We start from the raw sequence: 137,963 nt of genomic DNA, 5'->3' as shown, positions 1-137,963 counted from the left end.
GTCTTAGATTGAATATCTTCCTTTTACTCAAATTATTAGGAGGTTCAATCAATTATTTCCAAAAGGTCGTGATGAATATGATGTTTCATAATTGTAATTTCCATATGACCTATTCATCCTTATATTTCAAAACGGAGGACTTAGCAAACATACAGAAAACCTAGTGGCAAAATTTAAAAGTAAAATACAATATGCATCTGGTTGAAATCATTTGAATATATATGTTCATGGTTTTTTTTTTGTTGATCTAGAATGGATATCATATGAAAACCTCATTGTGCCTGATCTTCCTGTTATGGCCCCACCCTGCTGGATTTTCTGTGATCTATAATGTCTCGGTTATCTAGTTAAAAGAACAATATTCTTGCAGGAATTCTATCACCGTGAACTCTCATCAAATAATCCACAGCTTCCTAGAGTTTTTGGGATGACGGCTTCGCCGATAAAGGCTAAAGGTATGTATAATATATTTCGTGTTTAAATATTATTTGATATATAAAATTCACTGCTCTTGACCTTTTGCGATGTTGTGTGTTGAAATTATGCAGCTCTAAGTTCAAGATCTGCCTACTGGGAACAGATTAGTGAACTTGAAAGTCTTATGAATTCTAAGGTGTTGTCCTGTTACTCTATGCTTTTACTTATCGATTAATGGAAGTAAACTTAGGTTGTGCTTGGATAAAAGGATTTGAAACTATGGATTTTAGCTATTTGGTTGTTTGGATGAATTTTTATCGGATGAATTTGAATTCCATTCTTAACGTGTGTAAATGCAGTGAGTTATGATGACTTCGAAATCCACCAGGTTGAATGTCATTTCGAATCAACCCTTCAAATATGTCCTCAAATCAAATCCTATTGCGCCCTTGCAGTTGAAGACGTAGATTACGATAATTGATATATTTTAGCTTTCTATAATTTTGTGGTATTCAAAATATGCTTTTTTAAAAACAAGTAGCTTGGCTAGAATTCTTTGTTTCTTTTTACTAATGTGTATGTGGACTGATTCTATCTCCTTGAACCTTGAGTACTCAGTTCTTATGTAGCATGCACTAGTATGCACCATCATCTCCTTGAACATACTTCTTTACCTCTAATTTTTTCTGGTCCTCCTCAAACACAACATACTCAAGTATGTAGAGAATATGATGCTGAATTTGTTAATTGCAAGTTAGAAGGTTGGCTCTTGATAACATTACTATATTCACTAGTAAATATTTTATATTCTATACACGCACTTCCATGTTTAGTTGTTACATTGATTAGAAATATCATTTGGCAATACTTTTTCATTGTGACTGTCAGATTTACATGTCTATTTATAATTTAGGTTTTCACATGTAAATCGGATTCAGTTTTATCTCAGTATGTCCCATTTTCAACCCCTAAAGTGAAGATATACAGGAAAACAGGGGTACCTCACACTGTTTGTGCACGCATTGCTGGTGATCTGAGCAGGCTGATAACGAAGGTATACACATATATTTCAATAAATGTGTACTAAATTGTTTTGTGATGCAGCACAAGTTTAAAATGTTTTCATATTATTGATTTCCTATTATAAGATTATTATATTTCGGTATTAAGATTTTCTATATATGGTATTAGGATTTCTGTATTTTAATTATTCCATCTTTTAGTTGCATTAGAACTATATATATAGGTCTATTATTTGCAAAAAATTAATTCATCCAGAATTTATAATATTTCAATTTCATATTGTTTTACGCAATTGAGTTGAGTTTTATTGTTTCATTTGAAACATCCCTTCTGCAACATTTTTCTCAATGAAGGTGTATACACTTCCCATAATAGGTAGTAATATCTCATCCTTTGAGAAAGATATGGTTGATTTATTTGCCGATGATCCAGTTTACATTGAACGGTGTTTACAAGATAAATGGATGAAAATAATACATCCAAATAATTTTAAAGGTAGGTTGGAATAACTCCAAGTTTCGGGAAATTCTTTTTGAGAATTTCAAGAGATGTAACATATTTAAGAACTCAGTAGACTTCCTGTTAATCAAATATGAAAATATTAAAACAGCATCACCCAAAAATACTTAGGGAAATTCTTTGAGCTTGAGACTAGGAGTTTTTGGTTTGGGTCTCGAAGAAGGGGTGGACTCAAACACAATGTTAGACATGGTAATTAGTACTGAAAGTCAGATGGCTTTCCAAAAAAATGAAGTCTAGGATGCCAAGTATAGAAATACAAATTGCAAGGTATGGCAAAATCTGTATACTTCTGTGAAAAGAATGATTCTCCGAGCTTTACTTAAATATAAAAGACAAGGAGCTAAAATAGCAAACTACAGGACTTGCACTAGCAAAGAATTATGTCGTTGTTTATTCATATTTACGGTTCAGTCTATGCTAGACCTGATATGCAAAAACATCAGTTGATTTTCTGAATTCAAATAAAAACATTGTGGGTTCACAAGAAGATCAAGTGATATTCTTGTATTAAAACACACCAGGTGTGCTTGGTATAGCATAGACCGAACCCATATTTACACTTATTATCATATCCCCATTCAACATAAACCAAAACTGCGATTTTTGAACTACTATTTCTTCTATTATTAATGTTTACTCTGTAAATATTTCAGCACGAACTTTCTCTCCATGGACCGAATATCTCAACATCTGATTTAGAGTCTGCAATAAAAAGATTGCATAAGCTTCTATCAACCTTCAGATTTTGTTTAGAGGAGCTGGGGATTTGGTTAACCTTGAAGGTATATATTTGGAACATGCTTAAATATTTAGTGTTGTGATACTTGATACTGAAACATACTCCTGTTTTGAAACAGGCAGCAGAGGTTTTCTCTCTTGAGGAAGCAGACATCTTGTCATGGGGTAGACTGGACATATCTGGTGAGACTGTCCTTGGGGCTTTCAGTTTGGATGTTGTTCAGGTCTTATCTGCATTTTTTCCAGCTGGTATTATTTTAGAGTTAATCCAGTCTATTTTTATGCTTAAGCTTCCTAGTTTTGTCTTTTTTGAATTGGGTAATTTTCTTGCTTCTTCTTAGATCCAAATTGGTCAGTTCGACATGATATAATAGCTAATGTGAAGGCAGGGTATCTTACATCTAAGGTTTTGTGCCTCATTGACACTCTTCTTGAGTACAGGTGTGCTGATTTTTGTCATCATATGAAATTCTTGAGATGTGTTAGTATTTGCTTATATTTATTCATACTTTCAGATTTAACAATGGTGGCCCATGATGATTGGAGTGAGATATTTTAAATATTTAAAATGCAATATATTGATTAAAAGGGAAAGTTAAAAATTTTTTCCTTCAATTTACAATTTTTTCACTTTTGATCATGTTAATAATGAATTTACATTTTTAGTTCTGTAATTTTTATTTTTCCCACTTTTGGTCCTACTTTGACTGGAGTCCATCATGTTTGTCGGTAAAAAAAAACCAAAAATACAAAAACATACAAGCTAAAGGACCAAATGAAAAGCATATACACGATATAGGACTTAAAATGAAAATTCATAGTAACATGATCAAAAATGAAAAAAACATGCAAGTTACACAACTATAATTGAAAATTCATTGTTAACAAGACTAAAAATAGAAAAAGTGTAAATTACTTAACAAAAAATATGATTCTCTCTTATTAAAATAGTGTATAAATATAAACTATTTTTGGGAATTGTTAAATTAAATTGAATTGAATGATTATATGGACAAATGTAGAAACTGATTGAAATATATTTTTGGGAATTATTGCAAATCAGCTGATGATATATGATTTTATTTTGTAAAATGAAAAATTGGTTTGTGGGATGAAAAACAAATGTTGCATTAGTCTATATTTGTTTCTTAATGTCATAAATTTGGTTGAGAGCTTCTCAAGTACTTTTTATTTTCTTTTGTAACAATGTTTGACCAGGGATATGAAGAATTTGAGGTGCATAGTGTTTGTTAAGAGGATTGTTACAGCCATCGTTATTTGCCATCTGCTGAATGAGTTGCTTCCTGAATTAACTGGGTGGAGTGCAGAATACACAGCAGGGAACAATTCCCGGTTTCGGTCTCAGAGTAGGAAAGAACAGAACAAAATTGTGGATGAATTCCGCAATGGAACTGTAAGGCTTGTTCGTATATGTATTTGTGGTTTCTCATTTAGGCTTTGGGTTTTTCGGGGACATGTTCTCCTTTCTGACTTGTCATTCTGGATATTATTTTAAGCCAATGTTCTTCGCATCATAACTTTTCAGGTTAACATTATTATTTCCACTTCTATGCTCGAAGAGGGATTAGATGTGCAAAGTTGCAATCTTGTTATAAGATTTGATCCCTCTGCCACTATATGTAGCTTTATTCAATCCCGTGGGCGTGCTCGAATGCAGAACTCAGATTTTGTGTTAATGGTGGAAAGGTGAGCTCAATTGCTTAAATTAAATAAACTAGGAGAGAAATATCAACTGTTGGTTCCTTGTCAGATTCCTCCATAAAATTTCATTTACTTTAAATGAACCTCTGGGCTTGTTAATTACAGTTGCAGCTTCAGGCTTCAGTGTATTCATAAAATATATTGGGAACAAAATAGGTCACTGCTTGATTTTTTTCCTCATTGATGTAAGCTTCATGTTGCAGTGAAGACACATCGGCTCTCTCTCAGGTGAAGAACTATTTGGCCGGTGGGGAGATGATGCGAAGCGAGTGTTTGAGCCATGCTGATTTTCCTTGTGAACCACTTGGTCAAATGTATAGCGAACCATGCTATGAAGTTAAAACCACTAGAGCAATTGTGAATTTGAGTTCTAGCGTGTCATTGATTTACTTCTATTGCTCGCGGCTACCTTCTGATGGGTTAGCATCCCCATCTTTGTGCCTGCACATTCCAACATTACTTTTCTTAATGCTCATAGTATAAATACTCAAAATTGAGAAATAGCTTATTTGCTAAGATTGCTTCTTTGTTCTTGATTCTTAGGTACTTCAAACCTTATCCTCATTTTAAAATTTTTAAAGAGGTGCAATCTTGCACACTGCTACTTCCCAATAGCTGCCCAATACCAATTGTTGAGGTTCAGGGAAGTATCAAAGTTCTAAAGCAACTAGCTTGCCTGGAAGCTTGCAAGCAACTGCATCAGGTTGGTGAACTGACAGACAATCTTGTGCCAAATACTCTGGAGGAAGAAGCAGACACGCAGGAATCTAGTACTGTTCTTTTATAGTTTTCATTTTCTTGGATTAAACGTTGTCATCCACCCTCAGATCAAAATTGTAAGATGTTTTCTGTCTCAAGTGTTAATTTATCTGAATGTACAGGATGTGAACCTTATGCTGAGGATCACGCGAAGTACTTCCCACCAGAATTAGTTCACCCTCAAGAGATAGGTTCTCAAACATTGTACCATTGTTATTTAATTGAGCTGAACCCAAACTTTCAAGATGAAGTCAAGCTTCAAGATATTGTGCTGGCTGTCCCGACCAGACTTGGATATGATCTGGAAATGATTGACCTTGACTTAGAGGCGGATAGGGGGAAAATAATAATGAGCTCAAAATACCTAGGATGTTTAAGATTAACTTCTGCACAGGTAATTGACATATTCTGACTGATGACAGGTGCACAGTTTAGCAGGTACCATGTGATAGATTTTCAGAAAGCTAATTGCATTTTGAAACTTTAATGGCAGATTTCTCTGTGTCGGAGTTTCCAAATAATTCTTTTCAGGGTTCTTCTTAATCAGAACTTTAACCAGCTTCATGAAGACATCGATCAATGTTCTCTGAGCAATGGTTCTCGAATTTTCAATTACCTTCTTTTCCCATCTACAGGCTCAAGCGAAAACTTATCTGTTGATTGGAAATGTGTCACCTCTGTTCTATACCTGAGCGATGGGTCTTTGGATAAACACAATGACTGTTTTGCGACCAGAGATCAAGGGCATTATGTGCACACAAAGAATGGTTTGGTTTGTAGTTGCATGTTAGAAAATTCCTTGGTATGCACGCCTCATAATGGCTTAATGTACTGCATATCTGGAACTTTGGATGGTTATGATGGCAATTCAAATTTTGAACTAAGAAATGGAGAGGTTCTTTCTTACAAAAAATATTATGAAAAGAAGTGAGCATCTTTCTTTTTAAAGAAACAACTATTTTTTGAACTTGGAACCTTATGTGAACCTTATATGGTGAAGCTAAATGCATATAATAAACTAATGGTTTCAGACATGGGATCAAGTTGCAATTTGAAGGAGAGACTCTTCTTTATGGAAAACGGATGTTTACGGTGCATAACTACCTGCAGAGATGTAGAACTCATAGGTCAAAAGGTACCTGACTTTTGATATGTGTCTAGATGACACTTTTCCCCTATCATCACCTCAACTGATACTAATGTAGACACAAATTAATATTAGTATATACCATCTTGAATTATTGGCATTTCAAATTAGTCCTTTATTTTAAAAACATTATGTGTTGTCATTGTTTCCAGTTTTTACTAATTGGTTATCCTTTACCTCATGTAGTTTATTAAAGCATATAGTTCCTTTAGAGGCTCTAGCTTCAATATCGTGTTCCATTTGTGCATTCTATTATATCAAATTCAAAAGTTTTGAAAGTATTTCTGGAAAGGTTGTTCAGATTGTATTTGGTATGAAATATTTGTATTAGTTGAATATTAGGTTCACTGCCAATTCTCTTAGCAAATTAATTAATTTTGTGCTTGATAACATGTATTTATGTTAGAAAATTTGAACGCCTTAAGATGCTGAGGCCATGCCAATGATGAAAAATAATTTTACCTGCTTTCACTTAAAAAATATTTCCTTTAGAACAGTAATCAAGCTGAAGCTTTAACTTTATTACAAAAAAAAAAAAAGAAAGAAAATAAGTTTCTATCTTCAGTACATGAAGTTTATTCAGATAAAGGGCGGCAAGAAATTTTGTGCGCAAGTTAGTGACATTTGGTTTGAATTCGTGATTAAGTCAAAATAGTTAGTTATATTCAAGAAGAAAATACCTAGTGCTCCCCCCAATATTCAATGTCATATGCTCCTGTCAAACATTTGAAACTTTCAGATGATGTGATTATTTTACAGTTCCCATTTTATTTTGGTCTCTCACCCTCTTAGTGTATGAAAAATGGCTATGATTAACCCAAACCTTGTGAGATAGGTTGTATCTGTAATGTTTTGCTGATTGGCTTTTTTTTTTATTTGGATGCAGAGCCAAGTAACAGTTCATATGAGTTGCCGCCTGAGCTCTGTTTCATAATCATGTCGCCCATTACCATTTCTACATTTTTTTCTTTCTCGTTCATTCCATCTATCATGCATCGGATAGAGTCATTGCTTATAGCTGCGAACTTGAAAAGTTTACATATGGATTTCTGCACGCCAAATATAGTTATTCCAACCCTTACGGTATGGGTTTACTCTCAGTTTATCGTTTCTGAATTAATATTCCATTATGACCGAGCTAGATTATTTGGGGATGTTGAAGACATGCCTAATCTACCATTCCGGGTACATGTTCAGGAGAATAAGATTGGTGGATTTCCACTTTGATTTTAATTTTTTGACCTACATAAATGTTTTCCAATTTTATGTCACTATAATTCATTAAACATTGTAAATTTGAGATTGATGTTGATCAAAAGGAAATGTGATGACAATCCATGGTCACTTAATCTTGTTTTCACTTTACTCGACAAAATTCTATCTCAGGTTATATTAGAGGAATAAATATAGGCCATAGGAAGTATCTCACCCAGGGAACGAACAACAATTCATCCCTTAAAATTCTCTTATAACTACAAAATATGCAGTCAGATTTCCCTAAGGTTGCTATTGGAACGGAAAATTTGGATTTGAGAGAGGATTTGGAATGGCTATACGTTAGGATGAACCTGAAATCTATAATAATAACTCAAAAATAAATAGTTTGGATCTGAAATCCATTGTCAAGTAATTTTACTTAAAAAAACCAATTTATTTGTTATTATAGATTTGAAATTATTGTGGTCAAATCCATCCATCCATCCAAATGCAGAATGGATGGAGTTATTTGGATTTTGAAGAAGATTTCATATGCATCTTAGCATGCATTTGAAATCTATAGATTTGAAATGATTAGGTTGAGGAGTGGATTTGAAAGTCAAGCAAAACGTAGTATTGATTATTGAATCAACAAAAGGGCTTTCAAATAATTTAGTCTAATTATGAGCCAAATGAAATTTGAAATCAAATGCAACTCAAGTGATTTTCTCAAAATATAGAATTCGAGCTCTGTAAAATATGGTGTTTCTAAATTTGGTCGCACCTGCCAAATAAGTAATATTATTCGGTAAGATGAGTTATTTTTGCTTAAATTACTGTTACTTTCTGGCTTTATTTGAACTACAACTTCTTGCCAATTTGTTTGAATTCAGATTTTGGAAGCAATCACAACAAAGAAATGCCAGGAGAAGATTCATTTAGAATCACTGGAGACCCTAGGAGACTCTTTCATCAAATATGCTACTAGTCAGCAGCTTTTCAAAATGCATCAAAATAATCATGAAGGCCTTCTTAGCACTAAACGAGAGAAAATAATTTCTAATGCTAACTTGTGCAAGCTGGGATGTGTCCGCAAAATTACGGTAATCTTATAGATTCATGATTTATCTTTTGATTTCTATTGGAAATCACCAATAAGGAATAAAGATCTAGTATTCGCTTATCGTATATTATCTTATGATTGATGGTTCCAGTTAGTTTTTTAAATAAAATTTATTCCAAGTCTAGGGTTTTATACGCAACGAACCCTTTGATCCCAAAACATGGATAATTCCTGGTTCCTATTCTGCAAACCATGCATTAAAAGAGGAGCTGGTTTCATCTAAAAAAATCTTTAGCAAGGGTAGCAGGAAGATAAAGAGTAAGACGATTGCTGATGTTGTTGAAGCATTAGTTGGTGCATTTCTTAGAACTGGTGGTGAAATGGTTGCTCTGTCCTTCATGGCATGGCTTGGCATCGATGTTGATTTTGTCAATGTACCTTATACGAGGCACTTTCCCGTAAATCCAGAGCGTCATGTCAACGTGAAATTTTTCGAGTCTCTTCTGAATTACCAGTTCCATGATGTTTCTCTTCTTGTTGAAGCTCTGACTCATGGGTCTTACATGCTGCCTGAGATTCCACGATGCTATCAGGTTAGATTTAGTATCATTGTTTTAGATTGAAAAATATTTTAATTAGATTTCAACCGTAATCATATCATACGGTTGCTGATCCTGATCAATATTTACTTTTTCTTTAGCGCTTAGAATTTCTCGGTGATGCGGTGTTAGATTATCTTATTACGTTGCACCTTTACTGCAAATATCCTGGCCTATCTCCTGGACTTCTAACTGATCTGAGATCAGCATCCACGAACAATGATTTCTATGCTCAGTCAGCAATCCAGGTTGGACTACACAAGCATATTCTTCATGCTTCACAAGCGCTTCATTGCCAGATCGTTGAAACTGTGAAGAATTGTGAGCAATCATTCCCCGTCTCAGCGTTTGGTCAGGAATCAGAGACCAGTTTTCCAAAGGTATTCATTAGTCCTACGTTTTCCAAGCTAAATGATAACTGGCATTACACATACTTTTATCATGGTATGGGATTGGATACAGAACCATTTGTTTTTATTAAATACTTAAATAAATATTCATTACCTATAATTTCCTGACTAATATCACAGAAATCTTTGCTAATTGTCAAAAGGGGACCTACATTTTCAAGTATTTGATAGTTCTTTCCATATCATTAAAATCAGGGGCATCCCCCCTTGCACAAAATCATTAGAATTATGCCTTGTATCCATATTGCTTTCTCTCCTAGGCCTGCCTCGGAATAAATTTTAATCAATCATCTGGCTTTTTGATCTGTATTACCTTTGTTACCTTTGTTACTTATACAGGTACTTGCCGATGTCATAGAATCTGTGGCCGGGGCTATCCTTGTTGATTCCGGCTACAATAAGGAGATAGTATTTCAAAGTCTCAGACGACTTATTGATCCCTTGATTACACCTGATACACTGACGACCCACCCTATCAGAGAGTTGACCGAGTTATGTCAAAAGGAGCAGTATACACTCAAGAAGCCTGTCGTTTCTCACCAGAATGGGGTTGCATATGTTACAGTAGAGGTTGAAGCCAATGGAATGCTGTACAGAGAATCGAGAACTGCAGCAGATAGAAAAACAGCCAAGAAACTTGCACACAAAACTGTGTTGGAATCCCTTAAAGAAAGCATGGGGTCTTGTTCACGATAGAAATATTGTATTACCATAGTTAAACAGAAACTGCTGTTGAGGTGATTTTTGATTTTTTGTCACTTGCTAACGCTTTTTTTCATTTTTGTTGAATTATTGTGTAACTTTTTTTTAAATTTCATAAACACCAACCAATTTAAAATAAAACATGATCGAGTCTTGATTAGTTGTTGATTTTTTTTTTTCTGTTAAAATTCGTCTCTGAAAAACTCATAAGAATTCAAATTTGAACTTAAAAAATATATTGAAAAAGATGATCAAATATTCAATTAAACATTTGATAATTAAAAATCACTAAAACTTGTCTCAGTCGTTTGAATGAAAATACTATATATCTACTATACTGAAAGCGTGAATAAGTTGTGATGGGCCTGTTTTTGCCCTGTTGTCAGTCACTAAAAGTCCACGCGTTCCATTCTTGTTTCTCTCAAATACACGTGTTTTACGTTAGGCTCTCCACTAAGCAAAGAGGGTGTGCTGTCAAGAGAATAGTTCCTGCCTCACAGCCCACATGTGTGGTTTCTCCCCTTCATTCTTTTTCCCATCTCTTTCCAACCCTTTCTTCTCACACTCCTTTCGTTGCCCGGCTCGTACGCTGTTAAGCTTCTCCCCAGCTAGCATCCAGCTTACCCCCACCTCTTTTTGCCGCCTTGCGCGCGTCTCCGTCTCTTCTTCTACTTTCCCTCGCCTCGGAAAGCGATATTTCGGTCCGTATTTCCCTTGGCTTTGCTTGATTTGGGGTTTTCGCTCGTGGTTTCCCCTACCGGATGCATTGCCTCTTTCGATTTTTTATGTCTTAGCGTGGTGTAAATTCGAGCGTTCGTGCTTACATGCCTTCTTCTTATCTAACCACGGTTTTTTATGGCTAGGGTTTAAAAACAACGGCCTCCATTCTGCTTATTCACTCCCGTCATCTCTTCTTCACTTTGCAAAACGATATTTGGGTATGTGCTTTCTTTGGATTTGCTTGAACATGTTTTTTTACTTGCGGTTCATTCCTTATTCGACGCGCTCGTCCCCTTGTTTTTTTACCTTTGCTTCGTACAAAGTAGAGCTACTGTGTTTATATGTCTTCTTCTGCGCTACTAATTTTTTTTAATTTTAGGCCTCCGATTCACCGACTGCCGCTTTGCCAGGAAGAACAAGCGAGAAATAGGTGAGCTGGTCCTGCTGTTGTCTTGTTCCTAAAATGAGCTTCTTTTGTATATGGTTTGGTTTGGCGTCTTGCTTGTGTTATTTCTCTTATGTGCTGTACGCTTCCCTTAAAAAATTTAGCCTTCCTGTTGGTGAGCGGCTAAAAAAATAACTGAGTTAAGTATGTTGTTGGCTTTCTCCTGCAATAAACCGACTTTGTCTTTGAGTTTTCCTTGAGATTAGCTTCCCAATGACAGGGACACAATACAAGGAATCAATGTTTTTTTTCGGTTTTTGCTTGCTATCAGTGGGTTGCGTTTTTCCCTTCATTTTATTTTTGAAATGTGAGAAAAAAGAATATATCTCGCATTTGAAATTTGGAAATTCATATTTCATATGCTAGCGATGTTTTTGAATTCTTTTAGTTTCAAAATGGTCAAGTTTATGAAATTAGTTAACTATTTGTCTATTTGCACATGGTGTTTATTAACTTGTATGTTAGTTGTGGACATGAGTTAATGAGATGTTAACATTAAGGTAATCGAACTTAACCCATAAATTGGCAGCCAGAAGTATATCTGTGGCATACAAGGGACGATTCCAACAAGAGATGGAACAGTCTCCCTTCCAATTGTAAGGATAAAAAAAACTCCAAAATCGTTTTTTTTAAATTTTAAATAGAAGATTCTTTCCCCTAAAATGCATCAAGGAACAGTTTGGATATAGTGTTGTTTAGATCAAAAAATGATTTATTAAGTTTTTGTTTCAAATGACGATGAAATTTTATTTTTGGATGAGAAAATAAAAATGTTTTATTCTGAAATTGAAGGCCTGAAAACCACATCTTTGGATCAATTTTATGAAGTAATTTCTGACAATAATTCCGATTTCTTTAACAGAACATAATGTTCTATGCAAAAAAAAAAAAAAACCCCGTGATAAAAATATTATTTTATTTAATTTGTCTGTGTCAACTCAGCCTCTTCCACTTGTCAATAGTTAAATAGAGTTAATCTATGTTTACTGAGGTGGCTCAAAATAAGCACCACATGTGTCATAGTTTATCCATGACTCATCCTAACACATACAATTTATATAACATCATTTGCCTTCTTTTACATTACGGCTAAATATCCAAAAAACCCAACACTTTCTCCTCAAAGTTTAGAATCACTTTTTTAAATCCAACTCTGATGGAGAACAACCGTTACTGTGAATGTATCGATTGCAGTCAATGTTACTACAATTTTTTGTTTGAAAAAGAAGTCGAAGAACTGATGAAAAGGCTTTTCTCAAACCCAGTATGGGCCATCATCTTCCGAAGAGCGCTTAATATGGAGTCAAAGCTTTTTTTTTTTTCTAATAGACTATGCAGCCGATATCGAGACAGAACTAAATCTCAATATTATCCGCCAATCTCAGAATGTACATTGAGTAAATAGTTAAGCATTTATCTTATGTACTAATAATAGTTCATTTACAAAAAATTTAATATGAGGTTGCTAAAAACTCTGAATAAAATTCAACTAAGCATTTATTTATAGTACTTATTTTTACCTCACTCTTTACATCAGTTTAAGTTATTTTTTTACAGTACATAGCTATCTTTTACTCATGTCATTGACATGTTGTATTTTCCCCCTGATATATTCATTGTCAACTATTTAGGTATGTAAATAAGCTACAATATTACTCACACTTACCTAATGCCTGATATGCCAAGCTCGTTCCTAATTTTGTTCACATCCTACTGTTTACAAGCTTCGCTTTATAGATATATTCAAAAAAAAAAAAACAATAAACAATATTAGTTTTCAAAATATATTAATGTTTAGACGTAAATACATTCAAATAATTATGTTCGCGACGATATAAAAAATTTAAACAAGCTAAATGATTTGTTCTCCCAAATTATTTCATTCTCAGTTCTTTAACATGGTATACTTAAAGTTTCTAAAAAACATCGTTCGCATTTATTGAACTTTTTATAATTGGATCTCAATCAAAATGCTACAAATTAACTAACTTTATTATCGGGTTTTTTTTGCAGGTCCAACGCAACAGCTGAAGACCAAGAATGAAACTACAAAAATCACTAAATTTTTGTGTTTTCTAAGTACGTGCTACTCACAAAAAAACCATAGTATATATACAAATTATCATATTTTTATAATATTACACTTTATTCCTACTCTGTATTATGGGTGCAGAACACTGTGTTTTGCCCTTTCTAAGTGTTAACTTTTGAAAATTATAATGTACATTTTATTTAAATTATGATGCAGTTATGTTATTATGCAAAATATGATGAGCTCCCTACGTTGCATTATCCCATATTTGTACGTGTCATATTAAAAAAAATGCCAATCGTTTCAAAAACTCTAAATAATTGTTGTTGTATATAAAATTCTCACTAAATATATCTTAACCTTTGTAGCATAGTCACCGTTGCATGCACGTGAACATGGAAATGCTTACCTAGGTAAAATTATTTCCTTTTATCATAGTTTTTCAATCGAATTTCTCTTTTTTAAAAAAGCTTAATTTTGTGCAATTATATAACATTAATATATTTTCCCCCTTTTTATAATTACATACTTCTACATTGTTTATATAAATACTCTAAAAAAACATATATACACTCATTCGTTAAACGATACACCTGGGTAGGAGACCTCAAGAATTGAGGTGCCCCCTACCTAGTATATAAAGAAGCTGGGAATAAATAAGCTACCATTGAACTAGAAGGCCATTATGTTTATGGGTATTTTTATCTGGTGAAAACGAACCCACCGCATAATCACACATCCACCTGTAAGCTCAAAAGTCCATTTCACTTTTCGGAGTTAATTGATTGTTTTTGTCAATGCCGCTGGAGGCAGGATCAGTGGTCCCCCGGAAGACGTCTTTTGGGGGAGACCTCGTTGTGATCGTGGTGGTGCGCATTGAAAGTAGCAATTACTAGGGGATCCCATTCGTTTAAGTTAATGCATGTTATAATCTGATTTGCTGGCAGCTGTAGCTTGACGAAAAACGCACCTCTCAATCAGAGATGGGTGCATGCAATGAACCTCCAGGTAACCAATGGAGTCTGCTGCTGCTGATGCATGGACTATGTTCTCGCAGCCGTGATCTTTGTAATGGTTACTAGTGCTCATCATTAATTGCTTGTTTTGGTTATTGGAGATGGAGTTGAGAAATTCAATTTGTGGGTATTGGTTTAGTGGGGAAGTGGCGGAAACTGGAACAGCTAGATAATAATTTGGGTCGCTTCCAAGTTCAACCTCCTGCTGCTGCTGCTGCACGTTATACCGATTCATTTTTATTATCATATGATCACTGTTCGTGAAGAGGGATCGAGATTGCAGGTTGCAGCTGGTAAATGATGTGGCGGCAGTACTCATGTTGAGCGAAGCTTCACTGGTATTGCCTGTACTATCCCCATCTTTTAACAGATTCTTCTTCTTGAATACCCGACAGACGACCCATCCATCTTCCTAAAAATGTTTTATATCTTCATTCAAATAATTAAAAAGAAAATTACTATTCACGTTCATACTGCATGTGACTTACATTAGTGGTCGTGGATTGAGGGTCTTGATCATGATGATGAGTATTATCTTCAAGCCGATACTCATGCATAATCCAGTCGGTTTTTTGACCATGTGGGGCTCCCACGGTAGAACACTAAGGTTTTTCTCATTCCAATCTTACTGAAGTTGTTTCTTATACATTTGTCTCTGCCGGTCGCTTTCCAGAATCCAGCAGCCGCTTTGTTCGTCCGAGAACCTGTCGGATATTTCCTATCCTTGTGACTGAGAAAGTACCATTCATTCTGTGGAGTTGATCCGATCCTACATCTCTCTGCATTCACATTAATTTTGTCCAGAAAAAAGAAAGTATGACTGATCGGTTCATGCATATATAAGAATTAATATTGGTGCCTAAATTCTTACATATGTAGATCCCATGGCTCCATCTTATTTAAATCAATTTCTCTGATGACCTCCATGTCAAACTTCTGAAATGAGACCTTCTTCTTCAAGAAGAAGTGCAGAAGCTCTTCATCTGTCGGGTGAAACCGGAATCCGGGCGGAACTCCACCACGTCCCAATGACGATGAACCCATTATAATCTTAATAAAGTTTCCTAATTTATTGAAATTGCATGCTTATACTTTATTCGTGCATTAGCGTCACCGTTTATTAGCAGCTGTATTTGTGTGGACGAGGTGGTGTTGTATATTTGTAGTGTGATAGAAACAAAAGGTTGACGGCCGGTGACGCCGCCGTCGGGTCTGCCTAAAGCTGACGTAAAAGGCAATGTTCTCTTATTGTGATAGAAGTAATATTTTTAGAAGCTTCGCCTTCTCTTTTTCAAAGAATACACCGTTAAACCACTGTATGTTTTATGATCCTTAAAACAATAAAATATATAAACTCTATGACAATAGAAATCACAAAAATATTTAATAAACTAAATACAAGCAAAATTTAAAATATTTGAATTTTCTTTACATTACTATTTTCTATGTAAAAAAATATTATAAATATACATATAATACATCCTGCTCCAGTGTATTAGTATATTGATTTTTATTTTTATTTTTATTTTTATTATTAAAAAGAAGACGCACTTGTTATATATAATAAAAAGCTTGCCTGAGTGTGCATATTTTGATCATCAATCCTAAAGCAAGCTAGGTCAAGGAAAAAAAAGATAAAGACAGACCTCTTGGAATTATCATTAATAAATTACGTTCAAACTGGATAAATAGAACGTACTTATTATTATTATTATTATTATTTTTATTATTATTATAGTGAAAAAGAATTACGAGGATAACATAATTCGAGACGAATTCGCCGTGGCTCGGGATCTGCACATGCAGGGATATATATTGACTTTAGGATATTCAGATTAACAACATTTGATAAAGTTGCACGCATTCTTTCTATTTTAGTGTTATTAATTTTAATTTAATTTAATTTGCATTTACATTTAAGTACTCGTAAAATGAATATATAGCTTATAAGTTAGAAGTAGAAATTAATGATCGATGCATAATTATTGCTTGTGAACTGTGGAGAATATAAAATCTTTTCTTTCCTAATTTTTTGAATTGAGATATTGTTAAAAAAGAGTCTCGAATTCAAGAACTCGTCCCAAACTTGAGACACAGTGGAGAATATTAAATCTTGATATCCCTAGGATTGAATTCAATTGAATATATACAAAACATCTCAACTGATCAGTGCTTATGATCCATTATTGAGTCATGATAAATAGACATTCTATGGTTGATGTTTAGATTACCCCATATAGATGCAAACATATTTGTTAGCTAATTTGGCCTAGTGTCTTCCAAATTGGAGTTTGGTAAATTCATGCATCCATTCCAAATCAGGGATTTTAAATTAAATTATAGTCAGAAATTTAACAAAGGTACACAAAATTATAATGTTTGCTGTCACACTCATGCCACATTTGTCTGCGGGGTTTATATTATTGAGCAATAATTAATCATATGATCGAAGGCGATGAATTGAATTTAATCCAAGAACTAGAGATGAACATTCCACACAGCTGCGTCGCCTTCTCCGCATGCACCGTGCACTTGTTTCATCTGCTCCACAGAATTGCACACCCCGCTGCATTTCCAATCAAACGATGCCACACAAACGTTCCCCGCTTCCGACTTCCATTCGCAGTCTACGTATATAAACAAAGAGACATATTTAACTTAATAGTCGGGGTGGATCCACTCCTCATCATTGTTCTTTAAAAAAAATTATGTAAGGGTCAGGACTCGATGACCATATTAACCATTGGACTGGGTAATGCCGTGGCACTCATAACTTCTTTTCAAAGTTATTTTTAAGAGATATCAGATATGTAAGGTACCTGGAGGAGTTCCACAGCACATCGATCGCTCGTCTACATGTTGGACTTCCAACCCAATCAACCAAGAACCCAGAGAAACATCCTCGTTCGCATATCGATGCAAGATAGCCCTGTTTTAATTTGTATACATATATTCAAAAGGGTACGTAAGATGCTATAAATAACATGCCTGCATGATACTTACGAATTGATGGAGATATAAGTTGCCAGGTCCTTGGATATGGCGTAGATTTGACCCGTCGCATGCCTGAAATATTTGTTACCTTCTTCCCCAAATTTCCAGAACTCGGGCTCGTGATATTTTAATCCTCTACGCGTAAAAATAGCCAAATTATTTATATACTTGTAACTAGTACCTATATCATATAAGTAATTAATGTGAATTTTTTTAGTGCTCTAGCCAGCAAATAAATTATGCCAAATTACTTCTGAGATAGCACTGGCCCGGACTTCATGCAGCCAATGTATATTCTTGGTCTTGATTTGTGCTTCGCTAGCGTGCTCGCTAGCATTCCTGCAGATAAAATATATGAATTTTAGTGAATATGATTTAATTACAATAATCAATATTTTTAATAAATATTTTACCTAGAGTAAGGAGTAAGTACTATATATAAATTTTACCTAAATTTACATGAACATCATCGTCCACCTTAACATAAAAGTCTGCATCCCAGATTGTAACAGCCTTCGAGAAAAACAACCTTGTTTTTGTGGAAAGCTCATGATATCCCTCGACGTGGTCCAGTCGGAAAAAATCTCTGTGCTCCGCATCCTCAACATCGATTGCTCTATCAAGAACTCCCCCAGGCGTGGCGCTGTGACCTATCACGAATCGTATAACTATCCCTTTATTCTTCTCCAGTTTCTTCAGTTTATCTCCTTTAAGCATCCATGTTTCTCGTAGCGAGTCCCTTCGTTTCTTGCTGCTGAAAGCGGTATTGATTCCTATAACAACAAAAGCCTTGCGAGGTGTGGTGTGATTTGATGATGCGGGATATAGTCCATCGACTCTACTCGCCATCTTGCTCGTTCGAGCTGCTGCTAGCTCCATCTCCAATGTTGATATAGTTTTATCTAGTGCTCTGTTAATAATATGCAGATATTTATACATGCTTTCGAATTTTTAATTAAATCCCAGGAAAAATAAATTGAAAAATGGAAATGAGAATAATTGCCGGTTAGGTAGCCAAAACTTACAGGATAGCTTCATGTGTCTTCATCACCTCTCCCATGACATCTCTAGAATTTGACTCCACCAGTTTCTAATTCAAACAAACATGATATCACCATCCAGTAACAAAATCTTTCAAATCCGGGAAAAAAACAATACAAGCCGGTTGATCTCGGCAATTGATTTTTTTTTTTAAAAAAAAGTCAAAATTAATATATGTACCCGCTTGTGCTCGTGTTCATTAGTAGCAGAATCCATCTTGTCTTGCAGATGATTATGGGGGATGATATTAGGGATTAAGTGATGCGCTGCATATGATTCAGGGCGTGGCCTAGTCTGTGTGGTGAATAGTGATCCTGCAAGAAAGCTTGCAAGACAGAAAACAAAAATAACCTTGGCTGAAACTGACTTCCCTCTCATTTTCTTGATAGTGTTGTTATTACTGCCACTGCTCACCAGCTGCGACGACGAAAAAATCGATACCATCTATATCAGCAACCTGTAGTCATTCACGGTGAGCTCTTGTGATTTTCTGCTTAAACAACAAACGAATGGGATATATATTAATTCAAGCCGTGTCAATTAGTGCCAAGGTTAAAAAAAACTGACATGCATAAATACTTGCAAATTACAAATTTCAATATCAATTATTGATCAAAAGCTAGCAAGCTAGCTTGCTGTATTGAGCAAAATGTTTATAGCCATTAATTAAAAACTTTGGCTATTAACAGCTATGCATGCAATTGATGGCGGTATATTTTCTTAAACATGTCATGTAGTAAGTGTGTGTGATGTTGAGGTGAAGCAATCAAACTACATGCATGCATGTAAGCGAATCAAATTTAAAGAGCCAATCAGAGTTAAGGTGGACAAGAATTCATATTTTTTTTTGGGTATATATATATATATATATATATATATATATATAATTTTTAATCACTCAAAATAATACAATCCAAAATAGACCAACTTATAAAATAATTTGTTTTCTTTCATTTAATCGGTTTTTGTTAGAGTGTGAACGAGCCCCCAAAGTTTACTCACATGGTGATATGTTGAATGCTAGGTCAACACCTAAGAAAAGAACCAAAATTGTGTGTGTGTGTATATATATATATATATATATATATATATATGTACAGTTTTTATATATTATGGATCTATCGTACACACTTACGTGAGTACCGATTAGATGACACTCACCTATTGGAATGTTTCATCAAATCCAATAGGTGAATGTCACATCATCGATGTTCGCATAAATATACACGGTGGGTGTGTAATATATCAAAACTATAAATATATTACTTAAAGGATGGATATAAACTCAAAATAGCATAATTTATGGGGGAAATGGGTAAAAAAAATAATCAAAAAAAGTAATTCGGTAGATAAAGAATTTTTGGCTAACTTCTGAGCAAATAAAAGCATATGTAAAGGACTTCTAAATCTATTTTTTCCCAAAACTTTAAAAGGTAAAACCCACTTCCCCTAAATATATATATATATATATATATATATATATATATATATATATATATATATATAAATGCATTACATAATTTTAATAAATTAACAAAATAACCCCTACCTAGCCAGCTAATTAAGCGACTAGCTACATGTAGTATCAATTACTGAATTGCCATATGCAGTGCCCGGAGAAATCAATCATCTAGTGAACGAAACTATGTTAAAAATGAAAATCTCTCATCCCCAAATTAACAAGGAAAAAATATGTGATCTAACATTGACTATATAAAAACGAAACGGAGATCGATTATATACCTGGTGAAGACGACATAGAAAATCAGAATGATGGGATAATAGCAAATGAATGTGAAAAAAATGTCATTTTTTCGATGTTTAAATATAAATAATTTGACGTATACATATAATTGGCTTCATCAAGAATCAGACGTGACGCTTTCCTTTTATTAATTTTATGAGGAGAAGGAGAAGAAGTGGAAGAGATGAAATATTAAGGGTACGTTTTGCTTGCAAAGGGTGGCAGTTCAATCATGTGGTTCTTATGTTTCAACAAACTGTGTTATGCAAATTTCAAATTTCGCTCTAAAATTGGTTTTTTTTTATTTAAAAATCAATTAAATTATATATCTTTTGAGAAATTTATGCTAAGATATATCATCGTGCTTTCATTTTCTTGGATTCTTCTCGTCATATATAACTACTAAATGTACGTGTGTCGTTTTACATTTATTAAAATACATTGCATTTTGAAAATCATTGCAAAATCAAAATCAAAATCAAAATCAAATATATTTGAAAAATAGTAAGGTTCCGTTTGATCAAATATTTATAAAACGTTTTTATAAAACTATTTTTGACAAAATGTTTTAAAATAAATATGTGTTTGGACAATTATTCTATAAAAACATTTTTACCGTTAAAAAGTAGTAATATGTTTTGATTCTCAACATTTTTTGATGTCTAAAAACATTAAAAAAACACATTTCAATTGTTATTTAAAAACTATACTTTTTTCAAAAAAATAAACATATTTTAAGTTTTTTTCACTTATAAAATACGAAAAATATTTTTGAAAAACATGTCTGAAAAAAGCCTAAAACGCACGCGTTTAGATATATATTAAATATTTAAAATATATTGGGATAATCTTAATCCAAGTCATTTATGTTTTTAACTATAATAATTGAAACATCATCAACCTTGTTATGATTAGAATATCGATATATTTTACTTAACTACTTTCAGTTTCAATAAATTATCGAATAAATTATTTTCATGTTATAAAATTTTAAATGATGCAATCCATGATGAGTAAGTGTGTGTACGAGTGAAGGGTTAACTATTGACCTTCTTGGAAGGTTGAACGAGGAAGGGCCCAAGATGAGATAAAGCCCAAATACTAGAATATACAATCGGGGCCCAAAATGGGATCCACCCCAAAATATTACAACTATGATATATCGGGGGCCCGGAATTAGGGGTGGGCAACGGTCGGTTTGGTTCGGTTTTAGTCTACAGCGGTTCGGTTTTTCGGTTTTCGGTTTTGAATATCTCTAGTCCAAAACCAAACCATTTTATTACGGTTCGGTTCGGTTTTTTTGTAATACGGTTCGGTTTTTACGGCCGGTTATATACGGTTGGCTAAAATTTGTTGAGAGATAAAATTATATGTCAATTTATGTCTTTAAAATATAAATCATTGTATTTTTCAAGTATTTAACTTGTGAGACTTGATCATTTATATATATATATATATATATATATATATATATATATATATATATATATATATATATATATATATTATAACCTGTGTTGTGTATAAAAATGTCATACGAATATAATAACTATATATAACTAATTAACCATGTAAACACGGAAAATGCATGAATCCAACGGAATATTTAGTAATAGGAATGATAACAAGGTGTCAACCAGCTCGAATGGAACACAAATAATCTTACGAAATATTAAAGAAATATATACAGAAAAAAAGAGAACGTCGACTGATGAGTGGTGAGAAATAAGAGAAAACGATCGGATTGAAAAATTGAGTGTTAATGATACTAAGTTCCTAAATCTTAATAGGCTCATTATATATAAAAAGACTTATATTTAAAAATAATATGACCCATTATACATAAAAACTTTATATTTAACAAAAATATAGCCGGTTCGGTTTTTCGGTTTTTTTGGGGCTTAAAACCGAAAACCGAACCGAAAAACCGAACTTTATATATTTTAAAACCATAACCGGCCGAAAAACCGATAAAACCGAACCATTTAAACCGAATTATTCGGTTCGGTCGGTTTTTTCGGTTTTTCGGGTTTTATGCCCACCCCTACCCGGAATGGAGTTCGGCTGATATACGAAATGCAGTGTAAAGTATACTGTCTACTACGGATTTCAAATCCATGATTTCAAATAGGAGAAGATATTCAAATTGGAGCCTAAAACTCTCTTTGTCTGGTCGCCATGTTCAAGCTGTCGAGGCTGCTTTAGCACTGCTCTAGGTAATTTCTAAGACGGGATTCATTTGATCAATGAAAAACAATTGATGACAAACAATGGCTTTATATTAAGACAATCACTTTTGATTGAATCCTCCAGTAAATGTCACAGATTTCCAATCATCGGTTTATTAGCATATGAAGTTAGGATCTGGACAAGGATTGTGAAGATCAGAGACAACTGATTTGATATATATAGCATCTCCATGAAATCTATAATGCAAGATACCAAATCAGTCTTCTCTGAAAACAGAAATTTCTCCTTTTATATAGGTACATCTGCCTATCTTAGATCTCATATCTATATACCATACATTTCTGGATTTTCAGTACTTTTGTGAAGTTATCTTTACATGATCATATATATTCATCAGAATATATAAAGTTCAGATAATGTTTGAAGCATAAAGACAAATCAAAAGTGGTTGTTTAATATCATTATACTGGTCATTTAATATGGTGTACTATCTTGGATAAAGACAAAAGACACTACTATTTTTGGATAGGCAAAAACTTGTGTGAGACGGTCTCATGGGTCGTATTTGTGAGACGGATCTCTTATTTGGGTCACTCATGAAAAAGTATTACTTTTTATGTAAGAGTATTACTTTTTATTGTGAATATGGGTAGGGTTGACCCGTCTTACAGATTATGATCCGTGAGACGTCTAACATGAGACTCACTCTTTTGGATAAGTGTTTTGTACGATTGAAATACAGTAGTTCAGATTTGGATGTGGCAAAGTCATATATATAAGGTCATTTCAAGTTTCTTAATTTGCTCCACGCACTCTACAGTAAAAAATCAATTTTATCATAGCAAAATCAAAAGTTTAAGAATGGCTTCTGAAATTTTGTAAAGAACACGCTCAATGTATTATATCAAGAAGAGATGTCTTTATCTATGGCAGAATTGTGGATTCAGCGAGCCATCAAGAACCATAACCGGCGGCTGTCTATTTGGACCGGTGACGTGACGCGTCATTTTGCCAATAATGTTCTTTATTATTTTACCAATTTGACCACAAAATTTAAATTATACTTCCGTTAAAGGATATATATATCAAGTTAAGTCAACTCTTCTGAATTGCATTTATTTTTATGTTGAATTGTCTGATATTTTATTCTGACCATGTGATTGTGGATTGCATTTATTTTTATGTTGAATTGTCTGATAGTGTGTGTGTTTGTGGATTGCATTTATTTTTATGTTGAATTGTCTGATAGTGTGTGTGTGTCTATATATATACACCAAATGGATTAGTTTATCTATATCAGAAAGATCATATAAAATTTATATAATTCATATATATTGCATGCATATTTATACAATTACGATATGTATTTATATTTATTGACATAGGACTACTAGATCAGATATGAGGGGCCACTTAGTTCTAAGAGGCAAAGAAGGCCAAGGGTCCAACAATGGCAGCATTAATATATGTAGCAGGTTCGGAATGAGAGAAATCCGTCCGATCGTCCGAGTAAAAATCATTCTGATTAGGACCTCCAACGACGGCTCCGGTAAGGATATTCGGGTTCGGATTTGGTGTGTAATAGAATGGTTGAAACCCGGCCTCACACCCAAACGGCTGTGGACGAACTCTTAACGAAGGTAGTGAGGATCCTCTGTGGTGAATTCGTTGTGGATAATTTGCACCATATCCCACCATGTATGACATTTTCATTGGATTTTCCCCCAGTATATAGTCCACCTGCACACGGATAAATTGAATTATAATCCAGCTACAAGTGTCGTATTATATTACTATTAAACATTAAAAGGCTTTAGCCTATATCAAGCGTACTTGTTTTTTGGCTAGGCTTCGTAAGGTCCGATGCGTTACTTGAAGTTGGTTTCCGCAGTAGAAAGAGTTTTTGGAAGTGGCCATGTATTTGGAGTATGTGGTGAGCAAGAAGGTAATAGAGGTGACATATTGGAGATTACTTTGACCCAGTTTCCACATCAATCCTCCAGCTGTGTACTGTGTCGTGGATGAAGGCGAGTTTGGTAGTATTCTGCACATGAACTCTTCGGCCCGCTGCCTGAAATCTTCAAATGTCTTGTTCTTATCCACCAAATTTCTCTGCATGTTCATCAATGTTTTCATTGAAAATTTTGCTCTCCATTTGATATATATACTTTTATTCTAATTATAAATAATTGTTTGCAAATTAAAGCCAACGGGAATTACGCACCCTTGCAAGGAGAACGCGAGCACCTGCATATTTGTTGTCCCAGCTGAATATGTCGGTTCCATCGTTGGAACCCAGTGATCTTACCACGTTCACGTAATAAACATCATTTGTGGCTCTAAACAGCCAGGCAGCTCCCCATAACAACTCATCCTGTTTATTTATTTGTAGGTAACAATCATTATGGATTTGTCAGCGATTAACGAATATGATGCATGCATGATATGGTGGGATCAACGTACCGTATAACCAGAATAAGAACAATAAAATGGGCAAACGGCGGAGCCCAGTGAGTCGCTGTATGAACCTCTGTAATTCAAAGCAAATTGCATAACATTCCTTGCAGTTTTAAGTAGTAACCTTGCATAAGGTGCGTCAACTTTCCGAAAGACAATGGAGGCAGCAGCCAAAGCAGCGGCGGTCTCCCCTGCCACGTCCGAGCCCGGATTGCTGGGAGACACAGAATAAACACTCCGAGCCGGATTACTGCTGTCCATATCCTCAGGCCTTATCCAACACCTATGATCCGCATTTGGATCCCCAACGCCAACGTAAAGCTTACCGGGAGTGGCCCCAGCACACTTTAAAAGGTAGTCGGTAGCCCAGCGGATCGCTGCCCTAGTTTCCGGTAATTGTGGCCCTAGTTTCCCAGCGTACTCCATCGCCCCCCACGACAACATCGTGGTTGTGAAGGCCATCGGAAAATTGAACTTGACGTTGTCTCCCGCATCATAATATCCACCGGTTAAGTCCACCTACGTAAACATGTGTTTTAAAACTCAGTATATAATTTTTTTTAAGATGAATATTTTTTAAAAAGATTTAATTGATCAAACTTGGTGTAATATTACTATTAAGGAGTTGATATTTGCACTCCATTTGTGTGGAGTTTAGATAACATAAATTCATAACTAGTATTATTAATAATTAAGTAAAGGTACTATATTTTAAAATACAAATAAACCAAAGTGCAGATTACGTACTGAGAATAAAAACTTATTTATTCATAATGAGGAAAAAAAAGGTATTTTGACAAATAAAAAGATATGCAAACAGCTAAAAGTTAGAGAAACAAGATACATGCATGCCAAACATGGTATACAAGAAATTAAGTCTTTTAGTAAGCAAAAATAGTTGCACCAAATGATAAATATAGATATTGTACATGGGCTGGTTGACCATCCAAAAGTCCAGAATTGGCCCTCCAAGTAATTTGTTGAGCCGGGGATGGAGGTAGCCTTCCTGACCTCTGACCTTGGAAGAACAAAATGGACTTAGCAAGTGCATCCCTATAATTGGGATTGTTCCCGGCTTCCACTATTTCACAAAATCGGCAGAAATTTAATATTACGCAGCAACTGATTAAATAAAAGATCAGAGAGATGGAACTGTTGGCACCATTCCTAAATATTGTCATCCTTTCGTTGATCAATTCTCCGAGGATTAATTGTTTTGAAATCAGCAAATTAGGAACATGCATGGCCGGACTTATATAGGCGAGCTAGAAACGTAAATTTAGGGATTTTGCAATCAAGTGAAGTTAATTTTTGCTAATTAATGTGCTTATTCACACGCATCCGTTGTGGACGTAGACTAGAGAGTGTAGAATATGTATTTTAGAATCGTATATATCCGAAGTCTACACATCTTTTATTATTTATTGGTCACGAAATGGTACTATAATTGCGCCTACCAAATTAATGGAGTATAAAATGCTTCTAGCAAGAAACGGAATAAGCGCAAATGTCGCACGTACGCCTTCGATCGCGGATCCCGCTTCAAATTATATACTAAACTTAATTTATTATATTACTTATATATATATATATATATATATATATATATTATTCAGTATCTTAGGATTTGGTCATCACCCTCTCACGGATAAATTAGGCCCGTTCTTTATGGCTAAGCTTTTGAATTTCTTCTAGCCTTTTAATTTGGCAGATTAGTGGGCAGATGGGATTACCACGTTATATATGGGTTGTCCGTAAGTCTCGACATCAATCAGAAATATTAAGTCTTATTAGAGCTACAAGTTATGATAAAATATCCTCTTGAATATGAGAATCCTCCTCTATTTAAAATTTTTGTGAATAGCGAGCTGGGTGATCCTAATTGAACTTCATACTAAATTGAATAATTAAATGAGCTACCATAATATATTATGTGGGTATTACACATACTATATATAATATATATATCTATATATATATTAAACGTCAGATTGCGCTGGATATTGACTATATCATAGACACTATCGACTCTCAGGTTCAGGAAGTGGCAGACCAATTCTAACGACCCTTATTGAATAAATTTTGTATAATTTTGGGTTAATATAATTTAGGCGGGTAGATCAATTTAAAAATTAAAGAATTCTATAGTTTAAAGTTCTAGCCTGGACAGAGACATATTACTGACTCCGTCACTACCGGTAGAGAGAATCGAACACATAATCATTAATCAAGTGATTCACTATTCCATCAACTCAGGCACGAATTCGTAGATTTAAATTTCATTTCTTGCATGAGAAAATTCATGGCGGCCAAAATATAATATTTGTGCTGAAAAACGTCTCTTAGCTTGTTGGAAGTAATTAATTAATTTTCAGAATTCATAATCAATTGGGCTGGACCTCTTCTCCTATTGGTTACAAATGCAGCACCATCTTGTATAAAAGGCCTGTGTATCATTTGATGAACCCAATAAAATAAGTTTGAAACCAAATTAAAGTAGACACGTATTTTTGGTTGGTTAAATTATTATTGTTATTTCATTTATTTAATTAAAATTAGGGTTGCACATGGTTGTCCTGATTTTTATATAATAGTAATTAATAATATTTAAAAATACAGTTACATAGAGTACCTGAATATGATCTTCAAACAACCCACATGGATAAGCACGTGACTTGAAAGGGCTTCTGTTCTAAATTTAGCTACTCTTCCACGATTTCTTAAACTCGACTTTGATTTCAAACCAACTCCATATTTGAATTTCCTTTTCCTCCATCATATTACGTATCCATTCATCAATATATTTATATGGAATGAGTTTTATATATGTATATATATAAGTTTAGATGTATATACATACCACATGACATTTATCGGTGTATGCTTTATATTGAAATTTACATTAAATTAAAAATCGATATATATATATATATATATATATATATATATATATATATATATATATATGATTTAATTGAATTCCAACAAAATGAAAATGAGGGAAATAGTGATTTTGTTGATTTATATATTTGTTTGCTTGCAATTTTAGTAATCTATTTTGTCAAAGTTCAGCTTCGATACGTTGTCTTCGTTATTTTGCCATTTTGCTCATTTTTTCTACTAGATGTTGATGATATGTCGATTTCATACTCGCGTGTGTATATAGCTAGCTCCAATAGTACTAGCTAAAATCCAATTTTGATCCACGACTAAAATCTAGTTTTGATAATATGGAGAATCGAAATTGCATTGGATAAATATAGAAAACGAAAATTACTGTGTTTTTCCTGAAAAATAATTGGTATCTAGGTGGATCAAATTATTGGAAGATAAGTAACTTAAATTGGTAAATATTCTGGTTTTTAGTTAATTAGAAGAAATAGTATTGCATATACGTGACAGACTTAAAAGAGATCATATCTGATGTTTCGGCCCCAACCAACTATGCAACACTTTCAAAATTTACAAGAAATAGCATTGCATATTCGTGACATGTATATGTGTGCATGTGGTTTTTATCTTCTTTGCTCAAAGGGGGAATTGAAAAAAGGAGCACGTTAAATTGGTCATCCACCACTCCACCGAAACTTTCATCTTTTCCCGCAACAAATAACATTTTTCTAGTTTATATTTCTATTTTTAGTATCCTTCATATCAGTATAAATACTCATGCATGCAACCAACCACTCACAACTACTCAAATCAACAAAGCTAGCTCATCAAACAAGTATATACGTATTTCTGTCAAGTGTTGGTAAAATGGCTGCTTCTTGTTTTAGTGCAAGAAGGGCCCTCGTTACTTTTTACGATCATTTGCTTCTCTTGGTCATCATTATTGGTAGCAGCAACATGGTCGTCCTATGTGACAACATTAACAATAATAATTTAGGGTTCGTTAGAACAAGAGGCCCTCATTTTTGTCTTGAATGGCTCTCCCTTTCTGTTCAATGGGTTCAACTCGTATTGGATGATGCACGTTGCGTCTGATCCGAGCGAGCGATACAAAGTTTCTGAGGTGTTTAGAGAAGCCTCAGCAGCCGGCCTCACTGTTTGCAGGACTTGGGCTTTCAGCGACGGCGGCGATCGCCCTCTGCAGATATCTCCTGGAACCTATGACGAACGTGTTTTTCAGGTAATATATACGACTACATAACAGTTAATTAAGAAGTCGAACAAGAGATTGATTTGTTGTAGATTTGTCATAAATTAATAAATTCTTATATATGTATACAGGGTCTTGATTTTGTGATTTCCGAAGCAAAAAAGTATGGGATTCGTTTGATTTTGAGCTTCGTGAATAATTTCGATGATTTCGGGGGGAAGAAACAGTATGTTGCATGGGGTCGAAATGCGGGTGGTTCGGGCCAACAGATCAACAATGATGATGATTTCTACACGCATCCACTTCTCAAAGATTACTACAAGAACCATATCAACGTCTGTCACGATTATACACGTAAATTTATCGATTAAGACTAAGTTGAAAATATAATCAACTAATTATAATTACTCTCTCTATTTGGCTGCAGAGAGTTGTGACAAGATTGAACACAATAACCAAAATTGATTACAGAGATGATCCCATAATCATGGCGTGGGAACTCATGAATGAACCCCGTTGCCAGGCTGACTATTCTGGAAAGACCATTAATGTGCGTTATTCAATAATTAGTGATAATACTCATCATTTATTGATTAATTGAATATATATTAATATGGGCATGCATTATATTTTTTTCTTTAATAATTCTGTGCAGTTTTGGGTTCAAGAAATGGCAAGTTTTGTGAAATCCTTGGACAAAAAGCACTTGGTTGAGATAGGCATGGAAGGGTTCTATGGAGACACGATGCCCGAGAGGAAGCAAATTAACCCTGGTTACCAAGTGGGAACAGATTTTATTAGTAACAATCTTGTCCCGCAGGTCGATTTCGCTACGATACATGCATACCCCGACATTTGGTCAGTTCGATTACCCGTTTTTTAAGCTTTTAAATGATTTAGAAATTGATAAATACTTTTTTTAACAATAATTACTACTGCATATATACAGGTTATCTGGTAAAAGTGAGAACGAACAAATGGGATTTATGGAGAAATGGATGTGGAGTCATTTTGATGATTCTAGGAGAATCTTGAAGAAGCCACTAATAATGGCTGAATTTGGAAAATCCAGCAAAGATCCAGGATTCAGTTTGAATGAAAGAGACTTGTACATGGGCAATGTCTACAGAGACACATACAGGTTTGCAAGGTTAACCGGAGGTACAATGAGCGGAAGCTTAGTGTGGCAGATAATGGCACAAGACATGGATTCTTACAACGATGGATACCAAATTGTTTTATCGCAGAGCCCTTCAACGGCTGGGATCATTTCAAGGCAATCTCATGCCATGACTGCCTTGTCTCACTTGCTCAACGGGCCTCATTCCATTGATCGTGTGGATGGAGCCGATAAGATCGCTCCTGGGTATCACCATCATCGTCGCCAGACCAAAAAACATAATGCCAGACACACTCGTCCATCGGGACACGTGAAAGATAAATCAGCACCATGATGATTTAAAGAATGCATCTTTTGTAAAATAAAATCGATCCAGAGGCGATCGAGGTTTAATTTAGCAAACTTCATAATATCTTTATTTAATGTATGTAATGTGTCATGCACATGAAAACTTGTTCACCGGGGATGAAACTAACTTGGTTTCGCCGATGGATTTAATATTGTCGCAATGGTACAATAGCTATATGTAGAAATGAAAGTTTTCGAAAAAAATATTACAAGCAATATTGACGATAAACATACTCCACATCGGTCAGGAGTTCGTTTTAGAATACATATATTCGCCTTCTGATGTTCAGTAACTAAGATAAAGCAACCCCCTAATCTAACAGATTGATGCACCCACAGATTATACACAAGTAAAACAACTACATGTTTCCTTCTTCTCTGTTTATGGTAATAACGTAAACAATACATAGAACCACTTAAAATGCAGGCTTATCTGAGATGGGCCATTGCAGGCCAGGTTGTCACCCCGTCAGCAGGCAAAGAAGGCCGGATCATTGGGACACGCTTCACTACCCAGAATGCTTCGTTCAAACGAGCAGCACGGCTCATCACCTGAGATGCCTTCTGCCAAAATAGACACGATAAAAAAATTCGATAAAAAAGGCAACACGTGCTTCATCCTTAGTGACATACCTAAGCATACGTCATACAGATGGATTTTGTTTCTTAGTACATCTCAACCATACATGGCATGCATTATGTAAAGTCATTAATGTAGCAACTACCTAATCTATGCCGAATAACACATCGTGAGCAACTCTCCAGTGATATAATTTCTTCCAGACAAGAAAGTGATCTCAACCACAGCACAAAACATGAAGTCATTTTCGGGTGATAGAAAAATTTTGAAACTTCATCATCCTATTACCATCAGGTGTGGGAAACAAACAAACACTCAACTAGTATCGTGATAAGCCACATCCTAATTCTTTGTCCTTCGTTTAGGTTACTCCACCTGGCATCAAGCACAAGAGTTTTTCCATGAAAACTTGTTTGTGTATACCAAATCCGTATCAACCCTAGCCTTACAACCTCTCACACCAACCTCTTGACCAAAACGCCAAAGATTTTGTTATGCAATATTTGCACGAAATATCTAACAGCGACTGCACTATGAGTAGGATGCTTAATTGAAAATGACAGAAAACAGTGAGTGTGATTGTGTGAACACACATATTGACACCTAGAACATGCAGCGAACCTACAATATGCCGAAGGAAAACCCGATGATGCCCAAGCCACCGAATAATTCAACATCAGAACAAGGTAACATCCAAATTTTTTAATGAGAATAATTGAAATAGTGAGAAGCAGTAAATGATCTTCCCTATTATAAGCCCTAGCCCCTCGTGCCACCTCTGCACCTCCTTCAGCTTGTGAAGAGTGGTCATAAAGGAATATCGCATCTCCATAAGGTCAAATTTTGAATGATTGATTGCATTTAACATGCAGTATGCTAATGTGTTTCTTTTCTCGAGTTGCAGGGCAAATGAAATTCACAGCCTAACAAAGTCTTGATTAAAAAGGCTCGGCCTTGGTTTCCATGACTCGGTAAACCTATATATAATAGGAACCGACCTCGATGTGACCCAACATGGATTTATCTAGTTTACTGAAAGCTTTTGAAGGCTCCTATATCATCAATACATTCTAATGTGTTTCTTTTCTCGAGTTGCAGGGCAAATGAAATTCACAGCCTAACAAAGTCTTGATTAAAAAGGCTCGGCCTTGGTTTCCATGACTCGGTAAACCTATATATAATAGGAACCGACCTCGATGTGACCCAACATGGATTTATCTAGTTTACTGAAAGCTTTTGAAGGCTCCTATATCATCAATACATTCGCAATAACCTGTCTTCAAGAATGGACCTTATTTAACTGGATTCAGATGCAAGATCGGTCATAATTTCATCTGACCAGTAATTCAAGCACATGCATCAACAAATAGTCTAAACTCTAATGCACGAGGTCTATCCTAACATGATAACAGGAATCCAAAGTCCCCTGCACCCTAAAATAAACAAGAGATAGATTGTCTAATCACTTATTAGTCTTTTTGTATCACAAGAACATAAGCTCTGCGTATTAACAAATCACAAGACAAATGAAAACCTCAAGCTACAGGGATAGAAAACCACACAAGGTAATAATAGACAGAATCACAGAAACTCCAGAATAGAATGAAATACTACTTTCAACAACATAAGTGTTTTCTCTTCTCAGCCAATCTCAGGTTCCCACAAAAGATACAATTTTTAAGCTAAGCCATATAGCATAAAGTATAAACTGCGTATCAAAACATAAGCACACGTCTAACGCAAAATAAAGCAGAATTCCATTTCAATTCCACAAAAAGAAACATAAGAAATATGAAGATATATCATAAATCCACAAAAGATCGCTGACCTTAGCATCAACAGTAACCTTAATCTCCTTTCCCCTACTCTTCTTCTTCATTTTATAAAACCTGCGCCGCAGAATCAGAAAACCCAACACGGCAGCCGCCGCGGAGATGGTCCACACAGGACTCATCTTGAACACGCAGTATTTCAGAAGCTCCATAGGCATCTTCCACCACACCACACAACTCTTTTCAGTCTCACCACTATTCTTGATTTCGTTAACATCAGAAAATTCACGCCCTTTTCCAATCATCTCATTCTCATGCTTTTCTTCCTCTGTGTCATCGTGCAAAATCACATTACCTTCCAGACCCGAATCAGAATTCTCAGCAAAGTCATTAACTTTCTCAGAAGAGGGTTCGAATCCCGTCGAATCTGAACATAAGTTCCCCAAATTCTCCACCTTTCCCACTTTTTGCTCCACCATTTCCTCGACTCTATCAAAACCCACATGCTTATTCTTGTCTTGGGTCACATTTCTACCATCCGAATCCTCGATCTTGCGATCTACAGACCGTTCGCTGCCGGAATCGGACCAAAACCCAGCCGTTTCCCTGTCGAGGTACCTAGTTGGATTCTCGTCCAACCCAGGATCAATCCAACTCGGGTTATCCGACCCAGCTGACTTATTATCGTCAAAATCCTCGCCATATCGATCCAAAGCATCCAACGAGAAATAATTTGCCCGAATCAACCTTCCAGAATCTATTTCATCGAAGGAGTTAACGGAATCAATCCGAGTAACCGGAATCGCCTCGGAATCCAGGCCGGTTTGAAGCACCTCCCAATCGTTAAACTCATTCACAGCCTCCACCATATCCATAGTGGCTGATGATTCGCTCGAGACTCGAGTAGATGGAAAATGGATTACGAGAAGAGAGTGGAAACAGGGGATGAACCTTTTAATGCTAACTTGTATAAATATTCTTTACTCTCGCAACATGTTAAGCTTTATTTAATTTTTCTGGTATTAGATATTCTGTAGACTGTGGTAGTATTCATATGTTAACTAATTTTTTTATCATCAAAATTTCGTGACGATCTCACGTGTCGTATTTTGTGAGACGGATTTTGTATTTGGGTTATCCATGAAAACATATTACTTTTTAAACAAAAACTTGTGTGAGACAGTCTCACGGGGTCGTTTTTGTGAGACGAATCTCTTATTTGGGTCACCCATGAAAAAGTATTACTTTTTATCCTAAGATTATTACTTTTTATTGTGAATATAGGTAGGGTTGAACCGTCTCACAGATTATGATCCGTGAGACGATCTCACATGAGACTCACTATACTTTTTATTGTGAATATCGATAAGATTCACTGTCACGTCTCACGAAAGACCTATTTTTTATTTAAATTTTTATAGTAAAACAAGGCATTAAATTGTTAAAACAAAGCATTAAAAAAATATGAACATTAATGTATCATAAGTGTAGTCGTGGCAGACTCACCACACCTATCAATTTATTTTTGGTTCGTCATTTTCTAGAATCATAAGTTATCGATAGGTTTATTATTTATTTTGTTTAGGTCGCAAATAATAAAATACTAAGTTGTGGAATCGGAAACTTTGTCGTCTGCGGCGTTTCTTCCCTTCATGACACCAAGAAAACACGTACCATTAGCCGGAGACTTATATATTATTGAATTGAAACTTTATAATATCAAAATCACCGTCTATTTATTATTGTTAGGTTAGATTAGCTTGTTTCCGGTCACATTTCCGACACATATTTTCGTTTTAAAAAGTAAAATATATTTGTGGAAATGCATTGAAATTGTAAGTTTAATTTAATTATAATCTAAAATTGTAATTCAATTTCAAAAATAAAATGAAAAATAGGAAAAAACAAAAATGGTGATAGGGTATTTTGGTCATTACAAGAAAATACAAAAAATTAATTTATCACTTTAAAATTATATCAAACATCATATAATTTATCTCATCAAATTATTTCTTTTTAGACAAAAACTTATGTGAGACGGTCTCACCGGTCGTATTTTGTGATATGGATATTTTATTTGGGTCATCCATAAAAAAATATTATTTTTTATGCTAAAAGTATTACTTTTTATTGTGAATATCGGTAGGGTTGACTCATCTCATAGATAAAAATTTGTGAGATCGTCTCACAAGAGACCTACTTTTCTTTTTATCTATCAATTTCTTATGTCTCTTATTATAGATACTATATTGATCATTCTCATGAACCAAGTGATGATCACGACATTTTTTCATATGAGTAACGCATTGATGTATTTGAAAATACAAATATGTATGACCCATTTTTAAACCATTGGGTCATTGTCGATAAATATATATATTAATGATTTAATATACTTGAGGTTGACAAGAAGTAATAAATTTTTTAATAAATTACAACTAAAATTAATTTAATCGTCCATCCCGACTTGGCATAATGTCGTTTCTGCCATTGGTGAATAAGCTTGGATAGGACAATGAAATACAGAGTTTCAGAAATTATATGTACTGAAACAAATATTTTGAATTAATGGTTCCGGGATTCCTCTGAGTGGATTCGTGAGGTGTTTGGGTTAGGCTCGTAAAAATAGGAAGAAACGAAAGGAACTCAAGGAAGGACATACAAATAATATATGGTCATATTATTGACTTCCTAACAAGAAATTCATGGAATAACTGTATATAACTCTTCGGAAGCTCTTGTTTTGGCAACTTCAAGAGACGTGCCACCTTCTCAAATCCTGCATGCTGCTGCACCAAAGAGCTTGCTGATCTCACTCCTTGTTTCCATGGCTTCGGGTTCGACAAGGCCCATTGCATCGACCATACAGCCAGCGGCCGCATGTAGGACAGTGATCTAAACTCGCCATCTGAAGTCCACGCTTCCGGGGTTTGGAAAGATACTCTGTGTTTTGAATTCGGAATCCATTTGGAAACTATGCATAAATGCAGATTCTAGAAATCTATTAAGGAATAACTAAAAACAAAACAACTTACCCGAGGCCCTGTTCAGACCAGGCAGCTTCATGTATGCCAAATGCTGTCTTGAATGCCATATCGATCTTATCTTCTTGTATCATTGTGGCAGCAAGAGAATACGTAACTCCAGCCCACACTTCTCTTGACTGCATGGCCGACATGTCCACTTTTCCATTTGCTTGCATCCCATTAATTGCACCCCTCGTCCCTCCCTCAAATTTCAGCACGTTGAAATTATATATTTTTTCGAGCACACTTTCTATTTTCTTTTCGTCGGCAATCGGTGAAAGACCACAAGCTCGAGCATACCTGTCATGAAGCTTATTTTGGGTCAGAGAAAGAAAATGCTTACAAGTTACTACTTAGTATGTTAAATTCAAGATACATACCATTGACCCGCCAATTGATCTGCTTGAATTGATGTGCTAGTTTTAGCAGAACTGCTGTCATAGTTGAAGTAAGAACCATTCCAAAGTTTTTTATCATATGCCGACTTCGCCTTTTCAAATTTAAACCATAAGTAATCAGCAGATGAATTATCACCAAGTTCACGTGCCATTGCCGAGGCAGCTTGAAGGGCTGCCACCCATAATCCACCACAATACGCGCTAACACCCGTAACAGTCCATACATCATATGTCTGATCGGGGAATCCTTCATTCTCTATCATACCATCGCCATCTTTATCGAATTGATCCATGTAAGCTATTGCCATGAACACCGCAGGCCAAACAGCCTGCGCAAACCTTATATCACCGGTGGCAACCATATCTCTATATACTTGAAGGACAAATTTTGAGTTCAAATCTTTCCACCTGTCTGTGTTGAAAAAGTTGTAAGCGTTTACTTCAAACCATGGGTCATTGATCCCAATATCATGAGGAACAGCACCAAGAGCTTTTCGTGGAACAAATGTACCATCGCTCATTACTTGCATTTTACGTGAATCGTGCATCATCACTGCCATTGCAAAATCTCTTTGTATACTCAGCTCCAGCTCTGGAAATAACATTACTAGCGCAAAAGATGAATAAAAGTGGACATCGTAGGTATTCCACATGTGATATTCCATCCCTTCTAGATATAGAAGTTGGCCAACATTCTGCTCTCCATGCTGAAGCAAAAATGGTCCGAAAGCTGAATTTGAAGTCATTGGAGAGTGCATTCTCTCCGAAACAGTTTGCATCCTTTCCAATATTTCTGCAGAGGTGTCGCTCTGATCGACAAGATCAAGAGTTCTATCAGTGACTGATTTTTTCCCATGAAGGGAAAATCTCTGCTGTCCGATAGTTGAAATATTTTGCAGTGGTAGGGATCCATCTGTGAGCAATAAAAGGTGATTAAGTACTTGATGAAAACAAACATCACAGAAATATATCCTGGTTTCTAGTTAACCTGTCCAGATCGTTCCTCCAGCATTGAGGTAATAGAGCTCATTGAAAAGTAGTAAAGGATACCTAAAAAAATTCAGTTCAGTTCAGAATAAACGAGAAATCAGGACACCCAAGCATATTTGCACTGGACACTGAATTCATTTTACTGTTACCATTCTGGAAGCCTTTTGTCTTCAAGGATTGGCCTTTGCCATTCTTCAATCTTGAGCTCCCAGTTTGTGTGTTCTGGTTGCATAACAACCACAAGCATTTAAAGATATGTTTAAAAGAAGTATTTGATAATAGACTTTTGCTATTCCAAAAAGTCAAAGTTTTAATATAACTATTTTATAATGCTACCTAATATGGCATCACGTGCAATACTTGCTGCAGCGTTCCCTTGGGTGCCATAAAATTTTGTATAGCGCCTGCCAGGTCATTAACATGCGTGTTATGCACAATCATTATCTGAGTATTGGTTAGAAGATCTGAGAATATAGACTATATTCTTTACTTCTTTACTTACCTGTGGTATGTTTTCCCGCTGTAAAATCTTACTTCAGGACTGTCCCATGCTAGTGAAAAAGTCACGGTGCGAGTGGATCCAGAAGGAATGGTAACAGAAGCAGCTATAGCAGCTCCTATAGATGACCCTGGCTCTGAAGATAGAGGCTTTTCGTCATGTTTAAGGGCATCAAATGACCTATGCTGTAAGTAAAGAAAAAGGATTTTATGAAAGAGATAAATGATCATTAATGTTTTTATTGTGGTAATGGAAAAAAAATAATGAATATATAACGGCATGATAATTAAAGGATGCAGAAGCTAATTCACTCGTCTCTAGGTGGAAAAAGGCTCACCATTTTGATATCCTTTTTTTAGGCATCACCGATTTGATATCTGATACAACATAAACAATTAAGTGGAATAATACGATAACCAACTCACCTCTTTAATTTCATTCCACATGTCTTTTGCATTTATTATTTTGGAATTTCCAGTTATCATAAAGCAAGGACATTCTGATACATGAACCTCATCCGTCTCTTGAGCGGCTATGGCATAAGTCACAGAAGGGTTGCCATTTGTAGCACTACACATTTGCTTATAAGTTCAAGTTATTATCAAATAGATTATATATGAAGCATTACAACAGAAAAATCAATGATGATGATAGATTTGCACAAGGCTTACCAGTGATGCAGAAGCACGGTATGTACACCACCTTCCATCCTACAAGAATTGTGAAAGTTAAGTTTAGATTGTATCAATAACTATGTACTTTTAAGTTTTATCAGAAAATGTTAAATAACATTTTAATGAAATCTACGAGTGCTTAGAAAATGAGAAATGAAATTCATGAACTCATACTCTGTCCTTTTGTTGTGATGATTGCCATTAGATCCTGAAGTTCCACCAGCAGAGTTCTGTACAGCGGATAATAAGTGCTAAGTGAGAATTCATATTCAACTTATGTTGAAGATGGGATTTTTCCAGTCGTAAATACTAATGCTAACCAGAGTTCCACAAGAGTTGAGAATATTGAAATTGTAGAATAATGCATACCTCCCACGTGAAAAGCACCGTAGCATCAGCAGCAGTCCTCCCTGAGTTGGTGAGCTGCGAAACGTTGTAGGAAATATGAGGGTCAAAATCAAGCCGAATGACTCATTCTAGGGTGAAAAGAGCATGCTATTTAGGACACCTACAGTAAATTTGAAAACAGCTACAGGGAAGCTGCTCTCTTTGTAATTATGTGGAATAAATGGAGAAATCTGACGACATACAACGCTGATTTCGGGATCAGGTAAACCTGTAGAAAGCCGTTGGTGCGATGCAAGGTAAACTATATCAAAACTATCGATCTTGAATAACAACCAAACAAGTGTGATTATGAATTCACTATACCTTTATATTCTGTCCAAGCTCTTGGATATAAACCGTGGTAAGTGCATTTTTCACCGTCAAGGTTCCAATCCCAAGAGCCAATGCCTGTTCCTGTTTTGTCTCTGCATGTTCAGTTATTATTAGTCCAAATTTCTAGTTGATGTTAAACATTTCCTGGGTGCATAATTTGTTGCTTACTCGATGGTTTTTGAACTTTTGGGGCACAAAACTGTGGAGGATGTGCCTCCATTGGGACGTGAAACAAAAACCTGAAAACACAAAAGTTGTAAACTAAACATATTTTGGCATCTCCACTGAAACAGACAGTATGATACATAATTCGCCGAAGACTTCAAAGGGCGACTACGTTTGAATATTGGTTTTTTCCCAAGTTCCATTTTATGTTGCCGTGTGAATGCTTGAATAAGAAGTCTGTAAGACAGCAGGACTTAAATTTTGAAACATCATATTAAAATACTTACCGAGAACTGGTTTGCAAGAACTGGGGTATCTTCGCATGTTCTAGGGAAGACTTGAAACCGTTGGAACTCCCCTCTGAAACTTCTTCCGATGCTTCCACAACTGAAAAATGAACGAATAATGAAAAGCTAGTGCCTGAATTGGTTTGAAATACACGTAAAAAAACGTCAACAATTGAAGTTCGTGCAAACAGACAAGTCAAGAACGAACTCTCATTACCCAATGCCACCCAAGGGAATGCCATGGTAACTAGTGTTGAGTCGCTTATGATTGGGATCAGAAATCGTTGGCTGCAAGGAAAAGATACAATTGAAGTGATGGATCGATCAAACAAAACTAAGAGCTCAAAATTACATGTCCACTCGTATCACAGTATAGCAACAAGATCAGAAAATAGGATAAAGGACTTTACAGCTCCCTTGTCTGCTTCTTCCTTTATATGCCGAAACAACCGCATGCCCAATGGAAGCTTAATTTCATCGAAAGAAAGAAAACAAAAATAAGAACACTATACAAGGCTGAATGAAGACAAATCAATCAAGCAATCTCGGTATCTTCAGAAACTCTGGAAGCTAAGAATATTCATTACCAGATGCAAAATTTCTCCGATTTTGAAAGAGAACTCAGGAGCTAGAGTGGCCTTGCAGTTAAGCTTGCGTTTCCAGCTCAATGGTGGAAGTGGAACAACCTAGAATTCAAATACGAAGAGACAGGCACATGCATATAAGCATCAAGAGCAACAATATTTTTTCAAGAGTATTTCTCTATTATTATTATCTACAGTTTTGAATTTTAAATTAGAGGACAAATTACGTTTAGTTTTGTATTAAAAATTTATATGTGTGGATAACCACGTGCATGGATGGCTAGATTGTATTATGGGCATTGGCACGTAATATGTATTAAAAAAATAGATTAAAAATTTATATGTATTATTTTTTTAACTATACTCATTTGTATATGCACGCGCTAACTTTTAAAATAAACCATACATTTTTGTTTTATATTCTAACAATATTTATATAAAAAGTAAGTATAAATTTGATAGATAATATTTTATTTTAAAATAAATATCTATTAATATTAATAATATTTCTTTTATAGGTATAGTTAAAAATAAATTAAATTCAAATTTTAAGCCACAAAAAACAATATGACGTGTAATAGAATATTACGAACATAAAAATGTGAAAGATTAACTGGATTGAAATTTTTTGAGATATATTAAGCATAAACTAAAATGAAAATAAAATTGATGAAAAATTTAATGGAAAATGTTATAAATATTTATTTTGTGTCTTTTCTGAATTTAAGGATATTGATGACATATTTAAGTGAGTAAATAAACTTTTAGATAACTTATTTTAGGAATTAAAGATTAATAATGAATTTACTAAAAATGATTAACAATTAATTGAAGGACAACATTATATCAATTCATGATATAAAAATGAATGCTGGGGTGTATCTAAAAATAATTGAGTATAAATAAAACTCCTCTATTATTTAGTTGCACCATCACTCACGGACCCGGATCCCCTACAGTGCACAGCATGTTGCTGTGCACTTACATGGAAATTTTTTTATTTTTTAAAATTTTTCTTTTTTTTTTCACTTTTTTCCCTTTCTTTATCTCTTTTATTTTCCCTCTGTTTTCCTCCAAATGTATGAATTATTTATTTTTGATGAAAATGTGATGTTGAATTAATAATTTTACAATTAAAAATTACAATTTTAAATTTTTACATGTGAAAAACCGTATCATTTTTTTCGAATTTGATGAATACTATTAATTTTTTTTTCAATGAACAAAATTTTTAACAATATAAAACTATTAATATGTTAATACTTAAATTAAAATTTAAAATATTTCCATCATGCAATATCAAAAACTAAAATTCAACGTCACATTTTCATCAAAAATAAATAATTCATACATTTGGAGGAAAATAGAGGGAAAATAAAAGAGATAAAGAAAGGGAAAAAATTGAAAAAACAAAAGAGAAAAATTTTAAAAAAATAAAAAAAATTCCCTGTAAGTGCACAGCATGTTGCTGTGCACTGTAGGGGATCCGGGTCCATCACTCATAATTCTTACACGGAAGAATTTAACTTGGACTTATAAAATATGGATTTCTAATAATATCGATTTTAGAATATGTCTGAAAATCCCTTATAATTATCATGAATTTGATGGAAAATCGTTTGATCGAAACTCTTTAATAAAATTTAAATTTCCCAAATAACTAGTATATATTAAAATAATCAATGGTCAAAACTTTGATTTATCAGTCAATACTTTCTAAAACGAAGCTATCATACCGAATTTTTTCAAGAAGGGTATTTAAGCGAGATCGACCGGTCAAAGCAAAGTCCAGACGAGCCGGCCAAAAAGCATTTGGCCAAGGCTGAGCTGATAGGTTCGTCTCACTTATTGTATTTTTTTATTGGATAAACTTCCACCAAAGGAAAAAAGTGCATTTTAAGCTCGATTCCGTTTCAACAACTTTTTTCTTTTTCTTTCCAAACCACCGCTCAACCCCTCAAAACTATGGCATCATGGTCGACAACCCCAAGGGTCGGCCCTCAACCGATGGTTTGTCACGTTTATCTTAATGTTTTAGTCTAGATATTTATCGAAAAATAACGGGATAAGGTTATATCGTCGAAAAACAAAAACAAAAAACATGTGTTTGTGGGGATTGGGACTTGGGGAGGACAGGATGGCAAGTTGAGGGCCCGACAAGATGGATGAATTAATCAAAAGCGTGATAAATGAAACTAATTAATTAATTTGAAGTCAACGTAGTACAGCACGTCCTGGCTCCTGCTTCGATCTCTTACAAGTGAAAAGTCAGAGTTCAGTTACCTTTTTATTTGAAGAATCTGAATGAAATTCCTTCTCTGATTCAAAACTACCTGCAGCACCATTCTCCATCCTGATGGGAATCCAACCACGCACAGAGTTACTGTCGATCGTCGGCAGATTCTTAGAAAGCACACGCACAGTTAATATGCTGATCCAAATCCAACCAGTAATCAATTAATAAAATGCATCCCCGGCCCTCTCAACAACACAACTACTCTATAAAATTATTATTTGCAGTCTTTTTGTCTTCTCCGACGTTGTGATCACCAACTACCCCTAATGCTATATGTGGAAGTACAAACACAGACACACGCACACACACACACACACACACACACACACACACACACACACACACACATATATATATATATATATATATATATATATATATATATATATATATTGCGACAAAAGTTAGCAAGATCCAGCAATAACGATCGAAAATGAGCAGATTGAGGATGAGATGGGTACAAACCTGGGTTGATCGGAGATGGATATGTGGGGTTGCGTTGTTGCTTGATCACCAGCCAGTTATGGGAGCTTAGTTAATAAATCAAGAATGGGAAAACTGAAGTCAGTCAGGCATATTTATTCGTTGGATGGTTGAATAGTAAAACTATGGGTGCGTTCGAGTCTTGAATCCTTCGTTGAAAAGGATAATATTTAAAATTTTAAATAAATCATTTTGATACAACAGTCTCGAATTTATTTTCTATTAAAATTATTTTTTTGACTTCATAAAATAATTTTTTCTTTCTAATATAGAACCCGCGTGCTATTGTTTTTCGATGGTTAATCTATGCTAAATCGAAATTGTTTTTTTCTTATTCCAATATCTTTAGATCATGTTAGTCCCTCATATTTTTATCGAGGTTGACATATATGTTGATAATCTAAAAACTAACATTTGACAACATCGTAACGAGAGAAATAATCCAAATATAACATAGAATAATTTGTGGCAAAAATTTGTGTGAGACGGTCTCATATGTCGTATTTTGTGAGACGGATCCCTTATTTTGGTCATCCATGAAAAAATATTAATTTTTATGCTAAAATATTACTTTTTATTATAAATATCGGTAGAGTTGACTCATCTCACATATAAAAATTCGTGAAATCGTCTCACAAGAGACCTACTCATAATTTGTTTTCGATGCACGCTACATAAATCTCGGGCCAAATAAAATATCCTTCATCTCATGATGATTTGTGGTCATCCACCACACATGTAATCGCATAAAATATCAATAATTTTTATTGTGAATAATATTAAAATACTTTATTCAACAAAAAATTATATATTTAGCGTTTCATAGCATCTTATAAATAATTAAACATATATAGTTTAATACGACTTTGAATTTTGACAACGACAGATTTGAGTATCGGTGAAATATGTACTATACCTTTAATTCTATTCCAAATTGTTAGGCTTGGTCGCGGCATTCAACGCTTTGAACTTTATTATGCATCAATAAAATCAAACTAGGGATTCACGGTCCAATTTAAAACAATTTTTATTTTTAAGACTTGTGGTCTTCTCACCCCTCTAGATAATTCCCAACTTGTGCTTCAACAAAAAGCAGCAAGAAAAATAATTCTAAATGTTTACTCTGTGTCTATCTCTTCTCTTCGAGTTCCATTGTCATAATAATAATATTAATTATAAAAATTACTTTATCAAAAAACTCATCATATCTCATATTTGTTACGGAAAATTGCATATACCTCTTCTGGAATACATGTCAATCTTACGGTCATCCATCGAATATTAATATTCAAAAAATTAGTTCAAATTAGTTTTATTTTTAATATATTTGATGAAAAGTTAGCAAAAAATTAAAGTAAAAACAAACAATTTCAAATTATAAATTTATTTTGGTTTGATTTTATCGATTCTAATTTTAAAATACATCGAGTTTGAAAAATTTTAGGTAGGATATAAATATGTGCCATTTAAAGCAAGTTCGGATTTTTAATTTAAAAATTTAAGCAATTATTCGTTTTTTTTATGTCAAGATCGATCATTGATCGAACCACGAATATGAAAAAATCAGTGTTCAAATCAAACCAAACACAAATATAAAAGTGAAAATGATGGTTTCCTATAGCTTTACAAGAGTCTGAACCTGACTGAATATTAAAGAGGAACTAATTTTTCAAAATAATAATATTAAAAAAAATCAAAACTTCAAACGAGGAAATTTTAAAAAAAAATGCATGTGAATGTCAAGATTATTGATTAGATTCACACTTCACGTGACAGGGAAAAAAAATCAAAATTAATATGGGTTAATTGGGTATCAGTACCCAATATAAAAGAACTTGTGTTTTAGTACCTGGTGAGAGAAAAGAAATTTTAAAATGCCAAAATTGTCCTTGTCTTTTATTTGATTTTAATTGATCCCCGCGCTCCCGAAAATGGTATCAGAGCCGAAGGTTGATTTATTTCAAACACAAATTTTATTATTACTAGCAACTAAATGTACGAGAAGGAGAATTTCGAAAATTATGAATCCGAACTTTAGTTCGAGAACAATAATTTACAAGAACTATTCCAATATTTTGGAATATACACAAGTTTATCTAACTATTGTTAGAGATCAGAAACGGGAGAACAGAGGAAACTCATCCCCTGATAAAAGAAAGCAGTGTTTGCAAAACGTTGCATACACAAAAGGTAGACTCTTACAGGCCAAAAAGACCAGATCTTCATTGATCTGTTAAATATGCCAGGAACTACCATCCAGTTCGAAATTGAACTTATTTCGCTAGAAATAATTCAATAGAGCAAGAATTACAGCGAAGTACATGCTTCACTGAACTCAGCACAAAAGGTATGCGTTTACTAAGGTCTAAAGAACCGTAAAAACATACTTCAAAATCTACTCAGAAGAAATTCTTCAGAGAACGATGGATCTGTATAAACAGCAGATTTACGAAGGGAAGCTACTGCACCCTTAGGTAAAATCTCAGGTAAACTTATGATACAAAATAATAAGTTTCTGGAGATAGTTCCAGACTCCTCTAAGCTCTCTTTAGATCTTAGAGAAATTCAAAAGACAGTCCAAAATTATGGCAACATGCTGTATTTTGTACCACAACGAGTTGAGAAGATCCTTGAGACTCAAGAAGAAATTCTGGGATTAATAAAGGATATTCAAACAAGAATTCAGAAACTAGAACAACAACCAAGTTCTAGTAGAAGAAATTCAGGAGGTTGGTTACCACCATCTTTGGTACTGAACCTTTGTTACATCAACAAGGAAAGGCCAGAGTGGTGTCAAAACCTTTAACTGAAGAAGAAAAGATGATCAATCTAATCAAATCTGTCTCAGAAAAGAAATTCATCTGATGACAACTTTAGAAAGGATTGGTTTGGAGGATCTACAAGAGCTTGCGGAATCTTTCGCCAATCTCAAAGTAGTAGATCTAAAGACGAACACAGCAGTAGGTGAAACACCACCTGCAATAACCTGGTCATCTTCTCAGGAACCACTAAGGGAAAGTATGGGATCTCATAATGTAAATATGAGAGAATCTCAGACTGATTTCCATACTGGTGGAGGATCACACCCGGCGGGAACAAGGGCAAGGAGAACTCAAATTCCTTTGCACCAAACACCCTATGGGAAAACTGTTTTAGATCCTATACATCCTTACGGGGTTATGCTTAACCTTGATGTATTAGAATTCAAAAACAGAGAAGATCTCATAGACGATTGGACATCTGCTATGAGAATTGCAGCAGGAACACTTGATCTCAACAAAGAAGGATTCATTAAACTTTTGGAAATGAGTCTTATGGGATCAGTGAAAATTGCTTGGGACATGACTTCATCAGACATGAAAGAGTCAGTCCTAGTTGGAGAATCTCTTAGTGAGATCGCGGGAAAAATGGCTACCCTATTTAAAGCACACTTTATAGGGGTAGACTATTTCAACAGTCAAGATACAGAGAAGAAGAAGAAATACACTCAAGCTCTGTATAGTCTTGAATTACATGACATATGTTTGGTGGATGAATACATTATGTTATTCACTAAATACAGATGGAATTCAGGAGTCGAAGAAGATATAGCTATGCAGCTTTTCTTCGCAAAAATGCCGAGCCCTTGGAGAGAAATGCTCATAAGGGAATACGTACCTGGTAATCCAGATACGTTGGCAAGAAGAGCCTCTTTCCTTAAAGGAAAACTGGCAGAATGGTGCCATATGGCAGCATTACAAAAGAATTACAAACGCTTAAGGGGTATCAACAAAAGAACTCCTTTGTGTTGTAAAGAAAATGATCTTCCAACAATTATTGGAAGTAAACCACAGAAGCATAAAAGGAAAAGCTTTAGGACTCATCCTTATGCACGAAGTGGGAGAAGTTCTTGGAAACCAAGAACCGTATGGTCTAGACAGAAAGCCAAATCTTATAAATCTGGACAAAGAAGCGGACCATCGAGAAGTAGGATATCATCCCAAGCATCGAGTTCATCTCGAAGCACAGGAAGAACACCTACAAAGAAAACTTTCAGAAGAGCTCATACTAGAGCCAATGAAAGTTTCAAGGATTGTAATTGCTGGACATGCGGAGCAAGAGGTCATATTTCGACCAACTGTCCAGAAAATGAAAACAGAGATATTAAACGCTTTGATCCTACCCCGGATATTGAAGAAGCAGTTTATTACCAAGATCTTATTCAAGTATACCGATTTGAGGACATCGCCTCAGATGAAAGTATATATGAAGAAGAAGAAGTCTTAAGTCAGGAAGAATCTGATGGAACAGAATCGGAATCTGACTGAAGACGAGGTGTTTCGACACGAAACACATGAAGATTTGTCTGGGTTTTTCAGCCAGACAACTATATCTCATAACATGGTTCAAAGAATCATGAGAGAAAATCCAAGTCTACAGAGATATCAAGGTTTCTCCGCAGGACAGGTAGAAAAGTTTTTAGGAAGTCTTGGCCTAAGAAACAGAAAGCATCATCTAATCTATAAAGTTTCTAGAAGGGAAATGGCAATCCCAATGGAACTTACAGGAAATAGAATGGAGATGCAGTTAATTCCTTCCAAAGAAATTAAGGAGGAATTACAAAAACTAAAGATAGAAGTAGCAAGGACTATGTCCTGGATTCATATCGGAGCAATCCAGATTATGATAAAGGCTACTTTCAAAGAAGGAATAGATTCACCAATTGATATTGCTATATGCGATAAAAGAATGGGGAATCTACAAGATTCAGTACTGGGAACAATCTCAGGAAATCTCTGTGCAGGAAAGATTGTAGGAGTAATCTATCCAAGGATAGCCTACAACCTGGCAGATCGAGATTTCAGCCGAGCCTTGACATTGCATCAAAACTTCAAGGAAAAAAGGCTGATGAAAGAAGGTAATAGGCCATATTCTATTACCTATCAAATTTCATATGCTCTATCTAATACACATCATTCTGAACTGTTTATTAGAAATGAGTTTATTGAAATCCCTGAGATATTTGGAAAAGTTGCTCAGGCGATTTATCCAGAAAGAGTCGAGTTTCCTTTAATACAGGAAACAGATATCCAGATCCAAGACAAACCGATTCTACAAAGGAATCAAAGTCTTAGATTGGAATCGAGAAGACTATCTTTTCAAGGAGATAGAATTACAAGTTACAGGTGGGGAAAAACACCTGTCATAGAAACCCAACAGGAGCCAAAAAGTTTTTCTACAATAGGAAAACTTAGATGCCCAGAAGGTTGGAAGGAAATAGAAATAGTATTTGATATTACAAAACAAAGGAATCAATTTCCTTGTAATACCATATACTATTTGGAACAACCTACGATAGGAACTTACCAAGGACTGATTAATATCGGAGAATTGGAAGTCCATATCCAAGGGATTCCAGGGAAAGAATCAGATCGACTGATTCTTGGACTAGAGTTTCTTGAGGAACACAAACCTTGGAAGCGTCTAGAGAATGGAATGGAGTTTATGGCAGAGGATAAGATGTGGAAAATCCAATGACCACAAGTCCATTCTCCATATACATTCCAGTAGGAATGTTGTATGAACAATATAAGGCAGAATATTTTGCTGCTTATATTGATTCAGGTGCTGGAATATGTACAGCAAAACGAGGAGTTTTTCCAAGTAATTTGGAAGAAGAGTTACCCAAGATTGCTGGAAGAGACTTTTCCAGGAGAATCTTAATCCTATGTAAAGGGATTAAGATGACTGAAATTATGATTAGGCGGTGCGGGACAAACACCTTGGTACAAGGTAAAAACACCACCAATTTATTTTCATGATACAGGAGCTGACATATTGTTAAGAAACAATTTCCTACAAATGTTCAAATCCTATACACAAGAAATGAGACTAGAAGATTAGTGTTCACAACACCATGTGATCACAAAATCATAGTCCAGAGACTTCGAGAAGCATTTTACAGAAAATTGCCGATCCAGTTTCGCAGCAAGCGTGGTGATTCAGGAAAACTTCTGAACCCAAAAATGAAGGATTCTAGACGGTTTGGAGAAACAATGCTCCAGTTGAGAGCTGATAAAAAACTCCAACCAGAAGATATAGAATGCCTTAAGATAACTCTACAAACAAATGAAGTAGAGTTCGAATCTAAGGTATCATTGGAAGATGTCAAGAAGAGGATCAAAGAAAATTACAATGAAGATCCCTTGGCATGGTGGGACAGAAATCAACTCAGAGCTTGCCTTAAGATCAAGGAAGGCAAAGAGTATGAATTTGTCCGTTGCAAACCCATCCCAATGAACATCATTGATCAAAGGGATATGCAGATAATAATCAAGGAACATTTGAACCTTGGTTTGATCAAAGCAGGTATATCACCATATAGCAGTCCAGGTTTTCTGGTAAGAAATCATGGTGAGATTAAACGAGGTAAACCCAGATTAGTTATTAATTATCAAGAAATTAATAAAATTCTGGAGTTTGATGGGTATTTTATACCTAGTAGAGAACACTTGATTAGTTGCATACGCAACGCCAAGATAATCTCTAAATTTGACTGCAAGTCCGGATTCTATCAGATTCGGATGCAGGAAGAAAGCAAGAAATTCACAGCTTTCTCCACACCTCAAGGACATTATATCTGGGAGGTATTACCAATGGGATTGGCTAATTCACCACAGATATTTCAAAGAAAGATGGATAATCTTTTTAAAGATTATTTTAAGTTTATGTTTGTTTATATTGATGATGTTTTAATAGCATCTAAAGATATGAATGAACACGTTAAACATTTGGAGATTTTCTCTGATGTTTGCAAAAAAGAAGGACTGGTTTTATCAGAAAAGAAAGCAGTCATTGCTACAAGGAAGATCGAATTCCTCGGAATTGAAATCGATGAGTCAGGAATAATTCTGCAAGAACACATAGTGGAAAAGGTGCAGAATTTTCCAGAAAAACTTAAAGACAAGAAACAACTTCAAAGTTTCTTAGGAGTTGTTAATTTTGCTGGGATATTTATCAAAAACCTAGCAAAACACAGGAAGGTGTTCAGTCCATTATTGAAGAAAGATGCTAGATTTATATGGACAGACGAACACACAAAAGGACTTATCCATTTAAAGGAGGTTTGCAAGAATCTTCCGAAAATGGCAATTCCTCAAGATGAAGATGATCTGGTATTATATACTGATGCCAGTGATCATTGGTGGGCAGCAGTTCTTACTAAGCTCACCCCAGATGAAGAACAACCATACAGATATTGTAGTGGGTTATTCTCAGAAGCGGAAGCCATAAGATGGCATATCAACGAAAAAGAATTTTATGCAGTAAAAAGGGCCTTTGAAAAATGGCCGTTATTTCTACTTGCAAAGAAATTCACTTTGAAAGTTGATAACACACAAGTTAAAGCCTTTTTAAGGAATAAAATTGAGTCTAAACCCGAGAATGCTAGATTACTACGATGGCAAGCTTTATGTAAAATTATATTTTTGATATTATGATAATAAAATCTCATGAAAATATTCTTGCAGATTTTTTAACAAGAGATGGACAGCATTGACATAGATGCTATTATCAAGATGCAGAGGCATTTGAGGGAATACCTTGAAATGCTTCAAAACGAATTCAACAGGCTGGTCTTAAACGCAGAAATTGCGAGAAGACTACAACAAGCAGATAAGAGAATTGTCTCTGATCGCATTACAGGATGCTTACAGGCATATACTCAGTTATGGTCTGTAACACAACGGCCTATCCTCCAGGGCATTGAGAAGCCATTGGTTTCCCAAATGGAGAGTTTTCGAGTACAGGACTCTATACCTGTAGCGGGGGATTCAAATACCCCTTACACAAGTGTTAAGTCGGGATTATCATCAGATGAGTCGGCCAAAACAAAAATTGAGACTCCTGATCCTTATCTTGAGTCTTCAAGTCAACCCTTCACATAGGGGATTGAAGAGGGAGAGATTAACCTTAGGCCTCGTATTGACAAAGGCAAAACTAAGGTTGATACTAATGAAAGTGTAATTTCTCCATTTCAGGTTTATCAGCAGAATTGGGAGAAATTAAAAATACGAATTGGCATTAACCCAGCTACAAACAGGGTTGATGTTTCAGGAAAATATCCAAGGGTATGGATGAAACAAAATTCATATCCAAAGGAAGTTAAAGCATGGTATGAATTTGGGGCTCTTGCCTCAGTTTATACTACATCACCCAGCTTTCCAGAAATTTCAGGTCTACCAAAATGGATCCAGGAAGCTGTTCACGAGACTTGGGCAAACAATGATTATTTGTCCAGGGGAGATGTTCTGGAGCTATACTTCTTTAGTGTAGCACCAGAACCAGCAGGAAAAGGTTCTCACGAAGCCTTCCATTTCATCAAGCTAATGAGGCCAGATTCGAATGTCCAGAAATTTATCAAGGACCCTCCGACAGAAGAAACACCCCTAGTGTCTTCAATTACTGAAGATGACATTTCTACCAGAAGAGCTTGGGGTATTTGGGTCTGTCTCACTGAGATGGATAAAGTCAAGTTTCCGTTCAAATTCTACAATCATTCAGTGAACGGATCATTCCTGTTAAATACCATGACAGGAAAAACTACAAGTTTTGCAGAAGATTTATTTGAGAAAAAGAGAAATCTTTTGTGGAACAGCAAGCTGCCGGCTAGTAAAGAGACTCGCCGAAAATTCTGTAACATGGCACACATAGGAAGATGGTCAGAAAACATCTGCCTGGAATGCCAGAACCAGAAGGAGCCAGAATTCGGTAAAGGATTCAAGCCGAGATCTGATCGGAAAAAATTTACCGACACAAGCACAAGTGGGGAAGGACCACATGCACATTTTCCTCGAGGATACAAAAAACCGAAGATTCCTCGACAAAATTAAAGGGGACATGTGACCCTCCATTACAAAAGCAGGACCACTACTATGTGAGTGGTAGAAACAAGACAACCACTAATTAGTGGTAAAGGACAAAGGAACCACCAATAATAGATGGTGGAGGACACATTGGATACCACAAAAGGAATCCAATGAATAAAAAGTAAAATAACTGGTCCCGAAAATTCATCTATAAATAAAGATAGAATGGAAACCAGTTAACACACCAGAATCAAAACTTAAAAATGTACAGGGTATATTTGAAAGTTTTGAAAAGAAGATTAACATACAAGAGAAAAGAGGCAGAAGCCCTTAAATGGTTAGTAAATCATTTCCAAGAATATAAAAAGGATGAAATTACTGCCGATATATTGGAAACTCATCGTCAATGGTATCTGAAAGAAATAAAAGAGGATGAGAAGTTGATGTCAAGATTAATAAAGACAGGGACCCCTCAACCACCAAATGGTCTCCAATGCAAGCTGTAAAGGCTTATGAAGATTTGAAATCCGAAGTTCAAATCCGAAGGAGCCTTCTATAAATAAGGCAGGAAGAAGGAAGTGAAGATCATCAAATATTTTCTCCATTTCTTTCATACAAGGTTGTAATATTTTCTTTTCAAGATTTATGAGTGTTACGAGTTCAGCTACGATAAGTAGCTAAACAAGTTTCTCCTCCTCTACAGGAGGTTACTATGTAATAAATAAATGCTTGTGTTTGAATAAAAGAGATCTTTTGCTCTAGCCCCTCTCATGTATTATTTTCAAAATTTTATTTTATACTATACACTCTAAGGTAGGAAACGAATTAGAGTTGTGTCAAGTGCTGCTGAAGGAATCTGCGTCGGTAACCATCGATTGCGATCGCGTGGTTAGGCTGTGAGGAGCAGTCTGTAAAATACGGTGGATATAACCCGGTGGCACTCCGGTCAAAGAGGTATAAGGTTTAATTTATTTTACGGAAGCATGATGGGCCGTTAAATTTTAAAAGAAAAAATCAATTATTTAAATTAAAGCATAAAGGGTATTTTGAGAAGTTGGGTACTAAAACAAAAATTGAAAAACTTTAAGTACTGAAACCTAAGTTGCCCAATTAATATTATCATTTGTCAATGACGTCATGATAGATAGTGATTGAAAACAAAGTCACACAGATTTTATTCTATTTTTTTTAAAAAAAAAACAAATTCCTATTGTCATGTATACAATTAGTTAAAATTAAATTTAAAACTCCCTAAAATAACTTATTTTTCGATACGTTAATGAAACATTTTTATAATTCCAAAAACTCCTCTCTTTAACCTCCGATCATCTCCGGCAATGGAAGAAATATGCTCGAAAACCATTCCGATCATGGTGTCGCTTGAATTATTTTATGAATTAGTATCGAATTTATTATTATAATTATTATTGAATTGGAAATTTGAGTTATATATTAAATGTGTGATTCAGGGTCATATGAACATCTATATTATTATTCTATTAAATTTGATATACTCAAAGTAATTAATTTTGGTGTCATGATCTGTTTTAATAATTATATATATTAATAAAATGTTAAAATTTTAATGTAAGTTATATGTAGTTCAGCGGATAGAGTCATTGTTTCTTGAGGTTTAGTTTATAGGTTCAATTTGATCTCACTGAGGTTATTTTTTAATTATTTTATTTTTCAATTTATTTTTTAATTTATTTATCAAAATTATAATGTAATCCCTCATTATTTTTATAATTATATTTTGATCCTCATTTAAATATAAATCAAATGAATTATAAAAAATAGGTTGCGCTAGTTGACATTATGTCGCTCGATCGGCTCAAGTATACGCATTTCGTTACTAAATGTTTTCATCACCAAATGTGCACACATTTCCATACACCGCACTTCCGATAATAATTTATTTAATAATAATGGTAATTATTATATCAATACTTAAATTATAAAGAATTATAACTGAAAGACGTCATTTTTAAATTAAAGTTAATAACGACAACAATAATATATGAAATCATTTTCATGACAATTATTCATAAAGATATTGAGTGTATTAGTTGAAAACGTTTTCATTTCACTTTATCACGCCATTTTGGAAGAAAATTGAGACCGAAATCCATTCTACAAATTGGAAGTGTGAATTTCTACATGCGTTTAAGATTTAAACAAAAGTTGTCCAAAAAACGTTACATCATGGAATAAAGAGGTAGGGTCCAAGTTGGATTTCATAAAATCTGTTGCACCATGGATATCTATGCGGGTGAAAAAATAGAAAATATCCGTCACCCAGCCTCACACTACATCAATGACTGTGTAATGATTTGGGAAGGTTCCAGCGAGAATTCGAGCCTTTCTAGAAAACTTGCACAATTCAGCAGCCTTCTCAAAGTTTGGGCAGCTGATCGATTCCATAACTTGAACAGGAGGACAGCCAAAATTTGAAAGAAGCTTGATATATAGGTTGATGAATAACCAGAAAATGAATCGTATTTTTTTTCAAAATAAATAAGTAGAGGAGAAAGCAAAATGAATGCAACATATGTAGAAAATCTATTAATCTAATGATCGTTTTTTAGTTGTATTTGATTATGCATTAATATATTTCAATCATTAGAGACATGTTGTTTCATCAAAGATGTGTCATTTCATCCAAAAGTCTGATGAAGAACGTCAAGGGACGCCATTTGGATAGAAAATATCATGAAAGTTCGCAACTTTTAGTCCATCAGTAGCGTCAGATGCCTAGACGCCTCCCTCACGGCCTTGAAAATTCCAAGGCACTGAGCGAGGTTCTTAGGCGTCTCCTCCGCTACACTAAAATAATACATGACATTGGGGAGGCGCTTAGGCCTCCACTTTGGGGCGCCTTCCCTAGGGCCTGATCATTATTTAGCTTAATTTTGACTCATTAAGTCTTAAAACATTCCAACAATTCTCCACAATAATGAAATTAATACATAAATGCACGTGATATCGAAAAAAAATATACACGGAATATTATCACATCAAGATAGAGGGTTTTGGCATTTAACCTTCTTTAGTATAATACTATTGGATTTACTGGAACACGAAATGAACTTGATGTCTTGAACTTCTTGACGATTTATGTAAAATCAGACAATAATATCTACACGATAACTTTACTACCATTTCCATTTGGTTCTTTATTGATCATGTCTGCTTTGGCCATGAAACACTTCTTGATTTCATAAGTATATCGTTGAGGTGGATCATCTTCACACTTACATATGTGGTTTATTTTTAAGAGTATCATACATTACTCTTCTTTTAACAAGCTAAGGAACCATTAAAATTCCAATACTTAACATCACTATATTGGTAGGCGTCAATACTCGTTGTCCTAAAAATGAGAAAGGAAAAAATTCCTGAGTGTTAACTCAATTTTTTTTATAATTTAGTCGTCTCATTAAACCAAAATCTTGGAATCTCTAATCAACAAGGTTGAGTTTCTAATATAAAACCTTTATTTTATAGGTTATAAACACATTCATCTAGACAAGTTGTATACTAATTAATGTCTATTTAATGTTTTTGTGAGCGGAACCGCCAAATCATCTTTTGATTTAACAAAATAAACAAATATAACTCTATTTGAGATCAATTATCCCATTGTATTATGTCTTTGACAAATATATCAAAACTTATCATTGTACATGTTTTGAGTTTTCGCAATTGTCGACTGACTGTTGCAATGTATCATTATTGTGTACACTAGTTTCGTCCAACATGGAATATCCTCTAGAAATTTGTGAAGCCACTCTGCTTCTTCCGCAACTTTATTAAGCGATATAAATTCGTATTTCATTATCGATCTAGCTATACAAGTTTGTTTGGATGACTTCCAAAAGACTGTGCTACCACCGATGCTAAATACATAGACACAAGTGTATTTTGAATATTTGATGTCAGAAATCCAATCAGCATCATTATATCCATCTAACACTGCATGATATTTTGTATAATACAAACTATATTCCAAGGTGTGTCTTAAATATCTAAGCACCCTTATCAAAATCTTCCAATGATAAATCATTAAGATTACTTTTGAATCGACTCAACTTATTTATCGCAAAAAAGATGTTCGGTTGAGTACAGTTAATCATGTATCTAAGGCTTCCAATTATTGAAGAGTAACTTTTTTTAGTGATTGCAAAAACTTCTTATCTAGTCTTAGCCTTAATCTAGTTTTTCAATTTATTTTTTTCTATATAATGAGTCACTTTCATTTTATTTTTCCGAGTTGATGTACTTCTTTTAAACACAAATTTTTTTACGAGACTATATCATTAGTCATTTTTTAGATAGAATTGATCCATGAAAATTATTACTTTTTATATTCAAACTATTAATTTTCATTGCATCTATGAGCCAAGTATATCCGTCTTACGAAAAACATGTTCTTTTTTAAAATAATCGTAAATATTTTTCATTTCAGAGTACTATCATTACATTCATTTACGTATGAATATGGATGACAAAAGGTTTGGGTAGAATCGTACTCAATCCATTTGAGGACGGATTGAGCTAGTAAAATAGATGTATACTTAACGTTATACTCGTGATGGAATTTTTTCTTCCAAGAGTAATACAGAATAAAAAATAAGAGATGTAACTGAATTCAATTATACTTTTGTAATTTTTCATATAACACGTAAGTATGAATGTAACCTAAAATGTAAACCTCTAATTTTCCTATATCTTAATGGTGCCAATTTTATGAAATCCAACTTGGACGACTTACCTCTTTATTTCATGTTGGTCAATTGAAGATCTTCTCTTCCCATCAATTATCCCATCAGCTCTCTAGCTTGTTGCTCCACTCTTTTGAGTTTTCTTTCTATGATTTATATGTGGAGAAATTATTTGATCCTTACCTTAAAAAAACGGATCTTTTACATCATTTGGGCCAAAATGTCAAAGCACAAACTGGATTTGGACTGGTCTTTTGTTGTCAATAAAATGGGTCCTGAACACTTGAGTATATCGAGATGGGCCTGATGGACTAACAGTCCGAATCAGCATCAATGAAGTATGCATATATCCACTTTCCCCACAGCTGATTGAATCGAATATATAATTCTCAATCGCAAATTTTTCGTGAAAGATGGAGAATTCATCGAACCTAGCTTCGCTTCCGGAAGAGGAACCCGAAAATGCTTCTCAGAATGCCGGGAAAATGCCATCCGCCTTTTCTTCTAAACCTGATCGTCCACCAATTCAGTAATTACTCAATAAACTTAATCAACTTACGCCAGTTTCTTGTATTTTTTTTCCTGTAATTATTCAGTTATTTGTGCTAAATCTAGCTTTAACCTTTTTGTTTGAAGAGTATAATTATTAATATTAATTGCATTACGAGTACGACAATAATTCAGCCTTGCTGGTGTCAGCGCTATGATCAAATAATTAAGCTCCTGGAAATGCGTAGATTGGAAGCAATGGAAAGCGTGAAATTTGTGGTTAAAAAAATATCGATCATGAGACTTGAATGATTGTATGGGATTGATTTGTGCTGCAAATGCTAATGTTCTTTGTTCTTTTCCTGTGCAATATCCTTCTTCGTGATCATTTTTTGTTGTACCCTTTTAAAAGAATTATGAAGTAGCATTCTTTTAGAAAAGGCTTGTCGTTTCTTTTTCTATTTCATGTTGCTAGTTCAATCTTGATGAAGGTAAAATCTTTAAGTTCATCTATACTTGAGTTCAGTTTTCAACTTTAAATTTGTATTGTGATTCGACTAGTGACAGTTACTGATGTAATAAGATATCAATATCTATTCACAGGCGGTGTGTTTTTCTTTTTTGTTTTGTTCAGTTTCTTGGTTTTTTATTAGCATAGCTGCATGCTAAAATATTTTAAACATACAGCTATTTTTGTTCTGTTATGAATTATTTTTCTTCTTCATATTTACTTTTGTAGGATTTCTTCACAAAAATATATGCCTCTAGATTGGGCGAGTTACTTTGACCAAGAAGAAGATGTCCATATCGAGGATTCAGATGATGTAAATTACATCATATTTCATATTGCTTCATTATTTCTCAGATTTTTATTTTCTTAAGGAAATAATTTATCTTGTATTAAATACTTCATTTCAGGTTTTTCACATTTATAAGGCTGGAACTGAGGGTCCAGTTGTTTTCTGTCTACATGGTGGGGGTTATTCTGGGTAGGTTGATCCTTTTATCGAGACCTGTGTGGTTCACCATCATATATGCTTCACAATGTATCTTTATTGTGGGTAGATCAATTGGCTACATTTTATTGACAAGTCTAATTAGATATGGAGGCTAGGAGCAATTATCTATTGCTGATTCCCTGATTGAATGAAGGAAGTAGCAATCACAGTTACTTCATTGCCAATTATGAATCAATCAATTTCATTTGACCATTTGTTTTCCTCTTTCTTTCTCATAGTTGTTTGGTAGATATATAGTAATATCAAGTATAAATATCAAATGTTGTAGAAATGAAATATTTGTCTCCTGTTGTCTCGTAATGTTACGTGAATTTTTTTATTCTGAAATCCCAAATAATGCAGACTGACAGCCCAGCTTTGTCCTTTCATTTCATTGATCAGAACATTGCAGTTTATCTTTTTTCTCTGGACTTCTGTTAACATCTTTGATTCACCTATTATTTCTAAGAATATATTAGTAATCTACACAAACAAATAGAGAATGAGGATTTGTACTCTCATCTTGTATTAATTCAGAAAACCTACTAATTTTCTGTTGCTTGATAGATCTTCACATCGTTTGGCACATTTAAATTTCCTAAAGAAAACATGATGTGTTTTACGTTTTTGCCAATCTGAATTGTATATCGATTGACATCACATTTCTAGGCTATCGTTTGCTCTGTCAGCAAGTAAAATAAAAGAGAAAGCTCGGGTAATTGCCCTGGATTTGAGAGGACATGGGAAGTCATCCACAGGGAATGATCTTGATCTATCTATTGAGGTATGTTCGTGTGAGAAATTAATAAAATGAAAGATGCATGGCAAATCTTGTTTTCATTGTATTAACGGGTTGAAGATCCGAGCAATATTATGCCTTTGGGTTTGTGTCCTTACGCTTTTGCAATAATTTCAGACAATGTGCAATGATGTACTGGCAGTTTTGAAGACCATGTATGGAGATTCTCCTCCTGCAATTGTGATTGTAGGTCACAGGTTGCGCTCCTTTAATATAACACAGAAAATTTGCTTTATCTTATTTAATCACAGACCTAATCTTATGTTTCTTGACAATGAAGCATGGCTTTCATTTGGAAAGTGCCTAAAAATTTTCTATTTCTGCTACGAAACTTTGCAACCAATATTTTGATGTGAGACCTGTGTAGTAACTTTTTTTTCACCAAGTTGTTGTGTAAGATTAGAGTTGTCAAAGTTGATTTCTGACTTCTAACAACAAATAAAGCCAGCTCTTTCCAGGTTTAAATGATATTATTTTGAACAAAATGTTGATTTATTGGTTATTTATGCCATTGATGGCGTCTGCAACCTGAAACATTTTCTATATTGTTTGGGCGACAAGTACTTATTTTATTCATAAATTGCTGGTTATATCTTGATGTGAGATGTTAATCATTGAGATGCAGCATGGGAGGTTCGGTTGCTGTTCATGTTGCCTGCAAAGAAGGCACTTCCTAGCTTGGCTGGGTTAGTTGTTATCGATGTTGTTGAGGTCTGAACAAAAAAATTAAACAATTTTTGAGCTGCTTACTTTTAAATTATAATTGCTTTTAATGGAAACTGAATTACAATTAAATATTAATCACCGAATTTCGATAAAATTTATTTATAGTTATAGAGAATTTCAGGGAACAGCATTGGCATCACTGATACATATGCAGAAGATTCTATCAAATAGAATGCAACATTTCTCTACCCTTGAGAAAGCGGTGAGCACTTGCTTTTAGTACCGTTCTTCTTGTATGTGTTCTTATTTTGGAATTACAGTGTAACGCTCTTCTCAATCATCTTAGTCGGCTAAGTAATAGAGTAACACATTGAAAGAAAGACAAGGTAATTTTATTCCCAGTGAGTTCCAACACTATTCTCCACCATTCTGGTTGTCTCATAATTTTTCTAGTTGACCCTGATTACATTCTGCCAGGCTTATCGTGCATAATTGGACAATAAATTAGTAGTTAAGAATTTGGTTATACAGGTTTCTGTCCTCATGCTAAGCATCTTTTGGAGCAGATGGTACATTGAATTTAAAAATTGGCCTGAGGCAGTACTTTAGTTCGCTTGTTTCCATCTAATTCAAATAAGGGCCGTCTACTTGTGATTTTTCTGTCCTGTTAAGTTGTCGGTGATTATTGTGTTACATGTGTGTGCGTAGATTGAATGGAGTGTCAAAGGAGGCACTGTGAGAAACATCGACTCTGCTCGTGTCTCTATTCCCAGCACACTGACATACGATGATTCAAGAAAGTGGTAAATATGCTTCTGATGTTTACTGATTTTCTTCTTTTGGTTTTACTCTTGGTTTGTGAACTTAATAAATTATAACAAGAAATATTACCAATAATAATATTGCTGATTGGCGAACAATTTCTAATTTTTTGTAATTTCACTTAATTGGCTATTCATGCTGGCCTGTAGTTATACCCATCGTGCTAGACTGGAAGAAACAGAGCAATATTGGAGAGGCTGGTAAAAAATCATTCTTTCTATGAACTTTATATGATTAATAAATCAGCGAATTGTTTATTTAATGCCGACGTTTGACTTTCTTGCTATTTTGCTGTGCCATTATGTTTCAGGTATGAAGGCCTTTCAGAAAGGTTCTTGTCATCTCCTGTACCAAAACTCTTGCTTTTGGCAGGCACTGATAGACTGGACAGGTTTCTCTCACTCGAAGTCTCTCAGTAAATTTTATTCAATGCTAGAATGCATCATGTATGAATAATATGAGCGTTTCCCAGTTTTCAGTAGGAAATAACACTAATAAAAAACTGTATCTCAACTTGACTTGGAAAATCAAACCATGCTTATGTATCAATCATAAACGGAATACACTGTTTTATTGATATGTCTATCATGGTTTCAAAATTCAAAACGCCTTCCACACAGTTTCAAAATTTAAAAGCCCCCATTCTTGATGATCTTTTGATGGCAATGTCGTTGAAGAAAAGTTGCTCCATTAATAACCATGACTAGGGGTAATCAACGCTTGATGTTAGAAAGGTGTGTCCAGCGAGGCTATTGCATACTAATTGAGAACATTGTTGCAGAACTCTCACTATCGGTCAGATGCAAGGGAAGTTCCAAATGGTTGTCGTCAGGCATACGGGCCATGCCATACAGGTTAGATTTAGTTCCCTTCGAGACATCACCTGTTTCATTTTCTTGGTCACGTTGCTGACCGTATTTTTATTGACTTGTTTTTGAATCATAGGAGGATGTTCCTGATGAATTCGCTACTCTCGTACTCAATTTTATATCTCGAAATCGAATAGGTCCTCGTGGCGTCGAGGTTAGTGTTTGTATGAAACAGCCATGAGTATATAGATGACACTAGCACAACTCTTTCTTTGTCCCAAAACGCTGGCGTCGTGTTCATACAAATTGTGACATGGTGTTGAAATGTTTGTTACAGATTCCAGGACTTCGCCGTCATTAGCAGCTGAAACCAATCAGTGCCGGCAATGGAAATACGAGTTGCATTGGTGGTGTTGCGTTTCATTAAGGTTTAGTGTTCTAGACTTGTATAAAACTTTTATCTTTATGAATTCTTTTGAATTAGAAACTGAGATATGAGATATTGATCAGCAATGGATTGGTAATTACCGGGTGCATTATGTTGTGTATCCTGATGTTAATTAAAACTTAGAACTGTTCATCATATTGTAGTGTTGGATAGGGTAAAAATGCAGTTTACCTCCCTGTTTTATTGGTAAATAGCTGAAAACCCTCCATCGCAAATAAATAGGCAACCCTGTTTACTTGATTATGCGCATCGAAGATACATGCTTAATTTCCTCTAAAAAAAAGGAAGAAGAAGAAGAAGAAGATACATGTTTAATAATACTAATGAGTTTGGTTAGTTAAAAATGAATTTGAATTTTAGTATGGTTAAATGTTTAAGTGATCATAAATAAACGAGTAAAATAATTTTAAAAAATGAAAATCAGAGACATGTAGAACAAATACATAAATTAAAGGATACATGGTTTTAAAACGTTTTTTAAATTATATTAGAATTCAATTTTTTTTTTTTTGTATTATTTTTAAGAGAATTGTAAATATCTAATTTTTGTTTGATAATGATTTTTTTTTTTGTTGAGACATTTGATAATGATTTGTATGTATGAACTTCTCAATTTTTAAAATTTATTTTTTAACTTGGAGCCACGTATTTATATGATACACGTAATATTATGCATGTTTTATTAATGCAAATATCGTGAATGAAAAACCAGAAAAAAAAAATATAAATCAAAACATGGTTAAATAATTATATTGTATATACGACTATACTATTTTAAATCCTAGTCTATAATACAGGGCCAATTGATTCGCCCTGTTTGATTAGATAATAAAATTTAAAAAATTTGTGTTAAATGGTTTTATTGGTCGTATTTTGTGAGACGAATATCTTATTTGGGTCATCCATGAAAAACTATTACTTTTTATACTAAAAGTATTACTTTTTATTGTGAATATCGATAGGTTTAACCTGTCTCACAGATAAAGATTCGTGAGATCGTCTAACAAAAGACTTACTCGATAATAAAAGAAGAAAATTGTAAATAATTGGACCACATTATAGCCTAAAACCCAAATCAAGGGATTTTGAGAAAAAAATGACTCCTTCCTCTGTGTTTTAACTTTTAATCATAGAAAAATGAGATTTGGTGGAATTTAAATTATAAATATCATTTTAAATGTTTTTAATAATAGAATTTCAATTTCAAAAATTAATAACTCTCATTTCAAAATAAAAATTATTTTATTCTTTAATTTTTATATGAACCAAATTCGATATGTGTGACAAAATCGCTAGTATATATAAAATATAAAGATTTATTAGATTAATAATAGATATGGTTTTTAAAAAATACTAATAATTAATTAAATTAATCATAAGCGGGGGCATTCAAGTAAATTAGCAAGGGTATTTTTGACCATACGGCACAAAACCTCACTTCATTTGCAGTCCTAGGGTTTCCGTGCTTCCCTATTTAATATTCTCCGCTTCCTCTCCATCGCAGATTCGCAAAGCACAGACAAACACCGCAAATCGAAGAGGCAACATGGCGGCTGCGATAGAGCCAACTAATCAGCTTGATGATAAGGTTCATAGCTCTGTAATGCTCTTCAACCGCTGGTCCTACGAAGAAGTTCAGGTTAGATTCCGCTTCGAATATTTTTTTAGAATTGTTTACCATGTCTTGTGATGAATTTTCGATGCGAATTTGCGTGATTTGATCACTAATATCAATTTTTGAGTTCTGATATTTATCTGCTTTCATGACTAGATATGAATGTGTTTTTATTATATGTGGCTTTTTGGTTTCTTCAAGTTTATTAATTTTCTCACCGTGCAGTCTACCTCTTTGGTTCCAGGTTAATTCAAATAGCAGGGGATGTATTTGCATCTCTTTTATATGTATAAAATGAGAAAACTCTGAGTATGCTCCTTGAAAAGAAAATTGGAACGATGATACACGCCATTAAAATGTTTACCTTCATATGAAGCTTTAATTAACTGTTGAAAAAGGATCCTTGAAATTCATAATAGAATCAATCAAGGTCTTTTGATTAGTGATATCTTTCCCTTCTTTTCTATTGGTAAACTCTTTCTCAAGGTTATGTATCATTTACATTTGTGGAAAGAAACAAAATTGTTGATTAATAATATAAAATGAAAAATTTGAAGGTGAATGCATTCTTCTTACCTGGCTTTGGAAAATAAAAAATGGTACCGTTTCAAACTTTTCACCATTATAGGCACTATGAATGGATACTCCACATTCTTTTGTTTTTTGTCCAGAAGTGACCACCATAGCTCCTGTATTCTCGAGGATCCATATGTCCATTATTGGTTATATTTATAAGTGTATGCACTGCTATCTCTGGAGCACAGCTTTGACCTCTGAAGGAAGTGACTTGGATAAAAAGAGAAGCCAATTGGACACAGAATAGACGTGTCTTGGACAAAAAGAATCTGAGTGACTCAGACAATAGCTAAGCTGATACTGTATTGCATGATTGCAACATTGTTATATTAACCTCTTATGCCTTGACAAAATCAAATCTTAAGGAATGGTTTAAAATTTGGCTATTTGCAAAAAAATTTATGGCCGGGTAATGGCATTTCTTCTGAGCACTGGGTTTTAGGAAATTCAGTTGCAAGAACTTCTGGTCTTTGATTTCTTGAATTTCTTCTCCTATATAGGTCAATGATATATCTGTTGAGGACTACATTACTGCAACTGCTTCAAAGCACCCTGTGTACATGCCTCACACTGCTGGGAGGTACCAAGCAAAGAGGTTCAGAAAGGCCCAGTGCCCAATTGTTGAAAGGTTGACGAACTCACTCATGATGCATGGGCGCAACAATGGGAAGAAGCTGATGGCTGTGCGCATCATCAAGCACACCATGGAGATCATTCACTTGCTGACAGATCAGAACCCAATCCAAGTTATAGTGGATGCTGTGATCAACAGGTATGAAGTTTTTTGGCTGACAAAACATAGTTTGAAGTTTTAGTGTACAGCTTTAGGGCATATCTTAAATTGTCTCCACCTTAGAATGACATGTAGTATACAACACAGTTCTTGGTTAGCAATCTTCTATTTATAGCATCTATTTTATTCTGAGTTTTATGTGATAAACATTAGGAGGCTTGATAAATTAATCATGTTAGCATACTGTCTTACACAATAGAAAGGGCTTCAGGCTGAGTTGCACAATTCTGCAGCCCTTTCTATTTCAAATATTTTATTCTTGACATTTTATATTTTGTGTTTTTGGATCAGTGGACCTAGAGAAGATGCGACCAGGATTGGTTCTGCTGGTGTTGTGAGACGTCAAGCTGTTGATATTTCACCTCTGCGACGTGTTAATCAAGCAATATATCTTCTTACAACTGGTGCCAGGGAGAGTGCTTTCAGGAACATTAAGACCATAGCTGAATGCCTTGCTGATGAACTTATTAATGCTGCAAAAGGATCCTCCAACAGGTAAATGCTACCCCGTTTTGATACCACTAGCATTTCATTATTCACATGATTATAAATTACTTGATTTTTATCATCTCAATTTTCTTTATTATATGCCTCTTCTACACATGCTACTTCCTCTTATTGTTCTTTCCTTTTCATGTATTGTGCAGCTACGCTATCAAGAAGAAAGATGAGATTGAAAGGGTTGCCAAGGCCAATCGCTGAGAGAAATGCTTATGTTGGTCTAAGGAGTTATATTTTAAGACAGTTTTGTTATCGATCGTGCTTTGGAAAAATCCTTGTATTTCGATGTGAATGTGATTTCATCTATATCACGTGACATCGACTTGTTTCTATTTTCTGCTATGTTCTTCAGGGCGAGTTGCATTGCCAAGACAAGTTTTTCGATTAAACTACTTGAGTTATTATGCTGTAGTGGATTTCTTTACTTCATCTTTGTCCCATTGTTTTTTATTCCATGGTTTCAACCGAGCTTAACAGTTTCTTCCGTTTTCAGCAAACCAGTGTTTCTAAAATATCCTTGTATAATCCAACCGAGACAACCAGGTTTCTTTTTGTTTCTCAAACATTGGTCACAATGTGTGGGTAGATTAGTCATTAAAAGAAAGTGTTGACTATGAACCTTGAATGATCCATGAACAACCAACAACGTCACCATATATGCCCGATGTATCTCTTCTTGATCAGTTTCAGGTTCAAGTTTTGTTGATTGTAGAACCTCCAGCTTTTATCTAAGTGGCTGGTGATCTCTCTTGTTTCCTTAATTTTGTGTGTGCTGCCTTGAGATTTTAAATTTGTCGATTCTGCTGTTTTACTTGTAACATGTGTCGCTATAATTATGTGCATGTGTATTCTTTAAAATATGGAACGATAGAAATAAATGTATGTGAAGAGGTGGGAGGTTCTGGCTCAGGGATTCGTTTCAACAATCCCAGTATACTTCTCATTACACTTAAATTAAAAGGACCATTCGTTAACGTCCACTTTGATTAAATGGTCTGCCCTACACGTAACTTATTTTTTATTTCAAAAACAATATATGACATAATCTTTATAATAATATAATTATAATAATCATTGATTAACATTTGCTAAAATATTAAAGCTTTTATATATGATATTTTAATATCTTATTTAATTATTTTGAAACCAACCTAACTAATTCAACAAATAAAAATAATATTTTTATGAAAGATTATTTCTTTGATTATATTTCAAAATTTAAAGATCAATGTATCTCTTTGAGAACACGATACCTCATTTTCAGAGAACACGGTTAGATAAGAACGTCAGTTTCAGTTCTCCAAGACGGGTTTACCTTTAAACCCTTAATATCTAAATCTTAAACAATCTTATTATATGTTTCAAATCAGAGTGGGTCTCATAAACAATCTTATTATATGTTTCAAATCAGAGTGGGTCTCATGTGAGACCGTCTCACGGATCTTAATATGTGAGACATGTCAACCCTACCTATATTCACAATAAAAAATAACACTCTTAGCATAAAAAGTAATACTTTTTCGTGGATGACCCAAATAAGATATCCGTCTCACAAATAATACCCGTGAGAGCGTCTCACACAAGTTTTTGCCTTCAAATTATACCAAATTTTTTGTAATAAATTCATAAATAATTTTTTATCTGATATATAATTTTTTTATTAAAAAATATTCTACTTAAATATTTAAATTCCTTATTATAGATAATCTCTCTTAATTCTTCTAAGAGATTCATATTTTATGATATTATTAATATATTTACATTCATAATTGTTGATATAAATTCTCCTAAATAATTTATTAAATTTTTTTCTTTCAATTCTTATTTAAAAAACCCATAAAATATATTAGTATTAAACTTTATATTATCATATTATTCTATATTTATCGTATTATTCTATTGTTGCATATATAATTAATTTTTTTATATATCTTTTTATGATACAATAATTTATTACTTAATTAGAAATTGTACTAAAATTATGAAAAAAAAAATGTAGAGAGAACATTAAAATGATAAAAGATTTAAAGATAGTGTAAAAATGAATTATTTAACAAAATTAGTATATGAGTGAAATTTTATTCTTGAAGTGGTATAAATTATTACAATCAATATACATAGTATTGATAATTTATTAATTATTAATTATATATAAGGTGGACAATTATAATTTTACATATATATATATTCTTGTTAAGTTTTTAGATTTGTATTGATAAAAACGCCATTTCTATCTTTTTACGATTGGAAAACAGAACTCTTGATCCACACTTTTATAGATAGACACACAGTCGGAGTAAGTAGAAGAAAACGAAGCTATAATCAACCTGGTACCAAGGCATTGTTTGTACCTGTATTACACTTACATTCATTTTAGTACGAATTAGTTCCAGTCTTGCCACGGTTCCTTGGCATTCCATTTTCGTTTAGTTCTTACTCAAATGCAGAAAAATGATCGATCGACAATCTATGCATTGACGCACGTGCATTAGTTTTATGGTTAATTTAAATAGGTCTCGAAGAAAAGACTACTCCAGGAGAGGACGGGATCAGAGGCGGGCCCTTTGGGTTTCTTTAGAGAACAGTTGATAGAATTATGGGATTGGATTTGAAGTTTTTTTTAAAAATAAAAAAACTGTATGCATGAAATTTCAATTTTTTCCCACTCGTGCTCCAGCTAGAGAGGGGGTCAAGCTAAGTAAAAGTAACCAAATTTGATACTAAATGCATGAACCTCAATTTTTTTTTCTAACTATTAAATATCAGATTCTCTAAGTGGTAGATTTCAAAGAGGTGACTTGACAAATCAGCACCCACACAATGGATGTTTGTTTATTCAACTCGATGGCAAACAATGTCCAGGCATTATTCCATGATCTCACTCGAGAGTTCTGCTACGAATAAAACACGATTAACATAGAACAGAAAAAACCATTTGTAAAGACTGTATTATATTTCATTCACTCCATTTTCTGCTGCGTCGGAAAGGCTTAGGATAAAGTCACTGGAGGGCTTCCAGCGACTCTTCTTGAAGGGGATCCCTGTGGGCTTCCAGTAAATATTCTTGAAGGGGATCCCACTGCCAACGGCCTTCCAGTTCCAATGAAGGACGTTTTTCGTTCACCCGCAGTCGTTAGAAGGAAGCTGAAAGTCCAGTACAGCACTTTTGGTGCAAAGACTCTGTACAAAAAGAATATGTCATACCAGCTCGGATACTTCACATATGGATCCCCTCTGCACGCCCCAGAAACAATAAGCTTCGCAAACTCCTCCACAGGTCCACCAGATACATGTACCTTTTAAACAAAAAATTAGACTAGCTATTCAAGATTGCTAATTTTTATGCTGAGTATATATATACATGAACATATGTATGGCTCAACAATGAAACTTACTTCTCTTTCTTCCTTCCACTGCATCTCTGCTCCTTCCTCCACCATGAATTTGCCTCTGGTCATTTCAGTTCCGATCCAACCATGTGTCGCAACTGTAATACCGACGTCTTCCCTCACTTCAAACCTCAGCGTCTCGTAAAAGTTTATGAGTGCCGATTTAGCAGCCTACCAATGCAAACATACAAAAAATCGGCAAGTGTTGCCTAGCCTAAGAAAGCATAAAATCAAGTTGAAAAGAGTTCGCTTATGGTTCTATGTTATTTGGATTTCCCATAAAAATGTGGGCTCCGCACTGAGAAAAATGCACTTATATGTTGTTCATACCATTACCGCACCGGATGTATTTCACATGTTATATAGATTTCATAGTAAATTATCAACTCACAGAATACAAGCTCATCCTCGGCAAAGGCAACCAATTCTCAACCGAGGCATTCACCACAATGCGACCATTGCTTTCCCGTAAGTACGGAAGTGCTACATGAGTTGGATAAACATTACCCCAAAAGTTAATGTCCTGAAAATGGACCGAATTTTGATATCAAATATCGTTATGATCTATCCAACTAGACATAGACGGAACAAAAGCTCGAACTAGTCCTTGCACGTACCATTAAAATGGGGAACACGCCCGAGTCCGTAGCTTCCTCAAAGTAGAAAGTGTGTCCTAAACTTGCTGTATTCACTAGATGATCAACTGCAAGATGACAGAAACGGTATACCAAATTAACATGCAAGAAACATAATACTGCATCTAGTAGTTTAGTGGAGGTACGAAAACGATATCAATCTCAAAAATGGAGTGACAATTTATCTATTCTTACTACGGCCATAATAGTTGATGGTTTCATCGATAAATCTCCGACACTCATCTTCTTTCACGACATCAGCAGCCGTTACCAACACATTCTGTGCACCCAGCCTTGTCGCATTCTCACTTATTCCCCACAACCGATTCTCTCTTCGTGCGACCAATACCAGGTTTGCGCCCCTCTTTGCATATTGATAAGCGATTTGCTGTAATGGTAAAGACCATCAAACTTCATTCTCTTGGTGTGTGCTCTATTTCAAAGAACGTGTAGAGATTGATGTATAAATTATGATAAAACTTAAATGAATATGATTAGGATGGGCTACTAGAAAGAAGGATTCAGGACAAAGAGAAGTGGGGAGTGCAGGGTTTAATATATTGTGGGAACTGGGAAGCAACTAGTCGGCCTATGTTTCCCTTTCCGGGACTAAATCTATAGTGCAAGCAACACTGTATCATATGATCATTTCTTGAATCCACACACACACACACACACACACGAGCATGTATGTATGCGTATCCAACCCTGCCTGAGCTCATTAAGGATTCTAATTCTGAAATCTAAGGAATTTTACCTCTCCGATCCCTGAAGAAGCTCCAGTAATAACCACCACCTTGTTCTCCATGTTTTCAGTAGTTGAAGTATGTGTTGTAAACCCATTCACAGGTGTTAATGAAGGAGAGAGTTGGCCATGCAAAGGCAAGCATCAACAGGCTTGCTGGTGGCACAAAAAAATTCAGCACAGTGTTGATCAGATCCATGTCGATCCAAACTCTCAAGAAATTCTCCAGAAAAAGAATTGATCTGTTGAAAAAGAGAGAGGGACAATACAAGAGTTTTTGTGTAACAGCATGGCTGCATGCAGAAGGGGGTTTGTGTACACGTGTTGCTCTGACTATCAAACGTTGTGAATTCTCAGTGGACGAGCCTTTTGGAACTTCTGCATGAATTATCTTTATTAACTTTCTTCATTTACAATTAATAAAATCATATATAATCTGAAATCATCCAGATCCCGATTTCCGATCACACAAAGAACAATTATTATCTGATGATGAAATATGTAGATGCAATTCTATTATAGGATGAAATATGTAGACGAAATTGTACGGGGATTTTTTTTCATGTTATTAAATGATTTATTTCGTGAATTTCAATTTTAGTTCACTAATTTTGTTTTCAATTATAATTATTTTCTCAATATAATATTGATGTAATATTAAAAAATTATTAAACATCTGGAAAACTGAAGAATACGAGATTAATATTGAAATTTATAATATAAAAATTAAAATTGCAAAAAAGTAACACACATTAATAAAAAATTATAGTTTTTCCATTATATAATAATAATTAAAGAAAATATTATCACCGCAGACCGCAAATATACTTTGCTGAAATAATTGATATATTTTAAAAGAATAATAATTGATTTAATAATTGAGTACAATATCATTATCAAATTAATTCATTTTAAACATGAGTAGATATCATGTGAGACGGTCTTACGAATCTTTATCTGTGAGATTGATTAACTCTACCGATATTCACAATAAAAGATAATAAATACTCTTAGCATTAAAATAATACTTTTCATGGATGATGTAAATAAGAGATTTGTATCACAAAATACGACTCGTGAGACCGTCTCACACAAATTTTAATCCAAAAAATAAACTCTGTAAGTTATTGGGCTGATTTATTTTTCGAAAAAATCTTTGCCATTCCCCAAGAAATTCTTTTTGTGTCAAAAAAAAATCTGAGTAGAAAAATGAAATGATGAACCAAAGAAGAAGTAAAGCTGCATGCAGTTTTGGCGAGGGCCTCAGAAATAAAGTTTTTTTCTTGCATCTAATGAAAAAACTGTCTATATTGTTAGAACATTAAATTGGCCTTATTTAAAGTAGAACGGGTTTTTTTTAAAAAAAAAAAAAAACGGAACATGAGTTTAGCAAATCCCATCTGAGAAAATGTGAACAACAACTCTAGTTCACTGCTCATTTCTGACAAATGTGTATGCTTTGCTCACAAATTCTTAAACCTTTTCTTGTAATGCTGCATTCTGGTCTAGGATTTTGACCTTAAAAGCCCTCCGCTTTTGTGCTTTTGAGATTGTTTCAGTATTTCAAGCTTCTCCTTCTGTTGCAATGTTTCTTACACAAGCATTATCTGCCCATCTTGATGAATATAATATTGTATGTAATTTTGAATCCTTTTGCATGTTTCGTTTTCCGGGATAAGCAATCTAATTGAGGCTAAGGAGATGAATTATCAAGATTCTTGTTCTTTTTCCCGATTTCTGATTGAGGCCACCATGAATTGTTCTAAAACATCATGTTTGGGAAGGTGATTGAACGTATTACATTAGAAAATTCCAGGAGGAGATGGGTTGCCTTTGTTCAAGAGGATCAGATGTGAATGATTATGTTGCTGAAAACGAAAAGTCCAACGAAAAAAGGGTCAAAAAATATTCGGTACAGATGATAGCTCCCTTTCAAGGAGAGAAGATTATAGTAGGAGTAGGTAATTTATCAAGGCTCACTTCATTCAAGATAAAAAACAACATTAGAATCGAACCTGAGTTGTATCTAACCTTTAAACGTTGAGGATGATGGGAAAACGAGGATAATTGAAAGGCGTGTTAAAAGAACATGAAAAACAGATTCAACAAGCTGTTCGCAAATCTAAGACCAAAAAGATCTACTACGATTACTAGTAAGGCATACACAACTAAATAGCAGTAGGCATTAGATTTGGTGCATTACTGCCCACGATGGAATTGAAGTCAGAGAGATGGAAGAGATGAAAAATATCAGTGGCTCTTCAGTTTTCAAATTCTGAACATGCAGCTTATGCAGTGAAGTGTACACCTTGAATGTCGACTTGAGCTGATGTGTTTTCGTTGTACACTATAATGTACAATTTACATCTTTTCAATGTTTACCTGCCAATGTAAATAATTAAATAATACATTTCTATCAACACCATGGCCCGAATAAATATGCTAACATGAGCAACTCACATCAAATGTCACCAATAGAGTTTACTGTCATTCATAACATTTTCTACAAGTGCTAGAGTACGCATTAACAGCGACACAAATTTTAAGAAATGGAGAAGGAAAAAAACTACTTATTTGATCTTTTAAGCTAATCCTGTACATTTTAGGAGAAGTTTCCATTACCATGGAAGATTCTTGATTTTATACATCATTTGCTCAAAGAACTATAAATCTTGCTTAGGCTTGCGGCTTAATTCTGAATAGTGACCACCCATCAGTTGCAGAATCTCTTCCCACAATACATCAGACGAGGAACTCTGTGAACCACCAAATATCATATTTGCACTGCAAGCAGCAACATACCAGTAATCCGATTCAATCTCCTCTCTTAATTGGTCCAGCTGCCACCCTGCATATCCCACAAAGAACCTGAAATCTTGAGACTTAAGAGTGCCTTTCTTCACCAATCCTGACGCTTCATCAAGAGTATTTCGAGAACCAAAATAGACTCCATTAATGACCTCCTCAAAACCGGGACGTCTTGTGGTTTCCCCAGCTCTTATCAAAAACATACTTGCATCGAGGGGTCCACCGAAATGCAAAGAACAATCTGAAAATGTAGTTGCTAACTCAATATTAGTGGGATTCATGTGTTTCATTTTTTTGTGAAGTGGACGATTTATAACAACCCCAAATGGACCCTCTTGTGGATTCCTTGTTCCGGATCTGAGGAGAAGAACTACGGTCCTCTCAAATGTGCGAACTCCATCGAGCTTTTCTGTGGAAACTAGGAGACAGCCATTCTCAGGTGCTGAAATTGGGTGTGCCCATTTGAGGGGGAGAGATACAGATCCAGAAGCTATCTTCTCTTGGTTGTGAGTGAAATCTGCATTTTCTGCCTGCTATAATATCACATGACAGATCTTACCATTAGAGATGATTTCAAATGGTAAAGCTACATAATTTAAGCCTAGTTGAATTTCAAGCCTGCTAAATCCTATCACGCTAGAGAAGCAATTCCACGGCCAAGGCCTATAGAATAGAACTTCAAATAACTCTTGGTAAACCAAATCTTTGAGAAAGAACAATACTACCTGCTCTTGGATGTAGAGCAATGCTCTGAATTCTCTCCAATCCAAGGGTTTACCATGAGATTTGTGGGAGTCATTATCACTAGATTTGTTTTTTCCAGCATGAGGATTTTTCCCATCAGGTCCATCTCCTCCAGCTTTCGACTGATCGCTATTTCCTAAATACACAAAAACTCCATGTTGAATAGCACTTGTAATAGTATTTCTCATAGTAAAAATGGATATCACAAAAGAATGAGGAAATCGTGGCTTCAGAATTAAGAAATTAGGAAAGAACTTCAAATTTTAGATAGAGAAAAATAGAGTACCAACGGAGGATAGATCTCTCTAATAAATGACAGGAAAATTTCATCCAAATCTAATTTCATTTAGCTAACATAGCAACTTAAAAAACAAAGCTTTCATAAGCCAGTGTTAGTGACTCCATGTGATACATGATAAGGTACCACCAAACAGCTTAATCACAAACAACAGCCATTGGTAAACTTACAAGTTAACATTTAGTAAGAATCCATATGATCCACCGCTGAAAAAGCTTGAGGCAAAAAGTGTTAGTACCATACGCATGACACGGTTGGAGTACATTTTGAGGTAGTTGCAGCCTAAGAATCACAGCATGCATCAAGATCTTACGCCAACTCTTCTCTAAGAATTTGTAATCATTTTCTCTAAGAATTGTATGTGCCATGCATGATATCCACTTTTGTAAATATGAATCTCAAATAAAATCGACCAAGACTATCGAATTTGCAGTGGCCACAAGACAATTGCTTTAGAGTTAGTTCCCGCATTCATTTCAGTATCTTTCTCAAAAATTAATCAGCAGTAATTCTACTGCACAAATCAACATATCAGATCATAAAAGATGGAACCTTCAGCAAATTTCAAAAGTCAACTCAAACAAAACCGAGAGAAAAACATTCGAGAAGAAAAAAAAATGCAAGTAAAAAATAAAAAATCGAAACTTTTACCAGAATTGGTATTTCCTGGGTTCTTCTTCCCCATGGCTCTGACTGTGATCGATCTGTACTTACAACCACCAGATAAAGATTCCTTCCGGGAAACCTTAAAATCCAAAGCCATCGAAGTGTTTCTGGGATTCCAGATAATGGGTTTCTCCAGAGAAGAATTTTTCAGGAGAAAGACATTGCATCTAGCTTGCCAACACCATAGATCCATGATTGCCAATTAAATAGATTAAAAACAAAAAATAAAGAAAGAAAGAAAGAACTAAGCCTCCTCCCAGAATTCTGTGCTAAGGGAGAAAGGGCGATAGGGGGCAGCAATTTCGCAAAAAAAAAGAAAAAGGAAAGAAGAATATGCTGAATAATTTAGCCGAATAATAGCATAACCACACTAATAATATAAAAGAGAGTGAATGAGAGGGCGTTGATCGCTCAATACGCATCACTCCAGCGGAGATGATGGGGTTACATTGTACAGGGCTAGGATACGATCATTGTTTCGGTGTGGGGACCAATTCATTAAATACTACAATTGCGCCATAAATATAATTATATTCAATAATGGAAAATGAACACCATCTATAACAAAATTTTAAAATATTTTTCCATCAAGTAAATAAATATCGGTGAAATTTATTTAATTCCTATCACTGCGACTGCAACTTTTTGAATTTGGTAAATCCCTGTTATTCTAATGTATAATCTATTGATGTTTCATTTGGTATTAATCTTCTGAAGCCTATCTTTAAATTTTAATCAAAGGAACTGTTGCCAGTATTATTTAGTTATATTCTTGAGTCGCTCGCTAATCATTGGGAACATGTGAAGTGAAGTTATGAATATTTTCACTGCTAAACTTGAATTTCATATCATCTTGAAGGTTTTCTTTCCTGGTAGATCCCAATACTGAAATTTCAATGTATGAAAGTTGTAAGTCTTTATAAGAAATTAAATTCCTAAAAAAGGAAGCTATCAATGAACTGACTAAAGTAATGCCAGAAGTTCCTAGCCAAAAGAAATAGAGATATTCTGGCCATGTGCTCGATGTTGGCTATTGCATGTACTTGTGTATCCGACCAGTTGTATTTTTATAAATGTTTGTACGTACTAGTAATTGAATATGTTTTTAGGATGAATTAAGTTTTCTTCAGAAAAAAAAAAAACTTCTAAACTAGTATATTGGAGGATTTGAGTTTCATGCAAACAAAAAATTAGAGCTATTTCACTCAAGGAGATTTCTTTAGTTAGGCTGATGCCTTAATATCTCGCCTGATCTTATATTCCTTGGCTGAGAATGACCATTGATTTTCTAGGTGGCATCGTAAAATACTTATTTGAAGAAAGAAATACGTTTTTGGCTATGCATTCTCGATCTGAAATTGAAAAACCTACAAATTTATTAACTTATTTATCTTCAAAAATATGGAGCGGAAGGAGGCATACGAACCCCCTTCCTCCGAGGATCGCTCTAAAAAGAACTAAAGACCATTAACATAATTAATGGCATAGAGGGTGCTTTCCCCTTGCTTCATGCATAAAGTTGATGCAATTTTTTTATAATATATTCGGTCGACTATAATTCTGTGCAGGTGTCTTGCCTTGTTGATCCTAACACTGGGATGGAAACTGGCTGAGTACAAGAAGATTATGGCCTACTTGGTCCAGACGTATTCTATTGCGAGTGAGCGTTTAGTTGGAAGGTCTGTATACTGCATATCCTTGTGTACTGAGGCTAAGAGATGGATGTGGTCTGCTTTTTTAATGAGCATAGCAATGTCAACTCGAGGGTGGTGCATCAGGCATGTGATTTATATTTCCGTCTTCAATTCTTGTATTTTTTTTATTGCATATTATTTTTTAAATTATTGTATGAGAATGTGGTGAATATTGAATTTTTTCAGTAACATTTGAGTATTTTTATAATTTGCAAATGTAATATGATGTACTGTTATAATTGTTTTTTTTCAAATAATTTTTTTTTAAATTTAAAAATAAAGACCGTATAATGGAATGTGAAAAAAGATGTGTGAATGTAATTTCTGAGAAAGCTTTTTATAAATATATAAAGGTTTTTTTTTTCCTTAATAATTTGGAAGATGTTTTAAAGAAAATATCCAAAAAAATTATTAGTCTTTCATTTGATGTTTCGATTTATGTGTTTATTATCAATTATATAATATATTTAAAAAAATTTGCATCAATTTAATTAAGAGTAAATAGTAACTAAACTTATTTATAACATCTTGTAAACCTTAATATCATAATTTTTTTACTTATGGAAATCATTTCTGAACACTATTGCATCCAAATGTTAAAATATAATTATTTTATAAAAAATATTCTTCTCTTCCGATCGTACTTGAAGATAACGAATGATTAGATTATAAAATTGAAAGATAATGAAAACATTACTATTTTGTAAATTCAATTATTGTAAAATATGAGTCAAAGACTATATGTTTTCTAAACATGTTGAATTTAATTTAATACCTGAACTTTGAATTTTAATTGCTATTAATTTTTTGAATAAGTGTAATGTGAGGGGGTCTCACAGATTTATATATGTAGGACGAGTTTATCCGATCCATATTTACAAATAAAAATAATATTTTTGACATAAAAATCGACATTTTGTCATGAACTAATCAAATTGGAGATACGCGCAATAGCTCACTGATTGAGTGTTCTTGCACCGAAGATGAACGGGGCTAAGCGATCTGCCAAAATCGTGTGATGTAAAAATATATCGGTAGGGAAGCGTTCCGGCTCAGAAGGAGAAGCCTCTGTGCCGGTGCAAGCAGCAGTGGAAGAAGCGAAAGCGAGAATGCTTCTTGAGTAACGCAAATATCGGTGCAAATCCATGTCCCAAAAACCTAAGAGTTCATCCACAGAAAATGATTCAGGGCTAAGATTAGGTCGAAAACATATTTGATGAACAATATGTGAATACTCATGCACTATTCTTTGTTGTTCTTGAGAGACGGAGAATGTTATATTAGTCAAAATATGATATATGTCTCGTAAAATTGTTTTAAAAAGTGATGATATTTTTTTCTGTAATTTTTTTTTTAAAATGTTTGGGTGAATTTTTAATTATGTTTATCACTGTAAAATAGTTCGTTTTGTTTGTAACATCGGTTGTACTTGCCGCGTGTGCCGCGTCCATTCCATTTAAACTAAATAAAGTTTCCATTTTTCCAAAATTACGGTCACGAATCTGATTATATAATCGCAGGATCACCACAGCACCTTCTTCCCAATATTTTTCAAGTTTTTTTCTTCATAATTTCAAAACTCGACCTCAGAAGTTTCAAATCTTCTTGAAACCCTAATTTCCATTTAAATTGATTCGTACACTCGCAGATAAAATTGATGTCCTCCAATTCGAATTGATTTCCTCCCATTCGATTGGATCTGCGGTTATTGCCGCTTCGATCCACTCGGTTAAGTTTACATCCATTTCTTTATCCGAGCGATTCATTTTGGGGAGGATATTCGTTGGAGTCGATGGAGGCGATCGATGAATTGTTTAAGCTCTCCGATTCCATGCGGCAGGCGGCCGCGCTACTTGCCGACGAAGATGTGGACGAGACGTCGTCTTCTGCTTCATCAAGACGACCCTCTACTTTCCTTAATGTTGTTGCTCTAGGCAACACTGTGAGTATTACATTAATCGGAGCATTGTAAAATTGTCTTTTTTTTTTGCAGTTGGGGAATCGGAGTAGGTCTATCAGATCTCCGGATCTTGCTTTCTTTGATTTGAAATTTAAGTCGTGTGATTTGGAATCTGAATTAGAATCACTTGATATAATGATTGATTTTTTTCCCTTTGTGCTTGGTAGTTTTATGTTGTATCCATTGTCGTCTCATCGTGTTTGGGACACTGATGAAGATCATGAACTTTTGTTTTTATTGGTTGGAATGACATGATTTGATTTTTGGTTTGAAGGTTTGGTTGAAATGTTGTGAGTTGATTTTTGTCCTCAAGGCTACTTGATCTTGAAATGAAAGATTAACACACTTACAGTTTCAACATATGTGTTATATATAGACATAAGAGCGCAAAGTTTTTCGTAGACACTTCTTATGATTTGCCTACTAAGTTTTACCAATAAGATTTTCCTTTTTTCCTATGGCTGAAGTGGCTATAGGTGCTCATTTATGAATAGCCTGTTTTTTCAATGACTTGGTCAGTTGGTTGTGATTTGGTGCAAATTATTTGAAGTGCGCACGAGAAGCTTAGACATTAAATTGGGACTGCAGTTTCAGGATTTCAAACATAGCCTTTTGATAGCTGAAAAATGATGGACGGATCTCTAAAATTGTTGGTATTTTTGTGATAATGATCTGAGATTAAACTTAGTGGCCCTTAGTTTTCATAGTGTTCCCATGGTTCTATATGCATCCTTTGTTAACAATGATATTCTACCGGCTCTTGATGCATTACTTTTGTTATTTGTGCCATGATTGTTCCCTTTTACTCCTTTGTTCTCATTTTTATAATTTCTTTATCATTAAGGGCCCTGAATTTTGGCTCAAAAAAAAGAGAAAAAAAAAACAAAAACAAAAGGAAACGGCAGTGTTGTTAGAAACGTCTATTTTTCCACCAGTTTGTGGTTATTGCTAGTTATGCTGTGATGCGAAAATATCTTATGTGCAAAGTAAATCTTATTTAGTGGTACATGTGAGACAAAAATTTGAAAAATTGAATTGGACCGAAAAGGCTGTTCAAATGAGTGAAACATAGTGGTGTCCTTTGACAAGTGTGGCTAGATAAAAGAATGAAGATGTAGAAACAAAGGTGGTAGTTTGTTTAGCCAAAAGCCGTTATCTGTTTGATGTGGTTTCAAGTCACATACGATTAGCTAGGGACCTGTGGTTGGGTAGTTTTCTTCTTTGTTATAACTATTATGTCCTCTAAGAAGATGTGGTTTCAAGTCACATACTATTATGTCCTTTAACTATTATCTGTTTGTTGTGGTTTCAAGTCACATACTATTATGTCCTCTAAGAAGATGAAGTATGTACTGAAGGGCTAAATTTCTGGGAAAATTTCTAATTTTCTTCTAAAATAGTAAGACACAGGGTCTATTACAATGTTTCACCTGAAGTTCATGTTTGGAAGGATTTTTTAAAGTGATTCTCATTCTCACATTGAAATTTACGTGATTGACTTTCATTTTTTATCCTTGAAATGTTTGTGATGCTTCTTACCTGTACTCATACTGTTAGGGAAAGATACGCTCTTAATGTGATCAATTTTATCAGGGTGCAGGTAAGTCTGCTGTACTGAATAGTCTAATTGGACATCCTGCACTGGTAAGTATTTGGTTTGCATATTATTTACTGTATCTAGTGAAATATTTTATAGTTGATTTTTCAAATGCTAAGTTGCTAACTATTTTATTTTGCAGCCGACTGGTGAAGGTGGTGCCACACGTGCTCCCATATGCGTTGATTTAACAAGGGATGGCTCGCTGAGCAGTAAATCCATTATTTTGCAGATTGATAGTAAATCTCAACAAGTTTCTGCAAGTGAGACTTCTAACTGAACTTTAAGTCTAAAGGATTCTTCCACAAGTAATAATTTTAACAGCTGATACCATGGTGGTCTAAATCCTTGGAATCTTTTTCTCCTTATATCCCTATTCTATTATAGGTGCTCTTCGGCATTCATTGCAAGACAGATTGAGCAAAATTTCGGGAAAGAGTCGTGATGAGATATATTTAAAGCTCCGAACAAGTACAGGTGTGCCTGCTTTAAGATTTCCTTTTATTTAGTTGATCAACAAGTAGCCTCTCAGGTGTGTACGCTTTTGAGTTGTAACTGCCTTTAGGTCAGGCTACTTAAAAAGTTCGAATAAAAGGTACTCTTTTGTCGTGCATTAGAAAATAATATATACGAACTTTGTTTAATATTTTAATGTTTGTTGATGATTGCTATGTCAAGTGTCAATGGGTAAACAATATTTTCTATAAAATAAAGTTTTTTTATAATTATGTTTCACTATGAAGAGCTGATGATGAAATGAGCCGGTTTGACATGGCAATTTGATCTTGATGAACATATGGGCTTCCAGAAATATTCTTTTTCCTATTATCACCCCATTGCTATTATTTCTCACACCGATTTTAAAAGTTTGTTCAGTTTTCATTCTACGGTCTCTAGCTTTTTGCATTTTCTATGCTGTACTTGATATCATACCTGTAATCTTGTTTTGCAGCTCCACCGTTGAAAATGATTGATTTACCAGGGGTTGATAGGGGGAATCTTGACGATTCTTTGGTGAGTGGCTTCTAAATCGAGTTTTTTTTAGTTTTGCACTCTTATTTTCTAACCAAATCAATGTAATAGTGTTGCTCAATGATATGTTATCTGGTATACTTCAAATACTGACTGCTGTTGTTAGGAATAGAGAAGTCTTGAATAATTTGAAGTTATTCTGTAAAATTTTGGTGAATTCTTAAGTAGTTGTGCAACTAGCTGCAGGTTCTGTTTTAAACCTAGTTTGATATAAAAAACGAATGATTTGAGCTTGTATAATTAGAACTTGGGTGTACCAAAATAAGGGTGGTTAACCTAGACTCTTGGATTTCCTTTTGGTTTTAGTGGCCTGATGCCCTATTTCTTCATGTCAGAGTCAATTTGCAGAACATAATGATGCAATATTGCTCGTTGTAATACCCGCTTTTCAAGCCCCAGAAGTGGCCTCTGCAAAAGCCATCAGAATTGCAAAGGAGCTTGATGGAGAATGTGGGTTGCTAAATTACTTCGGTCTTTTTTGTGAGTTTGTAGTTTAGAATGTTTGTTATTATCTTCACCCAAGTAACTTTTTTGGTTTCTGTTTCTTAGGTACAAGAACTGTTGGTGTTATTACCAAGGTAGATCAAGCATCTTCAGAACCAAAAGTACTTACTGCTGTGCAGGCACTTTTACTGAATCAAGGACCTCGAAGTACATCTGATATCCCATGGGTTGCTTTGATTGGTCAATCTGTCTCTATAGCATCTGCTCAACCAGGGAGCACTGGAGCTGATAATTCTCTAGAAACTGCTTGGCGAGCGGAGAGTGAAAGTTTAAAATCACTACTTACCGGTGCTCCTCAAAGCAAGCTTGGGAGGTTAGCCTTGGTGGAGACCCTTGCTCAACAGATCCGGAATCGCATGAAAATCCGCCTTCCGAATCTCCTCACAGGGTATGCTCCTTTCTAGAGGTTTTACTTTTCCAGTAACGTTCAATTTGGGAGATCTAATAAAAACTTTATGATGTTGATGTTAATCTTTTTCCTCTTAAACATATTTTTATTTCGAGGTTTCAGAAAGTTAATAAAAACGTGATAGACATGTAAAATATTGTTTGTGTCTTCCTTTTCTTCTTTCCCTTAAGCTTCCTTTTTTCTTTCATGCTGAAAGGTTTTTTAACCCAATATTGTGATTTCTATCAGAAAGCAATAATGGCATCCTTTGGGACAAATGACTCCTCTAAAAATTCACCAAATCCAAAACATCTCAGAAGTATACTATTCTCTTTTTTCAAGAGTTCGTTGTACTGCTGTATGTCAATGTGATGCGTAAAAGATTTTTCGTACTAGTTCTTTTGTTTGATTCCTGTTACTGTTGCTTTTATGCATCACTATGTAGTAGCTTTTTCTACTGTTATATTTTCATTCTGCAACTTTTGCAGGATTCAGGGGAAGTCTCAAATCGTACAGGATGAACTTTTTAGACTTGGTGAACAGATGGTTCAAAGTGCTGAGGGTACGAAAGCTTTAGCATTGGAGCTTTGCAGGGAATTTGAGGACAAGTTCCTCCAGCATATTACAACAGGAGAGGTGAGACAAGAATTAAGCTGTATTTGATCATTTTATGGTGCTGAAAGATTTTTTTTAAGTAGTTAACATAATTTAACATCTTTTACAGACATACTTGGAGATTGCACATCTAGTTTTATGGGATATTCATATTAAGCTTCTATTTTGCTTGTAAATTTTTCCAATAGATTTACATCAGTGGAGGGGTCAATTATTACATTTTTTCATGATTTAACAAGCTACGTAAATCATCTAATCTAACAAACGATCTTGTCGTGTTTTCCAACTTTCTGTGATTTTGCTTGACCATAATTGTAGGCAGTAGCAAGAAGTTTAGTGCTTTTAACTCAGAGATGAAATTATGCCATCGTGTTGATGTTATGAGCACGTGTAAAGGATCTGGTTATGGTTAGGTGAAGAGGTTGATCGTTTAACTCTGAGATTTGTTTGTGGCTTTTTCTACCTTGTCTATCTATTTTTTTGGATGTTTGAGGATCGTTTGAGAGAACCTCGCGATCTCAATATTAGCTATAATTTTTTGAGAAAAGCTGAATGTCTTCTTTCTTTCATCAGCACAACCCTTTAAATACAAGATAAGCATTAAATTGGCATCCAAGAAATATGCCCATTATTCTCCTATCTAAGCTCGAGATTCTAGCACTTATTAAAGGAAATCCAATCAATCTCATCCCTTATTTTCTAAACTTTCCATGAGTAAACCTTTGATATAGCACATCCTTGATTTTTGGTGCTCGATTCTTGTTTGAGTTGGGCTGGGCCCCATGGATTGAGTCCCTGACAGTTGAGGTTATTTTTGGACCATAATTCCAACCATATGGATTTATGCTTTCAGTAAATTACCGTTGTTCGTTTATTGTCATTCTTACATATTTTTGGTGTTATGATGTAATATACCTTTTGTTTTGATGATATGCAAATATATTACTGTTATCCTATTATTTTGATTTACTCCATTTTTCCAGGGTGTCGGGTGGAAAGTTGTTGCTAGTTTTGAAGGCAGTTTTCCTAATAGGATCAAGCAACTCCCTTTAGACAGACATTTTGACCTGAATAATGTTAAGAGGGTATGGTCTTTGCCATCATGGTGTCAATTTTCTCTGAACTCTTGATGTCCGCTCATTGCATTTTGCAATTCTGATTTTAAATTATTGCCAGATTGTGCTCGAGGCTGATGGTTATCAGCCTTATCTTATCTCTCCTGAGAAAGGGTTGAGGTCCTTAATCAAGGGTGTCTTAGAGCTGGCAAAAGAACCTTCTCGCTTGTGTGTTGATGAGGTAAACAAGTGTTGTCTTTCCATCATATTTGGCACGTCTATGTTGTATGCGTGTTCCTTTAACTGTTTTCCCCACTTTCTTCTTATTCTTTTAACCACTCTACTAACCTCAACTGTGTAGTTTTAGTTTGATTTAATCCTTAGTTCATTTTAACTCTGAAGTGATGTATCTAACAACTGCATTTCTTATTTACCATAGCCAGTTACTCATAACATGTGTTCCTGCACATTTTATCTTCTTAGTCTGCATGCATTTGTTTTTCTGCCCACTTTCCGTTCCTTTGATACAATATGAAATTCAGCTTGGTCATTCTATGTACGTTTTGGTTATTCATTAGAATTGAAATCTCTGAATAGGTGCACCGGGTACTTGTGGACATTGTCTCAGCTGCTGCAAACGCCACTCCAGGTCTTGGAAAATATCCTTCTTTTAAGCGAGAGGTAATGCACTAATGCTTATAAAAAATTCAGTCTCAGTCTTTCAGTGGCAATTTTATTACTTTTATTTCATCAGGTCTTTATATCCTTCCTGTTATGTGTAGGTTGTAGCAATTGCCACAACTGCTTTGGAAGGTTTCAAAAATGAAGCAAAAAGCATGGTAATTGCCCTTGTTGACATGGAACGTGCATTTGTTCCCCCACAACACTTTATCCGTTTAGTGCAGCGGAGGTATGTAAGACAAGTAGTTAAGTCTTTAGAATTTCTCCCTTAATTTGTCTTAGTTTAATTCTTGGAACATTCGGATGAAAATTTTTTGTACAAGTTTCAAAATTTTCTATCAATGCACAAAGGTTTTGATATATGCTTAGTTTGGAGGGATTTTTAACATAATTTTCCCAGCTTTCTTCCATGAGTAGTATATATTCTGAAGTTGGATGGTTGTTTGCTAGGATGGATCGACAACGGCGGGAAGAGGAGCTAAAAGGCCGATCCTCGAAAAAGACTCTTGAGGCTGAGCAGTCTATATTAAATAGGGTACACCATGTCTGGAACTGAGGTTTTTTTGTTGGTGAATTCACTTATTCACACGTTTTTCTGAACTAATATCATATTTTAGTCGTGGCAAAATAATGTGTATTGACATAATCAGAAGCCACTTGAGTCTGAGCAGTCCATATTTAATGGGGTACACAATCTTTTTGAGTTGTTTGTTCTTGTGGATTTATAGAGAAACCACAAGTAGTGTCTCATGTTGCATACTCAACTGTTTCGTAGAAATAGTTTATTGTTATTTTATGTCAAATGCTTATCATGTGCCTCATTCAGGCAACCAGTCCGCAAACTGGAGGGAGCCAACAGAGTGGGGGGAATATGAAATCCATGAAGGATGGAAAATCTAATCAGCAAGATAAAGATGTGCAAGAAGGATCTGGCTTGAAGACTGCTGGACCAGAAGGAGAAATAACAGCAGGTGCAAGCATACAGTTTCCTACATTTTTTAGTTTCTATTGACATAATTATATACTTAATATATTTATATAGGTCTAGCTTTGTTCTGTATTACAGACCCGACCCGTCAATCCCTTGAAATGTGATGTATTTTCTAATGACATGCGAACATATTTGGTGTCATATAATCCATGGAAGTTTATGGAGATTATATTTGGTTATTTTATCCTGTTGCTATTTTTCATTTGCTTTGCATTCTGTGTTGCTAAATTTATGTTGTAGACGGTCCTTCACTTTTACTGGAACTCAGTAATAGAATTGACTGGTACTTGATTGAACTCTTTGGACTGTCTAGGAAATTTATCTGAATTTTTGACTTCCAATAAATGAGCTTATTTGCATACAACTTGAAGGAGGTTTGGGGATTGAGGCGGAGGAAATAAAATTCATGGAGTCTTCTCTCCAGTTCTCTTGTTTGTGACATGTGATTTTAAATTTAAGTTTTAAATATATGCTGAATAGTTTGACTCTGTCGGTGCTCTGTGGATGTATAATGAAAAAGTTATTTAACCCTATGCTGTATTTTGGTTTTCGGATTTAGCATCTGTGCGAAATAACCTTTTGTTTTTACAGGGTTTTTGCTAAAGAAGAGCACCAAAACTAATGGTTGGAGTAAGAGATGGTTTGTCTTAAATGAAAAGACAGGAAAGGTGAGTAACCTCAGACTTATGATTGCCTTTTCGTTTAAGTTTAGCATTTTTACATTCTTTTTCTTTGAATTTTTTTAATTCTTTTGAGGATTGGTATTTTCTCTACTTCAATTCGTATGTTCAATAATTTTTTCAGTTATGATATCTCAATAATTCATTGAAGAGGTTATGTTATGGTTTTGTTGAGAGAACATTTGTATAATAGATTGCTCATTATTTCTAAGAAAATAAATGGACTTTTTCATGGTTCTTTTTTTGGGCTGTATTTAGATAATCTCCTGGTTCCTTATTAGTCGACTCACTCTCAAATAGTTTAATATATGTTCCTGCAGCTTGGATATACCAAGAAACAAGAAGAGCGACATTTTCGTGGTGTCATCACTTTGGAGGTAATTATTGGCCATATAGTGCTTATGAATACGCCGTCACTCTTGCATGTTTTCCCCCCTTTATATTGTCGGACTTTGTTTAAATCCTTTAGATTATTGCTGCTGAGGTCTGTAGAAACTAGAAATCAGATCATTCACTGGATTTTGTTTAACAACAGTTTGGGTATGGAAGATGTTTAGCATTTGTGGACAACTAGGTTCTATTCGAGTGTAATAAGCGAAATGAACAAGCAAATCTGAGACAAAAGCAGCTGGAGTTTAGTTCTGTAGTAAGAAGGAATTATGAGAAATCAAAATTTCAGTTTTGTTGTGGAGGTTCCATAGTTGTCAAAAGCTCGCATCTGGCTGCTCCTAGGTGCTGGGTGCAGCTAGATGCGGCTCATGCGCCTGGGAGGATCCTTTGGCGCAACGGTTGTCAAAGCCACTTTGGCATGTACCTTTGACAGGGTGCAAGTTGTGCCTTTTGTACATAGTTCTGGATTTTGGTTTAGAAAGGATCCCAAGCCCAGCCCAAACCTGAATTACCCAATCCCATCAAGCGGGTAATTAGTTAATCATTTAAGACAACCCCATGATGTGCAGCCACTCTTCTTTCTTGTACAGCATTTAATTCTTCTGTTTTTTAACAGCGATTAAATTATAATTCAGTGTGAACTCGTCCTATGTTTTCTTTGCTACAGCAAAGTCCTAATATTTTTAGAATTTAACATCCCTCTCTTCCTTGTCCAAGTTCATGTCCCTGGCTTTGGTGTGCCTTATTCGATAAGAGACACACCTCGCCTCGTGCCTTTGGCTCCTGAACACTATGTGTTTTAGTGCGCCTTGTGAATAACAATGGGAGGTTTGCAAAATAAATTGAAGATGCAAGAACTTGCAGATGGTGGTCTCACCTGATACATAAAGCGTAGGAATATTTCCTGATAAACTCTGCCAATTTTTTTCTGCATGCCGGGGTTACGATTATTTAAGTTAACCTGCTGTGAAGCATATATCAGCAAAACATTTAGCGAGCAGTTCAAGTTTTATCCCCTGAACATTGAATAGATCATATTGGAACCTATCAAACGACACAATAGAGAACATGGATGCTTAGTGTAGGTACAGGGAAGACCCGGTTGCTAGAGCTTTGCAGGAATTCCTTTCTTTTTGCCACATTGCGGTCTAACGGCAAACAACTTTCCATTTGCCAAGGAATTAAGCATATTAGATATTGCAAAAGATATGATAAACTCCTATAGGTTCTTGGCCTGGACCAAAATATATTTTATCCCATGAGGGGTCCATTATTGAAATATAATACTTCCCAAGCGGCAGGTAAATCTTGTGTGAAAATAGGAGGCATGTGGAAACACGACGTTGCAGAGTTTACCCCCTGCAGTTTCTGTCAGTTCATATTTGTTTTAAGGATAGCTCTGCTCTATCTAATGTTGGTCTTGACATGAACTTTTTCCAGATGAAAGTGCTTCTGCATTGGTAGTATGATTTCTACTTTTTGCAGTAAGAGAACAGTTAATCACTGTGCCTAAGTGGTGGAAAAAGGCTATGACTAAGTTTGTCATTTTATACTTGCTTCCATGGATTTTGGGGATTCTACATTACATGCTCTGAAGTTACACTACTTCTGTGCTGTTCAGTTGATTTATACTTTCTGTTCTGCATGAGTTTTTTGTTGCATGTTCCGAAATTACTAATCTTGGTATTCTAGAATGCAGTGTTATTGTACTTAACGCCCATTCGGTTGATGTAGTTTGATATTCCTGAAAAAATTGATGTTAAACACTAATCAATCTTGTAATATTTTGTTGAGACTACCAGGAATGTAATTTGGAGGAAGTGGCAGAGGATGAAGAAGCTTCTTCAAAGATTTCTAAAGATAAGAAGGCAAATGGCCCGGTTGCTGAAAAAGCACCTAGTCTTGTATTCAAGATAACAAACAGGGTTCAGTATAAGACCGTTCTTAAAGGTACTGTAAATATTTGCTTGAATCTCTTGCTGAACTTATTTTCGTTGTAATAACAGATATATTAACTTGAAGCTAGTCCATGTTTTCAGCCCATAGTGCTGTTGTTTTGAAGGCTGAGAGCTTACCAGATAAGGTAGAGTGGTTGAATAAGTTAAGAAATGTTATTAGTTCTAAAGGAGGTCAAGTAAAGGGCGAACCTGATCCTCAAATACGGCAAAGTCTTTCTGATGGTTCTCTGGTAAGTAAATGAACTTTCACATTGTTTCAAAATTCAAATTCATGCTGCGTGTATGTTCCTTGTAACTGTCAGTCAGCTTGATTGCCTTGCCTTTTCATGGAAGGCTTATCAAAATTTCAAGTTTCTACTCCGTATGGGCTTGTATGGATTTGTTTTGGGAGTTGGGGAAATAAAATGAATGTTCGGTTTTGTTTTAAGAAAACTGTAGATGTCAAAATCACATCAGAAATTATTGGATGAGATTTTTTTAAATTTAAAATAGTATATTTTGTATTATAATCTGATAATGGAATATTAATTTGGAACTGGTGGAAATTTTTGTTAAAAGTAATTAATGTCGTTTATGAAAAAGAAACTATATATGAAAAAGAAACTAAAAATGAAATATAGTGATTGGCTTTTGTTTTGGAGATGGAGAACTATTCCCGATAACAAAAAACAAGGCATGTATTTTTGGATGGTTGACCTGCAAACAGTTGTCTGTGTGTTAAATAAAGACATGTACATTGTGTTCATTTTTGTTTGCCGCATATAGGATACTATGGCGAGAAGACCTGCAGATCCGGAAGAAGAACTTCGATGGATGTCTCAGGAAGTGCGTGGTTATGTTGAAGCCGTTCTTAACAGTCTTGCTGCCAATGTTCCAAAGGTCAATGTCAACTAAAGCTTTCATTGGAGTTTGTTTATCTTAAGCAACATTTAAGTTACTTTATCTTTGGTTTCAGGCCGTTGTTCTTTGCCAAGTAGAGAAGGCAAAAGAAGACATGCTTAACAAATTATACATTTCTGTCAGGTTAGTTTAATTCCCATTGTCTAATAAGTTATTGGACAATGCTACGTCTTATATTTTCTTGATTGTGGTGTTTCTGCTTGAAAAAGAAAAGTGAATACTGACGTTCCAATTTGTGAAGCTTGTTCGAGACTATATTGAAACATTGATCAGTGTCTAAACCAATTTTATGATTTGTATTTTTTCCCTGTTACCTCGTTTTCCTTTTGATCTTGTGTAAGTAGTTTGACATCATTTATTTGGAATGATAGCGCTCAAAGCACGGTGAGAGTGGAAGAACTGCTTCAGGAGGATCAGAATGTCAAGCGAAGAAGGGAACGGTACCAGAAACAGTCCTCGCTTCTATCCAAGCTTACTAGGCAACTAAGTATTCATGACAATCGAGCAGCAGCGGCTTCTGGCTTTTCCAGTGAAGGTAGATCAGGTGATTTTAACTTTCAAACTTTTCCTCCTTGGGTCAAAATCTTGTTGGAATCAGTGTAGGTCTCTCGAGAAAGAAAACCAGGATATCAACTCGCCTAGGCATCTCATGAGTAGTATCAACATGCTTTCTTCGACTGTTAGATTAGATATTGATTTTGACTTTTTGCATATTGTTTGCTAAGTAAAATAGCCAATAATTACAAGCACATCTCTTATATTCTCAAGTTAAAACAGTTTGATGAGAGATCTTCATCCGGTTTTTGTCTCAAAATATTTGGCATGAAAATTTTGACAGTCGCTCCTGTCTCTTTTTAGACAGTTGGGATAATAAATTAATAACTGGAGCTCAACTTCCTTATTCTTAACATCACCATTCCCATAATATCTTCTCCTCGCATGGACCTGTATTTCTTTACCAAACTGTGCAGATAGTAGTCCGACCGCTTCTGGCCCGTCATCAGGCGATGACTGGAGAACTGCATTCGATGCTGCTGCCAATGGTCCAACCGATTCATATGGGGATTCTAGGTCCAATGGTCACAGCCGGCGCTACAGTGACCCTGCCCAAAACGGTGATGTAAACTCTGGGACCAACTCCGGTAGCCGCCGCACGCCCAACAGGTTGCCACCTGCTCCTCCCGCCACCGGCTCTGGTTATAAATACTAAATTTGTCTGGATAATATTTGACAACCGATTCTTGCAAGTCTTGTTGGGTGGCCGGTTTATTTAAACATTGTATGAGTTCTCATCGAGCTCAAATCTTGTTATACTAGGTCTGTAGAATTGGTATACACGTCTTTGTAGATAATGTAACGATTAATGTTGTCGCGTTTTTATGTGTCGCAATCTCTGCATTTTTATTGTTTGGAAACACTTTTGATCTTTTGTTTGTCCGTTTTTGGAGACGTGTATGTTGTCCTTGATAGAGGATATTATTTTTTCTGTACATACATTCTGCTCGTCTTGCGAGTTGTGACTGTGTTACTAGTTACTTCCAATGAGAGCATTCTAGCACTGAATTGATTTTAACCGAACAAATTCAATTTACAAAAACAAAAAAAAAAAGATGATTACTGAGAGTCACTTAAAAATATCCTGTTATTTAAATTAGTTATTATTAATTAATAAACTTAATTAATTATCCGACTCCTTGTAAATGTTGATTGAGTTGAATTTTCTCTACGTATGGCATGGTTCCCTGCATTAGTTGCTGGCAAATATCTAAAATACATGTAGGCATTATGAGCCTCTTCACGAAATAATGATTATCGTGTTCCTTGTAATAATTTGTAACAAAAAAATCTTCTGCAGACTTGAAATTTTATTTTGAATCAAAATGCAAGTGTTCTTCTTTATACGAGCCATTTATATTCTCGTAATTTAAGCAAAAGGTTATATATTTATACTCGTTATTTGATTCCTGATGATTGTATCCTCGATAGGGTATGTCTATAGTATTTGTGCAATTTTGATTTAACGATTAAAAAAAAAGGAATTTTCAATTATTTAATATTTTCAAAACAGAGTACTTTTTTAAAATGAGTTACAAAGTCTGGCATATGAAGTTAGTCAGCAAGAAACTGAACTACTCAATGAAATTAGGAGGGGAAAAATCAATTATAGACCATCATATATTAATTTTTAATTTTCTTATCTACCCTTTTTTGGTTAAAGTTAAGGTAATAATCCTCTTACTACAGTTGGATCCACTCTTGCTTCAAAAGTCAATTTGAACGATTGGATCTAACAAGCACGGTAGCACCTAATATCTCAACTACTATAAAACAAAGATTCATCTCCTCATCTGTCTTGCACGCTAGAAACGATCATCAGTTCTTTTGTCCCTATCAAACAACTGCCCTTTTGTTCATTTTCAAGGGAGATCAAAAGTTCCAAACAAACTCATACGATTGATGCATTATTTTTCTAGAAATCGATCAAGAAACTTCATCTTCAAATCATCCCTCCCTTTCTCTAGTTGTAGACGTGTAGGGATCGACCAAGAATTCTTGGAATTTGGTTGATCAGCATTTCATTAAAAATAATCGAGAAAGGACTCGAAAACATGAGAGGTAAACTACAATACCCCGTTAATCTCAAGATCGTTTCTATTTGCTTTCTATTCCTTTTCTTTCTCTTCTTGATCCTGAGAACGGGTTTCTCCTACTCTAAAGAGATTGCAACACTTGATTCATCAATCCTTCCAATGAATTCGTCTGATGTTCATGAAGAACAACTGCCAACAGATTGTCCAACTCTTTCTTTGTTTCCAACTTGTAACAAAATCCCATCTTCTTTAGCACACTCACTAGTTCACTACGCAACCTTAAACATCACTCCACAACAAACCATCAATGAAATATCCGTATCCCTAAAAGTACTCGAAAAAAAGTCACCATGCAACTTTTTTGTATTTGGTTTAGGCCACGACAGCCTAATGTGGACATCACCGAACCATGGAGGCCGCACAGTTTTTCTCGAAGAAGACAAGTCATGGATCGAGCAAATCCAAAAGCAAATCCCGTCCTTAGAATCATACCATGTCGTGTATGACACAAAGTTGACACAAGCCGAAGACCTCCTGGAAATTGGCATGAAAGAAGAGTGTAAAGAAGTCAGTGATCCAAGATTCTCAAAATGTCAACTTGCTTTAAAAGGATTACCAAATGAGGTGTATGATATTGAGTGGGATCTGATCATGGTGGACGCGCCAACAGGATACTTCGATGGAGCACCAGGGAGGATGAATGCAATATACACTGGTGGATTGATGGCAAGAAATAGGGAAAATGGTGAGACTGATGTGTTTGTGCATGATGTGAACAGGGAGGTCGAGGATAAATTCTCCGTGAAATTCTTATGTGAAGGATATTTGAGAGAGCAAGAAGGGAGATTAAGGCAATTCACAGTACCGAGTCACAGGACTCCCTTAGGGATATCTTTTTGTCCATAAAAACTCGTTCACCCCACTATATTCTATGCTGCAAAGATATTTTGGCTACTCATTCATTGATGATTGTTGATATCTGAAAGGGGAATTCAAGAGGGATATTGTTTACTGTTTTACTTCTCCGTCAGTACTTGGAGAGATGTTACATCAGACCAAGCATAACTTCAAGAAGTAAATGAAGCATCCGAAGCTTCATAAATTTGAGAAAAAACCGGAAGCAACGTATCTATGAACTGTCCAATTCATTGTATAATGATATTTTAAAAAGTTTTTAAATTGGAGTTTTGATATGTTGAGACTGCTGGATTATTATTAGAGCGTTATGTGATATTTATTTGATCCAACTTCGATTAACTTGAAAGATAAGCTAAAAACTGCTATACATTTAAGGCTGATATTTTGGTACATTTCCTTGACAGCAAACAATTACATTACAAATATGATATGTAATCCAAGTTTCACTTTTCGGACATGTGATGTATAAAAGCCATGCAGTGAACCGTAGCTCATTTCAAATAAAAGTGTTAAACTGATCACCTGTAATCATGCTGCAAAGCAATCAAATAAAGGTAATTTTTCTTTCGAAGGTGATTTATTATTCTACTTCCCCCGAAACCCATCAGTTTCTTCAAGAAATGGGTAGTCGGTATAGCCTAAAACAGGTTCGGGTGAATAAAAAGTCTCCCTTTGATATTTGTTCAGAGGAGCATCAAGCTCAAATCTCTTCGGTAAATCTGGATTAGCCAAGAAATGGCGGCCATATGCAACAAGATCAGTACGATTTTCAGCCACAGCTTTGTTTCCGTCTTCCCTTTCATACCCACCAGCAACAATGAAAGTGCCCTTGAATGATTTTCTCATTGGGACAAGACTCTCTGGACATTCAGATTTTACCCCAACAGATATCATCCTTGGTTCAATCATGTGGCAGTACAGAATCCCATATTTGTTTAAGGCCTCGGCCAAATAAAGGCCAAGGGCTTTAGGGTTTGAATCTCCGCATTCCATGTAAGTTGCGAAGGGAGAAAGCCTAATTCCAACTCGGTCAGCTCCTATTTCATCACTCACAGCTTCAACTATTTCAAGACCGAATCGACAACGGTTTTCCAGAGAACCACCATATTGATCAGTTCGGTCATTTGCTTGATCTTTGAAAAATTGTTCTATGAGATAACCATGTGCGCCATGGATCTCAACCCCATCAAAACCTGATGTTAAAAGTAATATGTCTGTCAAAGAGCAAACAAATATTTTCTACACAGAAGAATCATACCAGCTTCTATAGCATTTCTTGCAGCAATCCTAAAATCATTAACAATTTTAGGAATTTCATCTGTACTCAGTCGTCGTGGAGGGGAAAATCGAGCCATATCCACACCATTAGCTCGTAGCTGTGGAGGTAATTCCCTATATGTGCTAGATATAGGAGACTGTCCATTTGGCTGAAACCCTGTAAATGACGCTAAGATCAAAATAATGTAGCATGTATGTAAGTAATCCTTTACTTCAGTGCTAATGGAGAACATAGTCTGCCACAAGCGTAAAATATACGGCAACACAAGGCCTAAACCATTTCAATCGAAGTTTGAAGCCTACCATCATCCAGATTATTCCAACTTTGTTTTCTTTCTCTTCCTTGAGCCCAGACAACAAAGGGGATCAAATACCGGATTGATGCAGATCAAACAATATGGACCTCAATGTAAATTATAGTAACATCATAAAGAGATATGTGTACAGGGAATTACCGGTGTTTGAAACCCTTCCAACGTGCCAAATCTGGCAAAAGAAGACTGCACCTTTGGCATGAACTGCATCTACGATGGGCTTCCATGCATCAGTTTGCTCCTTTGTCCATATTCCTGGTGTATTTGGATACCTTACATCGAACAAGATTGGGTTCTTAGTAACCAGAGATTATCAGAACCGAAGTTCCTTAATATTTACAAAAATTAACAGACTTGAAATGTAGCTACTGGGATGGGAGGCAAGCGTAACAAGGGACAGACAATTTAAATTTTTATAACCAAAATTTAATCTCTGTTTATAAATGCCCCGATGTGACCCAATGAACTTACCCTTGAGCTGTGTCAGAAACTCCAGTGGCTTCAGCCAAGAGAAAACCCCCTTTGGTTGCTCTTTGAGAATAGTACAGGATAGCATGAGGTTGAGGAACGTTATTAAAAGATCTCTGCCTAGTTAATGGTGCCAAAACAATTCTGCTAAAAATAGCTTACAAAATTAGCATCTCACAGAAGTTTTGAAAAAAAAAAAGCACATAGAAATAAACAAAAACTCTGCTCGAGATAAACTGCTCAAAATTTCTGACGATTTGCTCTCTGAAATCACTGATCAACCACACATATTCCATCAAAATCACCACACAACAAAGAATCACGCAAATAACTCAACATGGTCTGCTAAAGATCAAATCTTGATGCGTTACACGCCACACATTCTCAAAGAAATACATTCTCACGTATACAAATTCATGAATGAAAACGAAACTCGGGTGGGATTTCTTAAACAATCGATTTCTACCGGAAGAAAAGACGATGTTTTTCTATTGACAAGCAATAAATACCTATGAGAAAGACTAAAATTTCCCATTTGGTAAGGAGTGAGAAGTGGGATTCGCTGCGTCCCTTCCGCCTCCCTCATCTCAGTTCCCATATTTGGCCGCAGTTAACCCACCTCACTTGAAAAAATTGAAGTAAAACGTGATTCACAACTGCAGAGAGGGTATTTTATTTATAGAAAAAGAGAGGATTCGTGAGGAGAGTAGCGTGGTTGATTTTGCTGCTCCACAATCCATTCAAAGGTGAAGGCGCTGCCTCGTAGACCTCAGGAGTGTCGTCACTGAGAGTAGCGTGGTTGATTTTGCTGGCAAGCCTTGTTATAAATTCACATAGCTAACCTTTGACATGGATTAGTAAGCCAGTAGATTCTTGATATTTAGTTCAAATTTTAATTAGAAGCAATTGATTGAATTTGATTAGAATGTCCCACTTTTGATTGTGATCCAAGATAAAATGATTCTTGATAATTAGTTTAAATTTTAATTAGAAGCAATATCATTGGGAAATTTTAATTTTTCAATTAATATCAATAATTAATTAAAATATATTAATTAATGAAATATTTAAAAAAAAAATCACAATTCTAAAAACATTGACTGGTGTAGATAAGTAATAGATAATAGATAAGTAATTGATAATAGATTTGGAGAAATCAAACATAAAATTAACTGACCTACTGAAATGCGTCCAAAAGAACTGAAATTCATAAATGTCACATAATAATGAAAGTGAACTAATTGCACATTAATTATTTCAAGAAGCAGTTGAAGAGATAGATTTAAATTAATCTTTATTCGTGAGACATGCTAATCTTATTCATATTTACAATAAAAAGTAATAATTTTTCAGCTATGAACCAAATAGAAGAATCGTCTAATAAAATTGTCTAATGAAATCGTCTCACAAGAATTTTTGTCAGAAAAAAAAAGTTTTTGAAATGAATGTTGTGCACATTAGTAAACAAGCAGAGAACCAAATCACAATTGAAGATGTGATCAAGAAATCGTGGCCTTGAAATGGACAATGAAGTAATTCCATCAGCTTCTCTTTCATTGTAGATAATTGCACTAGCAAATGACTGGATTTCATGACGTGACCGGGTCTCTTTAGATTTCCCAAGTTCTAAGCGAGCCAATTTGCTATTCTGTTCAAGATTATTGAAGATCGGACCATTTATTGTTCTTGCTAAACTTGGATCAGACCCCTCGTACGTCTGTTGCATTTCTTCATCTGTAAACAAGACACAAAATGATACAAATATTCTTTTCACAGATTTGCAAAGTCCCAGGTTTTCACTACATCAATGTGTTGATACTCTTGGATAAGACCTGAGAAGTATACTAGAACACACACACACACGCACCAACACACTAAAGTTGCATCATTTTAATCATAACTGAATTTGGGATAGTTGGCATCAAGATCTTTGCTGTAAACTAATTATTTTCTGACAATTCATCTTGAGTAGCAAGCTGACTCTGGGGCTTTTGATGCACATTTCCGAGAGTGATTTATTGCTGTTGTGGCATTTTCTGTTTTCTTGTACAAGCTGTGGCAAAAGAAGAAGAGAGAAAAGAACAACATGCCCGCCTTCTCAAGCTTTTAAAACATGCAAGACGACGATCTTGAGGTTGAACACTTTCCTTCTGTATGGTTTTAATTTTAATTTTCAAAAAATAAAACTAAATAATTATTTCATAAATAATTAGGATAACAAAATAAAAAATTTACACATCACTTTCTTCCCTTTCTCTAGATATGTTTTTTTTGAGTTATTTTGTATGTCTTACATTTCAATGTCTATTTTTATATATCCCAAAATGATCATTAGGTTTGTTTATTTTGTATTTTGGTCATACGAATATTTTCATTTGGGTTATGATTTTTTTCTTTTTTGTCGGACTGTTGACGTGAATCAATAAAACGTTGATGCGATACCAGGAAATGCTGACGTACCCGACGTCACGTCAACACTTCATTTTAAAGATAGTCGAAAGCCTAAAAACAACCTGACTTACATTACGAAACCCAAATTTGAATGTTTATATGATCAGCAAAACAGAAAATAGAAAAATTTAGAGGACCCTTTTAGATATTATCCCTGTTTATTGCAAATATCGATTGTAACATGTATTTCAGTGACTTTACTCGATAACTTATAAGTGACTAATCTTCAAATTCGGAGCCGTAAAATTTTGCAAGACTTGCTCAGTGTTATATTATTTTTACTTGTTATTATGGAAGAGAGATTGATATATACAACAAATTTTGACTTGATAATTGTCTTAGTACCAATTTTAGAAAAAAAATTGGCTTTGATATTAATGCTGTGGAATCAAATCCACTAATAAATAATGCAACGTGACACTGTTACGCAACTCAATTAAAATGTTCTAATTATAACAACGTTGAAAATAATTTTCCAGGTCCCATTGTCTTTATAATTACAAACTTTATTTTTCTTCTTCTTTTCTTTTCTTTTTTCCATAAAATGTTTTCATTCTATCTCCAAAAAAATTATTTAGATGTCGTCGGATTCGGGCTAGACCGATTTATTTTAAATAAAAATCATAATAAAACTCATAAATGAACAATTAAGTTTAATTGATTTTCAAGTGTATAAATTATAGAAAAAATATTGAAATCTAAAAGAAATAAATTAAAACTCATCATTCGGTCAACGTAACGACCGGATTGATTACACAAATTAGGAAATTTCCGGATTGGATACAAATTGGGCTGGATTTTATCGATTAATTCACATCAAAATTTCAAAGTTCCAAAAATTTAACCATTTCCTTGCAAAATGATTAAAGTACAAACTTTTTGAAGCCCTAGGCATGTTCAATGGCACCATCTTAATTTCAAACCTTGTTCGTTGAACATTAATCTTCTTGCCTCGTCTCATGCAAAATACTAGTTTAGCTACTTTGAAATATTTTTATTACATATCAAGCAAAAAATGTTTATTCTAAAAAAAATATCACACTCAGATTATCTTGCTATTACTAATATATACATATCCAGAGATATAACAAATCAATTATATAATGTTGTTACTAATTATGGATTAATTAATTTGTCACCTCAGACGAAGTTAATTTGAGGATAGAACACATTCCCATCAGATATATAGTGCCAACGTGAACTCTAGGTGGACTGCACCAAACCCTAATCTGTCGAAACACTGATTTAACATATACGTATTAATTATTACTTCACACCCATCATTAGTTAGCCACATAAATCATTTGTTTTCATGGGAGCTTTCCAAAGTAGCTAGATGGCTCATAACAAGGTTAATTTATGAAATTTCGAGTAAAATTCGAACTGTGTTGAATTTGTGTATAATTATTAGAGTACTTGACGAATATATATTGTGTAATACGTTGTATATACGAGGAAATAATGATAGCAAACATAAAGCCTGCGGTATGAAAAGTTCAAAAACTCGATAATGATCGACCAAAGTACTCGCGATGAAGTCAAACAAGATCACTAGCTCGCTCGACTCATATTATATATCTAGATATGGTTCATTGAAAGGGGAATGACAATTATGGGGTGCAGCTAACTCCTGATCAAATAACTTCAATGATATGATTATATTGTTAATTATTAGTGATTGAAGATTACAAAGTAGAAGTAAAAGAGAGAAGCATTTTGCAAGGGTACAATGGTCCATTGGCTAAAAAGTTGCAGTTTTTGGTGAGTTTGTCCACTGCAAAGCAGCTGAAAATGGCTAGCCCACAGCACCACGCATGGTGCATATCTGGAAAACAAGTCATTTTCTTGGCCAGCTCAATCTCTTAGTCTCTCTCATACAATATACAAAGAAAGAAAGAGATAAATATATATTTATGGGTCACATTAATCAATGGACTAGAGCCTGTGATTAAGTCGGAGGGGAGGAGTTCCTGGAAACTCATGTTAGCTTAGAAATTATTCAACTCGCCGGGAAATAGCAATATTTTCCGAAGAAGCCAGGTTTGTGTGTCATTCAGTTCATGATGGTTAACTTAAGCGGGGAACATCCTTTTTTTTCGAACTTGAGGTTTCATTTAATTTCTTTCCACTTCATGCATTAGGGCACAGTTTCAAATGTTATCTTTGTTATTTGTGCAAAATTTACTGCAATTCAGTGGTTAAACATAGATCTGAGTTAAAGAGAAAATAAAAATAAAAATAAAAATTCAAGCTTTCTTGCATGGAAGATTTCGTTTTCATTCATGGTTCTTGGTTCCCAAGAACTGCTTAAAATTATATTAATAAAATTATGTTTCAAATTCTTTGTCTTCGTACAAAGAAGAAGAAGAAGAAATCTTGATGGGTTTTCACCATTTTATCACATTTGTATGCATGCTTCGTCTTTCTTAAAGCTACAATGTTTCCCTTTAAAAAAAAAATCATCATTTTTTTCCCTCTGTTGTAGCTAATCTACTCCTGAGAGATCGAATAAAATCTTAGTCCCCTCCATGATGTGGTGATTCTCTACCATCCTTCATCACTTTGTTATTGACAATTTGTCATAATTTTATTTCCTTAGTTTTTTTATCATTACATCAAAGTCAAAGTCATGGGCTTTAATTTCTTTAATAATCCACCATTGTCCTGTCATTTTTTAATTTTTTGTATTTGTAATCGTGAGATCTATGAGCTTCTTGACCAGGGATGAGATAAAGACAGAACTTTTACCATGTTTACGTGCACATTCAAGAAATTCCTTTTGTATGAGTGTGTGTGTGTGTAGATATAAGTAGTCTTTTCTTACTCAAATTTTCTGTGATCTTCGGTGCGCATTTATTTTCCGGTCCTTGAGAAGTATTATCAATTGATTCACAAAACTTTGATAAGAAATTTAAATCAAGTTGATATTGTGATTAGGGTTGCGAAATGGGACGAGGAAAGATCGAGATCAAGAGGATTGAAAACAAAACCAATCGACAAGTTACATTCTGCAAGCGTAGAAATGGTCTGCTGAAGAAAGCTTATGAACTTTCAGTTCTGTGTGATGTGGAAGTTGCACTAATAGTTTTCTCTAGCCGTGGACGAGTCTACGAGTATGCCAACAATAAGTAATGCTCACAACTCTTCCTTCGTCGTCTTCGATAATACATAATCATAACTATTGCATGTCCTGATATGATCTCAACTCCTGCCTTAAAGTTTCGATCTGACCCTTTAGTTTATCACTACTTAAATATCAATTTGGAGTTATATATAGTCTAAATCATTTTTGTGTAACATATATAAATATATATATATATATATATATATATATATATATATATTTTCTTGGAGTAATATGTAAAGTATGCATAAGCTAAAGTTCATTTGCATATAAAATAGTAAACACCAATATCTATAGCAGCAGTAGAAACAGCGGGAGTTCTGATTCTTTCAACTTTTTGTTGTTCAAAACTAGCAGTTCATTTTTGGGATTATAGTCCCAATGCTTACCCAATCTAGCACTATAAATCTTCAAATATTTCCTTCATGTTTCCAAACACGAAGTATCTATCTACAGCAGAAGTACTGTTGCATGTCTTACAAAGATAAAGGTCTACAACACTCATTAGGTTAAGGTTCTCTGTCTTTCCAGTTTCATGTATCTTAGTCTACACACACACACACATGACACATATATATTATATGTCTTCCTACCTTTATGTCCATCGCTAAGACGTCATTCACTTATTGGACGTGATAAAACATATCAAAATTGTATATTTATTATGTGAGTGTCACCTTAGTGTGGTAGACACAGTTGGTGGATAGTATGTCAGCATACTAATTACTAATTATTAAAATATGATGATTACTATTCATTAAATACATTGAACCCATAACTTGTAATTTCTTTCTTTTATCTTAAATAACTAATTACTATTACTAATTATTAAAATATGATGATTATTGTTCATTGAATACATTGAACTTATTCCTACTTCAATCGTGAATTTTCATGTTTGTCCTTCTCTATTTATTTCATTGATTACATTAAATTTATTCCTACTTATTCATTGAATACATTGAACCCATAACTTGTAATTTCTTTCTTTTATCTTAAATAACTAATTACTATTACTAATTATTAAAATATGATATTACTATTCATTGAATACATTGAATTTATTCCTACTTCAATCGTGAATTTTCATGTTTGTCCTTCTCTATTTATTCATTGATTACATTAAATTTATTCCTACTTCAATCGTGAATTTTCATGTTTGTCATAGCTTAACATATAAATATACTACTTCCAATTGTGAATTTTCATGTTTGTCCTTCTCTATTTATTTATTTAGCTTAACAAGTGGTGTTTTTATATGGGTTAACTTGTAATTTATTTCTTTTATCTTAAATAACTAATTATTACTATTATTAAAATATGATGATTATTATTCATTGAATACATTGAACTCTTCCATGTTTGTCCTTCTCTATTTATTTATTAATTTAGCTTAGCAAGTTGTCTTTTTATATGGGTTAACTTGTAATTTCTTTCTTTTATCTTAAATAACTAATTACTAATTATTAAAATATGATGATTACTATTGAATACATTGAATACATTGAACGGGAAATTGGCCTTCAGTCACCAGTCTTCAATTTTTTTTTTTTTTGTGTTCAGTTCCTGGGTACTTTTTTAGTACCACATTTCCACATGAAGTGTACCACATTTTGTGGATAGGGAGTGAACCAAAAAAAATGTTTTGATTGAGAATTTTTCACCAACTTCCCCTACATTGAACCCATAACTTATCATTTCTTTCTTTTATCTTAAATAACTAATTACTATGACTAATTATTAAAATATGATGATTACTATTCATTGAATACATTGAATTTATTCTTACTTCAATCGTGAATTTTCATGTTTGTCATTCTCTATTTATTTATTTAGCTTAACAAGTTGTTTTTTTATATGGGTTAACTTGTAATTTCTTATATATATGTGTGTGTGTCTTAATATTCATTGAATACAATGAATTTATTCCTAATTCCCATCTTGTGGTTCTACATGACCTTCTTCTTGTTTTTTTTTCCTAGATTCCGATTAATTAATCTACTTAAATATAAATATATTACTTCCAATTGTGAATTAGTAAAATATATTTGTCAGTTTTCACAAAATTTAAAAATTACATTTATGTCTATAAGGATTTATTTTTATGGTAATTATAAATATATCACTATTCTCATCTCAACTATATATTAGTATATATTTATTTAGTTTTATAATATTAATTTATTTTATATATTGTATTTTTTTTGGGTTTCATTTTATTTTAGTGATTATCTATTTTTTTTACTTAGTTATTTAATTGTTATGTTGGTTTTTTTGATTTAATTAATTTGATTTATGGATGGTTCGTTTTTGTTTCCGTTTTATTTTTCTTCATTTTTTTTACGGCTTGGTTAATTTATATAATATATCTATTATTTTCACAAAATTATGAGATTATAGTAGTCTTGAAAGATTTATTTTGATAGTAATTTTGTGCTCTTCTCTTCCGAATTATATATATGAGCAGTATTATTCATTGAAAACATTGAATTTAATCTACATGGCTTCTTCTTTTTTTTTTCAGAGTTTGGCTAATTAATTAGCAAAATATTACATTCGGCATAAAAAATAATATTTTTTTATTAATAACTCAAATATGATATTTGTCTCAAAAATTGACTCGTGGAACGCCTCATTAATTTTTTTGTGTTATTTTATTTATATATGTGTTTTACTATACATATATATTTGAATGATATTATTTTAAAACTTTTTTCACATGAAATTATTAAAATCATTATTAATTTGCAAACGATACATTCTGATATAAAATTAACTATATATAATATGTAGTCTAAAAACAAACTGAGAAAGTAAACAAAATTAAAAGTTAGCAAAATCACAATTGATATTTAACTTAATAACAAGATTAATGATTTTATTTTAATATTATTATGACAATTTAGTTAAATCGGAAAATTTCATTTGACAATAAAATTAACTATTCTTTTATTTTTATTTTTATTATTTTTCCATTGTTAATTATATTTGAATGAAAAATATATTTGTTAATTTGAGAAAATTGTCATTATAATATTGAAAAATGTAATGTGAATAAGTGAATATATATGATTTATAGTCATGATATATTTTATATATCTATTGTGTTTTGATTATTTAGATTCACAAATGCTCACAAACAATATGTTATTCAAACGATTTTAAACATTATTTAATATCGTGATTATATTTTTTAATATTAGTCATCCACGTACATCGCACGTGAACATTTCTAGTATATATGTCTTTGTAATTTTGGTTATTTACATTGTTAACTTTTTTTGTATCCATCTCTGTTTTATTTGCAATTTGGTCATTTTTCTATATATTGTTTAACCATGAAAGTAAAACATCGAGATTTTCTTGTATAATTTCTCCGCGCATCGATCCTGTATATATTATGTTTGAAATCATGATTTGTGTGTTATATTACTAGTTATATGTGCAATATATTATTACATGTATGCAGCATTAGGTCAACGATAGAAAGGTACAAAAAGTCAACAGCAGATTCCTCAAATGCATATACCACTCAAGAGATCAATGCTCAAGTAAGTGATCAGTATGAAATGCATACATGTGCTTTGATATTTGTTATGGTGCGAGTCAACAAAGCCTTTTGATATATATAAACAAGATAATATTATCACAAACGTATTGAAAAAACCTTAAGTTATATATATGAGCACCGGGTAAGAACGCAATACAACAATTACGGTTTTTCACAAGGTAAATTTACCGTTCTATATAATTTTATACCGCTCAAAATATGCCTAGGGATATTATTTATGTCAAAAGCTTTAACAGATTTACGAACATGGGCTTCACGAGCCAATAGATCCGCAGCTTGATTACCATCCCTGTAAATATGTATGTGTGATAAAACATGGAATTGTCTTCAACAAAGCTCGGATTGCAGTCAATATATGATCCAACTCCCAGGCTAAATTCATCGCACAAATGTGTGCGTGTATGTTGTATATAATATGTATTTTCATCTATTGTAGAAGTGTATGGATTTTGTTACGTTTGTATAAAACTCATCAGTCACCTGTAGGCTGTATGAAATATGCTGACGGATTTTTTTGTGGTTGTTTCTTATTATTTGAATTTGCATACAGTTTTACCAACAAGAATCGAAGAAGATGCACAACCAAATACAGATGCTCCAGAACTCCAACAGGTATCAATCTTTTACGTCCATTGTAATTACATGCAGGAAAGAATATATGATCCAAGAAAAAGACGAATATATATATAAATGTGTGTTTGCTTTTGTTTTAAAAAATTTTAGAGTTTTTTTTAATATATAAAAAAAAAAAAGAAAATGGAATTTTTGGAAAAGGTTTTGTCAATGAAGTGTAAATATAGTTTATTGTAGCATGCTAACTCTTTACATGCATGAGTACTCTTTCGTAGGCATCTTTTGGGTGAGGGTTTGGGGTCGTTGAATGTGAAGGAGTTGAAGCAGCTCGAAACTAGGCTTGAGCGAGGCATCACAAGAATCAGGGCCAAGAAGGTATAATATATAAATAATTACAGGAAATCAATAATCACGCTTTTTCTTGTTAATTCTTTATGTTATTGTTTTGCTCCAACAGCATGAAATGATACTGGCGGAAACTGAGATTTTGCACAAGAGGGTAATTTTCTTCAACTTAACATGAATGAATCTATAAAAAACACAAATTAAGTTGACTATATTTGAAATCCCGGATTGTTGTTGCTCAATATATAGATTTTTCCCTTTTACAAATGTAGTCCTCGTGACGAATTCGCGATGACCATCTATTTAATTTGTGGAACCTGTTTTTTCCGACGACAGGAAATTCAGCTGGAGCAGGAAAATAACAGTCTCAGGGCAAAGGTAATGTTAATCATGCAAACATGCATTAAAGGAAACGATTCTTGTTATGGAGTACTGCAATAATCGAAATGATTGAATCAGTAGATGGCTTTAATCAATTAGTGTTGGATCAATTTTATTTTTATGGGCTTATATGTGAATAATTATGTGTGTGAGTTGTCTGTTAAGTTAAGCCCAAAATAAAGTGATCAAATAACGTTTCGGGTTATTGGGCTTTAATGTATCTAATGGGCTGTGGGCCTTTAATGTGTAGAGACATAAGTGTAATTTCTGTTTTTATGATGGGCTAAAACGGAAATATCAGAAGATATTATCTATAAATAAGGGTCATGGTCCCCAGATCTCGCGTTGTCACTTTCACTATTCTCTCTCCCATTAAGAAAATAGTTCTGAAGAGAAAAGTAAAGGATTCTCTCAAGGAAAGAGCTCGTAGATCTGGAAGATCAAGACACGTTCTAAACAATTCAGAATTATGGCTTCAGGTACGCTTCCGCTTAAGTTTTCAGTCAAATTCTTAATGATTTAACGTGATGGATTCTGCGGTTTATGGGTTTTCCCCAACAAGTGGTATCAGAGCCATTCATGTTTGAATCATTGAGATTTGTTTAAAGTTTTTGGATACTTTTTGGATCCAGATCTGAAAATAAAATTTTGTTTAAAATTTTTTTGATATGGCTTCAGATCTGAAAAATATATTGATATGTTTTCAGATCTGAAAATATTTTGATACGGTTTCAGATCTGAAAAATATTTTGGTTTAGATCTGAAAATTTTTGTTCTATGGCTTCAGATCTGGAAAATATTTTGGTTGAAAATCAAATCTTTTAAAGTTTCAGTTTTGGTAAAAAGATTTGGTTGTAAATTTTAAAGATTTGGTATAAGATTTCGATTTTTCTTCCAGTTTTTAAAAAAAAAAAAAAAAAAAAAAAAAGGAAAATCGAAAAGTCGGATATTTTTTTTTTTCAAAAAAAAAAAAGGGTACGGTTCGGGTCGGGTTGTACTGAAGTGGTCGGCCCGACCCATATGGTTTCGGGTCGGGTCTTACGGACCCGGGTCGACCCGACCCATACGGTTTTGGGTCGGGCCGTACGGACCCGGTCGGACCGATCCGTACGGATTCGGGTCGGTCGGCCCGTACGGAATTTCCAAAAAAAAAATTTTTTTTTTTTTTTTTTTCGGTTTCAGGTTTATTCGGTTAAGGTTAAATTTTCATTAGTTCAAATAATGATAAGGTAATATGTATTTTTAAAATTGATTAATTGAAATAAAATGTCGCCAAATTGACCTCTTTTATGGAAATTAAATTTATTTTGAAATACAAAAGGATTTTGGGTATATGTGATTTATATGAATATTGATCGGCCCAAAGGAAGGTTAATATTTAATATAATCACATATGCAATTGTGGTGGTAAACATGTGATAGTTGTTCGTTTTTTCATGTGAATAATAAATCGGCCCAAAGGAAGGTTGTTATTTGACATGATAGTTACTATCAGTGTTTGACTGCTGCGCCAGGATATCACTTACAAGTTAATCTTTTGTCCAAAGATGAAACATTAATGGAGTGCTCGATATTCTGTTTATGGGGGTTTACATTATTTGAATTTATTGATTATTTTATTTGGATATTTGGTTGAGCATGTATGTTTTGTTTTTGTTCTCTGTTCAGATTTGACTCCTGCAAATATTCATTCCAACATAAATTCTATTCCTATGTTAAATGGCTCGAATTTTAAATCATGGCAAGAGAATTTGTTGATAGTTCTCGGAGTCATGGATTTAGACCTTGCGATAAGGATTGACTCTCCTCCCGTCATTACGGATAAGAGTACCTCTGATGAAAAGAGGGAGTTTGAAAGGTGGGAAAGATCAAATCGCATGTGTATGATGATCATGAAGAAGGCCATTCCGGAAACATTCAGGGGCACAATGTCTAGCGACATTGCTACAGCTAAGGCTTTCCTTCAAGACCTCGAAAAGAGGTTTGCTAAAAGTGAAAAGTCTGAAATTGGTACACTTTTGGCAAGCCTCATTTCAATGAGGTACAGAGGTAAGGGCAACATTAGGGAGTACATTATGGAAATGTCTCATCTTGCTTCAAGGTTAAAAGCACTGAAGCTTGACCTCTCTGAGGACTTGCTGGTGCATCTGGTTTTGATATCTCTTCCTCCTCAGTTTAACCAGTTCAAGGTGAGCTATAACTGTCAGAAAGAGACTTGGTCTCTGAATGAGCTCATCTCGCACTGTGTCCAGGAAGAGGAAAGGTTGAAGCAAGACAAGACAGAAAGTGCTCATTATGCCTCTACCTCGAAGGATAAAGGAAAGAAAAGGAAGGATAAGGTAGCTGCGGATACACAGCTTCCGAAGAAACAACAGAAGAATCCTAGTGATTCTCAAAGTTCTGGTTGTTTTTTCTGTGGCAGTGATGGGCATATGAAGAAGAAGTGCAGTAATTATCACGCTTGGCGTGCTAAGAAAGGTATGCTTCTGAATATGGTTTGTTCTGAGGTTAATTTAACTTCAGTGCCTAGACACACGTGGTGGATAGATTCTGGTGCAACAACTCACATCAGTGTGTCTATGCAGGGTTGCCTGGATTGCCGAAAACCAAATGATGCTGAAAGATTCATCTATGTTGGTGACGGCAACAAAGTTGAAGTTGAGGCAATAGGAAAATTTAGATTATTGTTAAAGACTGGAATATATTTGGATCTTTATGAAACATTTGTTGTGCCGTCTTTTAGACGGAATTTGATTTCCATTTCTGCACTGGACAAATTTGGTTATTCTTGTTCTTTTGGAAATGGAATATTCAGTTTGTTTCTCGATTCAAAATTGGTTGGTTCTGGTTCTTTATCAGGATACGATAATCTTTATTTTTTGGATGTTATTGCTTCATTTAATGAATCCCTGCAAACAAGTAGAGGCACTAAAAGAAAATTAACCAGTGAGAATTCAGCTGCGTTATGGCACAAAAGATTGGGTCATATCTCTGAAAAGAGAATAAGGAGACTTGTGTCAGACGAAATTCTCGAACCTTTAGATTACACAGATTTTAATAATTGTGTTAATTGTATAAAGGGAAAACAAACCAACAAAAGGAGATTTGAAGCCAATAGGTGTTCAGGCGTCTTAGAACTTATACATACTGATATTTGTGGACCATTCCCTTCGGCTTCTTGGAATGGTCAACAGTATTTTATAACGTTCACAGACGATTTTTCAAGATATGGCTTCATTTATCTCATTCATGAAAAGGCACAGTCATTGGATGTGTTCAAAAACTATAAAGCTGAAGTTGAAAATCAACTTGGCTTAAAGATTAAAAGCGTTAGATCTGACCGTGGTGGTGAATACTATGGTAGATATGACGGTTCAGGTGAACAACGTCCAGGACCTTTTGCTAGATTCCTAGAGGAATGCGGTATCGTCCCACAGTACACTATGCCGGGTTCGCCCACTATGAATGGTGTTGCTGAAAGACGAAACAGAACGCTTAAGGACATGGTGAGGAGTATGATCAGTCATTCTACCTTACCAGAATCACTCTGGGGAGAAGCACTAAAGACCGCAGCATATATCCTTAACAGGGTTCCAACTAAGGCAGCGACCAAAACCCCTTATGAACTTTGGACGGGTAAAAAGCCCAGTCTTAAGCATCTGCACGTTTGGGGATGTCCAGCTGAGGCAAGGCCTTACAAGCCTAATGAAAAGAAACTGGACTCAAGGACGGTTAGTTGTTATTTTATTGGATACTCTGAAAGATTCAGGGGGTACAAGTTTTATGATCCCACGAGTAAGTCGATTTTTGAGTCAGAAAATGCCAGGTTCTTTGAGGATGTTGAGTTTGCGGGGGGAGATAAAGTAAGGGATATTGTCTTTGAAGAGGAATATGTAAATATTCCCACAGGTGTCTTGGACATTGATCAGGATCATATTCCTCACTTTGACCAAGACACAATACAGGAAGACAATATTAGAGATTCTCCCATTCCAGATGAACAAACTCAAGCACCTCCAGAACCTATGCCATTAAGGAGATCCACTAGAGAGCGGAGAAATGCAGTTCCGGACGATTACATTGTATTTCTTCAAGAACATGAGGCAGACATTGGATTGATGGAGGATGATCCTATTAACTTCCGTCAAGCCATGGATAGTTCTAACTCTCAAAAGTGGAATGATGCCATGAATGAGGAGATAAAGTCCATGAAGGACAATGACGTATGGGATCTTGTCCCATTGCCTAAAGGTACGAAGCCCATTGGTTGCAAATGGATATTTAAAACCAAGAGGGATTCGAAAGGCAATGTGGAAAGATATAAGGCTCGTCTTGTCGCTAAAGGCTTTACACAGAAAGAAGGCATTGATTATAAAGAGACTTTCTCTCCGGTTTCTTCGAAAGACTCTTTAAGGATTATAATGGCTTTGGTGGCGCATTTCGATCTTGAGCTTCATCAGATGGATGTAAAGACTGCGTTTCTAAATGGTGACATTGATGAAACGATTTATATGGTGCAGCCAGAAAATTTTGTGTCCAAAGACACAAATAATATGGTTTGCAAATTAAAGAAATCCATCTATGGGCTCAAGCAGGCATCGCGACAATGGTATTTCAAATTTCATCAAGTGATCATCTCGTTTGGCTTTGAGATGAATTTGGTCGATGATTGTGTGTACCATAAGTTCAGTGGGAGTAAGCATATTTTTCTGGTTTTATATGTTGATGACATTCTGCTCGCTAGCAACGATATAGAGTTGTTGCATGAAACCAAGAGATTTCTATCAAAGAATTTTGAGATGAAAGATCTTGGTGATGCATCTTTTGTACTGGGTATTCAGATACATCGGGATCGTTCTCGAGGTATTCTTGGATTATCTCAGAAAGGCTATATCGAGAAAGTTCTCAAGCGATATGGGATGCAAGATTGTAAACCAACGGATACCCCTGTAGCTAAGGGAGACAAATTCAGTCTCAAACAATGCCCAAAGAATGATTTTGAGGAAAAGGAAATGCAGAAGATTCCCTATGCATCTGCAGTGGGAAGTCTGATGTATGCTCAGGTTTGTACACGTCCAGATATTGCGTACGTGACAGGAATGTTAGGACGATATTTAAGTAATCCAGGAGTGGAACATTGGAAAGCAGTCAAAAGGGTCTTACGATACCTACAGAGAACAAAAGATTACATGCTCATATATCGGAGGTTGGATCAGCTTGAGATCATTAGGTATACTGACTCCGATTTTGCTGGATGCCAAGATAGTATGAAATCTACGTCGGGCTACATCTATCTCCTTGCTGGAGGTGCCATTTCCTGGAAGAGTGCTAAACAGTCACTTATAGCCTCTTCCACCATGGCAGCTGAGTTTGTAGCGTGTTATGAGGCATCCAATCATGGAATATGGCTGCAAAATTTTGTCACGGGACTGCGCATTGTTGATGGCATTGAAAAGCCACTAAGATTACATTGTGACAATAAATCAGCAGTTATGTATTCCAATAACAACAGAAGCTCAACGAAGTCTAAACACATTGACATCAAGTTTCTGGTTGTTAAAGAAAGAATTCAGAGTGGAAAGTTGTCTATTGAGCATATCGGTACAAACTCCATGGTTGCGGATCCGCTTACTAAAGGACTACCACCCAAACAGTTTCATGAGCACATTGCTAGTATGGGTGTTATGTCAATTGAGGAAATTCAGTTTTAGTGGGAGTTTGTTATTTTAAATGCTTTTCAGTTGTAGACATTTTCAGTTACAGTCATGTAAATTTATTTTCTGCAGAAATAAATTTCAAGTGAAGTCACACTCTGATTATGGTTTAAAGTTTGATCTCAATAAGGTTCAGGGAGGACCAGTTGGAAATAGGCATGTTACGGTCACATTGCATGAAATTTCCATGCTACACATCCACTTCATGATCCATGTCATTCAGTTGTGTTGGCATATGTGACCATTGATGGGTCTAGTTACCTTGAGTGTAGCTAAGACTGCTTTGATCCTATGTTGGTGTGATTGATGGACTGGATTGGTTATAGATACATTTCGGAATGACAACAATTTTTGAGCTCATAAGGTTATTTTCACAAACATAATTATAAAGTTGCACATATAGCCCAAGTGGGAGATTGTTGGATCAATTTTATTTTTATGGGCTTATATGTGAATAATTATGTGTGTGGGTTGTCTGTTAAGTTAAGCCCAAAATAAAGTGATCAAATAAAGTTTCGGGTTATTGGGCTTTAATGTATCTAATGGGCTGTGGGCCTTTAATGTGTAGAGACATAAGTGTAATTTCTGTTTTTATGATGGGCTAAAACGGAAATATCAGAAGATATTATCTATAAATAAGGGTCATGGTCCCCAGATCTCGCGTTGTCACTTTCACTATTCTCTCTCCCATTAAGAAAATAGTTCTGAAGAGAAAAGTAAAGGATTCTCTCAAGGAAAGAGCGCGTAGATCTGGAAGATCAAGACACGTTCTAAACAATTCAGAATTATGGCTTCAGGTACGCTTCCGCTTAAGTTTTCAGTCAAATTCTTAATGATTTAACGTGATGGATTCTGCGGTTTATGGGTTTTCCCCAACAATTAGAAGATACGTACTTGGATTTCTATGATGTTTATTTTCTGAATAATTTCAGATAGCGGAAAATGAGAGGCTCCGGCAATTTAGCATGATGCCTGCTGGGCAAGACTATAGCATCCAGTCATATTTCACAAGCAACGTGCTCCAATTGAATATGATGGAGACAGTATTGGTCTATCCTGTTCCGGACAAGCCGACTCTTCATCTCGGGTAGTATTCTTTACATGCATGCATGAAATTAAGCCTATGTCATATTTATGCTTAAATTTTTGTTCCTCTTCTAGTCGATTTCTCCGCGGCCTTGATTGTCCCGAATAACATACGAAGTGTTTCCATTGTAGTATTTGACAAACCGTATCGTTTTGGAGGCATGGAAGTACAGTTTAATGTTTTTTCTTGATGATCAGTACTGGATATAATGTAATCTAGATAATTTGATGAATACATCTCGTTTACTTAGAACCCCTCCAAGGGAAAAATCCTCCAAGGATTTCACAAGGAGTTTGTATACAATTTACCGGAAAATTAATTTTTTTTCAAAGAAGTAAATCCTTAGGTAAATAAAAAAAATGATTTAATTTTGGGAGGTTTCTTATTATCATCGACCTGGTGCTCAATCGTCAATACCGAATCGCCTAGCAATGTGACATAAATAGGCCTTGAATTAATCGCAATTAAGCGCATGATCTATGGCCTTTGAGGCGCTTCAATGCAAGTTAGGTGGAGGGGATGGGAACATTTTTTCAACCTTTTAATTTGAAAGATATTCATATAATAAATTAATAATATAATATATGCTGATAGTGACTATATATATATCTATAATATGTTATATTTTTTAGAACATTTTTCGTAATTTATTTAGTTTGTTGATAACGAACAAAGTTTATCGCTACGAAAATAATGCACTATTCAGAAATCACGCAATCTTTCACAAGGGATAAGGCAACTCTTTGAAAACAACATATTGTTTCATGATTCGTTTTAATGAAAAAGTGCATTGTTTCATGAAGAGTCGCGTCTGTTCTGAATCAAAATTTTGTTTCTATATATATGGCATCATTAGTTCAAGAAAGACATTCAGATTCTGATTTGATTTAGTCACCACAAATACAACATATCTCCATTGCATCCTGAGAGAATTTTTTTTTTTTAATCCATGTGACTAAAACGAGAGAGAAAACATTTCTTAAAAAAAAGCTTTGTAAATGTACCTTGGAGTTCATTTTTTTAGATTCGAAATATTCTGCCAACAATATAATTTTCATATTCTAACATTTCTCTTTTTCTACTTACATTTTCTCCTACCATTCAATTTAAAAAATTCATGAATTTTATTTTAAAAATTAAAAGAACACTCGTTTTCCATTTTTTCTACAGATTACATGCATCTTTGCTAGTATTTTATGTATATAACTATTATGTTCGCTCAAGTGATGGCGGCTAGTGTTAATTTATTAAATGGTCGCATAGGTCGTGTCCTAATTATGGGAGTGGGAGTTCTCGTTACATCAATATTAGCAACAGCAACCAACGTTTGAACAAAAAACATAGGAAACCTAACTCGTGTTTAACATTGAATGCTTCGCGTTCGTGTGTGTATATATAGAGAAGAAGAAAAGTATCAAGAAGAAGAAGAAACAAGATTGTTAAACAGACAGTTAAATAAAATGACTACGGTAAGTACTGAAGTTAAAGGAGACAAGAGCGAAAGAAGGCTCAGAGTATTATGCCTACATGGGTTTAGGACCAGCGGAGAAATCATCAAGAAACAACTCACGAACAAGTGGTCGGAATCTGTTCTACAGAAAATGGATCTTGTTTTTGTTAACGGGCCTTTTCCGTGTCGGGGAGAATCCAGGGTCGAAGGAATCTTCGATCCTCCGTATTATGAGTGGTTCGCGTACAACGAGGTCAGCTTTTTGGCTTTTGCAAACCGTGGTTTTGCCACTAGTTTAGTTTGTTTTCTTTTGTTCTAATTTTTGTTCTCATTCATGACATGGGATTTTGGATTGCTGATTGCTTGAATTATTGTTTCTGTTTTTCTCCTGGGATGGAATTATAGGATTTTACCGAATACCAGGATTTTGATGAGTGTCTTGATTACATAGAAGATTGCATGGTTCAATACGGACCGTTTGATGGACTTCTTGGCTTTTCACAGGTATTTTCATGTGTATTTACACGAACATCATAGTCTAGTGTCCGGTGAATATAATCTAATTTACATTTGCGTTACAAAAATTCAGGGAGGAATCCTATCTGCTGCACTGCCTGGATTACAAGCCAATGTAAGTCCGGTGTCGCTTTTATCTATTCTTCGATGTGGATATTTGGGTGAAATGCAATTAAGGGTGGATCTGAGTTGCAGGGTGTGGCTCTTACAAAGGTGCCCGAGATCAAATTTGTGGTCATAATTGGGGCAGGAAAGTTCCAGAAACGATCGGTGGCTGAAAAGTCTTATCCAGCGCCGGCACAATGCAAATCCGTGCATTTCATAGGTTGAATATGTTGTCTTAATCAACCTCGTCTGCTTCTCCAGTGATTTCTGGTGAAGTGGCGTTTTTAAATCTTTTCATAGACAGACGGCTAATCCCATTAAAATTTATTGCATTACTCAACTCGTGGAAAGTGTTGAAGAGTTGTAAAACTAGAATTTTTACTTCGAGAAAACATACTTACAATTGACTTGTATCATTACACAGGGGCGACAGATTTCTTGAACCCTTACAGTATTGCTCTGTTGAACGAGTTTGTCGATCCTGTGGTGATTCATCATCCCAAAGGCCACACTTTTCCAAGATTTGGTGAAGTATTTCGTAACTTTTTTCCTGTCAAAAAACTACATACAGATATTGCCAAATGAATGACATTATTTTCTTGCCGTCCAGATGAGAAAAGTTTGAAGACCATGCTAGGCTTTCTTGACAAGTTGCTGGAAGAGATTAAAGGGGTGGGAGAGCAAGAAATGGAGGCAAATAACACAGAAGAATAACAAAAACTGATGTTTTGAATTAAATAAGACACTTATAACTATACATAAGAGAGAGTTAAGGAAAGAATTATAGTATTTTTTATTTTTATTTTCTTCGTTTTTTTTCTTGGAACCCCTCAGCTTGTGCAACCACGGTCACTGCGATTAATGAAATAAGGACGAAATTTGAGCTTGGGTTCAGACAGCTAATATCTCATATGCATTTGAAAAAGGTGCTCAACCCACGATCAAGGCTACTTAAATTCCACCACAACACAAATGGTTGCCAATATATTGTGAGAACTGAGTTGTTCTCTCGTTTTCTTCAGATTTAGCATAAAATTTGCCCAAAATGTAACATTTACTTCCATCTTTTTTTTCATATGTCATGTGTGGTAGTAGCTCTTGTGAGTAGGGGTGGGCATAAAACCCGAAAAAACCGAAAAAAACCGACCGAACCGAATAATTCGGTTTAAATGGTTCGGTTTTATCGGTTTTTCGGTCGGTTATGGTTTTAAAATATATAAAGTTCGGTTTTTCGGTTCGGTTTTCGGTTTTAAGCCCCAAAAAAACCGAAAAACCGAACCGGCCATATTTTTGTTAAATATAAGGTTTTTATGTATAATGGGTCATATTATTGTTAAATATAAGTCTTTTTATATATAATGGGCCTATTAAGATTTAGGAACTTAGTATCATTAACCCTCAATTTTTCAATCCGATCGTTTTCTCTTATTTCTCACCATTCATCAGTCGACGTTCTCTTTTTTTCTGTATATATTTCTTTAATATTTCGTAAGATTATGTGTGTTCCATTCGAGCTGGTTGACACCTTGTTATCATTCTTATTACTGAATATTCCGTTGGATTCATGCATTTTCCGTGTTTACATGGTTAATTAGTTATATACAGTTATTATATTCGTATGACATGTTTATACATAACACAGGTTATATATATATATATTCAAATTAAATATTTGAAAAATACTATGATTTAGATTTTGAAGACATAAAGTGACATATAATTTTATCTCTCAACAAATTTTAGCCAACCGTATATAACCGACCGTAAAAACCGAACCGTATTACAAAAAAACCGAACCGAACCGTAATAAAATGGTTTAGTTTTGGACTAGAGATATTCAAAACCGAAAACCGAAAAACCGAACCGTTGTAGACTAAAACCGAACCAAACCGACCGTTGCCCACCCCTACTTGTGAGTAGAATCAAGCATCCACTCTATAACCAAAGTAAAAAATCAAAAAATAAAAATAAAAAAGGGAAAAACTGCAAATGATTTAAACTGTGTCATATCATTTTCTATATATATATATTAAACTAGAAAAATGCACGTGCGTTGCACGTAAAAAACTAAACTACTGAAAATATATGTACGAAATTTTAATAATATTTAAATGAATTAAAACATGGTTATTAACATTTATCAACTGAAACAAACTAAGCCATAAAAAATAAAAAAATAATGACCATAGACGGTATATAAATCAGAGAAAGTATCTTATCCACTTGACACACTTTCCAATATGCTTCTTGGTTGATTTTGACAACTCAACAGCTCTTTGTCGTAGTTTGTTATAATATACATATAATTATTTTGATATGCTCAACAACTTTCTGATCGTCTTTAACATCTATTATGTTATTTACAATCCTTATCTGGGATCTGACATGCTCGTAGTTTGCTTCTTTATCACGACATTTTTTCGATTTTCTATATTGTTTTTATTTGATAATCTTATTTTTCCGACTATTTTTTTGTTGTTAAATGATTTTTCAGCTTTTTGACAATAATCAACTATAACTCCTAAGAAAAAATGCTTTTACTCGTGATAAGTTTTCACTTGTGACTAAAAGTATTTATAACCTATATATTCTTCAACAACATAACCAATTAATGTTGTTGCACCTTCTTCAAATATTGTGATATTTGTGATATCATTTTTATATATTTAGTATCAATATTATCAACATATAGATGTAAGGTTAATAAATTTTTAACAACTATTTCTCAATCAGTGTGAGAAAAATACTTGAATTTTTTCAAATGGCTATATCTTAGAATTGTGTCCTCATTTAATTTGACACAATTCAAGAAAGTCATCTTGATCGTCATTTTTTGGAAGCTTTGAAATAATGATTGCGAGCATCATGTCATGATGATGATATAGTTTCAATCTCATTTGTTGCGTTTAGAACATAATATTATATTATTCATTGAAACAAAACAAATTTTCTTCTATCGAGTTTATATTTTGTTTTATAATATTTTATATATTGTGGAACGAAATACAAAATTAATTATTGTATTTTAAAAAGCTTGAGAAGAGATACGAATAATGTAATTAAGATATGCATATGAGATATCATTCAAATATATGTCAAAGTATTTATCTTATTCAATATCTCATCTAATAATATAACCATTTAGATTTGATGAGCATTTTATGATAGTCAAAATTAATTTGATGAAATATTGTAGAATTTTATTTGAATTTCAATATTTTGCTAAGTGAATTTATTTGACGAGGATTTTTCTATGCTACCATCGTATATGTTTTGAATTAGCTAGTTAGACACTTTGACTAAAAAAAGAGACAAAAACAATCTCGTATCACCTCGAAATATATCGAGATAATATTGGAGAAAATAAAGTGAAACTGACACAATGTCTCAATAAAATGCACAGAATTGATATGTTATATTGTGTCAACAAAGTTTTAGAATTGTTGTCATACCATTATAAATAGATTGAGAATTATGCACAATTTGTTTTTCATGTATTTCTTTTTCTAAATGAATAATTTTTTCTTTTTGAAAAAAAACTATTTTATTGAGAAATATTGACATTTTATATGACATTAATATGTCGCACAACCATGAAATAGCAACATAATCATTATATAACACTTAACGTACACATACAATTCTTCAATTCCTTCTTCATTATGTTTCGTTGAAATTTAAATCTGAATCATTCTTGATCTTAACATTTTGCTTTAAATATGATTTAATATATATGTATATGTTTCATGTTACTTAATTAGACCTAATTTCAAATATTTATAAAAAAATGTGCTTGAATTATATCATACAGAAATTAGGACATAGTATGTAGGACCGAACGCTTGCCGTTTTACCAAAAGCTATAGCTAGTAGTAATGGTGCAACTTAAATCTTTTAAATCGCACAGCAGCACAAGCACCACAGTTCGGCCGCTCAAGCAAGCAGGGACAATTATTGCATCCAACAATCTTCCTCCCAATAATTGCACTCCTTGCAATCAATGAGAATCGAACCCGTTACCTTGGCTCTGATACCAATTGTAAGACCGATCGCTTGTCGTTTTACCAAAAGCTATAGCTAGTAGTAATTGTGCAACTCAAATCTTTTAAACCGCACAGCAGCTCAAGCACCACGGTTCGACCGCTCTATCAAGCAGGGACAATTATCGCACCCAACATAGTAATACACAACATTATTTCTTTTTTATTTAACATGTCTTTTTTTCATCTTTGTCAAAACTTTTTTGTTCAAAATTTGACGCATTTCGTAGACTATATGTATGAAAAACCAAGAAATTATATAATTCACAGAAACCATTTATTATTCTCTTCGTAGAACAGAAGACCCAAAATACGTGGCTTTGATTGATGTACTCTCATACTTATTTTTATATAAACAACAAGACACATGATATAATATCAGAAAAATCAATTACCGCTAAAAATACTAACCAAAACGAATAAAAAAATCATAACACAAACAACCTCGATAAGAAAAAAAATGATACCTCAAAGTTAAAAAATAATTTATTTAGTACAATAACAAAAAAATTGAAGTATATACGAGCAATAAAAAGTATAAATCACTCTCAAATTAAATATTAACTCATATTATTCACAATTTGTATAAATTTTCCAATATTTTTTTCAAATAAAGAGAAGAAGCCTTATTAATGTCGTCGTTTTATAGATATTCATTTCACTTCTTTAAAAAACACATGAAAAATGGTGCCTTGAAATCATAATAAAACCATTTAGAAAAGCAGCAATAAAAATATAATACAAAGTCACACAATTTTTCTTAAACCATAGAAACATATTAGACTATTGACTAAATATATCTAGCAACAACAAATCATGCGTTAACTTGTGATATAATTAAAATTTAGAATCATGCATAATCATTGAATTAGAGCAAAATCACATGCCCAAAATCTACTGGATATTATATATTTTAATAATTTATCCATATTTGTCGTTCACCAGAGGACTCTTAGACCTACCAAATTTTGTAGTTCACCTATTATTTTCATGATAAATAATATTACAAAAATAATATAAGCAAGAACATAAAAACTCAAATTAAAATGTCTTCTATCAATTTAAGTAAAAAAAATTGATTAGAGAATATAATAATAACGTAAAAAATTTAAATATTGATTTATAGACAGAAGTTTGAAAATACATTTGCCCCAATAAATAAAAAATGTTATCTCTTGATATTATGAGACATAAGATAAAAACGAATAAATATTTCAATCTTTTTAATATTTTCAAAGTCACTTCAAACTAAGTAATCTAAGCAAACAGAAAACATGCATTATGTGTTTAAAAATTAACAAAATATCTCAACAATAAAAAATTGAAAAATGACCGTTTTTGTTGGATATTTGATTTTGTTTTCTCTTTTCTTTGTGCAAACAAACAAATCACATAAACAATGCAAACACAATTACATGATCAATACAAAATACATATAACAATCAAACATGTTAACGCTAGGGTAAAAAAAAACTCCTCTCATTCATTGCAAGAACACAAAATGATCAAATGAAGCATATTATTTAGTAATATTTATTTAGCAGCGTTTATAAAAAAAAATTGACTAAATAACTTAAAAACAATGTTTGAATTTCTCTCAATCACATATCTTTATTGACACTTAAAGAGTCTGAAAATATTTTTATTCTAAATGGGAGAAAGAAATTTTGTATGACATTAATATTTTTAAATAATTTATTTTTAATCAATCCGACTCATTTCCCTTTGTCTTCCTGTTATTATTTGATGGTAATGTATAAATTTAAGTAACTAAAATTAAATTTAAAGTAAATTAAAATAATAATTATTTTGATTGAGTTAAATACACTATTAATGATCTTATTAAACTAAGAAAAAAAATGAATTAAATAACATCATTAACATGACAAATTGTAAAACAAAAAATAATATAATAGTAAGCTCACAAATGAAAGTCATATACTTAATAGATTAATAATAGATAATATATTATTTAGTAATATGTATTTAGCTATGTATTTAGCATCATATATTGAAAACTGATTTAAAAAATATGTATTAATGATTATTATTAAATGAAGGTCACATTCATATATTTATATTAGTATAGATAGATATAGATAGATATAGATTATTTGTAAGGTTTTTTCACAAAACAAATTTTAATATCGGCTATTGAATTTAAAAGTTTAGTAATTAGTAAATAAACAATAAGGATAAGGATTAAAAGTTTAGTAATTAGTAAATAAATAATAAGGATAAGGACAAAAGAGTAAATGCATAATTGTAATTAATAATTAATAATAATGATTGAATTTAAAAGTTTAGTAATTAGTAAATAAATAATAAGGATAATGACAAAAGAGTAAATGTATAATTGTAATTAATAGATAATAATAAAGATAAATATAGATTAGTATAGATAGATATAGATAGATATAGATTATTTGTAAGGTTTTTTCACAAAACAAATTTTAATCTCGGCTATTGAATTTAAAAGTTTAGTAATTAGTAAATAAACAATAAGGATAAGGATTAAAAGTTTAGTAATTAGTAAATAAATAATAAGGATAAGGACAAAAGAGTAAATACATAATTGTAATTAATAATTAATAATAATGATTGAATTTAAAAGTTTAGTAATTAGTAAATAAATAATAAGGATAAGGACAAAAGAGTAAATGTATAATTGTAATTAATAGATAATAATAAAGATAAGGACAATAGAGTAAATTCACAATTCAATTTGTATATTTATATAGATATTGAATTTAAAAGTTTAGTAATTAGTAAATAAATAATAAGGATAAGGACAAAAGAGTAAATGTATAATTGTAATTAATAGATAATAATAAAGATAAGGACAATAGAGTAAATTCACAATTCAATTCGTATATTTATATAGACTAGAAAAATGCACGTGCGTTGCACGTAAAAACTTAAACTGCTGAAAATATATGTACGAAATTTTGATAATATTTAAATGAATTAAAACATGGTTAATAACATTTATCAAATGAAACAAACTAAGCCATAAAAAATAAAAAATCATGACCATAGACGGTATATGAATCAGAGAAATTATCTTATCCACTTGACACACTTTCCAATATGCATCTTGGTTTATTTTGACAACTCAACAACTCTTTGTCCCGGGACGGATCCAGAATGATATGTTTGGGAGGCCGGTCTACCTCAATTCCTGAACGAAGAAAAAATTCCAAGAATCCTTGTCTTTCCTTCTGATGTGTCTCCGAACTCGCGTCCTACAATATTTCACTCGTCAATCGACAATATAGCAGAGGTTTTGCAAAAGGTTATTATTTCAAATGGCTTTCTTGATTGTGTTTGTATTAACCAACTATAAAGGTTTTAAGTTGGGACTTTGTAAAAGCCCGTTATTTAGGTTTTCAAAAAAAAATTTGCAGAACAATGTCAAAAAACAGCGTATAAAAAGAATTAAACATGGACCATATGTGTAAACCTCGAAAGTCTTTAACCATTAGACTAATTATAGATACTTAAAATTTTGATGGGTCAAATAATATATATACTAAATAATAAAATATATTTTAAAAAAAATTAAAAAAAATTCAAGGGTGCCGTGGTCCCCTCCGGCCCTACAGTGGATCCGCCCCTATCTTTGTCGTAGTTTGTTATAATATGCATATAACTATTTTGGTATGCTCAACAAATATCTGATCGTCTATAGCTATAAGATTAATAAATTTTCAACAACTATTTCTCAATCACTGTGAGAAAAATTACTTGAAATCTCTTCAATGACTATATCTAGGGGTGGGAAAAAATAGCGAAATACCGAAATACCGAAAAACCGTACCGAAAAAAATACCGAATTTACTGAAAAAATCGGTATACCGAAAATTTCGGTACGGTATGATACCGTACCGAAATTTTCGGTATCGGTATCGGTACAGAATATTTTTTTTTTCGGTATTTCGGTATATACCGAAATACCGAAAATAATTTTTTTTAAAAAATTTAAGTTCGGTATACCGACAACATTTTCGGTGTCGGTACGGTACCGATATGAATTTTTTTCATACCGGAAATTTGCGGTATACCGAATTTCCGGTATCGGTATCGGTATGGAAAAATTCCATACCGATATTTTCGATACGGTATACGGTACCGTAGTTCGGTACGGTATACCGTATTGTACCCACCCCTAACTATATCTTAGAATTTTGTCCTCATTTAATTTGACACAATTCAAGAAAATCATCTTTGATCGTCATTTTTTGGAAGCTTTGCAATAATGATTGCGTGCATCATGTCATGAGGATGATATAGTTTCAATCTCATTTGTTGCGTTTAGAACATAATATTATATTATTCATTGAAACAAAACAAATTTTCTTCTAGCGAGTTTATATTTTGTTTTATAATGTTTTATCTAGTAGAATGACATACAAAATTATTTATTGTATTTTAAAAATCTTGAGAATAGATACGAATAATGTAATTAAGATATGCATATGAGATATCATTCTAATATATGTCAAAGTATTTGTTTTATTCAATATCTCATCTAATAATATAAACATTTAGATTTCATGAGCATTTTACGATAGTCAAAATTAATTTGATGAAATATTGTAGAATGTTATTTGAATTTCAATATTTGGCTAAGTGAATTTACTTGACAAGGAGTTTTCTATGCTACATCATATATGTTATGAATTAGCTGGTTAGACACTTTGACTAAAAAAAGAGACAAAAACAATCTCGTATCACCTCGAAATATATTGAGATAATATTGGAGGAAATAAAGTGAAACTGGCTCGATGTCTCGATAAAATGCACATAATTCATCTATTATATTGTGTCAACAAAGCTTTAGAATTGTTCTCATACCATTATAAATAGAATGAAAATTATGTACAATTTGTTTTTCATGTATTTTTTTTTCTGAATGAAGAATTTTTTTCTCTTTGAAAAACTATTTTATTGAGAAATATTGACATTTATATGTCGCACAACCATGAAGTAGCCACATAATCATTATATAACACTTAATGTACACATACAATTCTTCAATTTCTTCTTCATTGTGCTTCGTTGAAATTTAAATATGAATCATTCTTGATCTTAAAATTTTGATTTAAATATGATTTAATATATATGTATATGTTTCATGTTACTTAGTTGGACCTAATTCAAATATCTATAAAAAAATGTGCTTGAATTATATCATACAGAAATTAGGACATAGTATGTAGGGCTGAGCACTTGCCGTTTTACCAAAAGTTATAGCTAGTAGTAATTGTGCAACTCAAATCTTTTAAACCGCGCAACAGCTCAAGCACCACGGTTCGGCCGCTCAACCAAGTAGGGACAATTATTACATCCAACAATCTTCCTCCTATAATTGCACTCTTTGCAATCAATGAGAATCGAACCCGTGACCTTGGCTCTGATACAAATTGTAAGACTGAGCGTTTGTCGTTTTACTAAAAACTATAGCTAGTAGTAATTGTGCAACTCAAATCTGTTAAACTGCACAGCAGCTCAAGCATCACGGTTCGACCGCTCTACCAAACAGGGACAATTATCGCACCCAACATAGTAATACACAACATATTTTTTTTATTTAACATGTCTTTTTTTTTTCATCCACTATGTTTGTCGAAACTTTTTTTTCAAAATTTGACGCATTTCGTAGACTATATATATGAAAAACCAAGAAATTATATAATTCACAGAAACCATTTATTATTCTCTTCATAGAACAGAAGACCCAAAATACGTGGTTTGATTGGTGTACTCTCATACTTATTTTTATATAAACAACAAGACACATCATATAATATCAGAAAAATCAATTACCGCCAACAATACTAACCAAAACGAATAAAAAAATCATAACACAAACAATCTCGATAAGAAAAAAAATGATAACTCAAAGTTCAAAAATAATTTATTTAGTACAATAACAAAGAAATTGAAGTATATACGAGCAATAAGAAGCATAAATCACTCTCAAATTAAATATTAACCCATATTATTTACAATTTGTATAAATTTTCCAATATTTTTTTTTAAATAAAGAGAAGACGTCTTATTAATGTCATCGTTTTATAGATATTTATTCCACTTCTTTAAAAAACACAAATGAAAAATGGTGCCTTGAAATCATAATAAAATCATTTAGAAATGCAGCTGTAAAAATATAATACAAAGTCACACAATTTTTCTTAAACCATAGAAAAATATTAGACTATTGACAAAATATATGTAGCAACAACAAAACATGCGTTAACTTGTGATATAATTAAAATTTAGAATCATGCATAATCATTGAATTAGAACAAAATCGCATGCCAAAAATCTACTGGATATTATATATTTTAATAATTTATCCATATTTGTCGTTTACCAGAAGACTCTTAGACCTACCAATTTTTGTAGTTCACCTATTATTTTCATAATAAATAATATTACAAAAATAATATAAACAAGAACATAAAAACTCAAATTAAAATGCCTTCTATCAATCTAAGTAAAAAAAATTGATTAGATAATATATTAATTTCGTAAAAAATTTAAATATTGATTTATATACAGAAGTTTGGAAATATATTTGTCCCAATAAATAAAAAATATTATCAATTGATATTCTGAGGCATAAGGTAAAAACGAAGAAATATTTCAATTTTTTAATATTTTCTAAGTCACTTTAGACTAAGTAATCTAAGCAAACAGAAAACATGCATTATGTGTTTAAAAAATAACAAAATATCTTAATAATAAAAAATTGAAAAATAACCATTTTTGTTGGATATTTGATTTTGTTTTCTCTTTTCTTTGTGCAAACAAACAAATAACAAAAACAATCCAAACACAATTACATGATCAATACAAATGACATATAACAATCAAACATGTTAACGCTAGAGTAAAATAACTCCTCTCATTGCAAGAACAAAAAATGATCAAATAGAGCATATTATTTAGTAATATTTATTTAGCAGCATTTATAAAAAAAATTGACTAAATAACTTAAAAACAGTGTTTGAAATCTATTACAGAAAAATATTTCTCTCAATCGTATATTTCTATTGACACATGAGGAGTCTGAAAATATTTTTATTCTAAATGAGAGAAACAAATTTTGTATGATCTTAATATTTATTAATACTTTATTTTTATTCAATCCGACTCATCTCTTTTGTCTTCCTATTATTATTTGACGGCAATGTATAAATTTAAGTATTTAAAATTAAATTTAAAGTAAATTAAAATAATAGTTAGTTTGATTGAGTTAAATACACTATTAATGATCTTATTAAACTAAAATAAAAATGACTTAAATAACACCATTAATATGACAAATTGTAATATAAAAAAATAAAGTGATTTTCTGTGAATTTGAAAAAAAAAATAAAGTGATTTTGTGTTAATTTGATGTCAATGTAATCACAATTCACATTCATATATAGATATTAGTATAGATTAGTACAGATAGATAGATTAATTTAATTTTAATTAATTTTAAATTTTAATTAATTAATTTTAATTTTATGAAATAGAAATGAAAAAGAAAACATGTATTCAATTCACATATTTATATTAGTATAGTATAGATATAGATAGATTTTAATTAATTAATTTTAATTTTATGAAATAGAAAATGAAAAAGAAAATATGTATTAATGATTGATATGAAAATGTATATTAATGATTAATATTAAATGAAAGTAGGGATATTTATGTAAATTCACAATTCAATTCATATATTTTTATGAAATAGAAATGAAAAAGAAAACATGTATTCAATTCACATATTTATATTAGTATAGTATAGATATAGATAGATTTTAATTAATTAATTTTAATTTTATGAAATAGAAAATGAAAAAGAAAATATGTATTAATGATTGATATGAAAATGTATATTAATGATTAATATTAAATGAAAGTAGGGATATTTATGTAAATTCACAATTCAATTCATATATTTATATTAGTATAGATATAGATATAGATTTAACACATTGCCTAACATATAGTACACCCCTAGCTACTCCGGAAACATCTATACCAAAAATATGTTCGTTCTTACGGAATTTGGGCAATTTGAAGCAAAATTTTATGTAAAGACTGAGGCTTTGAGAAAAAAGGACAATGGTCGCTGCCTTTGATCTTGAAGACGCCTTCTGGTGGATTTTCTCTCACAAGCTTTTCTTGTACATCTGGTGAAAGGGCATAATCATCCAGCGTTTGAATGTAGAATCGACGTCCAATTCCATACTTTTCTGCTGAGATAGACAGTTTCTCCATCATGGGGGTAAGAGGAACGGGTCTTATGGAAACCATTGCTAAAGCAACATCCTGGAACAAGATAATAAAATAACGCAGTTGGTCTAAGTACTGACAAGAAAAAAATCATATACTTCCTATTCTTAGATTGCGTTAAACAATCATTCCAACAACCAAATTAAGTCAAATTCAAAATGCACCTGACGAGATGAATTCTAGTATTCCAGACTATAAAAGATGTCAAAACTTGAAGTCTGTCTACATTTCATTGGTTCATAGTTAAAACTTAAAATACATATTTAAAGGAAAACAAAGGATTTATAAACAGAGCCAAACAAATTATGGTATGCCCGACATGAAAAAAATGTAGACTTTTAAAAGGAAAGGACATAGGCAATTGTTTTTTTAAGATTATGAGTGGGTTTGGATCGAGAAGTCAAGACAAGAAGAGCGGTATTTATTTTATTCAAAATCTTGCATTTGGACAAAAGCTATTTCCAGAAATGATCAAGAAAATATAAAACTTAAGCTCCGACTTCTCTAAAAAAAGACTTCGTTTTACAAACTGCTTCTACTTTTTTCTTAAAAAGCAACTAAAAAACTCTTTTCAATAAAGTACATTTCTAAGCTACATTCTTCTGTACACAAACTGATCCTATTCCTATGTTCCTATCGGAGACCACGTTACATAGAGCCGTTAAGTTGCTTCATATCCAACCCAGAGGTAGCTCTAATTACTTTTATTCTGATTTCACTAAGCTATAACGACATATACTTGTTCGTGGTTGTAAATGAAAATGAGTGGGTAATGAAGAAACGTTATGTACTGCTAAGTACATCTTTCACAAGTCTTAAATATGATCCAAACTCCTAAATTAAGATTCCCAAAAAAATAGTACGATGGATGTGAACTTACCTTAGCAGGAGATTGATTAAAATATAACCCATGCATTTGCTGTTTTTCAAATATGAATGCCGTTGGAGGATTGTCTTTACCATTACCATAAATTAGAGACTTCGACTCAGGTGAAAAAAGTTCTGCAGAACCAAGCTGCAAGAGAATTATATCAATGCACGAAATAACAGAAAATGAATACCACAAAAGCAGGGTGTAGTCCACAAAACAAGCTAAATGGAAGGAAAATTCGCTGACAATTCATGACAGATGATAAAAGCTTACTTAATGGAGACCAACATGTTCATTTTCTATGAAGGAAACAGACAAAGTTTGAATTATTTTCTCATAGGTCAGTGAAAATCTAAAACGAAATTTTGAGAAATTCTAGATTCATTATGAGTTCCAATGTTCCAGTGATTTAGGATATAGCATCAAGCTACTTCACAGAGAAAAGAAACTTTGAGACAGAACTTTAAACACACCTCTTCAGCAAACACATCAAAAGGCCTCTGCCCATTAGGTATCATTGTAGCACAAAGGTAGATGGCTTTTGAGATCCTCTCCGGGAGATGCTCTAATGCATAGGAAATGCAAGCACCTCCACTACTGTGGCCAACCACTATTACCTGCAAAGACACACCTGTTACGCGCCTGCAGCCAATGCCTGTTAACAGAAACTAAAAGTGGACTCTGAAATTAATCAACTATAAATTCCAAGTACTGCCTACCTTTTCATCCTCCGACAATTCCTGCAGAAAATCAATCAATGGTTTTGAGTATTCTGCCAGTGTGGCGACCTTGTTTGTATCAGTTAGATCAATACCAGATCCTGTTAGATCCAAGGCGGTAGGAAATAACCCTGATTCCTCGAGTAATGCAATACTTTTATACCAACACCAAGCTCCGAATCCTTCACCATGTACCAAAACAAATTTCTTCGTTTTGGGATTATCCAAAAACTCTGGTAACTGTAAACGAGTAAAAAAACATTTGATCATTACTCATTAGATAACTTATATAATAAATGAAAAAGATGATCCCTTATAAAGGAGGTATTTAGGGGTTTGTGCTCGTCTAGAGAAAATGCTTGCAAAAATATCCTAACCAGCCAACTAACAAGTGATAAGTAACTCAGAATGGAGTTGTGGCACATCTTTAATCTTACAAGAAACCATATAAAAATCAAACCGCCCTTTGCACAAAGGTTAAATAAGAACCACCTTTCTATTTTCTCAACGAAAAAGTCCATAAATCCCAACTTTTGGCACCCTTTGAACGGGTCATGATCTTGGCCACACTTTCTATGTACGGCAAAAAGAACTAAATACAAAATAAGAGATAACATAAATAACTCGACCTTTTCCCTTTAGATCTTAATCGTCGGCTAACCAAATTCAAAACAAAATCCAGCCACAGAAGTACCAGTAAATTAACAAGCAAATTAGCTCAGACTTCAAAAGAAGCAAAAACAAGCTCAAGGCACTACAAACAATATAAAAATTTTACCTTTTTATTATTAGCAGGGGCATTAGAAAAAGGGTCAGATAAATTGGTGGAGCGGCGTTGAGAGCTGGTGGAGCCAATTCGCCTAGACATGGACCCACTCTCAAATCTCTGAGAAAGCTGATGCTGCTGAATAGCCATAGCAAGCGCTTGCCTGTGCAGCAATTCCTCCTCTGTTGCACCCTTCCTCTTCGACAAAGAACCCCTTTTACTTCTTGATCCAATCCCACCATTCTTGATATCCTTCTTATGCATGCACATGAGCTTATTCCCCATTTCGGAAAAAGCAAATATTGAATTTTTAACAAAACCCAGATATTATTTTTCTTGATTAGTCAGCAAAAAACCAGAGAGGCATGAATAGGATTTGAGGGTAAGAGAAACAAGTAGGCTGTGGGGCAGAAGGGTGGTTTTATTTTTAGATTACTAACTAATAATGTAATTTTGCGGTGATTAAATTAACTAAAAAACCAAAATAAAATCGTGTGGGAACAAGGACCCGGAAACCATCTCAACTGCAAATTTAAGCAAGCAATTATACAAGTAATCTTTTTCAACGTTCATTGTTTGTTTGCACTGGCTCCCGTTGAGGTGAAGACAAAAGAAAGTTTATTTTATCTTTGTGTTTCTTGTTCTCTTGTTTCTTTATTTTTCTGTCCTCGTCTTTTTTGCCATTGGATACCATCACCATCATCATTCAGAAAAAGGTCTAATAATAGAGAAACGTTGATATTCCGATTTCATGATTAGTCATTTTAAGGAAAATTTATTGTTATGGTTAATATTAGCAATCATTATTTGATGCGTCGCATTGGATCAAAGTTTAATATTTTATAAAGACTGGAATTTGAATTTCCGAATTCTCACGCTAGAGTTCGGAATCTTCACTGATGAGTTGACGAGGCCCGGTCGGGCGAAAAGTTGTTTATTCATTTCTAAAAAAAATTGGGTTTTATTTTGGTTGCCAAGTTAAAAAAGATGAGATAATTTAATGGCGCCTATGAATTAATTCATTGACCAGAAACAAACACTTCAGATTATAGAAGAATTAACGTGTCTGAAAGTGAGGTTCCATCTGTATGTATTCAACCTTTTTTTCAGGAAAAAGCACATGTATCTAAACTTTGCATGAAAGCAATATTTGGAATGTACGAACTCTCTTAGTTAAGAAACTATCATTGAATGAGTAAAAATGACCAAGTCATATTTTTAGTGATTAGATTAGATTGATTAAATATTTATAATTAAAGTACTAACATTAAACTATGTTCCCCCAGCTCTAGATTCTGGAAAAATAAAAAGACAATACAACTAGTCAGTTATATCATCCCAAGAAAGAGAAGGTCTTTGTAAGACGATTCGACTCATGTCCATATCTAAAATGAAAATTAATATTTTTGTCAATCCGTCTCACAAATTTGACATGTGAGACAATTTTATAAGAGTTTTTTGCGAAGAATTCTGAGGAGACTTGAAACAACCCTGCATATTGTAATATAGAGCAATTTGTTTCACCCTTCGCATACTGATGGGAACATGAACCTTTACTCTGCAATACAGATGTTGTGAAGGAGAATTGCAACAGGCCAGTGAGACTTGTATCGGAATGTGACCACAACTTTTATATCGAAGCAAGGAGATATATGTTCTTAGACAACTAAATTCACATACAAGCAGCCGAAAGTTCCTAAGAAAGCTTCTTAGGATCCTTCTCATCCTCATTGTCATCAGAATCACCACTTTCTCGAAACCGTGGGGATTTCTCCTGAAAATAAAAATGACAATGGAATATGATGACCAGAAACAGGCGTTTCCCCATAATTCTGTTGATTCTTAAAATGCAAAACCCCAGTTTTGGAACGAGATTTTAAGTAGTATATAATGGTTTAAAAAAGTATTGTCCTATATTAACAACAAAAACTCACAGGTCTGGATTCATGCTCTGGAATTCTCCGGTATACATAATCTGACCTTCTCTTTGAGAACTCTGAAACCCCATGGTCATCTTCCCGGTGTCGTTTACGAGGGTAATCAGTTTTTCAAAGCATGGCAGCAAACAATGAGTTTTATACAAGACGACAAAGACAGTCTATGCCTCAACAAGAATAATACCTCTGCCATGGCGGTGAGGTCGCCCCCCATAATAGTTTCCACCATGTCCACCAACTACAAAAGTTGAAGGTTAGAAATAAGTGCAGTAGATTCATAGATACAAAGATTAAACACCAATATGTAGCTAATCCTCGAAGATATTCAATACAACCACTAACTAATCCAAATATCATGCACCCATGTGTAGAGTTCATAGATTTTACTTTAGTCATAAAATATATCCTACAGAAAAGTATAGACTTCAAACATGTATGAATAACATATACTTCAGCAGTTCAGTATTACAAGCCAGATGACGAACTTACTGGGTTTCAATATCTATGCATCCATAAGCAAATGCAAATCGCAGTCAAGGACCAACAGGAAAAAATATTTTTTCACTGTGGCTAAATATTTATACAGAAGATTTTACGTGTGTGTTTTTTTTTTTTTAGGAAATGGAGATTTTATGTGTGTTCCGTGTACACAAAGTGAAAGAATCCATTAAGGACCTTTAGTTTTGTGATTGAAGCCAAGTAAAACGATTTTAAAATTGTATGCCTACTTATAGTCAGGTGTCATAAAAGGTGGAAATGAACTGGAACCATAATCTATGTGTGGCCTGTGCTCAAAAATAGGCATAACCCATAAGTATCACCAGCTAATAGTTATTCATCTAAATAATGATCCATGTCCAATGAAACCCACAAAACAGCCCAATTTTCAATTCATCGGGGTCAGTCACAACATTTCTGAAAAATAACCATAAAAAAAAGCAGCACAGAAACAGATGAAATCAATTTAATAAACTCCCAGCCCATCTGATGTCACTTTTTATTTCTCAGATGAGCAGAGCAAGGAAATGGTTAAAAACTTTCTGTATGCAACTAATACCCAAGGAACTAGAGTTTATCAATTAATGTAAAGGCTTACACAATAAAGCAGAATCCACATGGTGTTTTAGAGTTCTTATCCAAACCCACGACTATCTTCTTAATCTCTCCAGCTCGAGTGAATAGCTCATACACTTGCTCCTCAGTTGATTAAAATTACATGTTTCCAACATAAAGTGTGGTCAAGCTTAACAGAACCTCTTCAAATTCTTCTTGTGTCCCGGAAAACCTCCTATCTCGATAAGCTGATATCTTGTTCTGATCCTAAGGCAATGTTAAAACAATATATATAGTAAATTCAAATTGACTACGCACCAAGAACAAGAAGTTAAAAGTAAACCGTGTACAATTTCTGAAGATTGTGGTACCACATTTACTGCTGAATGATCAACTACCTCACAAATGCCCAACAGATATTAGCAAGAGATAATGGACGAAACTAGAAGCTTATACCGAGCAATATCAAAATGCCAAAAATTTTAAAAATCAAAAACTGTATCAAAAGAAACCGCTCAAAAATCGTGAGGTTGAGGTGAAAATCAAAGCAGAATTCCGTGAAGCATAAAGCACAACACTTTATGACGAACAAACAGAAAGCTCAAAATCCAATCTCAAAATCCCTATCTGCGAATTGGATTTCGATACTGCAAGTGCTTCATAATGCCCTCAAATAGTTAAAGAGAGTGCATTAGATGGGAAAAAAACGCGAATTACCTTAAAGAGGGAGGCCATCAGAAATTTCTACAAGACAAACCACAAAATGAATTCCTGAGAAACTAAAACCAAAAGTAGCAACGATGACGCAGATAATGTATATCAGATTGACCGACGCGCCGTGTAATCGAACCGAAGAGCTATTGGCAGCAGTGAAGAACAGTTGGCCGCTGGTGACGACGAGTGGCTAGGCTTGGGTTCAGGCTGTTCCGGGCTTCGGTTCTGGCAGCTTTGCCCTTTTGGGCTTCGGTTCTTTCTGCTCCTGGGGCCTCTTCTTTTTGGATAAATCTCCGGGCTTCTTTCTAAATATTATACACATACATTATATTAATATTGAAAATATCCTACATATTTTTGACATGACACATTACTAATTTCATTGTTTTATTGTACAAAATGATATCGAATAGAAAATTTAATGCTTTGTTGAACATTTATATATCCTACAATAAATTTATTAGTATTTACACCAGTTCACGTAAAAAGTATCAGAACCAAATTGAGGCTGAAAATCCTTTACTATACAGATATTTTCATACGAATGTTGCAAAATTACATTATCTTGCTTATCTTCAATAAATAAAGAAGAAGAAGACAGGACAAGTTGTTGCATCTTCCTCGCTGATTGCTACAATTTGGCCGTAAAAATATTGGCAAATGGGTTCTCCGGTTTCCTCTGCTCCACCGAGTTTTAAGCCGCTGCCGCCGCTGCCGTCCACTAAAGCTCATTGTCTTCGCTTCCCTGTAAGTTTCAGCTGTTTAATTCCACTCTTTTGGCGACTCTTATGACAAACCTACATGATGATTAATGAATGCATTAGGTCTGCTTGATGTATGAACGATTCCAAGAATTGAAGTTAGATTTTGATTACTTAAGTTTGGTTCGTTTACAACTTTACTTTGTAATTTTTACCAACCCAAAAAGAGTTCTTGCCTCGATCATTAGTTCAGGTAGTCGCGACTTATGGTGATTTGATCACACCTTTGAATGGCTCCCTCGCATAGTTATGTGGGAGAAATTGACATGTTAGTAATGGGGAGGGAGCATAGGTAAACAGGATTGAATTATAAAAGTTCTGATGGGTGCAAAAGCAACTACGGTCTTAGGAATTTGAAGATTTCTAACTATAAAGCTTCAGTTGTGCAGCAAATCAATTTGTATCCATGGCGTAAGATAATGCAGTCTTTTCCAATGTGTAAAAGCAATATGTTCAAAGTACGTTGCAGCCAAGTGAAAGTAGAAGAGAACCTAGTGGATGAAGCTTGTGAATTAGTGAATGGAACAGAACTTACCATCGGAAATGAAGCAGACTGTATTCAAGCTTATCTTTTCACGGCGGTGAAGAACAATAATGGGACGGGGATTTTGCTCTTGTCTGATATTTTAGGTTTTGAAGACTCCGCCACCAGAGATTTTGCCTACCGTGTCGCCTGCAATGGTTACAAGTAAAACCATTTCCTTTATCGTTCTGATTTTGTTTTTGATTCGGTTCAGCTAAAGCTTGTTATGTTTCTCACAGAACCAATTGTGTAGGCGCTTGACTCCTCGCGTAAAAAAAATTAACCGAAATTGGATGGTGGCTTTAATGCGTTCTATTTTAATCTAAATTCTTTGCAGTGTCCTAGTTCCAGATTTGTTTAATGGGGATCAATGGAGAAAAGATAGGCCAGAGGCCTTGTTAGAAGAATGGATCTCTAAGCAGGAGCCACAGCGCATAGTAAAAGATGTATTAGCATCTGCCGAATGGATGGTTAATGAATTTGCGACCGTTGGAATTTCAAAAAAACTTGGAATCATTGGTTTTTGCTTTGGAGGCGGTCGAGTTATCGATGTTCTAGCACAAGATCAGGGGTCCTATTTTGGAACGGGGGTCTCATTTTATGGCACGAGGATAGACTCTTCTGTTGCTAGCAATATAAAGGTGCCTCTACTGTTAATCGCAGGTGACAATGACGCACTTTGTCCAGTAGACGTTTTGGAAGAAATTTCGACGAGTAACAAGGAATCAAAGATGGTCATTTTTGGAGGAAGGGGTCACGGGTTTGGTCACAGGCCTCTGACTCCTGAAGAAGATGAAGATGCGGAGGAAGCTTTTATGGTAATGAGAAATTGGCTTAATGATGGCTTGCTTGTAAATAACTGAGAAATACATACAGATCTGTACAAGTGCGTGTATCACCTGAGTTCTGTTCTATCTTCTACAGATGGAAAAAATGCGTCGCCCCTCCTGCTTTGTTCAATCAAAATCAATTAAAAAAAAACGAAAAGATTATTTTTTTATTTGTGATCTATCATAACGATCAAATTTAAATATGTATCATAAATCAAATAGAATCATTAATCCCTGGTTCGATCAGCTCCAGCTAATTTTCCATAGGGAAAAATTTTACGTATGAGCTTATTCAAACAATTATTCCAGCTCAAATCTGACCTTTAAACAATCTCTACTATCATGCAGATCTCCCCAGGTAAACAAAATCAAGGGGTTGAAAGGAGTTCAAACCAAGAAAATGATACAAAAAATGAGATTACAACATAAGAGAAAGATTAGGTCTCTTATTCGAGACATTGTTCCAAACTTAGGACTTTGATGTTAGATGAGTTACAAATAATCGACACTAAAACTCGATTACAACATAAGAGTTAAGACACAGATTTACATACATGTATCTGAAATATGACATCAAGCATCCATATGTGAAATGCAGCGAGGGTAAAAAGGGAAATAGAACAAAACCGAGACTCAATTGTTTTTTCTCTGTGGGATTGTTAACTCGAGACCTATTCCCAAACTTGGACCATGGTGCGAAATGAATAAAAGTCAACGACACTGAAGCTGGATTGTTAGACATGACTACCAAGTCGAGAAATATAATTCATACAAAAACCAAATAAACCTCAAAATACAAATAATCTACAAAAGAAATTTCACTAATCACTTGGGTATGAAAAACCAGATGCAACGTAAAAGTTTAAACCAAATAAATAAAACTTAGATGCCCGTAACAATTCAACTTCACCGTGACAAGGCTTCCAACATAAGTTATAGGTAGACAAAAAGGTAAACAAAGGGTAACAAAAATTGACACCGCTGATTAAAGAAAGTGCTTCCTCTAGAAGACCAACTCATGAGGTTTCATGCCATCCTTGAGTGAGAACCTTGCACCCAAATAAGCCTTCAATTCAGGGACAGACTCGATAGCTTTTAGCAAAGGTGCATCAGTAGCTTTTTGATCATCCTTCTTCTCTGTGGGGAGTGGAGTTTTATCCTACACATTTGGACGGACCATTTGCACCATTAGATGGGGATAACAGCCAAGAATAAAAGTCTGGCAATTCATTAAAAAGTTTACCTGTTTCTCTGCCTCGAAGAATTCATTTTCCCTCTTTGTCTTCTTCTTCTCAACTTGTTTGGCAAAGTACTTGTCATCAAACTTCTCCAAGTTTACCCCAGCAACATCAACCTTTGTGGATGTTGCAATAACGTATGACTGGTTCACACGTCTGAGAGGAACACCATTTATCTTGAATGGACCTATGGAATTATTATCCAATAAAAAAATGTGTGACCTCAATAAAAGTACCGGTTTTGTATGTCATGGGAATGCTAATGAAAATGAATACCCAAAGTATCTCCCAAGATCAAATTCTGGTTTCAGATAATGCCAATTTCAAACAATATAATTTTAATTAATCACTGATAAGCCGAAAAAGAAACTACGGATAAACGAACACAACAAAATTTCTCAAAACTGACAGTAACAAACTCAAAATATCAAAAAAGTTAAAGCGTGAAATATCTACATTGCAAAGAACAATTTTTTTTACTGTTAATCGAATACAGATTATGAAACCTAAAAAAATGATTACCTCGATAAAATGTATGCAGAGATTAATAAGGCTGCGGAAATGAGAAAACATAGAGGATATAAATTTCAAAATATTTACTCACCAGTGACAAGGAGCAAGCCAGAAGAAAGTTGCTTCAAGAAGACAACCCTTTTCCCCTTAAACCTTCCAGCCAATACAATCAACACAGTCCCAGGAGTAATACTTGCTCTAAATCCAGAAATGACAACAAAACTATCAGCAAACAACAAATCTTAGTTGAAAAGAAAGACTGAAAGGAAAAATCTTTAATACAACCTGAGCTTGGTAGGCTTGGGCTTGCGCTTGTTGGAGAGCGGTTTCTTGACGTCATCAGCCGGGTAAAACTTCGGGGCCTTCTCCGCCACGGGAGCGGGGGCCGCCGCCTTCTCGTGGTGGGGGAATTTGCCCCCGTTTTTCTGTTTAATAGCCCAGAGTCCACGTTTGTGGTACGTTACAGATCGAGAGTATTTTCGTATCCCGCGGATGACTTCCGGGTTACGGGTAGCTCTTTGAGTAGTCTGCTTCGGCGCCATTTCAAGCTCTCGAGGGTCGAAGTGCGAGAGACTTAGGAAGGAGTAACCCTAGTAACTAATATATTCAACCAGATTTATGGAAACCTGATTGGGCCGATAGAGGCCTATGGGAATTGGAAAGTTCGTAAACAATATGGCCTTGCCAAAAAGGCCTGATATTATAAAACCTTGGGCTTAAACCAAAAGTAGCCCAACCTTAGTTTTCCTTGGTCCTGCTTGAAAACGTCTCTAGGCGACAATAGAAAATTTTGTCCATATAACTTTACTAGTTTAATTTAAATGACAAATTTGAACCCAACCGAATTATATAAATTTACATATTATCCGAAAACAAAATTACGCCCTTTTTATTTTTACTTACATTTCCATTGATGTGTTATGATCTCAATTATCCTCTTCATCACATCGAATAAGATAAAAAAAAAAAATATATAGGTAAGTTTTTATGAGAGGATATCACATATTTAAATCTGTCAGACTTATTGATCTAGTCCATATTTAAAGTGAAGTAATATTTTTAGCATAAAATATAATATTTTTTATGAGTTTGGACATATCAAATATCAATCTCACAAAATTAAAGCGTGAGACGGTTTCACATTAGTATGTATAAAAAAAATTGTTTTGATTTTATTTATCTTCGACTCCATGAGAAATTTGAGCGAAAAAACACAAATTGCATTAAATTCCCAGGAAAATCTGAATAAATAATGGCAATTGTACGAAATGAAATTTTCCACACATTTACTATAAATTCTCCACTCATTTACTAAATTAAATATTATATAACAACTTTAGCCTGGTTATTAACGATTTAAAAATACATGATGACAAAACAGACAAACACGGAGGTTGATGGAAGTAATGTAACACCATGTTTCGTTGGATATCAAATTGGTGAAATAAACGACCGTTTGCCAATGATCATAAATTTGATTTTTTCTATCAATATTTTCTCGGTCGCATAAAATTTGATCAATATGATTTACCTTGCTAACATAATTTGTAATAATGTCTTAACTCAAAATTTTACCCATTACACAATATGATTTACCTTGCTAACATAATTTGTAATAATATCTTAACTCAAAATTTTACTCATTACACAATGAAAAATAATTTTAACCCAGAAAATAATATATAAAAAAACAAAATGATAACGACCGAAGGACATTGTGCATTCTAACAACACGGACATGTGTAAAAGTCAGCAGAACCACAGAAATGATAACGACCGAAGGCCATTCTTCATTCTAACGACATGGGATCATTTCTAAAAGTCAAAATATATGCATGCATGCATATTTGATAATCATAATTTTTTAAGCAAAAATGAAACTAGATTTATTATCACAGATCAAGCAATAATACATCATAAATCAGGGATGTAGGGGCACAACTCACCACATCTGCAAATATATAACTAAGTTGTCTTGAATATGAACGGCCTGATTCGTTAATCGTTAGATAATTA

General features: G+C 34.0%; 20 protein-coding genes across 31 annotated transcripts in view; 10 read left to right on the top strand and 10 right to left on the bottom strand.

Moving 5' to 3' along the window:
- The window catches only part of LOC140816824 (endoribonuclease Dicer homolog 2-like), a 13,723-nt gene extending 3,283 nt beyond the window's left edge, over positions 1-10,440 (top strand). The window contains exons 6-23 of the mRNA XM_073176298.1: positions 371-455; positions 549-613; positions 1,331-1,471; positions 2,616-2,744; positions 2,820-2,949; positions 3,042-3,141; positions 3,919-4,114; positions 4,247-4,407; positions 4,626-4,841; positions 4,966-5,192; positions 5,304-5,575; positions 5,675-6,108; positions 6,213-6,316; positions 7,215-7,411; positions 8,419-8,628; positions 8,774-9,181; positions 9,289-9,567; positions 9,937-10,440. Coding sequence (XP_073032399.1) covers positions 371-455; positions 549-613; positions 1,331-1,471; positions 2,616-2,744; positions 2,820-2,949; positions 3,042-3,141; positions 3,919-4,114; positions 4,247-4,407; positions 4,626-4,841; positions 4,966-5,192; positions 5,304-5,575; positions 5,675-6,108; positions 6,213-6,316; positions 7,215-7,411; positions 8,419-8,628; positions 8,774-9,181; positions 9,289-9,567; positions 9,937-10,293 — 3,711 coding nt within the window. The 3' untranslated portion in view covers positions 10,294-10,440. The remainder of the gene's footprint in view (positions 1-370; positions 456-548; positions 614-1,330; positions 1,472-2,615; positions 2,745-2,819; positions 2,950-3,041; positions 3,142-3,918; positions 4,115-4,246; positions 4,408-4,625; positions 4,842-4,965; positions 5,193-5,303; positions 5,576-5,674; positions 6,109-6,212; positions 6,317-7,214; positions 7,412-8,418; positions 8,629-8,773; positions 9,182-9,288; positions 9,568-9,936) is intronic.
- A 345-nt stretch (positions 10,441-10,785) lies between these two features.
- Positions 10,786-14,090, top strand: LOC140816852 (uncharacterized). 5 transcript variants are annotated; one of them, XM_073176331.1, is made up of 5 exons: positions 10,786-11,000; positions 11,163-11,237; positions 11,399-11,449; positions 11,994-12,060; positions 12,659-13,160. In XM_073176331.1, exons 1-5 carry the CDS (start codon positions 10,805-10,807, stop codon positions 12,867-12,869), a joined length of 600 nt encoding a protein of 199 aa, XP_073032432.1. In that variant the 5' UTR covers positions 10,786-10,804; the 3' UTR covers positions 12,870-13,160. The 5 variants fall into 5 exon arrangements, 3 of the variants coding, with proteins under 3 accessions (XP_073032432.1, XP_073032434.1, XP_073032433.1); XR_012114655.1 differs by lacking the exon at positions 12,659-13,160 and adding an exon at positions 13,478-13,592 and having other exon boundaries at positions 10,786-11,237; positions 11,965-12,060; XM_073176333.1 differs by lacking the exons at positions 11,994-12,060; positions 12,659-13,160 and adding exons at positions 13,478-13,543; positions 13,865-14,090 and having other exon boundaries at positions 10,786-11,237.
- Positions 14,091-16,823: 2,733 nt separating this feature from the next.
- On the bottom strand, positions 16,824-20,428 carry LOC140816612 (probable beta-1,3-galactosyltransferase 8). The gene is made up of 8 exons (XM_073175995.1): positions 20,291-20,428; positions 18,728-19,037; positions 18,532-18,596; positions 17,956-18,416; positions 17,758-17,845; positions 17,516-17,641; positions 17,332-17,441; positions 16,824-17,139 (listed from the first exon to the last, which is right to left on the bottom strand). The coding sequence occupies exons 2-8, from the start codon at positions 18,989-18,991 to the stop codon at positions 16,991-16,993; spliced, it is 1,263 nt and encodes a 420-aa protein (XP_073032096.1). The 5' UTR covers positions 18,992-19,037; positions 20,291-20,428; the 3' UTR covers positions 16,824-16,990.
- A 3,430-nt stretch (positions 20,429-23,858) lies between these two features.
- LOC140816993 (endoglucanase 3-like) lies at positions 23,859-26,135 on the bottom strand. Its single transcript, XM_073176540.1, has 5 exons — positions 25,868-26,135; positions 24,945-25,457; positions 24,706-24,855; positions 24,315-24,593; positions 23,859-24,221 (listed from the first exon to the last, which is right to left on the bottom strand). The coding sequence occupies exons 1-5, from the start codon at positions 26,117-26,119 to the stop codon at positions 23,901-23,903; spliced, it is 1,515 nt and encodes a 504-aa protein (XP_073032641.1). The 5' UTR covers positions 26,120-26,135; the 3' UTR covers positions 23,859-23,900.
- A 2,533-nt stretch (positions 26,136-28,668) lies between these two features.
- LOC140816218 (mannan endo-1,4-beta-mannosidase 5-like) lies at positions 28,669-30,997 on the top strand. The gene is given in 6 exon segments (XM_073175321.1): positions 28,669-28,853; positions 28,855-29,070; positions 29,172-29,375; positions 29,468-29,590; positions 29,696-29,898; positions 29,990-30,997. Coding segments are annotated over 6 exon segments (1,407 nt in total). The 5' UTR covers positions 28,669-28,697; the 3' UTR covers positions 30,495-30,997.
- On the bottom strand, positions 30,719-33,859 carry LOC140816219 (uncharacterized). 2 transcript variants are annotated; one of them, XM_073175323.1, is made up of 2 exons: positions 32,917-33,859; positions 30,719-31,069 (listed from the first exon to the last, which is right to left on the bottom strand). In XM_073175323.1, exons 1-2 carry the CDS (start codon positions 33,733-33,735, stop codon positions 30,938-30,940), a joined length of 951 nt encoding a protein of 316 aa, XP_073031424.1. In that variant the 5' UTR covers positions 33,736-33,859; the 3' UTR covers positions 30,719-30,937. The 2 variants fall into 2 exon arrangements, with proteins under 2 accessions (XP_073031424.1, XP_073031423.1); XM_073175322.1 differs by having other exon boundaries at positions 30,719-31,072; positions 32,917-33,854.
- A 1,417-nt stretch (positions 33,860-35,276) lies between these two features.
- On the bottom strand, positions 35,277-43,121 carry LOC140816257 (uncharacterized). Its single transcript, XM_073175386.1, has 20 exons — positions 42,965-43,121; positions 42,487-42,556; positions 40,207-40,305; positions 40,030-40,086; positions 39,837-39,907; positions 39,620-39,719; positions 39,336-39,406; positions 39,159-39,259; positions 38,960-39,063; positions 38,817-38,870; positions 38,622-38,677; positions 38,445-38,483; positions 38,199-38,343; positions 37,777-37,958; positions 37,611-37,678; positions 37,424-37,496; positions 37,273-37,334; positions 36,267-37,197; positions 35,896-36,186; positions 35,277-35,803 (listed from the first exon to the last, which is right to left on the bottom strand). Exons 2-20 carry the CDS (start codon positions 42,553-42,555, stop codon positions 35,536-35,538), a joined length of 2,841 nt encoding a protein of 946 aa, XP_073031487.1. The 5' UTR covers position 42,556; positions 42,965-43,121; the 3' UTR covers positions 35,277-35,535.
- Positions 43,122-56,862: 13,741 nt separating this feature from the next.
- Positions 56,863-61,718, top strand: LOC140817118 (uncharacterized). The gene is given in 14 exon segments (XM_073176720.1): positions 56,863-57,081; positions 57,781-57,865; positions 57,960-58,030; positions 58,709-58,823; positions 58,956-59,035; positions 59,464-59,494; positions 59,496-59,549; positions 59,686-59,766; positions 60,213-60,307; positions 60,476-60,526; positions 60,637-60,717; positions 61,108-61,180; positions 61,272-61,349; positions 61,473-61,718. Coding segments are annotated over 14 exon segments (1,035 nt in total). The 5' UTR covers positions 56,863-56,965; the 3' UTR covers positions 61,497-61,718.
- Positions 61,719-63,017: 1,299 nt separating this feature from the next.
- Positions 63,018-65,497, top strand: LOC140816874 (small ribosomal subunit protein uS7-like). Its single transcript, XM_073176360.1, has 4 exons — positions 63,018-63,222; positions 64,275-64,546; positions 64,859-65,062; positions 65,215-65,497. Exons 1-4 carry the CDS (start codon positions 63,130-63,132, stop codon positions 65,267-65,269), a joined length of 624 nt encoding a protein of 207 aa, XP_073032461.1. The 5' UTR covers positions 63,018-63,129; the 3' UTR covers positions 65,270-65,497.
- Positions 65,498-67,783: 2,286 nt separating this feature from the next.
- On the bottom strand, positions 67,784-70,197 carry LOC140816997 (11-beta-hydroxysteroid dehydrogenase B-like). Its single transcript, XM_073176549.1, is given in 7 exon segments — positions 67,784-68,364; positions 68,464-68,628; positions 68,849-68,980; positions 69,075-69,160; positions 69,288-69,480; positions 69,850-69,909; positions 69,911-70,197. Coding segments are annotated over 7 exon segments (1,068 nt in total). The 5' UTR covers positions 70,037-70,197; the 3' UTR covers positions 67,784-68,058.
- Positions 70,198-71,912: 1,715 nt separating this feature from the next.
- Positions 71,913-74,797, bottom strand: LOC140816752 (uncharacterized). Of its 3 annotated transcripts, XM_073176175.1 has the most exons (4): positions 74,339-74,797; positions 73,371-73,525; positions 72,484-73,178; positions 71,913-72,219 (listed from the first exon to the last, which is right to left on the bottom strand). In XM_073176175.1, the coding sequence occupies exons 1-3, from the start codon at positions 74,544-74,546 to the stop codon at positions 72,501-72,503; spliced, it is 1,041 nt and encodes a 346-aa protein (XP_073032276.1). In that variant the 5' UTR covers positions 74,547-74,797; the 3' UTR covers positions 71,913-72,219; positions 72,484-72,500. The 3 variants fall into 3 exon arrangements, with proteins under 3 accessions (XP_073032276.1, XP_073032275.1, XP_073032277.1); XM_073176174.1 differs by lacking the exon at positions 71,913-72,219 and having other exon boundaries at positions 72,272-73,178; XM_073176176.1 differs by lacking the exon at positions 71,913-72,219 and having other exon boundaries at positions 72,272-73,175; positions 74,339-74,795.
- Positions 74,798-77,504: 2,707 nt separating this feature from the next.
- Positions 77,505-90,292, top strand: LOC140817421 (dynamin-2A-like). Of its 2 annotated transcripts, none has more exons than XM_073177091.1 (22): positions 77,505-77,989; positions 79,601-79,651; positions 79,747-79,867; positions 79,992-80,081; positions 80,557-80,618; positions 80,972-81,086; positions 81,186-81,528; positions 82,017-82,164; positions 83,127-83,228; positions 83,320-83,439; positions 83,796-83,879; positions 83,981-84,108; positions 84,330-84,414; positions 84,706-84,850; positions 85,462-85,538; positions 85,871-85,927; positions 87,743-87,890; positions 87,980-88,128; positions 88,664-88,777; positions 88,854-88,921; positions 89,170-89,333; positions 89,770-90,292. In XM_073177091.1, the coding sequence occupies exons 1-22, from the start codon at positions 77,840-77,842 to the stop codon at positions 90,006-90,008; spliced, it is 2,760 nt and encodes a 919-aa protein (XP_073033192.1). In that variant the 5' UTR covers positions 77,505-77,839; the 3' UTR covers positions 90,009-90,292. The 2 variants fall into 2 exon arrangements, with proteins under 2 accessions (XP_073033192.1, XP_073033191.1); XM_073177090.1 differs by having other exon boundaries at positions 77,508-77,989; positions 89,170-89,342.
- A 781-nt stretch (positions 90,293-91,073) lies between these two features.
- LOC140816280 (glucuronoxylan 4-O-methyltransferase 1-like) lies at positions 91,074-92,408 on the top strand. Its single transcript, XM_073175425.1, has one exon. The coding sequence runs from the start codon at positions 91,408-91,410 to the stop codon at positions 92,293-92,295; it is 888 nt and encodes a 295-aa protein (XP_073031526.1). The 5' UTR covers positions 91,074-91,407; the 3' UTR covers positions 92,296-92,408.
- Positions 92,409-92,647: 239 nt separating this feature from the next.
- Positions 92,648-95,189, bottom strand: LOC140816279 (putative 12-oxophytodienoate reductase 11). The gene is made up of 5 exons (XM_073175424.1): positions 94,877-95,189; positions 94,371-94,511; positions 94,041-94,171; positions 93,566-93,742; positions 92,648-93,500 (listed from the first exon to the last, which is right to left on the bottom strand). Exons 1-5 carry the CDS (start codon positions 94,963-94,965, stop codon positions 92,893-92,895), a joined length of 1,146 nt encoding a protein of 381 aa, XP_073031525.1. The 5' UTR covers positions 94,966-95,189; the 3' UTR covers positions 92,648-92,892.
- A 3,559-nt stretch (positions 95,190-98,748) lies between these two features.
- LOC140816781 (agamous-like MADS-box protein AGL11) lies at positions 98,749-111,840 on the top strand. The gene is made up of 9 exons (XM_073176223.1): positions 98,749-98,858; positions 99,756-99,946; positions 103,412-103,493; positions 104,064-104,125; positions 104,362-104,461; positions 104,544-104,585; positions 104,768-104,809; positions 111,459-111,613; positions 111,688-111,840. The coding sequence occupies exons 2-9, from the start codon at positions 99,765-99,767 to the stop codon at positions 111,719-111,721; spliced, it is 699 nt and encodes a 232-aa protein (XP_073032324.1). The 5' UTR covers positions 98,749-98,858; positions 99,756-99,764; the 3' UTR covers positions 111,722-111,840.
- A 1,114-nt stretch (positions 111,841-112,954) lies between these two features.
- LOC140816653 (uncharacterized) lies at positions 112,955-114,793 on the top strand. The gene is made up of 6 exons (XM_073176045.1): positions 112,955-113,316; positions 113,469-113,567; positions 113,653-113,694; positions 113,775-113,904; positions 114,109-114,210; positions 114,295-114,793. The coding sequence occupies exons 1-6, from the start codon at positions 112,984-112,986 to the stop codon at positions 114,396-114,398; spliced, it is 810 nt and encodes a 269-aa protein (XP_073032146.1). The 5' UTR covers positions 112,955-112,983; the 3' UTR covers positions 114,399-114,793.
- Positions 114,794-125,700: 10,907 nt separating this feature from the next.
- On the bottom strand, positions 125,701-129,092 carry LOC140816328 (putative methylesterase 12, chloroplastic). Its single transcript, XM_073175526.1, has 5 exons — positions 128,391-129,092; positions 127,613-127,852; positions 127,367-127,510; positions 126,903-127,037; positions 125,701-126,058 (listed from the first exon to the last, which is right to left on the bottom strand). The coding sequence occupies exons 1-5, from the start codon at positions 128,661-128,663 to the stop codon at positions 125,786-125,788; spliced, it is 1,065 nt and encodes a 354-aa protein (XP_073031627.1). The 5' UTR covers positions 128,664-129,092; the 3' UTR covers positions 125,701-125,785.
- Positions 129,093-129,653: 561 nt separating this feature from the next.
- LOC140816331 (uncharacterized) lies at positions 129,654-132,429 on the bottom strand. Of its 3 annotated transcripts, XM_073175530.1 has the most exons (6): positions 132,086-132,423; positions 131,412-131,635; positions 130,501-130,553; positions 130,313-130,420; positions 130,059-130,152; positions 129,654-129,936 (listed from the first exon to the last, which is right to left on the bottom strand). In XM_073175530.1, exons 2-6 carry the CDS (start codon positions 131,430-131,432, stop codon positions 129,712-129,714), a joined length of 501 nt encoding a protein of 166 aa, XP_073031631.1. In that variant the 5' UTR covers positions 131,433-131,635; positions 132,086-132,423; the 3' UTR covers positions 129,654-129,711. The 3 variants fall into 3 exon arrangements, with proteins under 3 accessions (XP_073031631.1, XP_073031633.1, XP_073031632.1); XM_073175532.1 differs by having other exon boundaries at positions 129,761-130,152; positions 130,313-130,392; positions 130,500-130,553; positions 131,048-131,635; positions 132,086-132,429; XM_073175531.1 differs by having other exon boundaries at positions 129,761-130,152; positions 131,048-131,635; positions 132,086-132,425.
- Positions 132,430-132,558: 129 nt separating this feature from the next.
- Positions 132,559-134,285, top strand: LOC140816329 (uncharacterized). Of its 2 annotated transcripts, none has more exons than XM_073175527.1 (3): positions 132,559-132,829; positions 133,233-133,531; positions 133,704-134,285. In XM_073175527.1, exons 1-3 carry the CDS (start codon positions 132,743-132,745, stop codon positions 134,227-134,229), a joined length of 912 nt encoding a protein of 303 aa, XP_073031628.1. In that variant the 5' UTR covers positions 132,559-132,742; the 3' UTR covers positions 134,230-134,285. The 2 variants fall into 2 exon arrangements, with proteins under 2 accessions (XP_073031628.1, XP_073031629.1); XM_073175528.1 differs by having other exon boundaries at positions 133,225-133,531.
- A 716-nt stretch (positions 134,286-135,001) lies between these two features.
- On the bottom strand, positions 135,002-136,541 carry LOC140816330 (large ribosomal subunit protein eL6-like). The gene is made up of 4 exons (XM_073175529.1): positions 136,233-136,541; positions 136,039-136,145; positions 135,440-135,621; positions 135,002-135,355 (listed from the first exon to the last, which is right to left on the bottom strand). Exons 1-4 carry the CDS (start codon positions 136,487-136,489, stop codon positions 135,200-135,202), a joined length of 702 nt encoding a protein of 233 aa, XP_073031630.1. The 5' UTR covers positions 136,490-136,541; the 3' UTR covers positions 135,002-135,199.
- Positions 136,542-137,963: the final 1,422 nt, after the last annotated feature.

Source organism: Primulina eburnea, chromosome 16, assembly GCF_022965805.1.
Source record: "Primulina eburnea isolate SZY01 chromosome 16, ASM2296580v1, whole genome shotgun sequence".
Taxonomy (NCBI): Eukaryota; Viridiplantae; Streptophyta; class Magnoliopsida; order Lamiales; family Gesneriaceae; genus Primulina; species Primulina eburnea.
Note: the sequence above shows the minus strand (reverse complement) of the source record. Positions and strands in the feature narration are given on the sequence as shown.

What these genes read in the sequence shown, in the direction of transcription:
- LOC140816257 (XM_073175386.1), bottom strand. Translation starts at nt 42,555, where the DNA reads ATGGAGAATGGTGCTGCAGGTAGTTTTGAATCAGAGAAGGAATTTCAT. An exon ending in AGCGGGAAAACATACCACAG is followed by an intron (nt 37,679 to 37,776) that starts GTAAGTAAAGAA and finishes ATGACCTGGCAG; the next exon opens with GCGCTATACAAAATTTTATG. An exon ending in TGGTCTGAACAGGGCCTCGG is followed by an intron (nt 35,804 to 35,895) that starts GTAAGTTGTTTT and finishes TTCAAAACACAG; the next exon opens with AGTATCTTTCCAAACCCCGG.
- LOC140816330 (XM_073175529.1), bottom strand. Translation starts at nt 136,489, where the DNA reads ATGGCGCCGAAGCAGACTACTCAAAGAGCTACCCGTAACCCGGAAGTC. An exon ending in CCCAAGCCTACCAAGCTCAG is followed by an intron (nt 136,146 to 136,232) that starts GTTGTATTAAAG and finishes TTCTGGATTTAG; the next exon opens with AGCAAGTATTACTCCTGGGA. An exon ending in TGGCTTGCTCCTTGTCACTG is followed by an intron (nt 135,622 to 136,038) that starts GTGAGTAAATAT and finishes ATAATTCCATAG; the next exon opens with GTCCATTCAAGATAAATGGT.
- LOC140816993 (XM_073176540.1), bottom strand. Translation starts at nt 26,119, where the DNA reads ATGACAATATTTAGGAATGGTGCCAACAGTTCCATCTCTCTGATCTTT. An exon ending in TGGATGGTCAACCAGCCCAT is followed by an intron (nt 25,458 to 25,867) that starts GTACAATATCTA and finishes ATGTTTACGTAG; the next exon opens with GTGGACTTAACCGGTGGATA. An exon ending in GAAGCCTAGCCAAAAAACAA is followed by an intron (nt 24,222 to 24,314) that starts GTACGCTTGATA and finishes ATCCGTGTGCAG; the next exon opens with GTGGACTATATACTGGGGGA.
- LOC140816612 (XM_073175995.1), bottom strand. Translation starts at nt 18,991, where the DNA reads ATGGTATCGATTTTTTCGTCGTCGCAGCTGGTGAGCAGTGGCAGTAAT. An exon ending in ATGAACACGAGCACAAGCGG is followed by an intron (nt 18,597 to 18,727) that starts GTACATATATTA and finishes TGTTTGAATTAG; the next exon opens with AAACTGGTGGAGTCAAATTC. An exon ending in GTGCTGTGGAACTCCTCCAG is followed by an intron (nt 17,140 to 17,331) that starts GTACCTTACATA and finishes TTATATACGTAG; the next exon opens with ACTGCGAATGGAAGTCGGAA.
- LOC140816752 (XM_073176175.1), bottom strand. Translation starts at nt 74,546, where the DNA reads ATGGATCTATGGTGTTGGCAAGCTAGATGCAATGTCTTTCTCCTGAAA. An exon ending in CCCAGGAAATACCAATTCTG is followed by an intron (nt 73,526 to 74,338) that starts GTAAAAGTTTCG and finishes TTGTGTATTTAG; the next exon opens with GAAATAGCGATCAGTCGAAA. An exon ending in TGCTCTACATCCAAGAGCAG is followed by an intron (nt 73,179 to 73,370) that starts GTAGTATTGTTC and finishes GTGATATTATAG; the next exon opens with CAGGCAGAAAATGCAGATTT.
- LOC140816328 (XM_073175526.1), bottom strand. Translation starts at nt 128,663, where the DNA reads ATGGGGAATAAGCTCATGTGCATGCATAAGAAGGATATCAAGAATGGT. An exon ending in CCCCTGCTAATAATAAAAAG is followed by an intron (nt 127,853 to 128,390) that starts GTAAAATTTTTA and finishes ACTCGTTTACAG; the next exon opens with TTACCAGAGTTTTTGGATAA. An exon ending in AATTGTCGGAGGATGAAAAG is followed by an intron (nt 127,511 to 127,612) that starts GTAGGCAGTACT and finishes GTGTCTTTGCAG; the next exon opens with GTAATAGTGGTTGGCCACAG.
- LOC140817421 (XM_073177090.1), top strand. Translation starts at nt 77,840, where the DNA reads ATGGAGGCGATCGATGAATTGTTTAAGCTCTCCGATTCCATGCGGCAG. An exon ending in ATCCTTCTTTTAAGCGAGAG is followed by an intron (nt 83,880 to 83,980) that starts GTAATGCACTAA and finishes TGTTATGTGTAG; the next exon opens with GTTGTAGCAATTGCCACAAC. An exon ending in TTGCTGCCAATGTTCCAAAG is followed by an intron (nt 88,778 to 88,853) that starts GTCAATGTCAAC and finishes CTTTGGTTTCAG; the next exon opens with GCCGTTGTTCTTTGCCAAGT.
- LOC140816219 (XM_073175322.1), bottom strand. Translation starts at nt 33,735, where the DNA reads ATGGATATGGTGGAGGCTGTGAATGAGTTTAACGATTGGGAGGTGCTT. An exon ending in AGGTTACTGTTGATGCTAAG is followed by an intron (nt 31,073 to 32,916) that starts GTCAGCGATCTT and finishes CTATTTTGGCAG; the next exon opens with AAGGCATCTCAGGTGATGAG.
- LOC140816781 (XM_073176223.1), top strand. Translation starts at nt 99,765, where the DNA reads ATGGGACGAGGAAAGATCGAGATCAAGAGGATTGAAAACAAAACCAAT. An exon ending in CTCAAGAGATCAATGCTCAA is followed by an intron (nt 103,494 to 104,063) that starts GTAAGTGATCAG and finishes ATTTGCATACAG; the next exon opens with TTTTACCAACAAGAATCGAA. An exon ending in ATAACAGTCTCAGGGCAAAG is followed by an intron (nt 104,810 to 111,458) that starts GTAATGTTAATC and finishes GAATAATTTCAG; the next exon opens with ATAGCGGAAAATGAGAGGCT.
- LOC140816329 (XM_073175527.1), top strand. Translation starts at nt 132,743, where the DNA reads ATGGGTTCTCCGGTTTCCTCTGCTCCACCGAGTTTTAAGCCGCTGCCG. An exon ending in CTCATTGTCTTCGCTTCCCT is followed by an intron (nt 132,830 to 133,232) that starts GTAAGTTTCAGC and finishes TCAGTTGTGCAG; the next exon opens with CAAATCAATTTGTATCCATG. An exon ending in GTCGCCTGCAATGGTTACAA is followed by an intron (nt 133,532 to 133,703) that starts GTAAAACCATTT and finishes AATTCTTTGCAG; the next exon opens with TGTCCTAGTTCCAGATTTGT.
- LOC140816331 (XM_073175530.1), bottom strand. Translation starts at nt 131,432, where the DNA reads ATGTGGATTCTGCTTTATTGT. An exon ending in TGTGGATTCTGCTTTATTGT is followed by an intron (nt 130,554 to 131,411) that starts GTAAGCCTTTAC and finishes CAACTTTTGTAG; the next exon opens with TTGGTGGACATGGTGGAAAC. An exon ending in GACCTCACCGCCATGGCAGA is followed by an intron (nt 130,421 to 130,500) that starts GGTATTATTCTT and finishes CTTTGAAAAACT; the next exon opens with GATTACCCTCGTAAACGACA.
- LOC140816279 (XM_073175424.1), bottom strand. Translation starts at nt 94,965, where the DNA reads ATGGGAACTGAGATGAGGGAGGCGGAAGGGACGCAGCGAATCCCACTT. An exon ending in GTTTCTGACACAGCTCAAGG is followed by an intron (nt 94,172 to 94,370) that starts GTAAGTTCATTG and finishes GTTCGATGTAAG; the next exon opens with GTATCCAAATACACCAGGAA. An exon ending in TGGAAGGGTTTCAAACACCG is followed by an intron (nt 93,743 to 94,040) that starts GTAATTCCCTGT and finishes CGTCATTTACAG; the next exon opens with GGTTTCAGCCAAATGGACAG.
- LOC140816280 (XM_073175425.1), top strand. Translation starts at nt 91,408, where the DNA reads ATGAGAGGTAAACTACAATACCCCGTTAATCTCAAGATCGTTTCTATT.
- LOC140816874 (XM_073176360.1), top strand. Translation starts at nt 63,130, where the DNA reads ATGGCGGCTGCGATAGAGCCAACTAATCAGCTTGATGATAAGGTTCAT. An exon ending in GGTCCTACGAAGAAGTTCAG is followed by an intron (nt 63,223 to 64,274) that starts GTTAGATTCCGC and finishes TCTCCTATATAG; the next exon opens with GTCAATGATATATCTGTTGA. An exon ending in GTGGATGCTGTGATCAACAG is followed by an intron (nt 64,547 to 64,858) that starts GTATGAAGTTTT and finishes TTTTTGGATCAG; the next exon opens with TGGACCTAGAGAAGATGCGA.
- LOC140816852 (XM_073176331.1), top strand. Translation starts at nt 10,805, where the DNA reads ATGTGTGGTTTCTCCCCTTCATTCTTTTTCCCATCTCTTTCCAACCCT. An exon ending in CTTTGCAAAACGATATTTGG is followed by an intron (nt 11,238 to 11,398) that starts GTATGTGCTTTC and finishes TTTTAATTTTAG; the next exon opens with GCCTCCGATTCACCGACTGC. An exon ending in GAACAGTCTCCCTTCCAATT is followed by an intron (nt 12,061 to 12,658) that starts GTAAGGATAAAA and finishes TATCGATTGCAG; the next exon opens with TCAATGTTACTACAATTTTT.
- LOC140816653 (XM_073176045.1), top strand. Translation starts at nt 112,984, where the DNA reads ATGCTTCGCGTTCGTGTGTGTATATATAGAGAAGAAGAAAAGTATCAA. An exon ending in GACTTCTTGGCTTTTCACAG is followed by an intron (nt 113,568 to 113,652) that starts GTATTTTCATGT and finishes ACAAAAATTCAG; the next exon opens with GGAGGAATCCTATCTGCTGC. An exon ending in TGCCTGGATTACAAGCCAAT is followed by an intron (nt 113,695 to 113,774) that starts GTAAGTCCGGTG and finishes TCTGAGTTGCAG; the next exon opens with GGTGTGGCTCTTACAAAGGT.